General features: G+C 34.1%; 1 protein-coding gene across 1 annotated transcript; it reads right to left on the bottom strand.

Annotated features, from left to right (window-relative positions):
• Positions 1-220: 220 nt before the first annotated feature.
• LOC141561244 (single-minded homolog 2-like) lies at positions 221-63,257 on the bottom strand. The gene is made up of 10 exons (XM_074300591.1): positions 62,475-63,257; positions 43,315-43,397; positions 38,666-38,755; positions 31,306-31,414; positions 23,150-23,235; positions 19,667-19,866; positions 9,808-9,914; positions 3,304-3,451; positions 1,441-1,609; positions 221-835 (listed from the first exon to the last, which is right to left on the bottom strand). The coding sequence occupies exons 1-10, from the start codon at positions 62,647-62,649 to the stop codon at positions 356-358; spliced, it is 1,647 nt and encodes a 548-aa protein (XP_074156692.1). The 5' UTR covers positions 62,650-63,257; the 3' UTR covers positions 221-355.
• Positions 63,258-114,913: the final 51,656 nt, after the last annotated feature.

Consider the following 114,913-nt stretch of genomic DNA (forward strand, 5'->3'; position numbering starts at 1 on the left):
GAATGGGACAGGTTCAGAGAACATTAGGAAGACCTGTACAAACTGACAAGAGTGAAATGAGAACCAGGAAAACAATTTATATTATAAGAAACAACAATGTTATAAAGACAACTTTAAAAGATTTTAAAGTATTTATCTAAGTTTTCCCTTTTTATAGAAATGAAAAAAAAAAGACTATGTTGTGAAAGACAGTTGAGTATTTTGCTTTTTCCTCCACTTCTTTATGAATTGGGCATATACTTTTGAAATCAGCTCATTTTTGTCATACAATAATATATTATAAGCATGAAAATGATAGTAATTACTAGTTACAAACATAAAAAGGAAATGTTTAACTTGTATATTTACTTTTCCTCTACCACCCATGGACATTTCCTCCTGATATTTCAAATACCTTTCCCTTTCCCATGTGTAAACACAACCCACCTTCATAATTGGGTGCCAGGTTGTGCCGTGTAATGTTCATTGGCTGGTCAGGATGATTTTTAGCTGGAGACTGGCTGTTAGGTACTAAGGGATTGGCATAATGCCACTGACATTCTCCACTGGTTTGTAATGTGCTCAAGAAAAAATGTGCCACCTCACATGGGGACCCTTGAGATTGTCCAAATTTTGAAGATAGCATTTGTCTTTTGCTCCTGAATACATGAGAATCTATAGGAAAGGGTCCATAATGATAAGAAAAAGGCAAGCTATACGAGGGGGCATATAAAAGTTCACTGTTTTCTGAGTAAAAGTTTTGTTCTTGAGTATTTGTAGTATTTGTTGCAGAACTTGTTTTCCAGTTTCCAACCTGGCCACATTCCGATTTGTCCATTTGGAAAGAGTCGTATTGCTGAAATAGCAAAAGAAGACCAGTAAAGAGCTAGCTGGAAGAGACAACAGCTTAATGCAGTACAAAATAATAAAATATATGGCAAGCATTGCTGTCTTGGGTTCTACTTTTATCTATTGCACAAGAATAGATTAATGTGGAGGCCTCAGAATAAAGAGGAATACTTGATAACAGTTGGAGGGACAAGAATTTTCCCTATCAAAGAGTTGAGAAGCTAATGCAGATCCTGTTTCTAAGAGTTTGAAATCAACTATTTAAAAAAAAAACTTGGGGAAAATTATTATTGATGAAAAATAGTGTGAAGATATGTAATGCAAGCAAAAATAAAAGAAAATCCTAACAAGCTTACTATAAAGAGTCCCTTCATAATTCAGTTTTTGCTGTGGACTGTATACAACCATCTCAAATTTTGCATAATATTAAACAACTGGTTGTGTCTCTGAAGAATTTTCCAACATTGGGAAATTCCTCCTATGTAATTAGTGATTTGTTGTTATTCCATATTTAATGTATCCATATGAACCTCAAATGACTGCTAAGAGGAGACTATATGGTAACAAATGACAACAGAACAGCCAGACCTCTTTTCTGGGTGCATTCATTACCTGTGGTAGATAGGGGTTTGTTCTGACTTTTGTCTTCATCTTGTTACTTTTGCATTTTGCTATTTTCCTAGGTTCTTGTGAGGTAGACATTGAAGTCTTACAGGAATACTGGGACTTGGAAGAGGTGACTTGATCCAGTGACAACTGTATTTCCTTGTATTCGATATCTCTGCCAAGAGATCAAAAAAGATTGATATCATGCTTAAGAAGACCTTGCTTTGACATAAAACATTTCTATTATAATTTTATTGTATCATGATATGTAATTTTATTTACATGGATTCTGGAAAATGATCAATAAAATCAGAACTGAAAAAATCTGTTTTCTTCTCTATTAAGGCTGTAGCCCTTTGGTTATATGACCTTCAAAATTCTTAAATTTTGTAATTATTTGACTAGGAGGAATGAGATTGATACAGCTATATCCAGATCTATAAAACCCAATTCATACCCCTTGTGAAAATCATGAGTTTAAGAAAATTTATAAAGAAAGAAAGGAAAAACATGTTTACCAAGTCCAACTGTAACCTAACAAAGGATATACTATTTAACTCTTTTTCTTTCTTTCCACCAAAAAGAACTGGATAGAAAATCCTTACTTAAAAGCTTCAGTCTTGGGAATTGTTGAATTTGAATCTAAGCTTATTGTCCTCCTTTTAAATATTTTATGCCTTTAACTTCTGTGAAGAGTTGCTCAAAATGTCTAGTTTTAAAGAAGTAGTAGATCTTCAATCATAACTTTAGAAGACTAATGAAGCATGTCTCTTGGCAGAAAAGTGATAGGCAAGTGGTATAAAAGGAGACACTTATTTTTAGACACAGCCAGTGTTTTGATTTTTGTTCAGCTATATTTATTTATTACAATGAAAGATTAAGGGTGTAGAAAGTGAGAGTGATGTAAAAAGAAAAAAGAATCAATAAACTTTTTAAAAAATGGTTAAGTCTTCTTTTGATAAGAGCAGGTTCAAATCTGGCTTTATTCACTGACTGGCTGTGTGACCCTAAGCAAGTCACTTAATTGCTATTTGCTTAAGTTTCCTCACCTGTAAAATGGGGAAGGATTGTGTGAGGTTCAAATGAGGTAATAATTATAAAGTGTTTAGCACAGTACCTGGCACATAGCTATTAATAGGTAGTTTTTGTTTTCCTAGAAAATATACATTTTCTCAATCTAAGATATATTTTTTTTCTGTGATTTTGTTAAAATTATTGTTCATTTCTAAAAAGCAGAAAAGTCAAACTCCTTTGGTCAGAGACTTTAGCGTTTAAATCCTTTCTCTACATAGAAGACAAAAAATTATTTTCAGTGAGGATATCTACTGTTACTCAGCTATACTACTGAGTAACAAATACGGACTAGAAATTTATTTCACTTGATGAAGCTCTAAGGGAAGATTTCATTTTGTCCTCAAGTAATCTTATTTCCTATACCTTTCATATAATAAGAAATCTCATTCTAAAGGCAGATATGACCTTTAGTCTTGCTTTATCTTAAGGACAGCAGCAAGTTCATAGAAGTTACAGAAAGTTCATACAATGAGGATTATGGACACACCAGCTTTTTCTTTGGTTATTAAAACAGACAAAGAAGGATTACAGGCCAGAGAACAGTATTTACTTCACCATGCTTCCTCATTTCTATTCTATATCCAGATTATAATTATGCTGGAAACATAGTTGTACTATCTACTTTTTTTTTTTTATCTCAATCAGAAGTAGAATCCTCCAAAACATTTTGTAAAATGAATTTTAAAAAGCAAACAAAAATCCATAAACAAATGAACATCTACAGAAAGAGAATAATTATAATTATTTTAATGTGAAATGAGACATTAAAGAAGAGAACAAATTTGTTTGACTTACGTGAGAACATAATTGACACTCACTATGCAGTGAGGTCTTGATGAACGACTGTTGTGCACAATGGTAGCATAACTCTGAACCCAAACCCAGCCTCCATGCTTGGAAAGTAACCTGTAGTATTTGGTTGTGACTTGACCTTTCACCAACACTGTAAAAATATTATTCATAAATTATAGTATTCTTGAGTTTAAGAATGAACTTCCTTAAATAAAAAGGAAACATGTATATGCTACCAGTTTTTGTGTTAAAGTCTATATAACCTATTGTACATAAACATATAACCAATAATCAGATTGTACTTTTGTTGACATTTCTGTTCCCTATCTACTTATTTAACTGAAGACTATTGGTCTTAAGGCCTTTAGAAGACAAAAAATAACTGAACCTTACAAAGTTACAAAGTCTATTAATTTATGGGATTTTGTTGTTGTTCCAGAGCTAAGAATTTTTGATACCCTAGATATCCTAAGATATTCTAGTGAATGGGTCATTTAAATAAGAAAACCATTAGGCTCGGAACAATCTCTTACATTACATGTTAAAGATTTTTAACTGTTCACCTAAAACACATCTATGCACAATGAACTTATTTACACTATTACTATTTTTATTTTGTGCAACTTATACCTAACTTCACCACCTCAGCCCAAGACCTATAATATTTCTATATAATATTGTTCATCTAATATCCTCCAAATTAGAAAGTGTTTTTGGAAAATTTTGCATGTGGATTCATACTGAATGGCCATGCAGTTGCTCACTAAACTGAAGCTTATTTAAAACCATTATCACTCATCCCTCACCAGGAAAGAGATTGTATGGCAATATCTCTTTTCTTAACTGCTTTTGTTTTCTTAAAGTTGATGATCTATTTAAAAATAAAGCTAAACCATTCAGAGAAGCCTGTGGTGAAAGGAAAAAGATTTACATGACTGAATGGAGATAAGCCCTGGACTACAAGTTGTGATCCTCAAAACTGGAATAGACAGAGAGAAGTTCCAGATTAACCATCCTCAGAGATGGATTAATTGGGACAAATGTCCTAGACTCCTGATGACTTTCTACATCTACTTCCATAGATTCATTTATTATCTCTACACAGATAACTTCTATATGTGTACATATACATACATATACATATATACATATATACATACATATATACATATATACATACATATATATATATATATATATATATATATATATATATATATATATATATATATATATATATATATATATATATATATATATATATATATATATATATATATATATGTAGTTCTAGTCTTTTTAAACTCCAGTCCCAAATCTCTGGCTGCCTACTAGTCATCTTGCTGTCCCACTACTAATTAAAAATAAGTGTGGTCCAAATTAGCTATTTTTCCTAACTTCCCTTTCCTAATGTTACTACTATCCCTTCAATTACATAGAATCGGAATCTTGGGGTCATTTTCTTCATATGCAATTAGATGCCAAATCCTACAGATTCTACCTTTATAACATACCTAGCTAGCATAACTCAACAGTACCCAGTTCTGAAATCTTAAATGGGTATCTTGAGATCTGTAATTCTGGAGGAATAGATTTTCCATCCAGCTCTACGAAGACTCTAAGTTTTCAGGGGAAAAGAAATTGGCCAGTCAAAAGTAAGAAAGTTTCTCCACTTTCTCCCACAGCTCAGAGGGAAGGGAGACAGAGCTAAGAAATAAAACTGTGAAAATGTGAGCAATAAGGACAGTTCTGTAGTAATCAAGTACCCTCCACAACTTTATTCAGTACCTACTGCTAGCAGACAATTCTCTACCTTTTTTTTTTCCTCTTTCTTTAAAGTTCCTTCTATTGCTGATTTTGTTTTACACAAAAATCTATTTTTTTCTATATTTCCACATTTATCATGCCACACAAGAAAAACCAGATCAAAAGGGGAAAAAATGAGAAAGAAAATAAAAAGTAAGTAAATAAAAACTATAAAAAAGATAAAAATACTATGTTGTGATCCATATTCAGTCCCCACAGTCCCCTTTCTGGATGCATATGGCTCTTTCCATCACAAGTCTATTAGAATTGGCTTGAATCATCTCATATGCATTAATCACTGCATAATCTTGTTGTTGCTATGTATAATGTTCTTTTGGTTCTGCTTACTTCACTTAGCATCAGTTCATCTCAGTCTCTTGAGGGCTCTCTGATATCATCCTGCTGATCTTTTCTTATAGAATAATAATATTCCATAACATTCATATACCATAACTTATTCAGTCATTGCCATTGATGGACATCCACTCACTTTTCAAATCCTTGACACTACAAAAAGGGCTGCTACAAACATTTTTGCACATGTGGGTCCTTTTCCCTTTAAAAATCTATTCTTAATAATAATTTATGTTGAATATCTATGACAATGGCTAACTGGAAAAACACAGATTCTAACTAAGTCAGAGAGATAACTCCTTGTCTAATACATTAAGATTGGTTTTTTAAAGAGAATTCTAGAGTTATAAATGTTAAAAGATCTTATAGGATTTTTTTTATTAATAATGTTAATTTGTAAGCTCCTAAAACAACAGAGGGAGACTTATTTGAGACAAATGTACCCCCTACACTAAAGAATGAGTTTTATCTTAAATTAAAAAAAAAACTTGGACAAATCTTGTGTCTAAGTGATGGAATGGTAGAGGTAGGGACAAAAGGGACCATAGGTTACCCTATTGGAGGAAAAAGGCTTGATATGCAAACAATTTGCTTTCTCTATCATAAAAAGGGATTAAAAAATAGCAAGTTCCCAGACAAACATTGCTTCACAGTAATTTTTGATGTATATAGTATATATATATATTCTGTCAATTCCCAGTAAAATGTTAGTTCCTTGAGGGAAGGTTTTGTTTGTGTATCCCCAACACCTGACACAATTTTTCAGCATAGTAGATCTTTTCTCCTTTTATTAAAGGAGTAGGAACAGTCTGGGGTATTGTTAGCTTTACCTGATTACTTTCCTCCCTTTTTATTAATATTTTATAAGGAATAGGGAGAGGAAAGAGAAATATTGAAAAAGGAATATCATGTTAGAAGATATCAATAAAAATAAGAAACTATTCTAAAACTTAATAGATGCTTAATATTTATTGAATTGGATTATGACTTTGGGAAGTATAAGAATTGGATGACTCTGCCAGCTGGTAATTGAAAAAAAAATCTGAAATATATGCATTTAGCTTATAATTATAACAATCTTCATCACTGAAGCAAAGTCATTCTCTTCATACAGATACACAAAGATCCTTCAGGCTATAGAATTCTTATTTTGAGATTTTTTCCCATTTGTTTTCTTCTGGCTTTGAATTTTATCTAAAACTGTTTTTTACCTTTATAAAAATGGAATAATGGATAGTGAGTTGATCTTGAAGTCAGGAAAATTTAGGTTCAAGTAATTTTTTCTATCCCTTGGACAAATCACAATTTCTTAGTGCCTCTTGACAATTCTCAAGACTATAAATCACAGAATTGCATCACTGCATGGAGAAGAGGAGAGGAAGGAGTGAAGGGAAGAGGGAGGGGTTGGAGAGAAGAGGGGTGGAAATAAGGAACTGTGGAAGGGGGAAGAGAAGAGGGACAGGAAGGAGAGGAAGTAGATGTGGAGGAGGAATTTCCACACTCACAATATCTGACTCCAAAATAATAAATGAAGCCTATTTTTATTTTAAAGGATCCAATCTGTTGCCAAGATGTATTAACTTCACCTTCACATCATCTCTTGAATACCACTTCTGTCACTACTATACCTTTACTGCAGGTCTTGCTCACCTCACACTTGGATTATTGGATTATTGGATTATATTGGATTATTACAGTCTCCCGATGGGTTTGTCTCAAGGCTCTCCCCATTCCAATCCATACTTTATTCAGCCACTAACATGATTTTGTTTAAGCAGAGATCCAATCACATTAACCCCCTTAATCAATAAATTCTAGTGGCTCCCTATTGCCTCCAAGATCAAATACAAAAATGTTCTATTTTTCACTGAAAATCCTTCATAATCTAGCCCTTTCCTAACTTTTCATAGTTCTTACTCTTACTCCCTGAAATGTACTCTTCCATTTAAAGGCACTGGCTCTTAGTTGTTCCAGGAATTTTCTCTGGTTATCCTACATGCTTGGAATACTCTTCCTCTTCAGCTCAGTCAACTGAACTCCCTAATTTCCTTTTAGTCCCAACTAAAATTGCATAGTGATTTCCCTCTGTTAATTACTTAATACTTATCATATACATAGCTTATTTTGTATGTATATGGTATTTTGGACAGCTAGGTGGTGCAATGGATATAATGCCAGTCCTGGAGTCAAGAACATTCATCTTTTTAAGTTCAAATCAAATCAAACACTTATTTGCCTCAACTTTCTCATCTTAAAAATGAGCTGGAGAAAGCAATTGGCAAACCACAGAGGATCTTCCAAGAAAACCCCATATGGGATCACTAAAAGTCAGACAACTGAAATCATTAAAAAACAACAAAGTAGATTATTTTGCTTGTTTTTCTCTTTAAATTGTAATCTCTTTGAAGTCGGGACTATCTTTTGCTTCTTTTTGTCTTCCCAACACTTAACACATGCTTAATAAATATTTGCTAATTATCATACTTCAAAGAATGGCAAATGTTGAAGCTATGTCACCTCTTATTGAATGTTGAGTTTCACTGAAAGTAAATTACAATATTATATTTCTCAAATCCTTTATGTGTGGTTGGATTTGGAGTTGGACTCATTATGTAGGATAATGAAAAGGAGGAAAACTCTTAGTGATTTATTCCATTATAAATACATAATATGGAGAACCTAGGAATAAATTGTGTCTGTCATATATTAAACTAAGATTTTGTTTTCAATAAGTAAGTTCAGTGAGAAATTTAATTTTATAATAAACTTTAAACTGTTAGTAACATTTTTCAAGGATAGAAATATTTAATGTTTATAATCTGAAGAATATGTTCTTGAAACATTAAAAATGTAAAGATACATTTATATATAATACACACATGTCCATACACATTTCTCTTTCTCTTTTCCTTTCAAATTTCCATAAGTGTTGTCTATTACTAGAAACCTTTTCTAAAGAACTGAGTATAGAAATGTCTTTATTTCATTTCAAGAATTATCTCTTGAGTTTACATTTCACCAGATAGAAAGGGGGAGTTCTTTTTCTTCTTCCCTGATAAACTAATCAACATATGTCTCTGAGATTATCACCTAGAATTTGGACTTGAATGTGTGTGTAAATTTACGAGGAAAATTGTACTTTGCATTTAATGAGCCAATGTTTGTCAGAGACAATTTATTAATATTTATATATGTTGCTTCTTGGTGGAAGAGTTGTTGTTTTTGGAATTCCTCCTAATTTAGGTTATACACACACATACATACACACACACATATTTATGTATATGTGTGTGTATGTATGTGGTTTTAGAAACTGGGTCCCCCTATTTCATCCAAACTGAATGTACACTTGCTACCCCAAGGCTTGATCCAATTACTGATTACCATGGAAGCTTTGACTTGCTCCATTTCCAACCTAGAAGGATTTGTCCTCCCTTACTCAGCCTGGTAGTCCCCATAATCCCAGGAGCTCAATATAACAGTGATAGACTTAGTGCAGACAATCAAGAAGCTTTAGCATACTACAACTCAGAATTCCAGAGCTCAAGTGCTCTGCCAGCTTCAGCCTCCAGAGTAGCTGGTATTACATCTGTAAAGCATCAGATCTGGGCATCTTGTAAGTCTATAGTGTTCAGGGAAAAAAAAGACAAAACTCTTTCTTCAAGATAAACTAAGGGTACAAAGTCTAGGTAAGAGTTTTTTATTTGTCTTAACAAAACAATAGCAATGTCAATATTGGTGCACCTAAAAGAATATTTTCCCCAAACCAATTATTTTTCCTTTAACCACTTCCTTCAAGGATTCCTTCTTCCTATCTGGTCAAAGGTGAACCAGGGATTAACTAGGACAAAAGCTCTCCTTCTCCCAGTTCTGTTATCATATGCAAGTAAAAATTCTTGAGTTTCAGGGAATAAATAAATAAGATTCTTTATTGAGTTTGATTGAGTCTTCAACTGCTAGAACTCTTATAAGAATGAAATGAGGATTTGAGAGAATAGTGACTCCTTAACTTTGATTAAATAATAATGTTATTCATTCAGGTAAGACTAGGACTGTCATTATTTCTTAATATTTAAGAAAACAAACTATTATATAACAGACAGAAGTGTTCAACAGGAGGTTATACTAAATGTTTCTTCATATTCCAGCCCATTTACTCTGAAATTTGGAGGTATGTACACATACATAATAGAACAGTTTTATACCTATTTCCTTATTCCCTCTCTTTATCCCTCCACCCCAGTGGAAAATACTTCTTTTCTTACATGTGTAGATTTGTTTAGTTGATTCAAAAATAGCAATATTAAAATATTTTAAATGTGTGAGCATCTATATTGTGTTACTTACGGAGATGATGAGCATAACGTAAGTAGAACATATCACAGCCATGGACGTGATGGTAGAGGGTTTTCTCTATCAAATCCTGTGGTTCATAGCCAGTTAGTTCAGTCACCCTGGAAGAAGAAGGCTATCTAAATTAATAATATTGCCCTACAGATTTGGTTTTAAATAAACTAATATTGATTTTGCTAAGTAATTAAGTGCTAAAGGACCAAATTTAAGGTCCAACTTATGTTGACTTTGGAACCTGAAAACCATCTTCTTTATAAGAAACAACTTTTGAACTCTAGTCCAGAGACTAAGGAATGAATTCTTTAATATAACTTGCAATTTCATGCTTTTCATAGTGAATTTAAATTTATCTAAGAACTAACACTACGCAGAAAGATATTTTGACAGGTGAATGCTTAGTATATTTCAGGAAGGTTCTGGAAAGATTTTAATTTTCTGAAATCTCCTTTTTTAACAGCATACAATCAATCTAAAAAGGAATTTGATTTCAAGACTGCCTTGGGCAATATTTTCATATTACTGAGAATATTTTCATATAACTGAGAAAAGTTTAGTGATTAACTTAAATAGTTAAGAATCAAATTACATTGTTATTATTCAAAGTCTGTTGATCCTTGAATAGCCTACCTCAAATGATACCTTTTCCATGAAGCTGTTTTTCAGATCATCTGACCTCATAAAACACTGTTTTATAATGGAGGTCCTTGTCTTGCATTATTATGAACTTTGTTTCTTGGCATTCATCCTATTAGACCAATGATTCTTCCCTACCACCCCCCCCCCCCACCAAAGATTGAATTTTTTTTTTCCTGAGGCTGGGGTTAAGTGACTTGCCCAGGGTCACACAGCTAGGAAATGTTAAGTGTCTGAGATCAAATTTGAACTCAGGTCCTCCTGAATTCAAGGCTGGTGCTCTATCCACTGCGCCACCTAGCTGCCCCCAAAGATTGAATTGATTTTTATTTTTGTATTTTTATTTTCCCCATTTAAATTCAAAAAACATTTTTTGGTTAAATATGCACCATCATTATTTTACATATTTTCTTATGAATCATGTTGAAAAAAAAAATAGAACAAAAGGGAAAAAAAACACAAGAAAAAAAACAGAAGAAAAAGAAAAAGAAAGTAAATAGTATGTGTTGGTTTACATTCAGGCTCTGTAATTCTCTCTCAGGATGCACGTGGTATGTCCAAAATTGCCCTGAATCACTGAATCACTGAGAAGAACCAAATCTGTCATTGTTGCTCATTTGTTGTTCACAATCTTGTTGCTGTGTACAATGTTTTCTTGATTCTGATTGTTTCACTCAGCATCAGTTCATGTTTATCTTTCCAAGCCTTTCTAAAATCAGTCTGTTCATCATATTTGTAGAATAATAATATTCCATTACTTTTATATACCATAATTTATTCAGCCATTCCCCAATTGATGGGCATCTACTCATTTCCCAATACTTTGTCACCACAAAAGAGCAGCTAGAAACATTTTTATACATGTGGCTCCTTTTCCCTTTTTTTAGGATTTCTTTGGGATACAGATGCGGTAAGGGCACTGCTGGATTAAATGATATGCATAATTTTATAGCCATAGTTCTAAATTGCTCTCCAGAATGGTTGGATCATTTCACAACTTCCACAATCAAAACATTAATTAGACCAATGATTCTTTTTTTATTATTATAGTTTTTATTTACCAAATATATGCATGGGTAATTTTACAGCATTGACAATTGCCAAACCTTTTGTTCCAATTTTTCCTCTCCTTCCCCGCCCCCCTCCCAGATGACAGGTTGACCAATACAAGTTAAATATGTTTAAGTATAAACTAAATACAATATATGTATACATTAGACCAATGATTCTTAAACTGGGATCAAATTTCTAGGGATCAATGAGCTTTCACCAGACTGCCAGAGAAGTTCATGACACAAAAAACTTAAGAGCTCCTTATATAGACTCTAAGTTTTACGGGGACAGAGATATCTCTCACTATTCATGCCAGCCAGTTCTCTGCACAAGATAGGCATTTTATTAGTATTTCTTGATGAATGTGTAACAAAATATTTATATTCGTTTAAGACTAATTTCTATTCCAATGGGTTTTTGGATGTTCAAGACTGATTTCCATGCATGGCATAAACTCTGAAATCTAACTGAATTCCTGGGATTTGTAGTTCATAGACACAACATTCCTTTTATTTTTATTTTATTTTATTATTTTTTTTAATCTGAGGCTGGGGTTAAGTGACCACACTATTCCTTTTAATACTTGAAAGACATATGATGAGGTTTGCACTTGGGAGGTGGAATTCCACTGGCATGGAAGATTTTGAATTATTCTGTTATAAGGAAAAAGGAACAGACAGAAGGAACAAAAAGTCTGCCTACATGAGAGAGTGGAGTAGAGTGGAGTAGGCTTCAAGTCACTGCCTTCATTTAATGGAGCAAAGAACTCAGACTGAAACTTCCAGGTGCAATTACTCCTTTAAAAAATGAGAAAATTCTTTACAGTTAATTTGGGTATTTATAATAGTCAAAATTACTTATTTGCTCATAATTATTCTTAAAACAATAATACTGTTACCCTATACAATATTTTCTTGGTTCTGCTCATTTTGCTTTTCATTATTTCATGCACTTCTTTTCAATTTTTCTAAGATCATCAAATTCATCATTTCTTTTATTTTGCAAGGCAATTGGGGTTATGTGACTTACTCAGATGCACACAGCTAACAAGTGTGTCTGAGGTTGAATTTGAATTCAGGTTTTTTGGTCATCATTTTTAATAGCACATTTTAGAAATATAGAATCTTTTTTCCAATCAACTTTGGAAGCAGACCTAATAGTGGTATTGCTGAGTCAAAGGGTATAGGTAGTTTAATAACATTAGCTTTGATTCCAAATTGCTCTTCAAAATGGCTAGAACTCTTTCCCATTCCTCTCTAAGTCAAAGTTTTTATATGTTATTTTCCTTGCTAGTTCTTTAAAATGTTACTATTTCCTAAGTTATATTTCATATTAAAATCCACAATAAATCATGAATGTTTGTTGGTGCAACACTTAGCACAATGCCAAGCACACAGTAAGTACTAAATAAATGTTATTCTTATTTTTATTCTCTGTTAGGGAATGGAAATTCTAGTAACCAGCTTAACTAAAAAATAATTAAAAAAAATCAGAGGCTGGGAAATGAGTGTGAACCACAACATAGCATTTCTACTCTTTGTTATTTTTTGTTTGCCTTTTTGTTTTCCTTCTCAGATTTTTTTTCTTCCTTTCTAGAACCAATTTTTCTCATATAACAAGATAACTGTATAAATATATATATACATATATTGGATTTAACATATACTTTAACATATTTAACATGTATTAGTCTATGCCATCTAGGGGAGGGGGTGGGGGGAAAGAGGGGAAAAGTTGGAACAGAAGGTTTTGCAAGGGTCAATATTGAAAAATTACCCATGCGTATGTTTTATAAATAAACAACTATAATAATAATAAAAAAAAGTCATGGGTATAGGCTCTGTCCTGATGGTTAGAATTTGATTCTGATCTGGGGAAACCAGGGCTATATGAATACAGAGAAAAGGATCATCATGGATCCAAGAAATTTTGTTGTTAAGCTATGGAGAAGCCACTGACATACCCTAATCCAGGTTCTTTCAATGCTAATGTAAATGCATAAAGAAATCTAATAACCTTTGATGCAAAGAGGAATGATCAGTGTAAAGGGATGGACCAAAGAAAAGATAGGGACCCCTGGACTACTTAAGGAGAGGAATTAGGAGCCATAATGAACAAAGCCATGGGCCAAGAGACATTAAGACTCAAGTTCAAATTTAGCCTTGCATGTTGTGCAATTTACTAGTTGTGTGACCCTGGACAAGTCACTTAACCTGTTTGTCCCAGTTTCCTTATTTGTAAAATGGGATTAATAATGTACTGGCACTTACCTTCCAGAGTTATTGTGAAAACCAAATGACCAATATTTGGTCATAGGTACAAATGCTTAGTACAGTGCCTAGCATACAATGCTAGTCATTATTTATTCATTTATTATTTCTGCATTAGGAGAGTAAAGACTTCAGACAAATTTGTTCCACAGTGACACCTGCTGTTCACATATAAATATCTCCAGTAGTTTTCTTAGGAAGAAATCCAAATTATCAATAAGCATATACATGGGAAAAAATGCTCTAAATCACTAATAATTATAGAAATACAAATTAAAGCAACTCTGAGATATCAACTCACACCTATCAAATTGGCTAAGATAACCAAAAAAAATTAAAATGACAAAGGTTGGAGAGGCTGTGGGAAAATAGAACAATACCCTATTGATGGAGCTGTGAACTAGTCTATAATGGTAGAAGTAGTTTAGAACTATGCTTCCAAAATCTTTTGGCCTGGATATAAAAATCTCTACCTCTAGATCAAAATAAAAAAGGGGAAAGCGTACATGTATGAAATGGCAATTTTTTTTAAAAAAAATTATTTATTTATTTTTGTGATGGCAAAGAATTGAAAATTGAGGGAATCTCTGTCAACTGGACAATGGCTGAATAAGTTATACTCTATAATGTGATAGAATATTATTTTGCTATAAGAAATGATGAAGGTTATGTATTCAGAAAAACTTGAGAAGACATGTATGAACTGATGAAAAATAAAGTGAGCAAAACCAAGGGAACAAATTATATTATAACAGTAATATTGTAAAGATAATCAGCTTTAAAAGACTTTGAAAGACTCTGATCAGCATAATGAATAACTGAAATTCAGAAGAGCTCATTATGAAATGTGCTTTCCATCTCCAGATATAGAGGTGATAGATTTGGAGTACAAATTGAAGCATATTTTCTTCTCTTTCTTTTTCTCCTCTTTCCTTCCTCTGTCCCTTCCTCTCTTCTTCCTTCCCTTCTTTCCTTTCTTTTCTCCTTCCCTCCTTCTCTCTCATTTTCTTTCTCTTTCTTTTTCACATGACTTTGTAATTTTAAAAATCAATATATTAGTGATTTTTTTTTTGTCTTCTCATTGGGTGAAGGAGTATAAGGAAAAAAATTAGGACAGAAAATAAAATAAAATACATTTGAATTAAAATAAACAAATAAATGCCTCAGACAAATATTAATATAGTAAAAACCAAAGAAAAAAAGAAAAATATAACCTAAATAAATGAGTAAACATTTGTTGTAATGCTTATGTAGCTCTTTATATACTAATTATTTATGTTAATTACCCAATTGAATTCTTGAAGGAAATAAATACTTTTGGCACTATAAAAATCCAAAGTCTTAGAACTTTAATATATTTTATATTTTAAAGTTTTGTTATGCAATGGTTCAGTCTCTGGGCTATGAAAAACTAAGCTGTAAAACAGGGTAGTGAGGGGGGAGGAGGAAAAAAATCACATAAAGGGGATAAAATTAAGTAGTCTCATAACAAATATCCCTGAAAGAAATTATCACCAGTGAATTTTCTATTCAGTAAATTAATGGAATGTTCAAATGTTAGCTGCAAATTAAATAGGTTGAGAGCTTGATCCCATTTTGATTCTTTAAGTCATTTCTTTCTGTTTGCATCTCAGTTGTGATTGTAATTATAAATATCTGAAAAAAATATCATTGATTGATCATTGAAATTGGTCACTATTTTTTGTTTATACTTTCATAGTATTTCTTTGCAACAGAAAGGTGTAATGAATGGAGGGTGTCAGAGAAGAAAGGAGAGAAATCTGATCACCAAGTTCAAGGCCTAGTAAAGTTGCATAGATTCTAAATCCTATTTCTTCTCTGTGTGGTAGAAAAACGTAAATGTCTGACTTAAAGAAACAAAGCAAAATAAATTAAGGAGTTGTGAGTCAAAGAGGCTCCTTCAACTAATTTGGAAGTCAAGTTACAGAACAACCACCCTGTAAATGTAAATTAATCAAAAACACATGGATTATGTTTCCCATTAAGATACATATTGGCTTAAAACTTAAAGGAGAAAGAGTATCCTTAAAGGTTTTTCTGGACCTCTAAAATCAGAGGAATTTGCCAAATCTCAAACAGGACTTAATTCAGCCACTTAGCAGAAGTACCAGCTATAGTTTCAAAATGAAATATCATATAATCTTTTTAAACCAAATTTCAGTTTTTGAATGATGCTTAATAACTGCCACCTGGTTCTGTGACAGCCAGTGTGCCACTATTCCAGCTTCTTTAGAGATAGACTATATACTTTAACTCTACCTTCCAGCCTTTGCCCTATGCCCTGGCTCTATAGGCATTGTGATTTTAAAAGCAGAATCTGTTAAAAGTCTAATTTCTCTTCTCCTCTCCCTAGGTCAGTTGTTCCTATTGTGTTCTTGGTACACTGGCCTTGTGAAATCAATATAATTTGCAATCTGCAAAAAAAGCAGAACATTGTTTTCAATTTGTTCTTTTTTTCTCATTTCACTTCTGGTAATCTCAACTAAATTCCTTTATAGGACCAAAGTTCATGAAAAGTGGGGGGGAGGGGAAAGCTTTGCTCTTAACATGTTGGCACTTAGAAGTCAATTTCCCACCATAAAATCTTCTTGTAGTAAAAAGAAATGGACTTTTATGACTTCCTTTTTGACTCTTCTTAGGAAGACTTTGGTATTATTCCCTTCTGAATTAGATTGGTAATTAAAATAAACAACAAAGATTTATTCAGCATCACTTAGAAAATCAGTCTTTTCTAGGGATACAAAAATTATCCTACTATAGTAGGGAGTAATTTTTGCTCTTCTCTAGCTGGAATACATCCCCTGGAATGTCCTGACCAGGTTGTGAGAAACATGTAGTTCAAAAAAGAAAGACTCGTTGCTTTGGATAACAAAGAAAATCTTGGATGCTCCCTTATTACTTTTCCCAGTGATAGCTAAAGGACGATTAAACCTACCTCACAGCTTAAGCTTAGAGAACTGACCACTAAGAAAAGAAGAGTGGACTCAAGAGTCATTGAGAAATAGGTATTAAAAGGAAAAATCCACTCTCTGGATCTTTTCTATCTGCCAAAGATAGAAAGAGATTCTCCTTAGAGAAGTAGAATAGAACTTAAGACTCCTCCCACCCTAGAGAGAAATAGTGACCTGATCCCCAGAATCAATTACAATAGAGAACTCTGCTAAATGAGCTGAGTTTAGACTTTGGAATTTTTTCCCCTTTTTTTCTACTTCTCTGAGCATAGACTAAAGAGGTCAAAATGGACATTTTTTTGTATAAAATTATCTAAGGTTTCAGAATCATGTTGTTTAAATTCAGTTGCTACTATTTCTGACTCTAAGTAACTAAAAAAGAATCCTGAAGTTCAAAGACCCAAGGATCCAGAGAACATATTAAGATTTAGACGTTTTTCTGGGATGGGTATTACTGGATAAGAAATGGAATGGATACATTGTATAATATGTAGAAGTAAAAGACCACAATTAGATAAATCAAAAGATTCAAGTTGGGGAGCCAGAATTCAATATTTGACAAAAACTCCAATAAAAAACAACTAAAAAGCAAATCAACATCTCAGAATGTGTGGGTTGTTTGGGGTGTAAAGGGTTATAGCAAAAGCAAATTAGAAACACATAGAAAAAAAATTGCTTGAACAACTCTATGGATCAGGGAAGAGTTCATGACCAGATAAGAAATTGAGAAGATTATGGGAGCTAAAATGAATAATTTTTATTATATTATGTTAAAAGGATTTGCACAAACAAAATCAATGCAGCCAAAATTAAAAAGAAAGCAGGAAACTTGGGGGGGGGCGGGAATATTGACAACTATTTTTTCTGTTAAAGTCCTCATTTGTCAAACATATAGAGAACTGAACCAATTTATTAAAAATGAGAATCATTCCCCAAATAATAATAGTAAAAGGGTATGATAAATAGTTGTAAGAAAGAAGAAATCAAAGCTATTAAGTCATGTGAAAAAATATTCTAAATTCCTAAAGATTATGAAAGCACAAAGTAAAGCACCTCTGAGGTATCATTTTACATCCATCAATTTATCTAAGGTGGCAGAAAAGGAAAATGACAAATGCTGGTGGGGATATGGGAAAATTAAGTGCATTCACGTACTTTTGGTGGAGTTCTGCACTAGTCCAACCATTTTGGAAAACAATTCATATTTATGCCTAATAGGCAATAAACCTATATTAAACTATCAAAAACCTTTGATCCAGAAATACCACTATTATGTCTATTTCCCAAAAAGATTAAAGGAAAAGGAAAGGGATCTTTATGTATTAGAAAGTCTATAGCAATTTTTTCCAGTGGTATCAAAGAATTAGAAACTGAGGGGATACCTATCAATGGAGGAATGGCTAAACAAGTAGTATATAATGGTGATGGAATACTGTTATTGTAATAAATGACAAAGAGGAAGTTTTCCGAAAAAACTGGGAAGAATTATGTGGACTGACATGAACTGAAATAAGCAGATCTGGGAGAAAGAACATTGTATATAGGAATAGTAATATTGTAATGCTAATCAACTTTGGAAGATTTTGCTATGATTAGTACAAGGATCCATGACATTTCCAAAGAATTCATGATGAAAAATGCAATGTACCTCCAGAGAGAAAGATCAGATGAATTATAAATGTAAAATAAAATATTTTTTCTTTTTTGACCCTTTTTTTGCAACATAGCTAATGCGAAAATATGTTTTGCATAACTTCATATTCATAATGGATATCATATTTCTTGCCTTCTCAATACTGAGGGAGGGGTAGAGAAAGGAAAAGAATTAAAATTGAAAATTAAAATTAAAAAATTTAAGACTATGTCACAATTATTGAATCATTTCATGACCTCACTAATACACATATAATTGCAAAGAATCAAAGCCAAAAAAGGCAGGAGAAGCAAAAAAGCCTTTTTGAAAAAGATATACAAACAAATATGAGAAAGCTTTCAAAGATTTGAAATCAGCTGCCTTACCATGCACTTGTATTGATTCATGCAAACCCAAGTAAACCTTTTGTTCTTCCTATTTTATCATGAAAATGATAGTCACCAGAAGCCAATTGTACTGCCAGCACAAGTTTTACTGACAGTAAATCTCACTATCCTGTCCATAAACTTTACTTTGTGACTTTGAAGTAGATTATAATTAAGAAGTTCAAAGACTATGCATATAAAGCAAAACTACTTGAGAACACTGATAATTGCCCATAGACATATCTTGACCAGTGACAAAGTGGATTGGTATTGATGCTTGCCAGAGAGAAGTAACAGCACTGGCCAAGTAGATTGGTGGGGTTATGTTAGAAGCTGGAGCTAAATGGAGTTACGTTAGAAGCTGGAGCTGAATAACAATATGCTTATATCTCTCATTGTGATTGTGATAGAAAGATGATTGAACCCACATATGGAATCAGGAAGCACATGGTACCCCCCTCCTCCGCCTGAGAACATACAATTCAATATTGTGATGTTTTTTGGTTGTATGAGGCAAGAATGTGAGTTGATGGAATTATGGGAGTGAAGCTGTCCAGAGTACATATTATACATAAACCTTTGACATAGTAGAAATAATTAAAAACTTCATATTCTGATTTGTAGGCCTCAAGTCATATAATTCATTGTTTCCTCAATAAATTATATGGAGTTCAGACACAGTTAAGAAATAAACATAAAACAAAGGCACTTAAGAGCATAAACAAAATAAATTATTGCCTGAGTAATAAATCAGGATATTCAGTTTAAAAAAATTAAATTTAGGCTCAGTTTGCATCTTAAGAATAGAATAGAATCTTGACTTAATATATTGTGGCTTTTAGACAATTTTAGACAATGTCAACAATAACAATGCCTTGAAATGGATGTGGAAAAATGTCTGCTTACCTGGAATCCAGAAATATTAATTTTAGGTCCAAACTTGCCCTAAACATGAACATATTACTATGAAGTTTGATCTCTGTGATTGCACTGGGAGGCAAAGACTGACCAACAGCTACCAACCCCACAATTTGGTAACAGGAGTCATACAAGGACATGTCCAACATATATTGTCTTATCTTCAAATAGCCACTGCAGTGAATGACCTGGGAACAGAAAAAAGAGAATAAAGCATTTGGAGACAGAAGGATAAAAAGATAGAACATTTTCACTATGATTCTAAGCCTATTAATTTCCTCTTAAGTTAATATAATGTTCCTTTTTAAGCACCATTTGTATGTTGGGCTTTCCAATATTCTGATGTGATTGATTTATTATAGAAGTGGTCGCAATGTATGAATGTAATGGAATATTATTGTGTTGTAAGAAATGACTATTTAGAGAAACATATATATATATATAGAGACATATATATGCATATATATGAATACTTATATAAACTGATTCAGAGTCAAGAAAGCAAAACTAAGAAAATATCCCCAATAGCTATAATATTGTAAATGAAAATAGCATCAAAAAGCATTTGAACTCATACTAAATAAATCAATCTTGTTTCCAGAAGATAGATGAAAAAAAATTCTTCTGAATACAAAGGTAGGGAATGTCACACATAGTATCAGATAAGATCATTATATAAGTTGATTTTGTTACCCAGTAAGGGCTGGGGAAAGTGATGTTTTGAGAAGTGACTGTGATATAGAAGTCAAAGACATCAATTTTTAAAAAAGGGTTAAGGGATAAAAGGAAAAAGAATCAAAGTAATATTGTTGTTGGAATTTGGAATCCATTACTTACTAAATTAGTTGGATGAGATAGATAATGAATTACTGACACATTTTCAAAATTGCAAATAAACAGGATAAAGTTGTGGGAGTAAATTCATCAATATTAACATTTACTGCTGATCTTTTTCTGCTAAGATCAAAGTAACTGATAAATTCTTACCTTACTTTGTTAACTTCAAATTTCAACTTGTTGGAATCCTATCCTTTTTTCAAAGTCTACTCTCTCTGCCTCAGTGGAAGTAATTTCCTAAGATATTTCACAAGACTTTATGGACTTTTTCTTTCCACCTGTTTGTTTTCTAATCTGCATAACTTTATGAATTGTGTGGAAAATACTTTTGTATAGTTTCTCCTCTTTGGCTTCTGTGATATGAATTCTCATGATTTTCTTTTTTGTCAATAACTATCTTTTTTTCAATAACTTTATCTCCTTTTCTGATTCCTCATTCTCTTTTTGACCCTTAAAACTAGGTATTTCAGGAGTTTCTCTCAACATTCTCCCTTTGTGAGTTCATTATTTTTGCAGCTTCAGAAGATATCTATGCAGATAATTCTCTAGTCTATATTTCCATCTCTAAACTCTTCCCAAAGTTTGAAATTCATATTATCAACTGCCTTCTTGGGAGCTCAGCCTGGATAGTTTACTTTTGCCACAAAGTTATCGAGTCTAAAATATTAAAATACTCAGGATAATACATATGCAATTTCTTTGATGTCTCTCTCTCCATCATCCTACAAATTAAAAACCAAAAGAAATGAAACCAAACCATTCTTACACTTTCATCTGTTGTATATTCAATTTTATAATAAAGCAAAAAAGTGTCACAGTATTCAAGGCACCATGTTCAATTAATTTTACAAAATCAAGGATAATATCTAATTAATTTTATGTAATAAAAGAATAATTTGATAGTCAGACTATGGATTTATGTGAAAGGTAAGGAAAAATTCATTTTTATATCATATCTATAGATATGCTAGGTTTACATTATAATGCATCATAGATAGAGTGCTGTACTCAGACTCAGGAAAATCTAAGACAATTCTGGCTTCAAATTATAGAAGAGTTATAATTTGTTTTCTTATCCTAAGGTTTTCTACATTAATATCAAATCACTTTAGAGGAAATATTAATTTATTATTTGAAACACCAAGTTCATAAGACATTTTCCGTTTTCTGAATATATATACTTATAGAATCTTAGAACAGTAAGCCTGAAAGGGACCTTAGGTTTAGTCTAATCCCCTTATTTTACAGGATAAGGACATTTAAGCCCAGAGGCTTATTTGCCTGGCGTGACACTAGTTACTGACAGAGCAAGCACTAGAGACAAGGTCTTTCAGATATTCAATGTAACATTCTTTATATCTACAGGAAGCACCATGTGAATGTGTGTGTATATATATGTGTGTGTGTGCGTGTAACTGTGCTCTCTCATTTTTTGTTAGTGTAAAATTTAGATTAACCTATAGAACTCCAAAGAAAGAGAATCCAAAGAAAAAGAAAAGTTATAATTTACAAATAAAAAAATACAGTAACTACAAAATACCAAATATTCTAATACTTGCTTCTCTCTTATATGGGAGGTTCTTAACTAAATTGTAGAAATTATGGGTGAATATTTTCCCTAGAATATCATGGAATTGAGAGTTTGAAATGTTTGGGTGGAATTGGAATGGGGATGGGGGGAGAGAATGATGGAAGATTTCCTTTACTTTTAGAATTTTGTTATTTTTAAATTGGGTTACTTGATTAGATTTTGAACAGGGCTGATCTAATCCATAAGTGGTTTTATATATATATATATACCATATATATATATATGGTATATATATATATATATACCATTATTCCTATAAGTTAGCCATTATCCCTGTCTTTTAGATCCATTTTAAAAATATAATTCTTCTGGGAGAAGGAAATAAAAAACACATTAAGTCCCACATATCAGCTTTATTTCTACTATGACAAGAGCGAATAGAAGCATAACAGCAGTGGATTTTAGGGGCAAAGAGTACCTAAAAAGGGAGGAAAGGGTTCAGAAACAAAAGGTCAGTTCACTAAAAACAAACTTCACCTGCTTCACAAATCTGTCACAAGTTAGACATTTCAATAGTGCTCTCTAAAAACAATACTGCCCTAAATGAAGAAATAGGTAAGTAAGGAAATCTCATCAAAAAGGTCCTAGGAAACCAATGTTCCAAATACATTAGACTTTGGCCTTGACTTCCCGTCAAGTCCAGATTGAAAACTCTTTTTTTTTTTTTCTGTGCTTTGAAAAAATCTTGTATTCTGAAACTATCACGTTCTACTATAGTCAATAAGTACTGATTGATCAATTAATTGATAAAGATAATGTTCATATATGAAGTTGAACTTTCATTTAGTTGCTGATCCCAATACCATCCTGTTCTTTCCACTCTTTTAAGGATTACAACTAGTTTTACAACTCATTTTTTATAATGCTGGTACTAAGTAACAATTCTAATACCTGCCTCACAATAATGTCAATAATTTTCTGGGAGTTTTCAAGTTTGCCTTTGTGTACTAAATTTTCTTAAATGTGGAACAAAGTAAAAATCTGAGTATGAAACAACCAAAACTTACTACTCTTTGAACTCAACAAGAGGTGGATTCTCCTACCTTATAGCCACTGCATGTTAATCCAGCATTCCTCTTTGCCAGGACACACTTCATCCGAAGGAAAAATGACCTCTCTATTTCATATTCTGAAAGCAGAAAATAAATCAATTGCAATTTGAAAAATATACACATTTATCACCAATGTTTATTTTTTTCTCTTTTTTTTCTTTTTTATTTTCCTTAGCATTTTTCATTACTTGTATCTGGCCCTCAGACACTTAACATTCCCTAACTGCAAAAAAACAAAAAAACAAAACAAAAAAGAACACTATATTACATTATTATTGTTGTTATATTTCATATCTTTTGTATTATTGTTGGTGTTGTAATTCATATCTTTTTGTATTATTGTTATTATAATTCATATCTTTTTTTTTTTTTGGCTGAGGCAATTGGGGTTAAGTGATTTGGCCAGGGTTATACAGCTAGGAAGTGGTAAGAATAACACTAAATTTGAACTCAGGTCCTCCTGACTTCAGGGTTGGTGCTCTATCTACTGTACCACCTAGCTGGCCCCCTTTTTTTAAATTCTGAAAACAAACTCCCAGAAGAATTTTAAAATTTCTTTCCCCTTTCATGCTTCCTGTGAGATAGCTATCTTATAGACATGGAAAATTATAGTTTTCAAGGGAGATTTTCAGCATATACAAGGGCATATGAGAATAACTACATTTTAGTTTCTATATATTATTATTTAAAAAAAAACATTCTGAAGTAATTAACAAGAATTTTCAAGCATGCCAAACTGGAAACAAGGTAAAGATCTCTTTTTGGGGAAAAAAAAAGGTTTTATGCATGAAAATAAGAAATAACAATAGCATGGGTTAAACATGGATTTCTCCTAGAGGTAAATCAAATATTTGTCCAGTAGCTTATGGGACACTCATCATTTTTGCCCATCTAGAAAGATTGTAAAGTAATAACCTGCCTCAAACTCTGCCAAATGTCTGTCATCACAGTAACTTCATTCATCAATTTTGGGGAAGGTGAACATTGTTGTTCAAATTGTCCAATCATGTCCAGCTTTTCTTGCCTCAAAAGATCATAGCACACAAAGCTCATCAATTCTTCACTATCTTTCAGTCTGTCCAAATTAATGTTTACTGTTTCCATGATACTATTTATTCATCTCATCTTCTGCCATTCCCTTTTCCTTTTGCCTTCAATCTTTCCCAACATCAAGCTCTTTTCCAATCAGTTATGTTTTCTCATGGCCAAAGTATTTAAACTTCAGATTCAGTATATGACTTTCCAATGGATAGTCTGAAAGGTGAATATCTGATTAATATGGCATAAAAGGTGTATGGGTGGAATGGAAAGAGCACCAATTTTTTTAGTCAAAAAACCTGAGTTCAAATCTCAACTTTGCTATATATGTTTGGACAAGTCACTAAGATTAACTTCTCTGGACCTCAGTTTCTTTATCTGTAAAGTGAAATGGTTGGATGATCTCTAGGGTCCAAGTTCTAAGATAATAGAATTATTTTATGATCCTGTGATTTTTCCAACAATTTCTTTCATCAGGAATATTTCATTTCTCTAACAATAGTAGATATTTTGTAAGTGTCATAATTTTTGTTTCTTTTCTGCCCTACATAGTTACATATCATCTGCTAATTGAGGAAACAATTTCAAGATTTCAGTCTCAAAATTTGCCTTATAATGCCAAGTAGCAACAAGAACTAAATATACTACATTACATCACAATGATAACTTGAGTCATTCTACCTGCTTAAAGGATCCACCATCCATTCCCATCTTCATTGCTTTGATACTCACTAAATTGGCCAAACTGGTTTTCTTTCATGAGTACTTACAAATAGTTCCCCCAAGTCATCTTCTCTAATGAAAAGATACATATATTCTGAGGTTTAAATACAAAATTTTGTCTCCATTGGGCAAGGGAAGTGTTCCCAATTTTTAAATTAGTCATTAGTATAAGTCAACAAATTAATTTTTTAAAGAAAAGTCACTACAAAGTGTCGAAAGGTAGGTTTTTAAGCTATCATATAAGACTGGAGTCTTCTGAATCTAAAAGTTCTCACTTTCAAAAATCCTCATTATCACTAAGGCTTTAATATTTTACCCAGAATTCCATTGGCTGTGAGTTTAGATTGGGATACTTTAGGCATAAAAGCTTCTATTTATCCTAGCTGCCTGTTTGACTCAATTCCAGATATTCACTGGTGTATGTGAAGCCCATGAGTTTTGTGAAGTGTCTTATTTACACATCTGATCACTACAGTAAAACAATGGAAATCAGTCTAAATTCAGAAAATCTACTCTGCAAATGGAAAGGTGGGAGAAAATGCTCCATGGTTTTATTTCCAACTAAATGAATATCTTAAATTAGTATTTTTTGATACTTCTGGGAGATCAGGAAGGGGGGGGGACATTTGCTGTAATTTATCATATTTGTTTCTCTACTTATGAAAAAAAATTCATTGGATAGTGCTGTCAAAGTGAAAGAATAGGAAGAAGTGTGGAGAGTCTAATTACCTCTACCATTAACTCTTTCAAATAGATCTGGAAGATACAACAACCTAATTCTTTTGAGGAAATTAAAAGAAAAAAAGTTACAGTGAGTCATTTTTTCATTTCAGGTAGGCATAGAAAGACAGGGAGTGGTAGAAAAATCTGGCCAGGAACACTCAGGGTGGGTACTCTACTATTCTCAAGAGTGAAGCAAGGTTCCAGACCTCTTCCAAGGCTCTACCTTGAATAAAGTATGGGAATAGATGCCAATTGGGAGCTTTGTCAGCTTCTATCCATTTCTAGCTCACATGTACATACTAAACTGAGAAGGGGACTTGTGCCTAGGGGATGCCATTCAGGATGAGGGTTGTAGTGGCTCCTCTCCAGTGTAAAGCAAAGAAAAAGTTCAGCTGGGGGTCAGATCCCAGGAGCAATCAGGGTCTCAACTCCAACTTCTAGTCCAATCTGAAGCCTGAAAAACAATCTTGGCAGAGAATTCTACAAAAGGGATTTTGGTTGTGCCACAATCTACAATTCTGTTGCTCTGAACTAGTGGAGACCATTTCCATTTATTCTGAGCTAAATCTTGCCACTGGACCCAGATGACACTGGAGGAGACAATAAAGCTGATGACTTTGCACCTCTCTCTCTCTCTCTCTCTCTCTCTCTCTCTCTCTCTCTCTCTCTCTCTCTCTCCTAAAACAATTGGGGCTAAGTGACTTACCTAGGGTCACACAACTATGAAGTGTTAAGTGTCTTGAGACCAGTTTTGAACTGGTTTTCCTGACTTCAGGACTGGTGCTTTACCCACTTTGCCACTTAGCTGCCCCTTCTGACTCTCTTAAATCCAATTCACCTCCAAGTCATGACATTACCTTCCTGGTGTCATCAGCCTTCTTTGAGAATTAAACACAAACAACAACAAGAACTTTGAACTAGCAGAGCTTCCCAGCTGATAGGGGCTCAATTCCATGTATCCTACTGCTGCTCAAATCTAAATCCAGACTAGCAGAACTCAGACCAGGAAAGCAGAAATCAGACTTTCCCCTGAATCAAATCCCTTTGGAAACACTGAGAGCTTGTCCCTGAGAAACTAGAATCCAAAAGTATAGCAACAGGATCACTCTATATCCATGTGCAGAGCTTAGTCCTAAAATCAGTTTCAAAGTCAGAAAATGGACTGAGATAATGAGCAACAAATAAACAAAAAAAAATTTCACCGCAAAAAAGCAATTTTGATAACAAGGATGTGCAGAACAAACCCACCAAAGCATCTGCAAACAAAAACCCCCAAAATTTAGGCAAAAATTCAATTAAAATTCCTCGAAGAGATGAGCCAGGAGTTTTAAAATGTTTTTATGAATGAAATCAGAGTGCTGGAATTAAAAAATAGAAAAGAAATGAGAGCTATCAAAAGATTTGGGAAAAGGAATTAACAGTTTAGAATAAGAGGTACAAAATCTTGCCTATGTAATTTCTTGAAAATTATAATAATTTAAACAGAAGCCAATAACCCCACAAAACAAAAATAAATATTTAAACAAAGTTAAAAAAACTTTTAAAATAGAAGAAAACAAAGTATCTCATAACAAAAACTATAAAACAGATTGAGAATAAAAATTCAAGAAGTATTGGATTGAAGCCATGAAAACCCTGAAACCTTCAAGCACATGACTTAAAAAGAGCTTAGACATATTTCAAGAAATCTTAAGGGAAAAAATGCCCTTAAAACTGAGAACCAGAGGAAAAATGGAAATAGAATTCTTTGGTCACCTCCTTAAAAATATCAATTTAAAAAATTATAGCAAAAATCCAGAGCTTCTAGGTCAAAAGAAAAAAAAATACTGCTACCAGTTAGAAAGAAAGAATTCAGGTACTTGGGAGTCACAATCAAAGTTACATATAATTTATCAGCCACTATCATAAAGAAATGAAGAGTCTGGAATGCAAGATTCCAGTAGGTAAAGAATATATCTTTACAAGCCAAGGATAAGTTAGCCAAAAAAAATAACAAAACAAAATAACAAACAAACAAAAAATCCTAGTATAATACAAAGGGGAAAACAGACTTAAATGAAATAAAGGACTTTTAAGCACTCCTGATGAAAAGACCAGAACTCCTTAGGAACTTAGAAGTTAAAACCTAAGAGTTAAGAGAAACAAAAAGCTAAACAAAATGAAAAATAATAAAGGACTAAATAAGGACAAATTACTTGCCTTCTAATATGGAGAAGTAATTTATGTGTTCCATCTAATGATGAAGTCTAGTGATGAAGGGTCATAGAGAAAGTTTAATTAGAAGACTTGGAAGTGATTCTATTATGCTGATAATGAAATGATGATTTTTTAAAAGGAGAATGAATAGGAACAAGAAGAAAAATATGCTATGGTGAGGGAAGGAAAAGGAAAGTTAGGAAAAATGATCTTATATTAAGTTATTTATGATACATACGTACATTTTATATATAGAGAGAATAGTGTGAAAAATATACACATACATGTACTTGTGTATATTTTTATATATGTTTCATTTTACACTTTCTGAATCCTTTACTTTCTATTACAAGTTGGGTAGCTTCTAAAATAATGGTTAATTATTAGGTTGATTAGCATTCTCAGGTCTTTCAAAGCTGTCTTTACACTATTATTATTATATAAATTATTTTCCTGATTTTGTTTACTTCACTCTGCATCAATTCATACAAGTCTTCCCAGTTTCTCTCAAACTATCTTCTTTATTATTTCCTTCAGCACAAAAATATTCCATTACATTGATATACTATAACTTGTTCAGCCATTCACCAATTGATGGGTATCCCCTCAGATTCTAATTCTTTGCCATCTTAAAAAGTGCTATAAATACTTTTGTACATCCTTAGTTATAGTTTGTTTTTACTTAGGACTAATTCCTCTCTTAATATACTCTCTCTATATAAATAGATAATACATATATTTACATGTATGCACACATATATAGTATATATGCATATATACATTCATTTGTTTTTGAAATTACTAATATAATGAACTGTTTTGTTTGGCTATACATATTTGCCACAAGGATTTTGTTTTTCTTTTCTTCTCAACTAGAGAAGAGAAGAAAAGGAAGGGTTTTTTAGTGATTCAAAAAAATAAAATGTGATTTAAATAATACATTATTTTAAAAATATTAAGTGTGTATGAAGAGTAAAGAGAGCACTGTTTGAAGAAATAGCAAAATTTCAGTACTGAAACAAACACCAGAATGCCATGGTTTGTTTTTTTGTTTTTTTGTTTTTTTCTTGAGATGTCTGTTCTCTTTATCCAACTTTAAATAAAACTACAGTGAAACAATAAACTTCATGTTCTATGCTCCATTCCATCCCTCATTTTAAAAGAAAATATTATTGTTTCTATTACCATAATTTAAATTGATGGATACATTTTATTTTGTAAGTACTTTGGAATTACAGACCCATTGATTAGAAAGGCACTTCTCATGTTATCTCATCTATCCATCTACATCAAGGCAAGAATATAGCTACACTCTCTCAAGGCAGCTGTCTGTTCTGTTCCAGTCTATATATAAATATGCATGTCCTTAGTAACATCTTATCCATCCTGTACACAGTCAACAGTGATTTTCCTTAAGCATACGTCTGATTGTATCACCACCATTCCCTCTCCCTCCCCCAAAACACACACACACACAACACACACACACACTCAATAAACTTCACTGACTCCCTATTATCTCTAGAATCAATTATAAACCCTCTGTCATTTAAAACTTTTCAAAACTTGGTTCCTTCTACCTCTCTGATCTTTTTATACATTAATCCTCTTCACTCACTCTTGGATATGGCTATATTGTTCAACTTACTGCTCTTTCAAAATGTACCATTCTTTACATACATGTGTCCACTATGCCTGGAATGGTCTCCTTTTTCACCTCACCCTGTTGGAGATCCTGGTTTCTTTCATCCCCAAGAATCATCTTCTGCAGGAGACCTTTCCTAGTCTCTACCACATTCAAGTGCTTTTCTTGTGTCTATTTTGTATAGGTGTTGTTTATGCCTCTCTCTCTCTCTCTCTCTCTCTCTCTCTCTCTCTCTCTCTCTCTCTCTCTCTCTCTCTCTCTCTCTCTCCATATATATATATGTTGTATCCCCCATTAGAAAGTAAGGTCCTTAAAAGGAAGGATTATTTTCATTTCATGCTTGTTTCCCCATGTTTGGTGCTTAATAAATGCTTGCTGAATTGATTAATCCTAGTACTGTTTAATGATTATTTCTTGAATTCCTATTGTAGCAAGCAAATTTTAAGTTCCACAGCTTTCCTCTTGTGAAATACAGGATAAAAAACCCCATCAATTTAACTAATTTCTTATTCTTTCCTTCTCTAAACCAAAGATATTGTGTCTGTGCCATTTTAGATCCCTTCTTAGTCAACAATCAATAAATTAAGCAGCTACTATGTATCAGCCATTGTACTAAATTATGGGAATAAAAAAAGAAGCAAAAGACAGCCCCAATGATCTCACAGTCTAATGGGGAAGAGAACAAGCAAACAAATATATACAAATAAGCCATATATAAGAAAAACAGGAAATAACTTTAAAAAGGGAAGGTCACTACAATTTTAAGAAAGACTACCTACAGATGATGATGAAATTTTAATTAATCCCTAGTAGATTTTATATGGCTGCTGCAGTCATCACCTAATTAGTGCTTTCAAGAGGAAACAACAGAGAGACCTAAAACATCGGTTTAAACTGCTGTTTAATATATTGAATGGTTTACTGTCTAGGGTCGGGTGGTGAGAGGAAGGGAGGAAGAAAAATTTGGACACAAAGTTTTGTAAGGATGAATGTTAAAAACTATCTTAGAATGTATTTTGAAAATAAAAAGCTATAGTTGTCCAAAAACAAAAACAAAAACAAAAAAACAAACAAAAAAACAAGTGCTGTTAAGCTTCCTCTGATAGATTCATGAGGTCCCTTCTTCATAGCATTGTTTCTTTTTAAGTATTTTATTTTTCCCCAGTTAAGTGTAAAACAATTTTTAACATTTGTTTTTAAAACTTTGAGTTCCAGATTCTCTCTTTTCCTCCATTCTCCTCCATCCCATTGAGAAGGCACATGTGAAGTTATGTAAAACATTTCCATAAAAATCATAACATTATATTTCACTTAGAGATCCAGATAATGAGTGACTGATCAGCCAATAGTTATTAGGTTCACTTGGCACCATTGAACTGACATGATGACTTAAAAGTATTTAATTTTTGTTCCCAGAGTACATCTAGGTAAAATAAATAATGATATTTGTCCAGGATGGATGAAGATCTTTGGAATAAGAACTGAGCACCTCATCTTATATTTATATGACAATGTATTTCCCAAGTGATCTTGGGCTATTTGGTATAATGTACATGAGAAAAAAGGATTCACTTTTATATTTTATACATGATAGCTACTATAAGTCAAGCATGTAAAAAGTGCTTAATAAATGCTTGTTCACTAATTGGTCAGAGATGGTCTCTGTCTTGGTGTTTGAATTGTATTTATTGGGTTGGTGTACACTATCCCTTTGGCAAGGACTAGATGAAGAAAAACTGATAGCTAATATTACAAGTATACTTATCTTGGCATGTTTTCATTTTGGTTTTTTTCCCCCTTTGACAGTCCTTTGAGATAATACCTTGTAAGAGATGATGATGAAGAGGCTGGTGAGCAGCAAGAACAGCTGTCATCTCATCATGGTCAGATGGATGGATGTACTCATAAATACTATTGCCAGTGAGTTCCACCTGTTATGGAAGTAAAGCGTCAGAATGTGCACATGATCTTTTCCATTATTAAAAATCTCTTCAATGGAGATGGTTTGTGCAATTTATAGATTCACAAAGCAATTATCTACAAGATTTAAGATGACTCTCTAGGCACAGACCACTTTCATCATATGATACTGTTTTCCTCAATCACTGACTATTAAAGTACTAGTGTATACACTCACATGATAGGCTTGATGGAGATTTCTGAGTTAAACATAGAGGTAAGAATGCTCTTTTGTTTTTGTTTTTGTTTTTTTTTGTTTTTTGGTGAGGCAACTTTGAGATTAAGTGATTTTGCCCAGAGTCACATAGCTTGTAGGTGTTAGGTATCTGAGGCCAGATTTGAATTCAGGTTCTCCTGATTTCAGGGCTAGTGATTTATCCATTGCACCATTTAGTTGCTCCTTAAGAAAAATTTTAATAGAGAGAAATGGGATGAGAATGTGCAATTATTCTAATTTGCCCATAAATACAAGTATTTTCTTTGGATTCCATAATCACTTTTATATGATGAGAGCTTAGTAATATCCTAGACATCTTTGTCTTCAGACTCTCACAAGAAAATGAAAATACACATTTTTTCCCATTAGGAACTTAAGAAAAATTAGGAAAGTTCAATAATGAACATCCAATGTGGAAACTACCAATTCATCTGAATGCCAATTAAGAAACTGAATAATCATGAAGAACTAGGATCAGAAGTCATTTAAAAAGATTTAATGAAGACTTCTGCTTTTCTAAGTAATTTTTATTTTTCTTTTGTACTAAACCATGACCCATAGGCATACCCAAGACTTTTATTTTGTGTTGCCAGAAGTGTGTCACTATTCTGTCCAATCAAATGTGACAGGATAATTCCATTGCTCTAAAGCGATTGGAGTATGCCTAGACATTGACTATTCCTTCCTATTTTGAGTCCATTCTAAATATGATTTTATGGCCTTCCCAGAATCTTCTAATCATTTTCTTTCCTAAATGCCAGAATAGTCTATTTGCTAATACTGCTTTCCAATAATTAGCCACCAGCTATTTCCAGCTGTGCTGAACGTGCTGCTATAACCTATACTAGAAACTTCATCAAAACAAAAAGTTACTGCCTGGACAAGATTAGACTACATTGTGTTCCTTACAGTAAGCCTTAATTGACAGGATAGAACTGAAATCCATTGTAGTTTAATTCTTGGCCACAAAAGCTATAAATTGTAGTAATTTTACACCCACTAGCAAGGATGACAAAAGAGGGAAATGATGAATATTGGAAGGGTACACTATTGATGAAGTTGTGAATTGTTCCAGACATTTTGGAAAGCAATTTGTAACTATCCTCAAAAAGTTACCACACTATTCATGCCTTTCAACCCCACTATCCTACTACATGGTCTATACCCAGAAGAAATCAAAGAAAGAAAGAAAAAAGAATCTTATTGTACAAAAATATTATAGCAGCTTTTTTATAATAGCCCAAATTAGAAGCTAAGGGGGGGGGCTTCCTCCTTTTGGGGAATGGCTGAACAAATTGTAGATATGAATGTAATGGAATATTACTGTCACAAAAAGTGATGAAATAAACAGTTTTAAAGGAAACGCAGAAAATCTTTATAAATTGATGAAGTGACAGGAACAGGGCAATGAAAATAATTTATACAATGACAATAGGGTTACTCATTTACTAACCAGGGCTTTTGAATCCTGAGTAACACAGACCAGAGAGTTGGAGGAAAGGTGAAGTAATTTAATCTACATTACTCTATTGAGCCAATTTATCCACTTGCTAAAAAATAAGAATTTCATTTTTATTCTTATATATACTTAGTCATCTACCCTGCAAAATAACATAGCCTTTATAGCTCCATTTTTGCATTAATAAGGAATGTCTCTTCTTAATACTATGCAGAGCAACAGAAAGAATTGGATTACAGAAATCTAACCCCTACTCAAATCTGCCCCATCCCCCATCTCCTTAATGTTGTTTTTCACTGATGTACTAACTAAACATTTGTCCACATTAAGAACTTTCACACTTTTTTCCCTTATTCTAAATAAAATAGGACAATTTTATATTAACTGTTTAAAATAATAATATACATTTTAATAGACATTTGATCAAGTGAGAACTTTTTTTCCCTCAGGGAGAAGAATAATCATAGTCATAATTATTGTTATTTAAGTTTAATAGGCTTACATGGGAGACATTAGATTAGAAAAGAGTAATATGAAATAAGGAATAAGGGTAGCTTTCTTTCTTAAAAAGAATCAATGCATTAAAAAAAAAAAAAGCACCTCAAAGTGAATGTAGTAAAATCATAAAGATCAAGCATGGTAATGTTAAAAAAAGAAACAAAACAATAAAGCTTACTTTAAAAATTAAAAAAATTCATAATTAAAAATTCCTCACTTTAAAAAGATGAAAACAGATTTATTAAAATGTTTATATAACTTTTATTAGTCACAATTTTCTCACATACACAAATATACTATGTTATCTACTGAATGTGCTGTTATATTTTCATGTTAGTTATTTAATGTTATTTAATTTTTGAAAGAAATTTGAGTGATTCATAAAAAATTATATCCACTATCTTCAACATAAAGAAGATTCAACTCACTGCCAGTTGATCAATGATGGATACAAACAACTACACCCAGAGAAGGAACACTGGGAATTGAATGTAAACTGTTAGCACTACTGTCTTTCTACCCAGGTTACTTATGCCTTAGGAATCCAATTCTTAACGTGCAACAAGAAAATTGGATTTACACACATATATTGTATCTAGGTTATACTGTACATGTAATATGTATGGGATTGCCTGTCATCTAGGGGAAGGAGTAGAGGGAGGGAGGGGAAAATTTGGAAATATGAATACAAGGGATAATGTTATAAAAAAATTACTCATGCATATATACTGTCAAAAAAATTTTTTATAATTTTATAATTATAAATTTAATTAAAAAATAAAAATAAAAATAAATTATATTCACAAAAATAGACCTGGGAGTAACTTTTTCATATCCATAAACCCCTATAGTACTACAAGGTAAATTATTTTCCTACCAAGAGCTTTTTAAAATGTTTAATGGAATAGGTTTTCTTCTTACAAAGAAAATTGTAGATCTGGAACTTAGTGAATATATTGGGTCATGTTTGGGAAGAAGAAACTAATCTGGTACACTTAGAGCACAAATTGTTTTGCTTTGGATAATTTTATATATTAAGCATTTGTAAGTTAGATGGTTTTGGTTACAGGTCTTGAAGTCCTATGTACAAATAAAAATAAAACTTTATCTTTCCTAACCTATCACTGAAAGTAAAAGAAACTGGCTGTAGTTCCATCTAGTCCAATGGCTTAAAAAATGTTGGACTTATTGAAATGATATAAATATCACTCTTCATGTGTCATATAAAATTATTACAAATACATAGAACCTTTTATATTATTTTAATACAATTAAAGATCTATATCAGTTTGAAAAGATGTTTTATTGTATATAATTCTATGAGAAAATGTAAATCACAAAGACCCTTTAAAATGCTTGCAAAAAAGATGCATAAAGAATATAGAATATATTTCCCAACATGGAATAGATATAAGGTTTGTTTTTTTTCTTCAAATGTAAAAATTACATTTGCAAAGGGACCATGAAATTAAATTTATATGGAAAAATATTTATCCCTCAAATAAAAAAATATTATATGCCTACCTTTTCCATTTTGGAAGCTTGAGTTGTGTACACAGAATTTATGCTAATGGGACCTATCCTTCATTTTAGATAGCTCACTGTAGATTTTTGGTTCCAAAATTTGATAATGAAATTATTTTTGCTTACTAATTTAAACATAAAAACAAACTTATCTATATGAAGTAAATTGCTCTTTCCAAAACTCATAAGGAGAGTCTTTTTTAAAGCACATCAATTTTTTGGGTAAAAGTATTTCTATCTCTTCAAGACAGAGAATTATTATCTGGAAAATTCAATTCAGATTTAGCTGTATAATTGAAGTAAAAATAAGAAGCCTCTTCCCTGATTAATAACTACATCAATTTCCTGATCTATAATTAATGTCTAACTTTTAAATTTTATTTCAAGACTATTTTCAAAAGCTCCCCATCAAAAATAAGTATTTTAAAGCTATAATGTAAAGTTGTAAAATTTATCACAACGATGATACTTACAAATAATTAGCACTCAAAGGCCCTTTTCAATAAATTAGTTTATCAAAATACTCCTTTTTTAAGAAAAAATTTCCTTCTAATAGTGAATAGTATTAGATATTTATATAGAGTATAGGATAGTGATTTTAGTTCACATAATATTGTTGCGTTGACTTTAAATGGTCTTGCTTCTCAGATCAGTAAAACAAGTTGTCTCATAATACACACAACTAATTTCATTGATTTCTCCTCTTCTTTAACACCTAATAAGTAATTAGACATTTGATTAGCATGACAACTCAACCAAAATAGTGTAGGAGTCATTCCTATGTAGGCAAAGTCTACTGTGTCTAATGTTGAGGAAAAATGAATAGAAAAATTTGAAGAAGTTGGAGTTGATTGAAGGAATTTTGTTTTTGTTTTTGTTTTTTAAATCATCAAGGAGGGATATTTGTAAATAGAAAGTCAATGGAGTTTCAAATGATGACCAAAATTTTTAGACATATGTTTGTAAAATGTTTACAAAAATTTAAAAAGTGATATCAAGAGTGAGAGCATGAAAATGTCCAGATTGAGGGGGGGGGGGGAAGAGAGGAAGGGAGGAAAGCAAAAGAAAGACAGAGGTGAGTGAGCATTACCTATTTGACCTTCTATTTAATAGCATATTTTTTCTATTAAAGAAAAGAATGTGGAAATGAAAAATCATACTTTGAATATTGTCTAGATTTCATTATAAGGTATTACTATAAATAGGAGATAGCTATTAAGAAATATTTGTTGTGGGTCAAAACAAATCACTATGCCAGACTCCAAAAATACTAACAAAGAGTCCATAACTGCCTTAAAATATTTTATAGCTATATTCATATATTCAGACAATGAAGTTGAAAAGAAAAAAAAATTGTCAACTCATAATTAAAAAAAAACAGCCTGAATATTTAAAAACTGAATTGATTTAACTACCAACATATTTTGTAACCTGCATATAATATCACAAAAATTCTTGTTTTTGTAAGTTATGACATATTTTCATATCTTCCCATATTCCAAGACAATAGATTATTGACTGCATAGATCAGAGATTCATGAAAACAGTGTATTTTATTCTGCTCATATCTATCATATATGAAACAGACACATTTTTTTCTGCATGAATATATTTGTCTTTTCTAAAGTTGTTAAGCAAAAATAAATTTGGCACAATGATAATAAATTATCTCTAGAGACATTTAAGTTATTGGATATTGATCATAAACACTGAAATGACATCATTTAATTTGTTTTATTCCCCCCCCCAATTTTAAGATTTTTTCCAAAAACTGACTGAACTGATTAGTAATTTTGATAATATGTAGATGATATTTTCAGAAAGTAATATGTTTTTTGTATCTGGGGGTTTGAAATAAATACAGAATGAATGAGTGGATGAATGAAACAAAGAAAGAAAGGAGGAAGGAAGGAAAGTAAAAGAAAGAAAGGAATGAAGGAAGAAAAAAAGAAAGAACTCTTAAGTGAGCAAGAGATCTTCCATTGGGTTTCAGAGAGAAAACTCCTGAAGGAGCACTCTCTGTCTTGGGCCAAGTAAAAAGGTCTAAAAAACTACAACTAGGACCCAGTGGAATTTCAAAAGTTCACATTTTGTTGTTTACAAAAGTAAATATAAAATATGTTTATATTTTATATTAAAAAATAAATATAAAAATATTATAAAAGTAGTATTCAGTGGTATTATACCAAAGTGTTATATTACACTGAAGTTAGAAGTCTTAGCATAAAAGTGAAGCAGCAATAAACAATGAGGAAACAACATTTTGGAAAGGAAACAAACTTAAAACAATTTCTATAATTCAGAATGTATTATAATTATAATACACACCCACAAACATACTCATGCAAAAAAAAGTTATACATGTATAAGTGAATCAAAAATTTTTATATAGCAATTTTTGACATACATTGACATAAGAGGAAAAGAAATATACCTAGATATGAACAATGTCTAGGAAATTTAAATCATATTAATTGATTTTTTATTTTGGTTTAACTACAATTATAAATAGATACAATGTTTGTTGGTAGTTCTTCTTGCTTCTTAGGTTTATTTTAGCAAACTAACTTTCTTTTTAGTTCCTGGCTAATTGCTTCAGAAAAGTATCCTGCTTTTAAAATTTTATGATCACTTTTCATCTTAGAGTAAATTTCATTCCTTACATTATGAAAAATACATGATTTTTATGATGTTTATTCATAAAGCTAAATCATAATATTATGAAAAGCAAAGGACTTGTTGGATCCTCCTGCCCAGGATAAGCTATAATCTCTAGACAGAAGGGTAAGTCACAAATTGAACTGAACACTGACCCTAAAATATGTTAAATTATGACTTAGCAGTAAGAGACTTTTTTGCCATGTTGTTATGCTTTCCCAAGAGAGATAACATTTCCAAATATTCTGAAGCTACTTCACTTCTTACTGGGCAAAACAGTAGTAAACTGAATTTTATTACTTTCTATCAAAGCACATAAAATGCTTCGCTGAAAGGACCACTGAACTAGGGGAAAAAAACACAGGAAAAATTATCCTAAATTCCATGTGAACACTCATAAATCTACCCCTCCATTTTCTTTTTATTTCTCTCTCAAAAGCACATTTACCATAAAACTCATGTCCCATTTCAAACTTTTCTCTTTTTCATGGCAACTCACAGTATCACATGCAATCCAGAAAGTAAGAACTCAAAATCTCCCCTTTGTAATTTTTTTTCCCAGAGATGTATAGCATTACCATATAAGCAGTCAGTTAAAGTTTCATACTGAATTTCAATACATGATTGAATTTTGCAAGGATATGCTAGTATTAACCTCAAAGGAAAGAGAAAATAAAATATTTTAGAAAAAAGGGTATATAGTATCTCCCCTGCCCCCATACAAAGCAATTTGTACAATAGAAAATAAGGAGACCATTTATACAAAAAGCAGAAAGTTACACTTACCTATATATGTATTGGAGAATACTGTCAAAATTAAAAAAAGCAATGAATTTAATTTTTAGATGAACATTGTATTGCTCCTACCTGAGATAAGCCTAGGTGTACAGAGGCTGTTTCAGATATATACATTATTTTGCCATCAGATGCTACCACAAAAACAAATCCATCCAAGGTCTGTAAAAGAGAAAAATTCTTGGTAAAATTTAATTGAAATTTAGGTACTTAAATTTTATATAATTACTTACATATATTTTTTAAAATGTAAACCAGAACTCTGTAGTGAATGCAACACTGTATAGGAGTGTTATGATCCTTCTCCTAGAATGAGCATATTTTCTGAAAAAATTCTAAAACATTTTTGTATCTTTACCCTCTGAATTTGTGCTTAACTTTAGTGTATACTGATGTACTTTGTACAAAAGTAATAGTCTTGATGCTTCTATTGATTTTTTCATCTACCACAAACCTTGAGAAATATCATAAGGAGAAGCCTAGGATTATAAGGAAAATTTTATATCATAATTGGTAGAAATAATTTATATCACTTTGGTATGCATTTAATTTTTAAGCATTTCCTAAATACTTGATGATTATTCTTTACCCATTCTTCAAAAAAATTTTTTTAAAATATTAAATAATTTTTTTTTAATTTATTAAAGATGATTGCTTAATGGTTGCCTTCTGTATAATTATTTGAAAATTATAATGTAAAAAGTAATATATGCAAAATTGGGAGCAAAAAAAAGATGCTTATTTCTGGAAAAGACAGAACAAATAGTATTTTTAAAATCATTGATTAAGCAATTATTGCTCTCTTCCCAAAAACCATTTTGAGGAAAATTATAGAGGCTTATCAAGGAGAAATAAAAATGTAACTATATATGTATGGAGCATGGAGAAAATAACATTTTAAAAAGAGAAATAATTTCTTAAGTGCAAAGAATATGTAATTATTTTTATTTGTCTATCTGCATTTCAAAATTCTGAATCAAAATAAAAAACCTAGGCTTTTCTTCAAAAGTGGCATAATCTGTCTTTCAATGAAAAAAATTTATAAATTAATTTGTGGCCTACAAATTCTACTTTTCCAACATGTTATTGAAATCAGATAATAGTTTGTCTTTTACATCTATTTTGTAATATTAATAAAAGATTAGTAAAAATATTGATATTGAAAAGGAATAATTATATTCTTCTGTTCTGTTCTCTCAAATGTTCTGTTGTCTCAAATACAGTTTTGTTTAAAATACTTTACCAACTAATTGTATAGTTGACATTGACACCTCCAACATAAATGCCTTCTGAGATGAACTTAAGCATTCCAAAATATCAACTATTGGAATAATTTTAAAATAAAATAAGAAAAGCATTAATGGACTTATTTGCATGATTTCTAAATAATTATTTTAAGGAAAATTCAACTTAATAAGAAAATGGCACAAATTATTCTGTAGTTAGAAAAAAAGATTGTTATTCAAATTCTCAAATCCTGTAGTAATAATCAAATACAAATTTTTAAAATAGGAGTTGGTTTGTATACTTATAAATCTCAGAATTATGTAATTCATTGAATATACAACTGTTTTGCTTTCACCCTGTTCATTATAATTGAGTAGAACTATTTACTTGTAAAATTTAAATTAAAATTCATAACATTTTACCCTTGTTAGTGCCACTTGTAATATGCATATTGTAATTGTATATGTATGCATTGTAATATGCATAAGAATAAATATGTAAAAAAATACAGAGTGTGTATTTTGAAGTGAGCTATTAATGAGTCGTGTGGAAGGGAGGAGAAGTGGGAATAGCTCCAAAATAACCATTACCTAGCTCTGCCTAAATACATATTTACTTAATATAATAAATAGAATGTCAAATCTTTCCATGAAATTATCTTTTCTCCTTACACAAATTTAAAATAAATCAAGCAAGGATATCAAGTGCAAAAAACCTTTTTTTTAGGATCTGTTTTTTAAATGTCAAAATTGTTTTCTTCCTGACTGAACACATAAAGTAAAAATTATCCCATCAAATACTGTCATTTGAATTTTTTATTTCCTAGTTTTGTGAATTAATTTTAATTGGATATAAGCAAAACTAATTTTCTCTTATTCCAAGTTTTCTGAGGTTTGGAAGCTGTTGTTTCACTTTCAATAGTCATTATGTATATGTGTGTATATATGTGTGTGTGTGTGTGTGTGTGTGTGTGTGTGTGTGTGTGTGTGTGTGTGTGTATTTTAAATTATTCAGTATGCAGAAACAAAATGTAGACTAGTTTTTGGAAAACAATTTAAAATAGAATATACAAATTATGAGTTGAGATTGCTGAACCAAGCTGTTCATAATATTATAAGAAACCTTTAGAAAACATTGAGACTAATCCAGCTATTTGAAAATGTTAATTAAATTTTTTTCATTGTTTTAATTGAAAGAAAAATGTTCCAGTTACCATTCTTTACAAATTAATTAGGTCCATTAGTTCGATCACTATTACTTAATTTGGGAAAATTATAGTCTTTAGAGCCAAGACATATCATAACATGGAATGGAATAATTGGCTATCCCTTAGGTCATTGAGCCTGAGAATAAGATTCAAAGGACTGACTGGAAATAAGGTGTTCTGTAGGAAGCCTACAAGTCTCTAAGGCTAACCTCAAACAAAAAGTTATCTCATCAGATTGGTTCTCTCGGATTCTGTAGTGGGGGAAGGCTGAAGTAAAACAAAATAAATAAACCCTGGGATTGAGTTTTAGGTTTGCTATCTCTGTGACTTGGGGCAAATTAACCTTTCAGAACAGCCTTTAAAAATGGGATGAATAATTCTTGTATCTCACGAGGGTTTTGTGAAAAAAAAACAAACAGCACTTTGTAAGCCTTAAAGATCAAAGAAATATAAGTTGTTACATTATTAATCTGAATCTATAAAATGCCTGAGTTTAGTAGATAATCATTAACTTTAAAATCCCAGAGTTATAAAAAATTATGAATCCTTTACTGAATCCTCCCTGCGCCTGTAAAATCTTTTGTAAAATTAAAGTGCCTATAATACTTAATTCAAGCACTGTTACAAGGCACATATGAGATAATACAAACCTTAGAGCTATAGAAACATCAGTTGTTACAGTTGCTATCATTATTATTGTGGTTATTGTTATTATATTTCCATGTCTCTCTCATCTCTTCCTGCTTCCTCTATTACACATATATACTCACTCACTGTACACTTTAAAGGTTTAGTACCTAATTGTGGAAGACCACTAAGTTTATTCTTTTTTTTTTTTTTTTCCTGAGGCTGGGGTTAAGTGACTTGCCCAGGGTCACACAGCTAGGAAGTGTTAAGTATCTGAGGCCAGATTTAAACTCTGGTCCTCCTGAATTCAGGGCTGGTGCTCTCCACCCACTGCGCCACCTAGCTGCCCCTACTAATGGTTTATTCTAATACAGCAAATGTTTCTGCTTTGGAAGATGGGTGTGTCTGGAGATTAGTACAAGTACAGAGACAGTCCTTGCCACATTGAAGTAGAACTAGTTGCTTCCTATGACATTCCTGCAACCTTTATTAAAATGGCTGGTCAAAACTTTCTTCGAAGTAATTTGGAACTATATTTAATTAGGTCAGTACCTCAAAAGAGCTCAACCCAGAGGAAAAGGACCCATATGTATATAAGTATACATACACACACATATATATGTATTTATATATGTATATAACACACATATCCATGCGCATATTATCTCCTCCCCTTCTCAGTTTCCTTTTGTGTATAGATTTTAAACTCCTGCAGGGCAAAAATTGGCTTTCTTTTTTGGATTTGCATATCTGATACTTAGTTCAGTGTCAGGCATTTGGTAGACAAGAACTGGCTATTGACTGATGTAAACACATGCATATACATATAGATATGTGTATATACTATGTGCTTATATATACCCACATGAATATATATACAAATAAGTGTGTGTGTGTGAATGTGTGTAAACTCACATCAATACAATGGCCAAACAGGATTACAGGTGTATGGTATTGAAATAAATGAAAAATGAAATAAACACCTCCCTGACATGGAGGTATAGAATTCATGATGCAGAAAGACTCATAACAGTTTCATTTTATGGATAATGAAGGGATTTGAATTTGCATATTTGATACAAAATATTATTTTTCTTTTTTTTTTTTGAGGGGAAGTTGGGAGGGTGGAGGGTGAATAGTGATAGGGATTAATGAAATGAAAGAAATGTAAAAAAGGAAGATCATTAAATTATCATAAAATTACAAAGAATATAAGGAAGTCAGTGGGAAACACTGGTAAGATAGCATTGAAAAGAAAATCTTGAAAAATAAAAGCAAATAGTAAGAAATATAGATTAAGAAATATAGATTTGAGGTTTTCTTGCTATTTCCTTTTTATGTTTTACTTTGAACATAGAAATGCTCCTCATTTATTTTTGTAATTTTATTTTTTGTTGTTAAGTTCAGAATCAAAATAATATAAAATGGCAGGTCAGCTGCTTCCCAAAGCACATGGAAACTGATGACTTAGCAGAGCTGCTTGTATTCTAGGGCTTGCTCTTTGAGGTGTAGTATAAGTTGCTGGAAGATGCTGAATTTGAAACCTTCAGAAATGGCAAATTGTTGGGTGGAGACAATTCAAACACACTCACATTGAAAATTGACATTCACACCCTTCATCCAAAAACTGCTTCCCATCCCAGGTAAAAGTGAGCTCTACCTGCAGCAAGTGAGATCCCAATTCTTTAGCCACATTGTCCAGTGGTCCAATCTGACTCGTCTGTCCCCAAGCATCTCCCAAACCTGAAAATAGGGGAAAGGAATAATACAATTCAGTTCATGAAGAAGCTTGAGCCTATACACAGACGTTTCCAAAATTCTTCCAGTCTTCATATTTGAAGCACAGGAAGCAACTTCCTGAACCACAAACAGATCTACCCCAGATTTCTAAATCTGAAATGAAAAAATCTGAATGGAGACAGCTGGCCTCCAGAGGCTGCTTCCCACACCAGTTGGGTGGTCGACTTCCTAGAGCTCCAGCTCCCACCTTTAGGCAGGGCTTAAAAGAAGAGAGAAAGAATTTAAGTATATTTCATTGCATTAATTTTGGATATAGATAGTGAAATAGTGAGTCCTCCTTTGCCACATTTTCATTCTTCCTCCTCTCTCTCTAGCTCTGATAATCATTAGCAGAATCCAAAAAAGCAACCCATGGATCCTATGAAAACTTTTTCATATATCTGAAATTGTTGTTTTATGTGTGGGGATGGAAGGTGGGAGAAGGGTTGGCGGTATGGGTATTTGACACTAAATTTTCCTAAAAGAGTTTACTTCCCCCACCAAAAAAAAGCCTTTACTTTCCTCTTCCTCTCTGTCTGTCTCTCTATCTCTGTCTATTTCTGTCTCTGTCTCTCTCATTCTGTCTCTCTGTCTCTGTCTCTCTGTCTCTGTCTGTCTCTGTCTCTCTCTGGACTTTGATTTTTTTTTTTTAAAGAAAGAAAAATCCTAGGCAGCAAGTGACTTTCTGGACTCTTTCTGGAAAGCACTCTTTCTGGAAAGAATTTTCCAGGAATTTAAAGTGGATGTTTCTTTCCCCATTTAATTTCCTTCTGAATTCCCAGTCATTAACAGAAACCCTGTCTTCTCAGACACAGTGCCAACTTTATATTGCAGTTTTTTATTTCAGAGCCACTCTGAGGAATTGCTTGCCCACTGCTGTTAACTTCCTTGCCAGAAATTCACAGCATGGGGGCAAAGGATTTTCTGGCCACAGCAGCTAACATAATTTTCACACATCTACCTCTTATTAGAGAGTCATCTCCAGTTGTCCTGATTTCAATCTGGTTTCTCGGCCTAGATAGCTCCAGAGGAGAAAGTGAGGCAGGTGACCTTGCATATCCCTCACTGAAATCTAATTCACTTGCATGTCATGGCATCACCTCCCTAATATCATAATAGCCTTGGAAAATGAAAAACAAACAACAAAAACTACTACTACTACTATTACTATAATTCTTCTACCACCAATATTACTACCACTACCATTACTATCACTACTACTACTACCATTACCATTACTACTACTACATTATCACTATCACCACTACTACCATTCCTCCTCTTCCTCCTATTTGTACTCTCACTACTACCACTACTACCACCAGTACTACTACCACTATCACTACTACTACTACTACATTACCACTACCACCACTGCTACTACCATTACCATTACCACTACCACTACTACTACTACTACCACCACTACTACTACTATATTACCACTACCACCACTGCTACTACCATTACCACTACTACCACTACCACTACCACTACTATCACTACCACCACTACTCTCACTACTCCTCCTACTCCTACTGCCCACTCCTCTTCTTCCTCCTCCCATACTACTACTACTCTCACTACTACTACTACTACTACTACTACTACTACTACTATCACTACTACTACTACTACTACTACTACTATTACTACTACTGCTACTACTATTACCATCACCACCACCACCACCACTACTACTACTACTACTACTACTACTACTACTACTACTACTACTACTATAATTATTACTACTACTTCTAAGACAGTTCCTCCTCAGGATATCTGCCCCAACAGTTCAAAGACAACAGTCACTTTCTGCACATCAAGTCTTTTTGCAGGGGATGCCAATGGATGATAGAAGTGGGTGAACTTGAAAATAAAGAAGGGAATATTCAAAGAATACTATCAAAACATGGGAAAATTGGAGAATCTTGAGCCAGAACCTGAAAACTTTTATCTGGTTTGTGAATAAGAAAATGGAGATAGAGGGAAGTGGAAAAAGGAGGAGAGACAAAATAGAGGAAAGAAAGAAAAAAAAGAGGGAGAAGGTTGAGGAAGAGATGGGGAAGAAGGAAGAAAGGAATGACAGATGAAATAGGGAAAAAGGAAGAAAGGGAGGATAGAGAACTCATTTTTCTGTTAATATTTCTGGCTACTACCTAATAATATAGGACTACCCTAATCACTCCCATTAATTTAATTTGCTAGAAATAAAACTCTATTTTTCTCTCCTCACTTACAAAAAAAAAACTCACCAGAAAAAGTGCATTTTTGCTTTATACTAATTCTATATAGATTTCTTTTCCCGCAACTGCCAAATGCCAGTGTCCATGTAGAGAACTTTAGGTATTTCTTTCAACAGCCCGAAAGAGAAACCAAAAAATTTAAAATGTTAACTCTTGAAAACAGGATGAAGTTACAAATCCCAAGCAACTGAGAAGGGGACCCTAAATGCAGGGATGGTGAAGCTCAATATGACATAAGGGATTTATGAGGACATGCCTTCCAATTTCCTCAAATGAGCATGTATAAATTGCAGGTATTAACAGTGAGGCAAAATAGGTCATTGTAGTAGTCTGGTATTTGGTCAATGTGACATTGTAGAACCGAAAAGTTTGTGGCCTGGATGGTTTCCTCTGGCATTTGATTATCCATCAAGGAAGAGAGAACTCATTTCCTAAACCTTTGCCTCAGGTTCAAGCTTGCTCCCAAGCCAGTTGGCTTCCTGCTTCCAGAAACAGTGCGGTGCCACTCATCTATACTCCTTTTTCCAGAAAAAAAAAAAAAAAGACAAGGAGAGCGGTTTCAAAAGTAACCTATTATTGAGAATTTGAACACATCAATTGGGCTCAAGGAAGCAAAACTGAAGGGTCTTTCACTGAGGAGAGAAATAAGCTTATGTGTTCTAGATAAAGACCTCCTCAACTGCATTTTCTCTATCTCTACCCTAAGCTATTATTGCAAATTCAATTTGCTTCTCTTCCCTTGTTGCTTAGTAACCCTGTAGACCATAGCATACCAATACTGGGCATGTAATTTACTTGGCAAAGATACTGGAATGGTTTGCCACTTCCTTCTCCAGTGTGCCTCCACTTTTCAGATGAAGAATTGAGGTAGATAAGGGTTAAGTGATTTACCTAGGCTCAGACAGCTAGCAAATGTCTGAGGTCATATAGGAATTTGGAGTCATTTTTTGATTCCAAGACTGGTGTTCTATCTTCTGTATCATTTAGCTGCTCCTGCCTTGCTGTGCCCTAGAATGGATATGTAAATTTCTTTCAATTTTTTTTTAATTCATGAAGTCATTTTTAAGCTAGAAAATAACTGAGAATTCAGTGAGTAGGGAGAAGCAGATGATCAAGTGGAGTTTAGTCCTGTCTAAAAAATACTGGTAAATGCCATTGCCTCTTTTTATTGCTTCATCTTTCAGCTCACAGCCTTCCTCAAAATTCATTCAAATGATCAATAAAATTTTATTAAGTGCCTACTATGTGCCAGGCATTGTGCTAAGTTCCTATTAAATTCTCTATACAATTATTGAACTATTTTCTTTCCCTGGAGAGGAAAGTGTCTCTCAGGCATCCTGCATTTAATAACTCAGAGGATTAGGGAAAAGTTTTGAAGAGGCCCCAATATAACTGCTGTGAATAAGTAAGAGACAAGCTTGCCAGGAGTTGGAACTAAAAAAAAAAATCTGGATGCTATTGAACAAATATTGAGGCACTTATCCAGATTTTCAAAAAGAGGATACATAATTTAGTTTGGCTTAGTTTGGGTTAAATTCAAACCAATGTGAGATTTTGCTTTTTTGTGTGTTTGTTTGTTTGTTTTTGTTTTGTTTTGTTTTGTTTTGTTTTGTTTTGTTTTTCAGTGAGATGAAATGTTGGTTTGATGATCAGAGCTATTTCCTCAGTTTGAATGAGCAGCTTTTGTAGGGGGACACCAGTCTTCTGTTAGTTAATACCTGCAATACACGCTTTATCCTTTCTAGATGTAGTCAGGAAGAATAACAGTATGGCCTAAAGCACCTTGGGGCTGCCTTTTTGACTATAAGCTGGTTTTCTTATTGATAGATTGGACCAAATAAAGGTCTGAAAACTTTTCCTGGATTTGAGGATCTGAACACAGCAGATGATTCAGAAAACCAGAAGAAGATTAAGGATTCTGGATTGCATTTTGGAATTTAGCAGCTCTTCAATTAAAACAATACTTCCTTCTACTTCTGTCAAGTATTGCTATATATACTATATATATGTGTATGTATATATATACACACATACACACACATATATGTATACATATATACACACACATATATATAATACATATATATATATTAATTAATATATAATATCCCTGGGAATTATAATCCTGAGGTATAGGAATTGGGGTGATAACAATCCCTTCTCCATAATCATAATAGGGAAATTGGTCAATATGTAAAATCAAAGATCCCCAATAATTTGTCTTAATCTATTACTAAAGACATTTTTATTATGCTTCCCTACTGCCTGCTTCAAAAGACTGGCAGTCAAATGGATAGCCCTAAGAAATGATATTTCCCCCCTAATTATTGCTAGTGAAAATTAGAGCTATACTACTAACCATCTAACATTAGTACCTCTTGTTGGCTTGTCTGATTAGAGTCTCTTGACATTTTATTCCTCCACCTGCAATTAGCAGGTCATTAATCATTGGAGCACCCCTGTGGGCTGGAAGCCAGCTGGCATGAACCTTATTTGACAGAAAAATGGAAAAAGCTGAAACTTAAATACTCCTGGACTTGCCTAGAGTCTATTGGCCACTCATAGAGTAGGGTATGAGAAATTAAATATAAAGCCTGGTTAATTTGGGTTCCACTTCCCTCCTATCTAGGATTGCCATATTAAGACTAATAGAAATTAATATATAATAATCCTGGAAATGACATCTTATTCTTTTATCTTCCCATGAACTTTAAAATTTGCTATTTCTGGGAATTGTGAATTATACAACTGGCATTATAGTGCCTGTGACAAATAGATGCATCCTGGGTCACTAATGTGGATGACATTTGTCTTTTGAGAATACAGTATTGTAATACAAATGTCAGTGGAAAGAAGAAAAGACAGAATCATGTTATGTTTGGAGTTTTCTTCTCTTATATTCTCTTGTACATATTCTATAGTTTTACATTATTTATTTCCTTTTTTAAAAAGTTTCCAATAACATCCTTCAATTCACTATGAAGCCTTTTTACAATGGTTCCCAGAAATCTTCATGGAACCAAGACTGAGGTAACTAATCACTCTTGGAATTAAAACTGTCACTGAATTCTTTATTTTGACATGAAATACTTTACTTTCCATAAATTATTGACTAAATATTTAACATCAGAGTCTGAGTTGTTTGTAAGAATTTTTTCTACACATTGCAAGTGAATTAGAAAATGGAGACATTATATGAACAAATCAGGCAAAAGAGAAAAAAAAAAAGCTTGACCCACACCTTTGTTCCAATTATCAGGATAGTTCCAATAAAAATAAAAATAAAAGTGGGCTTGTTTTCTAACAAATTTTTGTATTTCTCTGTGATCCAAAAAGAACTGACTGGAATTTACATTGGTTTATGTTCTCTGGTGAATTCTTTCCTTTTCATATGGGTCTATATCCTAGATTAAATTCCACTGGGCACTAAGCCTTGTTTTAGAGCAGGACACTACCTACTGGATCATAGGATCGTTGATTTATGGCTGAAAGGGTTTCTAGATGTTATCTAGTGCAGCCTTTTCAATTTATAGATGGGAAAACCTCAGCCTATAAAGTGCTTAAGGTCACAGCAATAGTAAATAACAGACACATCAATTGAACTAAGACCTTCTGATTTTAAATTCATTGCTTGTTCTTTCCTACATAGATAAAGAAATAAATCATATCTATAGATATGTTCCATATATACACAGAGAGACACATTTCATATCCTATATATTGATGTTGTAATATATTTATATTGCACATATATGTTGCATACATACAAATAGACATATAGACATATTTCATATAGAAATATGTACATAGCCAATATATATTTATCACAAATATATGTGTTGCACACACAGACACACACACACATATATATATATATATATATATATATATATATATATATATATATATATATAAGTTGCATACACACATAATATATGTTACATATATAGAGGTATGCTGCATGCACATACATACCTATATGTCGCACATATCGATATAATTGGCATATATGCACACATGAACACATACATGTATGTTGTGTGTATAGATTTAAGATGTATATGTAGGAAACATGCATATATTCCACATATATAGAGGTGAGAAGTAAGAAGAAGGAGGAGGAGGAGGAGGAGGAGGAGGAGCAGAGGGAGGAGAAGAAGAGTGGTGCAGTGGATAGAGCACGAGCCTTGAAGTCGGAAGGACCTGAGTTCAAATCTGATCTTAGACACTTAACACTTCCTAGCTGTGTGATCCTGGGTAACCCACTTAACCCCAATTGCCTCAGCCAAAAAAAAAAAAAAAAAAAGAGGAAGGGAATAGAGAGGAAGAGAGAGAAATGGAGAAGAAGAGGAGAGAGGATGTATTTATGTAATTCTAGTATGAAAGACATTTGAAATATTTGACATCAGTCTCTACTTCATTTCAAGTAAGTTAGTTGATGATGATCTTCCACACATAGAAAGTCATGAGTCAGGTTAACAATCCCAAGTAAAACCTGTACATAATTTAGTACCTTTGGATTGATTTCTTGAGGTAAAAGAGTTTATAGATAAAACCTTCTTCCTGACTTATTGCTCTCCTTCTCTCATTACTTCATATCTCTACTGGATAATAAAAGGAAGAGGACACCTATCTGCTTTTATCCAATTCTCAAATGGTCTCTTTACTTTCTCTGAAAGAAGTTCCATAACCTCAATAATTCTAGAGTTTATAATTTGATGATTCCTTCATATTATTACTCCTGTCCATTGTATTCTTAAAGGAGACTTTTCTTAGTCTACTTTTCTATCTATAAAATTTCTTCTTTTCTATCTATTCCTTCTTCCTTTCAAAATTCTACTGACAACTTCCCCCTCCTGTCAAAAATCACCCTCCTGAAGATGAAATCTGTTTTAAAGCTAAGCCCATGAAAGGAGGGCTTCTTCCCAGGATCTTAAGAATGATAAGTCCTTGATTAGTGAAATACAAATTAAAACACCTCTGAGATACCATCTCATATCTATTGTTAGATAGGCTAAAAATGATAAAAGAGGAAAATGACAAATGTTCCAGGGGCTGTGGAAAATAAGACACTACTGATGTAACTGTGATTTAACTAAACCATTTTGGAGATAAATCTGCAATTATGCCCCCATTATAAAGGCCTTTGTCCCAGCAATTCCATTATTAAAGTCTATTTTCCAAGGTGATCAGAAAAAAACCCTTTATATTCTAAAATATTTATGGCAGCTCTCTTTGTTGTGGCAAAGATCTAGAAATAGAAAGGATGCCCATCAACTGGGGAATGGCTAGTTAAACAAGTTATAGTATATAATTATGATTGAATACTACTCTGCTGTAATAGTGATGATGATGAGGTGACTTATTTTTAGAAAAACATGGAAAGACTTACATGAAATGGCAAAGAGTGAAGTGAGCAAAACCAAGAGAACGTTGTATAGAGTACCAGAAAAAATTGTTGGAGGAATAACTGTGAAAGACTAAGCATTCTGAGTATTATTACTACTGAAATCAACTACAAAAGACATATGAAGGAAGATTCTATCTGCCTCCAGAGAAAGAACTGACATATGGAAGTAGTAGTATATATGGTTTCATATATGTGTATCAAATATTGGCCTTCTATAGTTTAGGATTGGGAGGGAAGGAAGGAGACTGCTCAGAACTCAAAATGTAACTACAAAATAAATAAAATTTTAACAAATTTTTTTTTAATTCTGAGAATTAACAAGAAAAATTTGCAAAATGCCAAATAAAAGAATGTGTAATGATTATAATTTAATGAGATGCAAAACCCTAATAAAGCTAATTAAAATGAGGACAAAGGAAGCTTTTAAACTGGTCATAGGCAAATCATTTTACCTGAATTTGTATAAGAGAAGGATGCAGTTTCTACACGTGTTAACTGGGTATAATAACACATTATCAACCTCTAAGTATTAGGGAAAAAAACCTTTGAAAACCTTAAAGTGCTATTGAAAGGTGACTTTCTGTAGTTTCTTTCCACTTTTCCTTACCTCATATCTATTCAATTGTCAAGTCTTAAAAATTCTACTTTCACAGCATACTTTGTTCATCCTCTTTTCTCCTTCCACTTGCACTCATTCTCATAGCTCAAAATGTCAATATCTCTGCCTAGACTATTGCAATAACCTCTCAATGAATTAACAAGCCACAAGCAAAGGGGCTTATATGTTATTGCAGACACAAACAAATACATATATAACTATGCAGAAATAAATATTTTTAAAACATAAGGTAGTTAAATACAGAATAATTTGGAAGGAAAATGGAAAGTAGTTGTGAGAATCAGGAAAGGCTTCATAGAAAAGTTAGTGTTTAAACTGCATTTTAAAAGAATCAAGGAATTTTATAAGGCAGAGGTGAGAAGAGAATGCATTCTAAGCATAATGGAAGGGTAATAACAAAAGCTGAGTTGGTAAATAAGTATCATATTTTAAAAAGTCAGATGGGAGAACTTGGGAGAAGAATGGATTACAGAATTCTGGAGAGGAAGTAATGGAGTTATAAAGATAGGTTGGGACAAGCTTTGTTTCCCTGTTTCCAATGTTACCCTTTTCCATTTTTCCTCCATACAACTGCCAAAATAATCTTTCTGAACCCCAAGAATGACTACACCATTCCCCTTTTGAAAATCTTAATATCTCTCTTTAGATTAAAATAAAGCAGAATACAAATTATTTAACTTGGCATTGAAAGTCCTTCACAATTTGATTATGAACTACCTTTCCACATTGATTTCATAATTTTCCCCTTTAAGAACTCTCTTTTTCAGACAAAGTGATCAATTTACTGGTACCTAAACTTTATATTCCATATGTTTTTTGATACCTCTAGGCCTTTACATAGGCTTTCCCCATCTCTGTAGTGAATTATTTTCTCACCTATACCTCTCTGAATAGTTTCATTTAAGAGTCCGCTGAAGCTTCTTAGGAAAACCTTTCTTTATCTCATTATATCTCTATCAGTCCTCAAACTGTCTTGCATTTATTTGCTTCCTTGTTTACAGTTTCTAGTTTTTATCTTTGTGTTCCACTTACACATTTTTCTTTTGTTTCAGTTTTTGTCTCAACCTATAATTTCATTGGTTGTATATTCCCAGTGATTAAGCTTCCTCTGGCAGATTGGTAATTGGTTTACAATGTGTAGTCTTAGCTCTCTGGAGGCAGATATAAGTTAAGCTACTTGTCCAGGGTGATCCAACCAATATATGTTAAAAGTTTACTTTAAATATAATGTCCTGATTTCAAGACTTGATCTTTTTTCATAAGACCAGCCTGCCTAACTAGTCTTTTAATAGGTATTTGTTGAATTATTACATTTTATTTTCAATAAACTCCTCTTATCCAAATCCAGATCTCCAAGCTGCTTTCAACAGTCCTGACTCAGAAAGAGCCCCTTTTCACAGTCTTCATTTAGGGTACAGGGAGGGAAAATGTCTAATATTCTAAGTAGAACTGATTGTTATTAGAGCAATTTTCCCCATCTCTCTCCCAGAGTGAAGCCATTCTGGAGCAGGATTACAGGCTGCAGTGGAGGAATAGAGTCCATAATACAATTCAGAAGCCAAGAAACCTGGGAAGATAGAGCTGGGATGCTTCGGGCTTCCTTTATCCCCACTCCCTCAGTTCAAGGCACTCCTAAATTGCTGAATTTGCAAGAGTCTTAGTTAGTTCCTTCTCTATCTGTGATTATTAAAGCAAATACACTGTAAAATTTGCAGAATTTACATGGGGGTTACAGGGAGAGAAATCACCTCCAAAATCACATTAGGCTTAGTGTTAGCACGCCCAAACAGAATCCTCTTCTTCCTCTGACAGCCTTGATTATCTCTCTTGCCTTCATTTCTTTTTTGAGACCTCAGATCCAACAAGTTTTTAAAGCACAGATATTTTATTTTAACGTACACAATCAGTTCACTTGACAGGTAAGCCCTAAGCTACCAAATAAAAGTACCATCTGTTTCTTTTGCTTTTCTCTTATGATACTAGGAGGACACTGTCACTAAACTGAACCAGTTACTTTGGTCTACTCAATTTAATGAGTTCCTCTATGGAAAATCTTTAGACACATTTTAATTGTTAGAAGTCTTTCCTGCCCAGAGACAAGCCTAAGAGGTAGGCAGACATCAGAGTAAAGAAATTCCCACATATAACTGAAAAAAATAAAATACTATTAAGTGGAATGGAAAAAAAAATTTCCCTGTATTTACACAAGCAGTTGACTGCTATAGGACAACTGATATTACTTTGAATATATTATCTCATTTAGGCCTTAAAGCAATCATGTGAAGTGAATCCAGTATTACTAACAGTTGAGGAAACTGTAATTCAGAAAAGTTAATCAAACCTGTAAGCACTAGGCTAGTATCAGAAGCAGAATATGAATATGACTGCAGTTCAAAAAGCTATTCATTACACAGCCATATCTATACTTCACCAACCCTTCGAGAATACAAAAATCTAAAGAAGACTAGGCTAATTTAGACTAGAACATCCACTTATTTCATAATCTCCAATACACTTCAAAGCATTCTGATGAACAGGCATTAAATTTAAATGAGATTTGAGCAACAGGATAGGGAAGGCAATGTGGAAGAATCTTAACTCTGAATTTGGTGCTGAAAACAGGGTGGGAGAAAGTAAAGCAAAAAGAATCCAAGGCAGCTAGATGGGGAAGTAGATAGAGCAGTGGCCGATTTTAGAATCAGGAGGACCTGAATTCAAATACATCTCAGACACTTAACACTTCCTACCCGTGTGACTCTATCCAAATCACTTAACCCCAATTACCTCACCACCCCCCCACTCCTCAAAAAAAAAAAAAATCCCAAACATCCTTACTTGGAAGCTATAGATCATTTGAGAGCTTGTGAGAAACATAAAGGGTCCCAGGATTGGCCTTTTTTTTTTTCCTTCTGACAGTTTTAGGGTGCATGGATAGGGCTGTATGTTTCATGGTGCACTTTTTTTCTGAAATACTTAAAAGTATTTATCTATTTTTTTCCTTCCTCCCTCCCCCCTCTTTCCTTTATTCCTTTCTTCCTCTCTTCCTCCTTTTTCCTTCCTTCCTTTCTTCTTTCCCCACCTTCCTTCCTTTCTTCTTTCCCCACTTTCCTTCCTTTCTTCCCTCCTTCTTGCCTCTTTCCCACCGTCCTTCTTTTCCCACCGTCCTTCCTTTCTTCTTTCTCTTCTTCCTTCCTTCTTTCCTCTTTCCTCTCTCCTTCCTATTATCTATTCCCATTTCAGCCCTCTTGCAGACATTACCTGGTGCTCATAATCTAGTCAGAGGCTTAGGTTTTCTCAAGAGAAGTGAAATGGAGAGGCCCTGGCCTACTTAGGGTTGGATTTCTTTCTTCATATACAGTCCCATTTCTGTGTCCCTTGTCTCCAATAAATGTCCCTTTGTAATGATATACTTATAAAGTTCTGGTTAATGCCCCAATTACCCTCCACCCTATCCCCATCACAATCAGTAAACTTTCACTTCGTTGGGATGGTGCCACAATCCTGTTTGTCTTTTACAGAAGAAAAAATCCTTGTCTTTCCCTCCTCTCCTCCCTCTCCCTCCCCCTCTCCCAATACTCAGACTAGAGGCCCAGGGAACCAGAAAACTTTGCAGGTTGAAAATGAAGCATAAGAGGTTTGCAGTAGGATTGCCTGAGAAAGAGGAATTACTTCTATGCACTACGACTTTTCGAGTAAATTTTTTCTGGAATTACAGAAAGCAACAGAATCGAAGGGCATCTTCTCCAGCTTGTTGCTTCGAGAAATGCGCCCCTCCCGAATAATCTTGAAGTCTAATATTAATACCTGTTTAAAGTAACTTCCTTTCTCAGGATTTAGTTCCAAATTCTCTAATTTAAACAAAAGTTAAAAACAAAGCCTAACGAATGGAGGCACTATATTCTCAAGGTGGACGATCTGAGTTCTAAAGAGTTTTCCCGTCCTGATTCCTTAAATTTAAGACCTTGAACTTTTAAACAAACAAATAAAAACCAACTCAAATGAATCTCCAAAACACGTTTCGGGTGCGGCGCGGTATGATGGCATTAGCTTTCTACATTGTGGTTGGATTGCAACCTCTATATTGCTGGTGTTATTGTTATTTTCTCTCTTCACCCGAATCCTTCTTCCTTCTTAGGTTCAGGAATGGGGACGCAGGGAATCAGAAATTTTCCGTTTGGGGTTCGGTAACGAATATCCGGACAAAAAAGATTGGACCCAAGCAATGAAGGCCCGGAACGAGTGAAGGAAAGGTTGAAGCTGGAAGGGTGGAGTGTCCGAAAGGAACGGATAGGGAGAGGAGAGAAGCAAGACTTACATAGACGAAGGACAGAATCTGTATACATATTAGAGCTCTGTCCTGAGCAAGTAAAATGGCCTTTTCCATTAGAAGTGCTCTATGGATATAACGAAAGCGAACGTATTAGTAATCCAACCAGAAATTAAAACAACCCCCAAAACTTAAATTTTTTTAAAAATCAAATAATGAAAAGCAAGATGGTTTGAGAGTGTTTATTTGAATAGTCCTTAATTTGGACTCATCCTGGCTTGGGTAGAGATGCTAAACATCTCTCCTTCGCCATAACCTTTTTCTCTTTCCCCTGGATTCTTCTGTAAATAGTAGCGCCTGGTAGCGCCAGTAGGAAGACAAAAAATACTCTAGCATAAAAACGCTAAGCAGCGCTTAGCTTGGATAGTGCTGGTCCTTTGGAGTCTGTTCTGGTTTTTAGTTTTAGCTCTGAGTCCCTAACTTTCCCACGATCGGTTTATCCAAAAGCCACCCAGCTAAAGCTTAGGCTTCTTTATAGCCCAGGGATCGCAAAATATGCTCTAAAGATTTAACCTTTTCAGAACTTCTGCCTTTCCTCATTCATCCCGTTGACGACTGCCTCATCTGGACCACTATTTTAGGCTAGTGCTGCGTTCATTTCTCTCCCAGCTCCCTCACCATCTTTTCAGCCACCACATTTTTCTCCACCAAGTATAGAAACTACTGCACACTCCCCTGCTCCAGTCCCCATTCTGGAAGCATTAAATTATCAAACTAGTCTGCTGGTTCTTGGAAGGGTTATGTCAGTTTACTTCTCTATGGCCCCACTCATCATCAAAACTTCCAGTACCAAAGTACTGTTTACTAGCCATAATTACTCTATCCTCATTTAAAATCCAATTCATTTGCACGTTATGACATCACAGTGCTTATGTTACGGTCCTCTTCGAAAACCAAGGACAAACAACAACTCTATGAATAACACCTCCACTTATCTGAGGACAAGAACTATCTTTACTTTTGTATTTGTTATAGCCCAATTTTATATATAAGAACTGTGTTAGACATCGTAAAGAAGTAAATAGAAACTTTTAAAATTCCTTCATTCTTTGCCTCAATTTCCCCCTAGTTAGATTATCTCTAAAACCCATTTCTATCTTGAAAATCATATTATTTTGTGATTCTAAAAGTATTGACTTAGTCCTCAAACTTTCTGCAACAGTCCTTGTCCTCAACTGAGCAGCTGAAAAACAAAGTCTGTTAGAACTCTTCTACTCACCTCCAATGAGAGCACTTTCTTCAAGTGTTCCCTTCTCCCCCAATCCTATATCTAAAAGTTCCAGAGAAGCACATTATAAGGAAGAACATTCTTTCCTAAATCACTCTAAGGAAGTTGGCATCTAAATATAGGACCTAGTCTTATATAAAATGTCCTTTAATCTTTTTAGACTCCCCTTTCCCAATACAAAATCCGAATCTTTATAAATTTCTCTAATGCTTCCCCCTAAAGGCAATAGCAATTGTTTCTACTACTGTGACCTCAGATCTCAGACCCCCTTTCCACATTAAGCAGCTTACAAATAAATTTACATAATTGAGGTGTCCTAAATACAATTCTTTGCCATCATCCACACTTCTTTCCATCCCCAAATTCAGAGGGGGGAAAATTGCTATTTAATGATCAGGTACCCAAAATAACTTTTTTGGGGGGGAGGAAAGGGAGATTTAAGGGGAAGGTGCTGGCCTCCGGGGGAAACTACCCCAACTACACTATATTCTACTTTTGACGGACACCCCACCCCAAACCACAGAGCAAAAGTTGTCCCAACTAAAATGTTATTGATAACAAATTAAAGTAAATTTATTATACCTCTTCTTTGTGCGACGCATAGAAATACCTACAGCCTGTGGAAAGAGTGATATGCATTGTTTAATGTCCTAAATGAACATATCTCTAAGCTTCTCTAATTGCCTCTGATCTATCTCGATCTGTGCTCGGCTTTCCGTCCTAGACTTGGCTTCTCTGATTCTGGAGAAATGTAAGGAACGGAAATGGAAGTTCTTTTCAAACCTGGGAAAGACCAGCCAATCCGTGTTTCTCAATTTCTATCCAGCTCTCAACCTTATTAGAACAAACATTCATAAAACAATAGCCCACTTGACCGACGTTTGAACGCAGCAATGAATTTCGGAGATCCCTACTCCGTAGTCCAAAGATATAGCCACAATTTTGATCTTTGAGGATTTGGCGTCATGCACCCCTCTCTGGGGGGTGAGAAAGGGGGTTGTGCAGTTCCGGATCGAGGAAGAGCAGCCCCCAGTTTTACGATCCTTATACCTTCACTAGCCCATGAGAGAAGTCAATTCGATACGTTTCATTCTTTAGCGGTTAAGAATTTCTTTCTTTCCCTTCCCTTGTTCTCTACCCATAAATTTTATTGAGACGAACTTCTGCTGGCTGGTCTGGGGAGGGAATCTATCTACAGAGGCGTGTTACACTCGCGTGTGCCTTTGTACCATGCCTAGTTCTTGAGATATCTAATCACAACCGCTACTCAGTTGGTTGCTTTATGAACTCTTACCAGGAAAAGCTCGGTCTTTTCTCTCTCCTAAAGCCTGTATGTTGTTGTCCCGCATTTAATGGACTTAAGACAGAGAAGAGGAAAGCCACACAGAAATCCAGTAATGGTTCTCAGGCTGCAGGATAAATTCACAGGCTGAGAAAAAGTGGAAACAGGGGTACAAGAACCTCCACTTTATAGTCATCGCCTACTGAGGACAGAGGGAGTCCTTCACCACTGAGAAATTCCAGGAAATTCTGAATTTATCAGTTCATCTTAATTACTCACTCAATCTGCCATTTAGTAAATTAGCATAAATAAGTGTCAGGCTTAATAACTGTACTCAGGGTTGGGGATATAAAGGGAAAAAATAATTAAATAAAAATAAAAAATTCTCTGCACATCCATTCTTAAACTAAGGGGTGGGAGTGGGGGATGGGGTGGGAAGAAGAGAGACTATACGCAAACAGCTAAGTACAACAAACTATAAGAAGGATAAATAGGAAGTAATCAACAGAGCGATGGGGAAAGGCTTCCTGTAGAAAGTGAGATTATTATTCTACTTCTCCATTGGAATTAGCGGTTAAAATTTATCCCGTTTCTCCCCCCCCCCCAAAAAAAGTCTACAATTCAAATAAGAAGTTGGAGAGGTGATGATAATAATAGTAATGATATCAACAACGGTGACTATTATTAACCTCTTTCCAAATTCATATGGGACTTTCTTGGAAACTCCTTAAATAACAAAGCACATAAAACATCTTTCCCTAAAAAATTGCATTCATATTTTTTTGTGTTTGTGTTTGTTTGTTTGGTTGGGGTTTTTTTGGCTACATGCTTCTGATTCACTTTACATTCCTTAGAAGAAAAGGAGAAAAAGAAGCAAAAGTTCTTAAAAGGAAACGAAATCCCAAACCTGTCTGTCTTTCGTATTCAAAAAGTTTTTTTACAAATAAGTTTTGCAAATAGCAACTGATCTTTATGAGGGGAAGGAATCAGGATAATCTATCTTCTTTTTATTTTATTTTAGCTGATCCTATCTTAGTTAAATTTTCTCTAAGCCCTCCCACTCACAGATTAACATTTCGAATTTATCCCGCTGGTATTTGAAGACTATTAACTCAGAAAGTCCAGGCACAAAGATCTGGATGTTACACTTTTCATGATACTCTTAAGAAAACATTAGCCAGATTTTTATTTTATTTTCTTCATCAATTTCAGGAGCAAGTCAAGTGACAAATTACAACCCTGTAATATTTCGATTTAAAATCTTTCCAGACGGGGGATGTATGTCAGTGTGTAGTTGCTATAGAGGAATAGCGTTTGTGTTCAGCCCGCTAAAAGCAAGGCAAGAAAATTGATTTTAATCATTATAACTGAATTTGCAATTTCAAGGAAAGTTAGTCAAGAGGATACTGACAGATACAGATTTAGACTAAATACAAAAATAGTCACAGACACTGAGATAGATATAGAGATGGAATTCGTCCAAACAGCAATAGCAAGAATATTTTCGTATTTGGGGTAGCATTATTTCTCTCATTAACCGTATCAGTCTAAATAGATTCATCTGGGCTCTCTAAAGCTCCCCTTTTTTCATCCGTAGAGCAGAAAAGGAAGAGAGCCTGCAGGTGTCAGAAGACAGCGGAAACTTCTGTCCTTCTATGTTTCCTCTCTCTCCTCACCTTCCATTTGCAGACCAACACACAGAACATCTGACACTTTCTGATATCTCAGCCAGCCTGGGCATGTTCACTCCTTAGGAGAATTTAGAGTTTATTTTTTTTTCTCCTTTTCTTTTCCCCTCCCTACTCTGGCTTGGAGGTCCTAGAAATCCCAGTTTCTCCCCCCTGTGCCCTTGCAGTTTAAATGTAATACTTCTCTTCCATCCACTCATCCTTATAATCCAGAGTGCCTCCCTCTCCCTGCCACGAACACTCCTTATAGAAGTCATGTTCTCCCAGAAAAATTCCTCCATTCGCCTAGGGGAAGCTAATGAAAACAATTTCAAGAAGGGACTAAATACAAGACAAAATAAAGGAAAAGAGAAGAAGAAGGGGAAAAAGGGGGCCAAATTTTAACTAGCTTCCCCACAGAAGATTAAAATATGCAATATGTACTTATTTATAATCATCTCATTCTAAGGAAAGTCCACTTGGGTCTCTGGATGGGGAGAGACCTTGATGTTGGATGATTGCACCTGCTCCTCTACCCACAGGATACCACCTACAAATCCTGAGTCAGGGTAGGCTGTATTGGGGTCTCCGGTGCTCTACTCTCAGAAGCCCTCTCCTGACACTTTCTTTCCAGGTTCCCCACAGATGTATTATCATGAGAGTTCAGAGAGACCTCTGTAGGACATAAAAAATACAGAGCCAGCCAGAGAGAAAGGAAGGCAGATAAATAATTTTAGAAAGTTGTCCACTATATTTCAGCTCAAAACATTTAACTCTAGATTTAGTTCACTGTTACCTACCGAGGTCATACCTATGTCCTTGGAGGAAGGTAGCTGAGGTTGTTTTTGCAGGGCTTTCAAGGAAATGTTGCCTATCTGTTTGTGTTTACATGTATGCAGTTTGCAAAAAAAAGGCTGAAAAAAGACATATGAGTGTGGTAATTGAGGGGAAATATCCTCTGTATATGTGTTATACCACAAAAATCTGTTTTAAGTAGTATTACAGCCATCATTTCCCACATTAGTCCAGCCCTTAAAATGGAGATTTCCTTTCCATTTTATATTAGAAATATGGAAGGAAACTATTAAAATTAGCCTCTCCTATCATTTTCTTTTCCAAAACTTGTCTTTTCGGTTTTTGAAGAATGACTTCTCTAATTTTTTTCAAGGTTCTGATAAAATCTCACCTATAGGAAACTTTCCCCAAATCTCCTTAATTCTTAATACCTTCCCTTTTCTGATTACTTCCAATTTATCTTCTCCATAGATCAATTGTACATAATTGTAGGTATTGTCTCTACAATTAGATTGAGCTCTTTGGGATCAGGGACTTTTAAAAAGAATTACTTTTTATTCCTAGTGCTTAGTCACTGTATCTGATGCATAGTAGGCTCTTAAAAAGTGTTTATTGACTGACTGATTTTCACTCAAGAGTCTGCCAGTATGGCTATGTTATATCTGTTTTGAATTATAGAGGGAGAAAAAGGAAAAGTCTGAATGACAAGGTATCTGGGGACAGCCTAAAATTACTCATCACATTCTTTCATGCATTTGTTAAGTCTTCTGCTACTATTTTCCTGTGAGGTCTCATTTTCTGCTGCTGGGGTTAGGCCCAGTATTATACACTCCTGCCTGTAGTTGTGAAATAGACATCAGGAATTGAAGCATCTACATGCTGTGTGTGGGGATATGTGTGTGTGTATGTGTGTTAAGCCAGCAATAAGTTCGTTTTCTCCCCTTTCTTTCTGAGAAACCACTTAATAAGGGCAAGCAGCAAAACAAGCAGAGAAAAAATAATAGATTTGCTAAGTTCTGAAGTTAGATTTACATTTCAAGTAAACTTACTTTGGTTTACCTCTTCTGCTTCAGAATAACGCAAATTTCTCACTTTATCTTTTCATCAACCCCAATCCCGTTCATTCTTTTTGTCCTGCCCCCACTTGCTCTCCAGATTTTATGGAAAGAAAGATCCTAAAGTGCTTGCATCTTCCTAACCTCCATGCAACAAGGTCCTTGCCGTAATCCTACCATTTTGAGCTACAAAGGGTCGGAGAAGGGTTCCTAGAGCCGTTTCTCACCCTTTCCATACCCCACCCCCAGTCACTAACTCGTCTCTAGAGCGGCAACAATTCCCTGTCTGAGCACAACTCCCCCCCACCCCCCTCGCCTTCCCCCTACACTCAGTTCTCTGTTCTCTCCACCTCCTTGTAAAGCTGGCCATTCTCTCCTCTCCACAGTTGGACGACAAAGAATATCTCACCTTCTGGAAAGACTGCTCGCATTTTTAGGTAGCTGGTGGTGAGCCGAATGATGGATGCCTTGTCTAGCTGAGAGGTGATGGCCGAAGGAAGGGGTAGCAACTTGGCCAGTTCATAAAATTCTCCATTTTCTTTTTCTCTCCTTGTCTTGGCCGCATTCTTGGATTTCTCCTTCATCGTGCCACTGCTTTGGGCATATTATATAAATGCGGCCCACTCTCCAAATCTCCAGTGCTCAGCAGCCTCAGCGCATAAGGGTTTAGATTTTTAGCAATGGACTGGATAGCCCGGAATAAGTAGATCCTGTTGGCAGCGGGTGAGTGAGGTGAAAGAAGACTAAGATCAATTCTCCTGAGTAGAACAATTCAGGCATGTGAGAGATACAAAAGCAAGGGGAGAGCACCACTGGAAGGAAAGAAAACTGAAGAGGTGCTGTCAGGTTAGAAGTTCAGTCTATTTAGGTGAAAGACCCTGGATCAAGGAGAGTCCCCCACAAGGGGAAAAAAAAAAGCCTGGAAAAAAGCGGACTGGAGACACAGCTGTGGCGTTGGCTACAGGTCTTCTTGCCCAGAGATGATTTCTTGAGGCTTGGATAATTTACTCTTATCGAGAAAAACTTGACACAGGAAATTCTCGATCTGGCTTCTTCTCCCTGTAGCAGCCCAACAAGACACCATGCTCTGGAATTGTTAGTGTCAATCAGCAATCAAATGACTCTCTCTCTCTCTCTCTCTCTCTCTCTCTCTCTCTCTCTCTCTCTCTCTCTCTCTCTCTCTCTCTCTCTCTCTCTCTTTCTCTTGCCCTCCCTCCTTCCCTCTCTCCTTTCTCCCCCTCACTTTTTCCTCTCTCTTTCTCTCTCTCCTTTTTCTCTCCTCTTCTTTCCTCTCTCCTCCACTCCTATCTTTCTTCTTCCTTTCCTCTTTTCTTTTTTTTTTTTAATTAGGGGATAAAATATGGAGAGAAGGAAAAATACATTTGTTTAGTTCTTAATTAAGGGGGAGGGGAGAAACTGTCTCAAAACCCTTGGTCGGTGAATAAAAGACAATCGCAAACCACAGCAGAAATCTTAGCAGCAGCAGTAGTAAGAGTAGGTAAAGCCAATAAATGAGAGTCCAAGATGTGGGTGAGTAGGGGTGTTGGTCAAAATCAGCAGCTCTCCTCTTCTCTCGGCGCTCCAGCCTGTGAGATTCCGCTCGGAGAGGAGTACTGAGTGTCGGTTTGTTTTTCTTCCACGTGCTTTTGAGCTATGTTTGTTTATTACAGACCTGCCTTCCTGTGGAGTCCGACAATCCCCTCCAGCTCTGTGAAAAGAAGGAGGAGAAGGAGAGAGATGGGAGTGTGTATAGAGAGGCAGGTGACGAATTCCGTCTTTCCAAAAGTCACATGACAGTTTCTATATTTCCACTTTGGTAATTTTCCCCAAAACATCCAAGAGATTTTAAAATGTTAAAGAACTCTGCATGTTTACATCCATAACATTATACACATCACATATATGTGCGTATACATATTCACACATAACTATGCACACACAGATATAAGAAATAGCTTATAAAAAATTCAGAGAAAGAAAAAGAAAGAGGACGAAGAAAAGGAGTAAGAGAAAAAAAAAGGAGGAAAGAAAGGAGAAAAAGGAGGAGGAAAAGAACGAGCAAGATGAAGGAAAAAGTCTCACTGGAGACTATGGAGAAGACTGGAGAAAAGCAGAAATGAAAAGGAGAAAGAAGTGGGGGGGAATCAGAGGAGTGGTGATAAGAAGCAGGAGCATGGGAGAAATGTGGGAGAAAAGAAAAGAGAAAGACTAAGACAAAATGATAATTTTGTGATTTGGAAATATTTCACAAAGAACCCATATTGAAGATGACATCTGTGCTTCAAAGCTAGAATTGCCCATCTCGTACTTATAAATGGGAAATGTAAAAGCAAACCTCTTCCCCTCCCCTTTCTCCTCCCGCCTTCTTAACTTCATTGGTTTAAGAAAAAAGAGGGAGGGACAGAAGGAAATAGGCTGGAGTAGAAAGGAAAGTCTGTCTCTGTCTGTTTTACCTGCTGGCCTTCTAGAAAGAGGCCAAGGCCCCCTTTAACTGTCTACCAAGCACTTCCATAACCTTAAAAAAAGAGGGAAGTTAGCTTTCAGAACCTTCTTGTACTAACAATAAAAAAGGGGACACAATAAAGTCTTGTCTTAAAGTAGTAGCCAGAAACCAGCAATTTATTAAGTACATTTCAGGGAAGTGCTTTGCCTGGAGAACCTAAGTGGAGGATACTAGAGGAGAATAGAAATGAGTAAAAGAAAAGGTGATAATCTGAAGGTATAATCCTGCTGACCAGAAAGATTTTGATTTAATATGAGGCTTCAGAGGTTAATCCCAGGTCTTTTCTGGAGCTTCAAGTCATTTTAGATTCTAAAAAGAGCTTTGGAATAGCTTAGGGAAGGTAAGGTTAAATGTCCCTGTTAACTCAAAAGTCTGTTCCCTCTTGAGTTCCATAGAGATGTGAAACCAAAAAAGAGAGTGAAAGTGAATATGTAAATTACATTTTTAGATGGGGTGCACTCCCAGGAGACCTGATATTCCTCTCAAGAACAATTAAACTGGAATCAGGGTGAACATTATTCTTTAGTAACTAGTAATCTAAACAGGTGGAATTACCGAAACTATATTGTACATAGCTATTTATAATACAGGCACACAGGATGTTAATGCACAACTGTCTTACATACGTCTCTGAGCAATTCTTTCACAGGGGCAGGTGTTTCAATAGCTGCCTATTTCTAGTGATTGTCCACTGGATATTTTGGCCTCCCATGGCAGATATAGACTCCATACATGGATTGCAGGAAATCTGTGAACAATCTTTTTCTTAATGGTTTCCCTGTATTTCAAATCTGCCTTTTCTGACATGGTTGTGAGATATCTCCACTGAAATTCTTCCCATAGAGAAAAACCATATAAATGTAAGCTATGTTATACACATATGTATACACATATATATACTATATATACACAGTTAAATTGATCTGCCAATCCATACTATTAGGAAAGAGTAATAATAGCTGATGTTTATGTATAACATAACAAGTACTTTCCTCTTACAATAGTCCTGGGAAGTATATTTGTAATGTAAATATCATCAGGGTCTTTTGACAAAGGAGGTAGCAGATTTTCACAATGGCCTCAATTAATTAACACACAGTAACAAAAGTAGCACATTTAAAGCTATGACCAGATTCAATGCTCTTTCTTTACAATATTCAGCCAGCTCACAGAAGCTATAGTTAAATGATGTTTGTACATGAGTGTCCTCATGTTGTAGACTAGTCCTCATAATCCTACCTTTCTTAACTAGTCCAGCAAAAGATTGAAAAGTATACTTTATCTGGAAAGGACCTAGGTTCAAATTTCAGCTGTTAGGATCAAGAACCACCCTTCTGACCAAAGCCAAGGTACTTAAAAATTTGAGCATTAGATTTTTCACCTGAGTGGAAAAAATCCTTTCCTTAGGTTACCTTTAGTATTGTCTTTCCTTTTAATCAGGAACTTTGGACCATTTTTCATTCCCCATCTTCCTCCCTTTTTTTTCTCCAATTCCAGCAGAACTTCACTTTCCAAATTCTCCATTTAAGGAGGTTCTTATGTTACATTTATTTTGATGGTCATTCCTTGTTTGAAGGAATTATCTTTTTTTTTAATTATATATATATATATATATATATTTATAATATTATCCCTTGTATTCATTTTTCCAAATTACCCTCCCTCCCTCTATTCCCTCCCCCGATGACAGGCAATCCCATACATTTTACATGTGTTACAATATAGTCTAGGTACAATACATGTGTGTGAATATCATTTTCTTGTTGCACAATAAACATTAGAATCCGAAGGTACATGCAACCTGGGCAGACAGATATTAGTGCTAACAATTTACATTCACTTCCCAGTGTTTCTTCTCTGGGTGTAGCTACCTCTGTCCATCATTGATCAACTGGAAGTGAGTTGGATCTTCTTTATGAAGGAATTATCTTGATCACTTAATAAGATTAAAGTAAAATATAAACCTAGTTTTAGGAATTTGACCTCAATTCCAATTTTTTTGAAGTCCAAAGGTAAAAAACACTGTATATATTTTTAGTTTTAGTAATTATCTGCCTATGACCTATACCTCAAAATCATCCATTCTGAAAGTCCCTTAATTAATATTTAGTTATAAACAGAAAGATAACCAAAAGCTTTTTAAATTCTGAAACAGTAGAACTAGGAAGGATCTTTTAGATACTTTTAGATTATCGAATACATCAGACTCTTTAGTAATAAGGCAACTAAGACCAGGGTAGTCAAAATGACACTCAAAATAATTTTTAGTTGATAGTTGAAACTAGAACGCAGATCAACTAAGTTTGCAGTCTAGTTTTTTGCTATACCACATCTATTCTCCAGATCTCAGCAAACGATTTCACAATCACATTTGTGTGCTTCCCTAGAATCCTACCACCACCACCACCACCTGCCTCCCACCTTTGAATCTGTCTGTGTGAGTCCAGGAGCTTGAAATAACCCTTGTTGCAAAGTAACAACAGATGAAAGTGCCTGAGCCATGGAATCTGAAAGGAGGTAAAGACTTAGCAGCTGAAATATTTCTGAGGCCTCTCTGTCCAAAAAATACACACCTTTGCTAAATCAATCAATGTATGAGGGAATCTTTTAGCAGACTACATTTTGGATAGGTAGCAACAAACTCAGCCAATGGTCACTGCAATTTGCAGTGCCTCCTTGATGCTTGGATCCTTCTTAATCTGAAAAATGCACTGGTTTTACTCTTAGTAGTACAGGAATACAAACACTTGCATCGCAGTACTGAACCACATGTTCATGAGTGCAGCTGCTCTGATTCACTGACCCTCAGAATAAACTTAAAGACTAGAGGAAATTGAAGTGAAGAGGTAGTGAAAACCACGAAGGACCAGCCCTATTCCAAATAGACTAATTGTCTGCCTTACTGATTACAGAGTAACCTTGGGATCAAAATCCTCTTGCCTGAAGGAGATTTAAGAGAGTTTAAGTGAAGGGAACCAGGCAAGGGCTAATAGGGAAGAAGAGACCGTGGACTCACTTTTTGCTGTGTCAGTCTCAAGTAGCAAATCAGTGAGGAAGATCTCTCATTAGACAGACTTATTTTTACACAAATTTACTTATACAGATATTTATTTTCTTTACTCAATTTTTAATTTTAATTTTATTTTTACTTATTTTCTTTACTCAAATCCATTCCTCTCCCCTCTCCTTCCCTCTTTCATCTACCCCACTCCTTAGCTCTCACATCTTTAGAAATTTTAAATCAGAAAACCGATCTGGAAGGAATTGCGATCTTGAAAGGGAAAGAAAGTGGATCTGCGTCTCTCAACATCTGGTTCGACTTTACCCTTCAGATGCCCCCAAACTGCCCCCTCCCACAGTCCTCTGTTCCTTCCTTACCTGCTGTACAGCTTTTGCGGAAATTTATTTCATCGGGGATCATAGATCAAGAAGATAAAATTCACAGATGTTTATATAGATAAATTATGGGTTTACTGGGAATGCAGTCTCCTGGTTGTTGATAATTCCATAGTAATATAATTTTTATATTTTGTGGGGGAAGAGGAGAATGACTACCACTTCTAGCACTGGATTAGGAAGAAGGGAGGGATTTCAAAGCTACATCTCCATCTAACCCCCAAGGTGAAATTTAAAGACAGAGCAAGTGATGACAACTGAAAGTCAAAGGCACTTTCTAATTCTTTGCTTCTGATGTGTCTTTCTGTGGATGCCCAAGGCTGGGATTCAACATACTGCCAAGAAAAGTGGAAAATGAGTCAATTACATGGCTATTCTACCCAACTCTTCTCACCCCATCAAAAACCTCTTTGCTTCAACAATATTTCAAACAAGAGGTGGGTGAGGGTTTTAATTTTTTTTTTGGGGGGGGGTAGCAATTTCTGAACAATTGCATTAATTCTTCACTTCATTCTTTATATGTGGACAGCCATCTGTCACAAGATTGCATTTCTGTCCATGGAAAGGTGTATCAAAGGTTAATATATATATATATAGTATATAGTATATAAATATATAGTATATAGTAATAAAATGTGAATTGCTTTTAAATATTTTTAAATTATAGGATTTTGGAACTAATATGTTTTTTAAAATGCAGAATTATAACAATATTTATACTTCTCTAAAATGAAATAAAAGACTGTTAAGAGCATAAATCTTTCTATTTAAAAAAAATTCTGTGAAAGCTTTCCCTTTAACGAAAGTGCATCACTTGGATGATTCCTTTTTAAAATTATCTTATTACTTCACAGGGAACCAAACGATTTAGTCCCTTACAGATGGAGAAAAGAATAATAAAAACAAATAATAATTAAGAAGTCTAGGGTTTAGTGCAGCGCTTTTATCTGCAGTTATTTCTTCCAGCCAAAGAAAATTATCCTGGATTAAAATTTTAATAGCAGCTATAGATAAATAAATATCTATTTGGTCTTTCTGCTTTCAAAGCTTAAAACATAAAAACAGAGTACTATGTGAATTCATCCTGTCCTCTTCACCCCCGGCCTTTTTCTTTTATTGAAAAAGCTTCGAAATTTCCCGAAAAGGCTATTTATGCGTCCCATCATCTCAGCTGCTTGTTTTCTGAGCAAATTTACGTAGGACCAACTTAAATCTAGTTTTCCTTTTTAGTTTTACAAAGGGACAAAGGCTTTGGTCTCTTCAGACTTTTCTTTCATGGACAGGGCTAAGAACTCGAAATAAAGTGAGGAGGAGGGGAGGGAGGAAAGAATTGAAGGGAAGAAGTGGGAGATATTATATATAATAAGATTTGAGATCAGAAAAAAAAACCCACCTCTCACCAAAAATAAATGAATATATGGACGAATAAGTGCTCTCGTCTTCTCTTTTTGCCTGAGGGTAATGTACTTAACTGGTCAAAACCCGCAAGTGTCTCCGAAGTTCTTTAGATAAACCTTCAAAAGAGAGGATCTAATTAGAACAGGAAGAAGCAATTCTTGGTTTTATAAATTTTGGCAAAATCTTTAGCCGCCCCCTCCCAGAGCCCGCCTCCCTAGAAGACGTTTTTTTCCCTTTGTCTCTGAGAAAGTGTGTAAAGATAGTCCACGTAATCCTAAATCGTCCACTTCTTGCCTATTCAAGAGACTCAAGGCAAAATTGTACTCTATCATTTAGAGCCCTTAGGGTAGAGAACTATAAGTTCCCGGAAGGGGAAAAAGATGGAATATAGATTATTAGAGGTGATACGAAGTGTCAACTTTTTGATCTTCTAATTGTCCGAAGGAAAAAAAAATAGTTCAGTCAGGTGGAGTAGAGATAGCGCTGTTTCTGATTCCCATAGTCACACCGGCTGCAGCCTTTGTATTTACCTTTCAACCTCTTGTCTTCTTCTGGGAGAAATCTACGTCCCACTTTAACAGAAACACTGTTTTCACAAATCCCGCTCCAAAGAAAAGGCAGTCCATCTGCTCTCTTGTAAGACCTGGCTTTACTTCAACAAAACGGTCCCCAAAGTCTACAGCTAACCAGGCAGAGATGGGAGAAGGAAGGTAATTCCCATTTGACAAGACTTCTGAGTTGTTAAAAAAAAAAAAAAAAAAAAAAAATCCGAAATCCACCGTTTGTGTACTGAAATACCCCATTGGTTAGACCAACAATGTGATATATTTAAAATCAGCAAACATATACGTTTATTAGCTTGAAATGAAATGTAATAGCCATTTTCAGTTTGTGAGGCCCCAAAACCCAAGGACGTGGAAAAAAATACCTTCGTGATCTCCACCCCCACCCTCATCCCCGAAAATTTCTGTCAGCTTCAAGTAGGCAGATCACTCACTGAGCGAGGATTTTTCAATAGACAGACTTCTTATTTTTACACGTATATTCGTTAAAGTATGCATTCTCTTTACTCAAATTTTATCAACCTTAGTCCTTTATTCTTCTGAGCATGAAAGCATATACTAATCCAGTAGTAATTTTTTTTTATTTTTTTGAACTTGCAAGTCGTTTGATCGTAAAGAGAAGAGACTGAAATAACGGCCTAACCTGAAAACTAAACATGGGAAGGAGTCAGTATATTCAAACTGAAAAGGTTAATGTTTCCTATTAAATAAAAATTGAGGCTAGATTTAAAATGCTCCTCAAACACATCTCTGGAGAATAGAAATTCCCAACGAACTTTTGTTGTCGCTATAAAGTTATTCTAAAGATATGTTCTTTATATATTCCCTTCATCCTACTGAGAATAAGAGAAAAATATTAAGTATAATATCTCTAGAAAACTGTTACAAAGATGTACAGTTAGGCTAATCCTCCAACTTCTACATTTGTTAGTCTGTTTTTTTTAAAGGTTTATTTTGAAAGGAATTAGTCCATGGGTTTTCTGGAAATACTTAAAAAGGGAGAAATCAGTGTAGGTAAAGTTGGAGTTCTAATAGCTTCGGCGGGCTCATCGCTGAAAGGGAATGAAGGAAGTGAGCAAGATTCCTTGTTGGTTTAAACGCACTTATATGAGATTCTGCTGGGGTGGGTTTGGGTGGGGTGGGGATAGGGGAAATGCAGTGGCCAAACTTCTTAGCTTGAGCCTCCCGTGAAAACTTGGAAGGGAAGTCACAGTTTTCTTAAGCGCCTCCAAAAGCTGCCCATGACTGCAACTAAATTTTTTTTTTAAGTGCTTATCTGTTTGTGGCTAGATTGGAGGGCCAGAGGTTGGGGCATATAGAGAAGATAAGTGTTTGTTTATTTGTTTTTTTTATTCTTAGGCAAAATTCAGGGAAAGCACTTTCCTCCAGCTAACCTCTGGACATCCTTAGACTAGGAAATGGCCAATCCTTTTTGACCTTGTCCTATGGTCTCCCGTTCTTTTTCCTGAGGGTTCAATTGTTCTTGATGAGACAGAAGCCTAAAACAAAGAGAACCATTTTGGAAAGAAGGATGATTAAGGAATCAAAAGAGAGAAGCAGCACCTGGGACACTCTGAGAGGGAATGGGGGTAGAAAAGAAGCCTTGGAGTCGGAAAGAAAGTTGAGTGGAAGTCCTATGTGATAAGAGCAAGTCACTAAATTTTACTGTCCTAGGAGTTTTAACTCTAGAAGATCATAAACTACAGATGAATTACTACTCTGCATTGCTGGAAGGAACTTCCATACCAAGAGTTTTTCACTATAATGAAATCACAGTGAAACGAAATCAAAACAAAACTATAATTTTTTTCAGACTTTGCCTGGGAGCTTACCATTTCCACCCATTTGGACTCTGAAATGTGGAAAGGGGAGGGGAAGAGGAAGAAATAAGGTACTGCAATTTGAACATCCCAATTACAGAAGAAGATTGCTCCTTCCCTAATTCAGCTTACAATGCAACCTAGTTTAGGAATACAATGGTTATTAGCTTTTTGGTCCATGATGCATCTTTCCCAAGTTCCTTCAGCATTGCTGTGTATCATATATGTTTGGTGTATGTTTCTGTTTGTTTTCCCATCAATCAACCAGTCCCATGACTTATACAGTAATGTACTAGAGAATGGAGATCCCAGCCAGATGACACAGCATAGCTTGTATGTTACTATTAGGTATATTTGATGCTTAGTCTCAAACTTTGAGCATCATATCATCATTTTTCTGCCTGTACCTGGGCTTTGTTCTGTGTTTCTGTTTTCCTAAAGACTTGGGATAAGATTGCTTTTATGATAAGAATAGCCAGAAGGAGCTAAGAATGTATCTTTTTTAGGGGAAGGGTTGAAGTGAATCAGGAGTAGGGAGAAAATGAATAATTTCTAAGCTCATTAAAAACAGAAAGCTTTGCCTACTGGGTCAATTGCTAGTGTCTGGAACAATTGGAATACTTTATCTTTGAAGGAAGAGGAGCCCCATAAACCCCAAATCCTTAATGGCTCAATAGCCGTTTTACTTTGGCTTTTTTGTTTATTTTGAATTTTTTTAGTTACTTATGTTATGACCCTGAGGAAATCAAATATTGTGTACCCTTCAAAGCTGGATCAAAACTCTGTATAAAAGACACTAGGAAAATATATGACAGAATGAGAATATTAATGTTTAAGAAATTATCTTCTCCTTCTCCCCCATCCAGTTCATTCACAAGACATAACAACTATCATAAAATGGAGTCATACCAATCCAGAAGAAGAGCATAGAGGAAGATGGAGATTTAGGGATACTTTTGTATCTAAGAAAAAGGATAACTGGGAATTAGGTCATTTAAAATATTATGATAAATATAACAATAATAATCATTATTTCTTATGAAATATATCTTTTAGCTGATCTAGGCTGATAATATGAAGTAAAAAAAACCTGATCAATTATAGGGCTAAACAGAGCAACATAGATACTAGGAATGATTCAGGCTTAAGTCACAGCTTTTTTCTTTCCTTCTGTCCTTCTTTCTTCCTTCCCTCCTTCTATACCTTTCTTCCTTCCTTCCCTCCCTCCTTCCCTCCCTCCTTCTATACCTTCCTTCCTTCCTTCCTTCCTTCTTTCCTTCCATCTTTAATACAGCCAAACAGAATAATCCAGACAGTCCCATCAACCCCTTCATTTCACTATGCTCCTGAAGAGTGTTATAATTTTGTTCTTCTGGGATTCTTCATCTGTGCTCTTTTTCTATATGTAAGGTGAAGCAGGATTTAATCTGTTCCTGTGGACCTTATAGGTAAAACCTGGAGGTTTCAACTTGAACTTTGATTCTGTCAAGGCAAATTCTTCTAAGTGTATTTTCTCAAAGTTTTTCTGTACTTTAAATATAATCTCATGAATTTAAGGATTTCATCAATGCAAGGTTCATCTTTTCAGATATTTCTTTTATAGATACAGTCTTAGTGGATGGTTTGATAGCACTAATCAAATAATTTATTGCTTAGTGTTCATCCCTCAGTGACAAGGTCTTTCAGGTTTATATAGGCTGATCCTTTCTTATCAGATAGACATTGTGGGAAAGGCCTTTACTTTCTTGTCAGATAGACATTGTGGGAAAGGCCTTTACTTTTTAAACCTTTATTCTTCATCAGATATACATACTCCTAGAAGCTGACAGAGCTCTGGGCCTGGAGTCAGAAAAACCTGAATCCAAATCTTGTCTTAGATATTTACCAGCTTTGTAATTTGAAACATGTCTGTCTCAGCTTTCGTAATTGTAAAATGGGAATGGTAATAGCAATTATTTCCAAGGATATTGTAAAGATTAAATGAGATAATATTTGTGAAATATTTAGTACTTAACATAGTGCCTATGTGACAGGAGCTAAATAAATGTTTGAGTTTTTTTCTTCTTTCTTTCCTATCATGGAGGAGATAATAATAATAAGATGAAAATAATCATACTTAATATTTAAAATGAAATCAAAATCATAAGTAGATAGCTAGATTAAAATACCTATTAATGAGGATCAGTTTTTGCAGAGCACAAAAAGAGTAAGAAATAATATGATAGCTGGAAGGGACCTTAAAGATTTTCTAATGTAGTTTTGTTTTATTAGTGTTAAAACTGAGGCCTTCAGAGTTTTAAAAATTCACTTTATTTTTTATTTAATTTTCAGATTTGTATTCTTTTTTCCTTCCCCAATCAAGAAAGGAATATATATATATCTCCCCCAATTCATTACAAACATGTATCATCAAAGAAAACAAATTCACACATTAAGGAGAGAATTGATATAACTTATACAGCATCACTTGGACAGCTAATAAAATAGTCAAGATTAGTACCCAAATCTTCTCAGTGACAGTCTCACAAACCTTATGATATACCAAAAAGATAGAAGACAGACCTTATTGACATTGAAGTCCTATCTGTGACTATTCTAGGCTATTACTAGTCCATTTTATGATCTTCAAATGGAAGCTTCAAATACTCTTTCAAATCATACATCTGTACATCAAAGATTTCCCTCTGGTGAAGATGCATCTATGCCCTGTTCCTTTTAATTATTTCTCAGATTGAGAGAATGTGTATCACAGCTCTGAAGGGTTTAGATAACTAAGCTCTGGATAAATTTCAGAATTCACAAGTTAAAGATATTGCAAGCCAAGACTTTTCTGTGAAATAAATGGAATTTTTTTTTTCTTTTTCCATCTTCCCTATCTCCAAAGTGTAGTATTATTCCAAAATGCATTTAACTGACAGGTTGGATACCCCAGAAGGTAGCTGCTACCTTATGTTCTAAAAATAGCCTTATGATTTTGCACACCCAATGATACTATAGGTCTGAACCTCCACCATTTTGCTTCTCATGAAAATCAAAGATAAAATTAATTCTTAGTAAAGGTATTTATTAAGAAGGCATGGTAAAGAATTTCCAATGTTTTATAAAATATTCTTCCCATAAATTTTGAGTTCATTCTCCCACAAATATACATTGTATCTGGAAAGAATGGGTTCAATTACAGAATTTAATGGCAGTGAAGCACATGTCTAGCAAAGGCAACTCAAAACTGGAACTACAGAAACTTGAAGTTCTTTGTCCTTACACAGCTTCTTTTGTGAGCAGGATTCTGCAAGACAGTTTGCTCAGCTCCTTTCTCAGGGGTCTACTCCTCTGTAGTCTAATCCTCTTTATACTGTCATTGTCCTTGAAACATTTACTTTCTTGAGTAACAATCTTCCTAGAATATCTGTCTAGGGTATTTATTTCTATTCGCTGCTGAATCCAATGCCTCCTATTGGTCCAAAAGCTTCCTTTTAAAGATAAATGGCTGATGTAGGCGGGGAGGAAAGGGAAATTCCTCTTTTTCCCTCTCCTCTGATGTACAACCTCTCTTCCTCCCTCCCTTTTCTTGTCTTTTGCAGGTTAATACAGTTTATAATGTCTTTGATTCTGGAACAAGAGATTGTTCTGTTTTGGAGATTTAAAATCCCTAAAGGCTAATTTGTTTGCTTGGATAATCTAGTAAATTCTTCTTTTCTTAATCAGAGAGGTATTTGAACCTAATAAAGGAATCTCTACAGTTAGTTCAACACCTCATTAACACCTTATGATTACATTCTGCCCTTTTGTGAGTACATCAGCTAAGGTTCTGGGGGGAGCCCCTCTATTGTACAGAAAATATTTTTTATTGAACATCCTCATATGAAATTTCGTTCCATTCTTAGTCAGATGTGATGGTTGAGCTGGGAGGGAGAAGATCAGGGACATGATTACATAAACAAAATCTTTTTGGTATTTATTTAAGTCTACTTAAGGTAATTGACCAGAAAATACTAGCCTATTAAAATGAAATAAAGTATTCCCTTTAAAAACTGGATGTATTTATTTATGTTTCCACTCTGTGTGTGATATATAGTCTATTACTTTTGCAGAAGTTGTCAGTGTTGATGGATGATTGCAAAGGGTAGCACTAAGACAATTACACCAGTGTATTTATGAGACTGAGAGAGTGCCCCTGTTTGTAGACCATGCCCACCTCCTCTTTTCCTTAGCAAGGAAAAATAAAACTATTTTACTAGGCTCCCGATCAGATTGTTTTAATTTTGGATTAGCAATTGAATTTCCTGAGAGTAGTTCTCCACCCTTTTGCCCCCAATGGAAATTCCTATCCATTCTCTAGAGCAAACATTTATTGACCTTGATTAGGCCAATTAACATTTACAGGACATAGTTTAAAAGGTGAAAGACTCCATTTGTCCAGGAAATAATAGAAAATTAGCACACAGTGAAATATATTTTTATAGAAATTCTTTGAGCAGTATTTAACAGTGAATGTTTTCCTATTTGTGTTTAGTAATCTATATTTCTCAATGATCTTTAGCTTGTGTTGCTAAAGTATCTAGTATTCAGCAGAGATGACTAATAGATTTTTCAAAATGCAGACATTTTGAAGTTAGTTGCTAGTGTTTTGTTTCAGAAATGGATTAATATTAGATGAGGTAGTTGCCAAGATAACTTGGATAAAAATCTTTTAGCATCCTCTCTAAATATATTATTCATAATTAAAAATGAATCATAAAAAGTACCCTGAGTTAGCACCTCATTCCTATTTGATTAACTAATATGACAAAAAAAAATGTTGTATACCAAAGGGGATGTGGTAAAACTGGAACATTAAAGCACCATTGATGGAGTTGTAAACTGATCCAACTATTCAGAAGTGCAATTTGGAGCTCTGGCTAAAGAAGTATAAAACTGCACAATCCAGCAGTTTGACCCAGCAATACCATTGCTAAGTCTATAACCCATAGACATTCATATAAAGGAAAAAATGAACAAAAATATTTATTACAGCTCTTTTTATGGTGGCTAGAAATTGGAAATTGAAGAGATGCCACCAATCAGGAATATGGCTAAACAAGTTGTGGTATATGATTATAGTGGAAAATTATTGTACCATAAGAAATGACAAATAAAATGATTTCAGAAAATTCTGGAAAGAATTACATGAACTGATACATAATGAAGTGAACAGAACTAGGAGAACATTGTATGTAACAATAGCACAATATTGTTTGACAAAGAATTATGGATGACTTAGGACTAAAGATGTAGCATACTCTCTGATTCCATAGAAAGAACTGATATTTTTTGAATAAACGGAAGCATGCTATTTTTCACTTTCTTTCATTTTTTTCTTTTATTCAAGTTTTCTTGTATAAAATTACTAATAAGAAAATATCTTGAATAATTGTACATGTATAACCTTTATCTGATTACTGTTTCAGGGAGAGAGGAAGATAAGGGAGAGAAAAAGGAATAGAATTTAAAATTAAAGTTTTAAATAAAAATGTTAAAAATAAAAAAGTAAATGATTGTATATTACATTGAAACTTTCACCTGGGTTGGGAGTCCTTCGTCATGTTGCAGATTGACTTTAAATAACATCAAAAGTATTACAACAGTTTATCATTATGTGTAATGGAGAAAAGATAGAGGCCTGTCTAATAAGAATAGAGGTGATACAAGGACCATAGTATTGGAATTACTAGCAATAAGACAAGAAATAGAAATCTAAAAAAATAAATATAGGCAAAGATGATACAATATCTTTTTTTCCAAATTATATGATCAGATACTTAGAGACCCCTAAAGAATTAAACATCAAATGAATAAATAACTTCATCAAAGTTGTAGGATATAAGCTAAGTCCATAAAAAGAAAAAAATAGCATTCTTATAGACAATCAATAAAACCCATCGGAAAGAATTTTTAAAAAGTTTCATGTAAGACCAGTTTTTTAAAAAAGTTAAAAAAACCCAAAAACCAATGTATCTCTCAAGACTTGTCTAGGGATTATACAAATAAAATTAGGAAACACTTGTGCAAAAACAAAGACAACCCTAAATATATTTGCATAGATAGGTGGAATCAATATTTTAAAATGACAATACTGCCTAAATTAATTTACCTGTTTAGCACTGTACAGCCCAAACTCCAAAAAGAATATAAGGGGAGGGGAGGAGCTTTGTGGCACCAGCCCTGAAGTTAGGAGTATCTGAGTTCAAATCTGGTCTCAGACACTTAACACTTCCTAACTGTATGACCCTGGGCAAATCATTTAACCCCAATTGCCTCAGAAAAAAAAAAAAAAAAAAAAGATAAATAAAAAATTATAGAGGTAGAAAAATAACAATGAAATTTAAATGAAAGGAAAAAAAAAGGTTACTCTAGAAGTAATAATGAAAAACTATGAAGAAATGGTATCTATCAGTATTAGACCTCAAGCAGTAGTAGATCTACAAAGAAGTAATCATTAAAATATTTTGTTACTGGTTAATTAATAGAGAGGTTGATCAGTAGACCAGACTAGATGGACAAAATACAGAATCAAACAATGTTTGAAAAACCCAACAATTCTAGTTACTGGGATAGGTCTTAATATATGACAAAAAAGATCTGGGAAGACAGGTTGAGTCTGGTAGAAATTTTATTTAGACTAACTTCACAAAGCACAATAAGAAAAATTATGAATGGATATGTGACAGATTTAGAAGTACATATCATAAACAAACAAAAAACAAAGAAGAAATTACCTTTTGAACTTATGGATAAAGGATAACTAAACAATAGAGAAAATTGCACAAGATAAAATAGAAAATTTAGATTATAGAAGTGTAAAAGGGTTTTGAAAAACAAATTTAATATAGCAAAAATTTAAAGAGATACAGGTATCTGGGAAAATATATAAGGAACTGACCCACATTTATAAGACTAAAAATCATTCCCTAATACATAAGTAGTCAAAGTATATGAACTTATTGTTAAAGGAAGAAATTAATCTATCAACAATCATATGAAAACATATTCTAAATTGCTAATAATTGGAGAAATGCACATTAAAGCAACTTCCAGATTCCACTTCATAGTTATCACCCTGATAAAGATCACAAAAGAAAAAAAAAAAAAAGACAAATGTTGAATAAATTGGGCAGCAGATAGGTGGCGTAGTGGATGGAGCACTGGGCCTAGAGTTAAGGAGACATTCAAAAGTGATCTCAGGCATCTACTAGTTGTTTGATTCTGAGCAAGTAATTTAATCTCTGTTTATCTCAGTTTCTTTGTCTGTAAAATGAAAATAATCACTTCTATGGATGCATAAGGTAACTGTGTATGAGATGGATCTAATGAGACAATATGGCAATATTTGTACAAAAAACCTGACATATTGTAGATGTGTAAATGTTAGCTGTTGATATTATTATTGTTGTTGTTACACTGTTGGTGGAACTATGTATTGTTCTAGTCATTCTGGAAAATAATCTGGAAATATGGCCAGAAAATCACCAAATTGTACATACCCTATTACTCAGCTTACTTATCATTTACAATTTAGTACAAATTAAAGAAAGAAGAAAAAGTTCTATATATACAAGAATATTTAAAAGGAATTTTTTGGGTGGAAGCCTCAAATTGTGAACAAAGGGTGTGTCTATCCCTTAAAAAGTAAACAAATTGGTTCTTTTATTTATAGCATTACATATACATATATATATTTATATATAGCAGCATTATATATGAAACATATATATCATTTTACTTATAGCAAAATATTTATAATAGTTCTCTTTGTGCAAAGAACTGGAATTTAAGGAGACATTTATTGATTGGTGAATGACTGAATAAGATGTTTAGGCTCATAATATCAACTACTGTTGATTTTTTAGAGTTCTCTAAGTACCTGATTATATAATTGTTTATACTAATTTTTTTAGATTTCTAGTTCTTGTCTTATTGCTAGTATTTCTAGTACTATGTTAAATAGTAGAAGTGATCATGGAAATCCTTGCATCACCTCTCTTTTTATTGGAAAGGCCTCCTTACTCTTCTCCATTACATATAATCACATACTATTGTAGAAGCTTTGATGTTATTTAAAGTCAACCTCCAACATGATTTATATACTGTATAAGAAATGATGAGTAGCTTTATTTCATAAAAACATAGAAAGACTGCATGAAATAATGAAGAGTGAAATGAGCAGAACCAAAAGAACAGTAATATTGTTTGAAGAATAATTGTGTAAAATAGATAAACTATTGGCAAGTTTTACTAAAGTAAAGAAATAGGAAAATAAAATTACTATTATCAAAAATGAAAAAGGAGAATTTCCAATAAGTGAAGATGAAATAACATATACTATTAAAAACTATTTTGCCCAACTACATTCCAACAAAATAGACAACTTAAATGGAATAATGAACATTTTCAAAAATATAACATACTTAAAGTAAAAGGACAAGGAGTAGATAAACAACCAAATCCCCGAGGAAAATACTGAGTCATAAATGAAGTCATAAATGAATTCCAAAAGAAAAAAAAGATTCTGGGACCAGATAGATTCACAAGTGAATTCTATTAGTTCAGAATTGTTTGCAAAAAGAGCAAAATAAAGAATTCTACCAAATTCTTCCTATGATACAGATGTGGTCCTAAATCCCAGAACATTAATTTTTTTAAAAAAGTAAACTATATAAAAAAGTAAACTATATCTTCAATAAATTTTAATGAATTTAAGTCAATATTTAAAATTATTTTAAATATACTTTTTAAATAAAATATTAGCAAGGGGGCTACGATAACATCACAAAAATTATACAGTATGACAATTTGTATTTGTAGTAAGAGTACAAAGTTAGTTTCATATTAAGAAAACTATAAGCTTAATTAACTAATTACAAAATTAATAACAAAACCAACAAAAATTATGAATTTATATCAATATATGCAGAAGAAACTTTTTTTGACATGTTAAGAATCCTAGAAAGGAGAGGAATAAATCAAGCTTTTCTTAAAATGATAAAAAAGTATTTATTTAAATCCAAGAGCCAGCAATTATACTTAGTGAGGATAAACCAGAATCCTTACCAATAAAATAAGGGGTGAAACAAAGAAATGCATTTTCTTCAGTTAAATATCAATAAAATCAAACAAACGTCAATAAAATTACATGAAAATAAAATTAGATTAACAAAACTAAATATGTGCATTTGCACAAATGTTTTTCAAATATGTAGATGCTATTGCTTTTAATAAATACAAGCTCACTAATCAATTGATCTATTAATAATCATGTGTCAAACATCTATTAAGAGACAAGCACAGTGCTATTTATTGTAGACATGAATATAGAAGTGAAAGTCATCATACAGGCAGAGATTACATTCTTGTATGGGGAAACAGAACATGTAAGAGGGGGGAAGTGGTGATGAGAGAAGTCTTAGACTTGGCAATCACAGAATTTAGAATTTATTATATTAATTTTATTATCAGTGGGTGGAGTACTGGTCCTGGAATCAGGAAAACTCGAGTTCAAATCTGTCCTCAAACACCTGGACGTGTACTTAATATTTATTTGCTTTAAATTCACTGGGGAAGGAAATGGCAAACCCAGTCCAATGTCATGGGCAGTATAGTCCATTGGAACCCAAAGAGTCAGACATATCTAAACAACAACCACAACAATGACAGGTTTATTATTAGTTATATATGAGTTTATTATAATTTGTAGTATTCTTTAGATTATTGTTTCCAGATAAAAAGGTATTTTGGTTAACCAGAATTGTTTTAAAAAGCTGCAAAACTTGGGTATTCTCTTCTATTAAGCTATAGAGTGTTATAAAGAACAATCTAAGTGGCCCTGAAAAATATTGCCTTTTCTCAGAGTACAGAGCTCTTTAGAGGATAATAAGCTCAGAAAACCTTAGCAAAGACTTCTGCTTTACTTCAACCACATTCCCAGCAACTGTAGACATTATCTGGCTTCAGACAGCTCTATCAGATGACTTTCTTTCTCCTTTTTTTATTTTTTTTTATTTATTTTTTTTTTGTGAAATCGATTTTTATTTATTTTGAAAAACATTTCTCAATTGCAATTTTTATTGAAAAAAAAACTTATACTTTACTTTTTCCAATGACATGTAAAAGCAATTTTTAACATTTTATTTAAAATATTTGCATCAAAATCTTTGCAGTAAGTTTCTCTAATAAAGATATCATTTCTAAGATATATTAGGAACTGCTTCAAATTTATAATAATGTTATTTCCCAATTGATAAATGATTAAAGGTTATGAAGAGATAGCTCTTATAGAAAAACTCCAATATATTAATATTTAAATGAAAAAAAAAATGTTGGAAACCAAGGAATCCTGAAGCTCTATCTGATATCCATCAGACTGGCAAAGTTGAAAAAAAAAAAAAGGAAATGGAAGGTCCTGGAAAAGAAAGATAGGTGTTGTTGTTGAATTTATATAATAATTACATTGTAAAACTGAACAACTTTTAAAGACTTAAGAGCTTTGATCAATGAAGTCACAGCCATGATTTCATAGCACCAGCAGGTTATCCACAGATTCAATGTGCAGAATGAGATAAATAGTTGGCAATGTATATTTGTTATAAAATTTTAATTTTATTGTTTTTTTATCAGGATGGGATGCATGGAAGAAAAAATTCTTGTTAATTAAATTTTTTTTTTAATTTAAGAAAAAACATAAACAGGAAGAGTGTTATATTAAAAGGATTGCAAGTAGGCCAGTATAGTTAAATTATAGTATGTAAAAAAAGTAATAAATATAAAAAGACTCAAAAGGTAGAAAAAAAAGAGCAAAAAATGATTTTAAAAGTCAAATAAGGAGGGAAAACTAGAAAAAGAAATAACAAAAATGCAAGAAAATTATGAAACAAGAGTTAACAAGTTGATAAAAGACATAAAAGAATACTGAAGAAAGTAAAACCTTAAAAGTAATAAAAGAGGGGGGCAGCTGGGTGGCGCAGTGGATAGAGCGCCAGCCTTGAATTCAGGAGGACCAGAGTTCAAATCTGGTCTCAGACACTTAACACTTCCTAGCTGTGTGACCCTGGGCAAGTCACTTAACCCCAGCCTCAGGGGGGGAAAAATGATAAAAGAGATATGAAATAACTCTTTAAAAAGCAAAATTAGACAAACGGAAAAAGAGGCCAAAAAACTCATTGAACAAAATAATTCTTAAAATTAAAATTGGGCAAGTGGAAGCTAAAGATTCCATGAGAAATTAAAAAAAAAATAATAAAAGCAAAATAATGGGGGGGAAATGGGCGAAATATGTCATTAAAAATTAATCTACAGTATATATGAAGACATGATTATTTAAAAAGTATTGGACTTCCTGAAAACCAGGATTAAATAAAAAGAGTCTAAGATATATTTTGAGAAATTATAAAGGAAAATGTCTAGCTATCTTAGAAACATAAATAAAACCAGAAATTCAAAGGATCTTCCAATCACCTTATGAAAAAAATCCCCAAATGAAAACTCCCACATATACTATAACCTAATTCTAGTCAAGGAGAAATGTTGAAAGTATCCCAACTGAGTTTGTGTGTGTGTGTGTGTGTGTATGTGTGTGTGTGTATGTGTATCTATATGTATGGATACACAGACAGATGGACAGATAGATAAATGTACACATATGTGTGTATCTTTTACCTGTTTGACCAGTTCAAATAAGAATGAAGTTCAGTTCAAGTGCTGTCTACCCACACTCTCCCCCCATCACTTCTTCCTTTATTGTGAAAGTTCTTTCCATACTTTTGTATGTGAAATAATTTCCCTCCTCTTCCTTTTTTTTCTCCTCATCACTCTTTCTCACCTCTCTATTTTTGAGATTATCCCAACATAATCAACTTGCCTCCATATTTCTGCCTATGTAAACTTCTTCTAATCCATAATAATGATAAAGTTCCTAAGAATTACATGTATCATCTTTCCATGTAGGAATGTAAACAGTTTAACTTTATTAAGTATCTTATGATTCCTCTCATTTATTTACCAATAGTCAGCAATATTATTTACTAGAAACACACTTGAAACAGAATCTCTGAGTATTATTCTAGCAAAAGTTCTGAACTTGGAAGCAGAAAACCAAGGTTTAATTCTCCCATAAGCTGTGTGACTAAGTCAATTAATCTCTCTGAGTTTCACTTTTCTCAACTGTAAAGCAGGGATAATAATATGTCTACTACCTACTTTACAGGATCCTTGGTGATTCTTAAAATGCTGTTGTTATTATTATCATCATCATCATTATTGTTGTTCTTGTTGTCTATGTTTGCCATTAGTCCAATTTTAGTTTCTTGTGATTTGTCAAAAAGTATGTTTTGTTTTCACAGTATGTGATAACTCAGGCTCACCTGTATGTCACTATGAGCAGTTCTTTAGTATAGGTTTCTTGATTTCAACTTATCTGACTTAATCAGGTAGTTTGGCAGTGTACTGACAACTTAAGTCATTAACTTTGTCCAAAAAAAGGTGAGGCACATATTTATAATTCAGGTGGTTGGTCTGTATTGTGAGTATCCCTTCTTAGAAACCCATTATTGGGGTATCCCTCTTAAATGCATCATGGTTTCCAGAAGCTATTCTTTGCAAAATATATTAAAAGACATTAGTATATTTCATTTCATCTGTTGAAATACTCTTATAAATTGTCACCAGGGAAGTAGCTTGATAGTGCTTGAAAAACAATTTTGGTTACAGTTCTCAATTATTTCTAAGTTTACCTCCAATTCACACTGTCTAATCACTGGTCTTGGGTATTCAATCATGAAGGGTGGACTATAGAGAGCCTTTTTATTTGACTTTTGTGATATAGTGTGTGAATCTTTTATGATTCTTCCTTCAGTAGATTTACTGAATTTTTTCTAATTATGTTTAACTTGGCTTAATGTAAAAATGACTGCATTGAGAGAGCATATGCTACTTGATATGATAATATACAGCCTTGTTCAGGGCTTGCTGAATAGGGAGGACAGGAAACCTCAGACTGAAAAATTCAAATATGAGCATCAGTAAAAGCATATAGCATGGATCACTTCCATGTGTATGTAATCACAAGTGGTTTGTGTTTATAGTGAGCCCATAGCTCTGTCATGCACAAGTATTCTAGTATTGATTGTAGCACAAGATATTGATTACATCAGTATTTTTCCTTATGATTTTTATTCTAAGACCTCAATATGTATTAGGGACTTTAAGCTCATAAAATCCCTTTGGTAGAGGGCATGTTGAAAGGGGTCAGGTAGAAAGAGGGCAAGCAGAATTACCCTCATTTAATACATGAAATAGTTGTTTCTCAGAAGTATCTTAGTTTAGTTTAGAGGCTGATCCAAGAATAGAATTCTGATTTACTAAGATTTATCTGTTGCATACTTCCTTTTTTTCCTCCCTATGACCTGTGCACTTATTTCCATTCTTTGAATCTCATTTAAGATAAAGCTTAGGTTTCTTAGGGGACCCTCCAGACACAGAGGCTTTTTGCTTTTGCCCTTCCCGCCACCTCAACAAATAAATCAGAGAGTGGAAATCATTTTGCTGTGTGTTATTAGACAAAATTAGATTAATTAATCCCATCTGACCTCTCCACTAGGAAATCAGAAAAAATAAGATCTAGTTCAATAGTACTATTTTTAAAATGTCAGCTATGACCCTTTGATGAATATTTATAAATATATAGGCTATATATATAAACAGTATAAGCAGTGTTTTCATATTTAAGCACACAAAGACACACTGTTAATAGACATTCAAAGCAGTAGCCTTGAAAGGGTCATTATGATACATATATATATATATATATGTATATATATATATATATATATATATAAAATGAATGCTTATTAAGAATTATATGCAAAACATAGTTATATCTGAATGGGTTCATTGAGGGAATATCAGATCAGCCAGAGTCTTGAATCTCATATAGTCAGGAATAATAATAATGTACATAACAAGCTCTATTCAGAGCCTTATTTTCTTCTTCTATTATTTCATATTATTAGTAATTTTATATAATATCATTATTAATCTTATTTCCCATGGCATCAGTTATTTTCTTTGTGCTGATGGTTTCAGACCTGTTTTTCATCAATCAATAAATATTTATTAAGTGCCTACTAAGTGCTAAGTATTGAGGATACAAAATGAAGCAAAAGATAGTTCCTCATCTAATGGGGAAGGCAACAAATATATGCAAGCCAAATATGTACATATAATGGGGGAATAAGCAAACAAAATAAATATTGCTGCTACTGTTTATCTTTCATTCTGGAAGGGAGGTGACATGCAAGTGAATTGGATTTGAGTGAGGGAGGACTTTGCAAAGTCACCTGCCTCACTTTCCCCTCCAGAGACATCTGGATCCAGTGGCCAGATGTAGATCAGGATGACTGCAACAAGAAACCTACACTTATAAACACACTATATAAACTATACTAAACATATTTACTCAGCTTCAACCTTTGTTTTGACCTCCAGACTTTTCCAACTGGCTATTAAATAACTAGATGTCTTGTAAACATTTTAAACATGTCAAACTAAATGCCCTGTAACAATTTTGAATACATGTCTAAACCCTTCCCCGTTCTGATCTTCCCTGTCACTGTTAAGGGAACTACCAGCCTCTTACTCACTAGTAAGTAACTAGTGTCATCTTTGATTCCTTTCTCTCATCCTCTCCTTCCATATGCAATCTGTTGCCAAGTCTTGTTGATTTTATCTTTATACCATCTTTCATATATGTCCCCTTTTCTCCTTCAACATTGACCCCACTCTGATGAAGGTACTTTTCTATTCAAGTCTGAATTATTGCAGTAGTCTGCTAGTTGTTTTCCCTGCCTGAAATCTCTCCCTAGTCCAATCCATCTTCCACTTAATTATCAAATTAATCTTCCTAAAATGCAGATCTGATCATGTCTCCCCCTGTTCAATAAACTCCAGTGGTTCTCTTTTGTCACAAATATAAAATCCTGTTTAGCATTTAAAGTCCTTCATAACCTGTCCTCCCTTCCCTCTCCCCATTCTGTCTTTCTATACCTTTTTATACTCCATCTCTCATATGTATATTCCACATCCAGTCACATTAGTCTTCTTACAGGAGAGGCTATATTTCCCTTGCCTAGAATATTTTTCCTCCTCAAATCAGCCTTTGGTATTCCCTGGTTTTCCTTAAGCCCTAGTTTAAATCCCACCATTTACAAGAAGCCTTTCCTGACCACCCTGAAGGTTAATGTCTTCCCTCTGCTAATCATCTCCATTTTATCCTGGATATATTTCATTTGCACATAGTTTTTTGCTTCTTGTCTCCCTGGTTAGGTGAATTCCTTGAGAGAAGTGACTGTCATTTGCTTTTTTTTATATTCCCAGGATTCAGCATAGTGCTTACCAATTAGTAAGTACTTAATATATATGTTTATTGACAGACAGACTTCACATTTACCAGGCATTATCATCAGGCATTTTTAATGAGGTATTTACTACTGTAGATTGCTTTCATAATTAGAGTTTAAAATATCCTTATTACATGAATTCCTCCCATTCTCTGCTTCCTTTTTGGGGTATGCTGGTTGAGATTTTTCATTTTTATTCATTTACCTACTTTGTTCATGTTTCTCAAGCACAGTACAAAATCCTCCATCATGTCCTACTGACTTGGGCTTTCTCATATCACTTGGCTATTCTAAAGACTTTATTATATAAATGTCTGAACTTTGTATGACACTGCATTTTTCAAAGCCCTGATACTTGTACTATCTCAATTTTGAATCTTGTACTAGGAAGAGCAGGTATTTAAACTTCCATTTGGTATTCTAGAAGGTTAAAGTCTATTGAGATTGAAGATTCATGCAAACTTACTGAGCTGTCCAGAGTACAGTTGCCTTTCTTTATTATTGCTGTTGCAAATTATTTTCTTTTCTTTTAATTAATTAAAGCTTTTTATTTACAAAACATAAGCATGGGTAATTTTTCAACATTGACCCTTGCAGAGCCTTCTGTTCCAAATTATTCCCTTCTTCCCCCCACTCCTTTCCCTAGATGGCAAGTAGTCCAATACATGTTAAATACATTAAAATATATGTTAAATCCAATATATGTATACATATTGATACAGTTATCTTGTTGCACAAGAAAAATCAGATTAAGAAGAAAGAAAAAAAACTGAGAAAGAAAACAAAATGCAAACAACAATACAGAAAGAGTAAGAATGCTATGTTGTGGTCCACACTCAGTTCCCATCATTCTGGATGTAGATGATCTCTTTATCACTGAATAATTGGAACTGGTTTGAATCATCGCATTATTGAAGAGAGCCATGTCCATCAAAATTGATCCTCATATAGTATTGTTGTTGCTGTGTACAATGATCTCCTGGTTCTGCTCATTTCTCTTGGCATCAATTCATGTAAGTCTCTCCAGGCCTCTCTGAAATCATCCTGCTGGTTGTTTCTTACAGAACAATAATATTCCGTAACATTCATATACCATAGTTTATTCAGCCATTCTCCAATCAGTTTCCAGTTTCTTGCTAGTATGAAAAGGGCCACAAACATTTTTGCATATGTGGGTCCCTTTCCCTCTTTTAAGATCTCTTTGGGATATAAGACCAGTAGAAACACTGCTGGATCAAAGGGTATGCACAGTTTGATAACTTTTTGACCATAGTTCCAAATTGCTCTCCAGAATGGTTGGATCCATTCACAATTCCACCAACAATGTATCAGTGTCCCAGTTTTCCCACATCCTCTCCAATATTTGTCATTATTTTTTCCTGTCATCTTAGCCAATCTGAGAGCTATGTAGTGGTATCTCAGAGTTGTCTTAATTTGTATTTCTCTAATCAATAGTGATTTGGAACACTCTTTCATATGAGTGGAAAGAAATAGTTTCAATTTCATCATCTGAAAATTGTCTGTTCATATCCTTTGACCATTTATCAATTGGAGAATGGCTTGAACTCTTATAAATTTGAATCAATTCTTTAAATATTTTAGAAATGAGGCTTTTATCAGAACCTTTGAATGTAAAAGTGTTTTTCCAGTTTATTTCTTCCCTTCTTATCTTGTCTGCTTTAGTTTTGTTTGTACAAAAATGTTTAAATTTAATATAATCAAAATTATTTATTTTGTGATCAATAATGATCTCTAGTTCTTCTTGTGTCACAAATTCCTTCCTCCACAGATCTGAGAGGTAAATCATCCTATATTCTCCTAATTTGTTTATAATTTCATTCTTTATGTCTAGATCATGAACCCATTTTGACCTTATCTTCGTTTATAGTGTTATGTGTAGGTCAATGCCTAGTTTTTGTGATACTAATTTCCAATTTTCCCAGCAACTTTTTCAAATAGTGAGTTCTTATCCCAAAAGCTGGGGTCTTTAGGTTTGTCAAATGCTAGATTGCTTTAAGTTATTGGTTATTTTGTTCTGTGAACCCAATCTACTCCACTGATCAACTAGTTTATTTTTTTTTTAATTCATTTTTCCAAATTATCCCCTCCCTCCCTCTACTCCCTCCCCCCCCCATGGCAGGTAATCCCATACATTTTACATGTGTTACAATATAACCTAGATACAATATATGTGTGTAAATACCATTTTCTTGTTGCACATTAATTATTAGCTTCCGAAGGTATAAGTAACCTGGGTAGATAGACAGTAGTGCTAACAATTTACATTCGCTTCCCAGTGTTCCTTCTCTGGGTATAGTTATTTCTGTCCATCATTGATCAACTGGAAGTGAGTTGGATCTTCTTTATGTTGAAGATTTCCACTTCCATCAGAATACATCCTCATACAGTATTGTGTTGAAGTTTATAGTGATCTTCTGGTTCTGCTCATTTCACTTAGCAACAGTTGATTTAAGTCTCTCCAAGCCTCTCTGTATTCCTCCATAACCTTCATATACCACAATTTACCCAACCATTCTCCAATTGATGGACATCCATTCAACTTCCAGTTTCTAGCTACAACAAAAAGAGCTGCCACAAACATTTTGGCACATACAGGTCCCTTTCCACTCTTTAGTATTTCTTTGGAATATAATCCCAATAACAGCAATGCTGGGTCAAAGGGTATGCACAGTTTGACAACTTTTTGGGCATAGTTTATATGGGCAGTTCTTGATGGGGGCTGGGAGCAGTTTAAGTTGAAATCAAAATAGAGAATTTTGGAACTGAATGAGAAGTCCTAGCCTAATTTTCAACTCAATAGAGAGCATAATCAGTAGTGAGTATTATCAATAGGGGTGGTGCTGGTCTCTCAGGATAACCCACTGAAGCTACTTATCCTGTTTCCCTCAGGTGGGTCTTTTTATAGAGGCAAGAATTCAAGGAGATTATCTCCTTGAAGGAGTTTTAGAGAAAGAGAATTTTGGGGTTCCCCCTTCAGTTTCAGGGTTCTCACATTAGTTTCTGACTTTTCCTGGGCAGATAGACTCCCAGATATTTTATCCTATTGACAGTCATTTTAAATGGAATTTCTTTTTGTATCTCTTGCTGTTGGATTTTGTTAGTGATGTATAAAAATACTGATGATTTATGTGGATTTATTTTGTATCCTGCAACTTTGCTAAAGTTGTGGATTATTTCTAATAGTTTTTTAGTTGATTCTCTACATTGTTTCAAATTCAATGGGAAATGTTGGGTACTGCCAATAGGAATGTCGATACTTTTTCTATTGTGATTTGGTTGTAAACTTTAAGATATGAAATTGATGTAATAGGACTCTGTGTCCCTCTGATCTTTGTGGAGGGGGCTTGAGGAAATTCCTAAAAATGATCCCCACCCACCTGAATCTTCTGGCTCTGGGAAAACTACCTGGTTCCCATGGGAAACTCCTACCTCCAATTGATCTGGGAATCACTTTGGTCTGGGAAACAATCGCCACCCCTTATTGATTTGGAAATTAGCCTCTAATAGCTCCCTAGCCCCAAACCATAAATAAAAAACTAGCCTCAGTTTTCCAAACTTCACTATCTTTCTAATCAGGAACCAGCCCACTGAGGGAAGTAGTTTCTCAGTGAAATAAACCCATTTTTGCCAAAAACCTCACTTGCAGACTGGGACTGCAAATTCTTTCACAAAACCTGAGACACCAGCCTGGAGACCCCCATCACTGTTATAATATCTTAACCCCTCAAAAAATGGTATTACCTGTTTGGTAATTGCTAGCCAAGGATGGGGCAGCTAAATAGTACAATGGGTAGAGCCCTGGGTCTGGAGTCTGGAAGATCTGAATTCAAATCCAGCCTCAGACATTTCCTCACCTGTAAAGTGACTGAAAAAGGGAATAACAAATTGCTCCAGTATCTTTGCCATAAAAAATCTAAATGGAGTCATAAAGATCTGAATATGACTGAAAAATAACATAAACAACAGTCCATGACTGGTGAAAGTATTGACATCCAATATCTCATAGTGATAACTCAAATCAGATATACTATGATTGATAAGAGTTACCTTTTTGGGGGGTTATCTTTTGCTGTTGTCTCTTAGTGAGCTTTCAGTCCACCCAAACCCCAGTTCTTTTGAAACAAATTAGCTGCTGAATAACATTCCTTTCTCATCTTAGCATTATAATGGCAATTTTAAAGCCCATATTATATTTGTCAAAAACATTTTGAATTGTGACTATTATTTAGATGGTCTCTCATTCATAGCTCAAAGGATGAAAAGGATGCTACTGATGAGAGAAAGGAAAGGGGTGAATGAGATGAGGTGAGATCTTTCAAGACAGTTGTGAAAATCAAGTAAGGCTTCATCTACTTCAGAGTATGAGTAAGCCTGAAGGACTTTGAGCATTGATTCAAGGGCATAATTGAGTCCCCTTCCGGCTATCCTCTCATGACACAATCTCTTCCCTATTTCAGTCAAATATGGGCAACTATGTACTTATTGGTCAAGTTCAATTTCGTGGGTAGATCTAGCGTTTAGAATGTAAGACTCTCAGCCAATGAGGATGAGGGTCAGTAGTGGGAGGAGGTGTTTTGCGTTAAGGATTAAAGGTGCTGCCCTGCCCACAGGAGGCACTTCCTCTCTTCGATTGTCTGCGTGAAGGGTGGGACGCCCTTCTTGAGAGAATGTAAAATAAACTTTGCTTTACTCTAGAGATCCCTCTAGCTTTTTTATTAAATGGGGACCCCTCACCATTTCCGTACCATGCAGGGGGAACCCCGTTTGCCGGCGCAAAGATAATAAGATAATCCCATTAGGCGCAGGGTCCCCTGTAAATGATCTTACAGGTCTGAAAACCTAGATTGATTGAAAAAAAAAAAAAAAAAGGTTTATTGTAGAGATTTGGAAGTAAAGTTCAGTTAGAAAGACGCCAGGGCCAAAGGTGGCCGCTGGGGTGGGCAGGAACCCTTACATGGCTTGGAAGGATACCATGTGTTGGGGGGAAGGGCTCCTGCAAAGAAGAGCTCCAGCTTGGCCCTTTTATACCTAAAAGGGGCTTTGTGGGTGGTACCCCAAGTTCTTGGCAGGCTTTTCAATTAGCTCAGATCACGTGAGGGCTGGGGGAAACTGAGCTGATAGTGGGACTGGGCCCGGATATTCAAAGAATGCCTTTGACCAGGATTTGTAAATCAAGGTCAGTCATGGGGTTGGGCAATCAGAAAGGAATCTTAAAGGAACCTCAACCCCTATCACTACTTTCTTTTTATTCAAATCATCAAGTAAAACATAAAATTATTTTAAATTAGTTAAACCAATTACAAATTATACAGTACAGAGCCACACCAAAATTCATTAGAAACACCCAGAATCACATGAAACATTTTTAAAACTTGTTCTGAGGTTCAGCTAATTAAGTCATTCTGACTCCTTCTGGTTGCACCATTGCCTAGAAAATATTGCTCCATCTTTACCACAATACTATTCATTTGCTTTATCTGATTACTGAATAAATTATGATTTTTTTTTTTTTTTTTATTACTTAGGACTGAATAGTTCTCAAGACATTGAACTGACACTCAGAAAAGACACAAAAGCACAAGGAATTAAGAAGGGAACCCTCACTCATCATGAGTTATCTATACATACTTTTGTAAAAACAAGTTTGTGTCTATAAGGTGCTGCCAATTCAGTTGTTTTTACTGAATTTATCACGCAATAAATTACAATTGGTTTCACTAATCTCTTCCCTCAATTTACCAGTTTCACTGAGTTTATCAGTAGTTCTATAGTCATGAAGAAGGAAGCTGAAAGTACAAAAAAGATCTTGAAAAAGAAGAGTAAATAAATTTTGGACAAACACAACATATTCTCTTGGACTTTTATTCCACCATTGCTGCCATGGAAATGAGCAAGGGCGCAGAGATTTAGGGCCCAAAAGAACTAAAGCTTTGAGCAAATAAGAATTCAGTCCTACTTAGAAGGTGATACTAAAAAAAAATATTGAAGTTCATCGATTATCACTTAGTTCTGAGACTAATTGCTTAGTTTCTGATGTGGGGGAAAAGGAAGGCAAACATTTGATAGATTGGGAAAATAGATGACTGACTTCAAAGATGTGCTAAGTGATTGATTTATATACAGCTATACTGGAAAAAATATGTTTGTTGCTTCTGCTTGCCACTTTCCTGCGCCTTTGCTTAATTCTGCCTATAGTGAAATGGATTAGCCTATGACTTGCTTAGTTACTATCTTTGTTTGGTGTCCAATGCTTATTTTCCCTCAAATTGTACTTGGTTCACTTATCACTCAGTATGGGTGAAAATAAAAATCACCTTTATTTATTATTCTAAGAATAGTTGACATTAAGATCAATAAGTCCAGACAGAAGCTATTAACATTTTAATAGGTTACTCAGTAATATTCCAAAGATGTGACAGCAAGTCATGTCCTCTTTAATTAAGGACAAACTTTGGAGACTACTGTAAATATATATAAGAAAGGTTGAGAATGAGAAGCTGACGCCCATCAATTCTTGGAGAAAAAAAAAACAAAACGGTAAAGATTCATGAATAAAGAAGCCCAGAAAGTAACTGTCCCTATGGCTATGAAATTTATTGTAATTACTTTTTAAAATGTTCTTTGTTTACACTGAATTATAAATAAAAATATCCAGTTTTGATTATAGTCAGGGGTACAGGGAGAGATTGTCACTGAGTTTTGAAGTTTCTTATGCTTTGGGATTTTGATCATATTATAATAATGGAAGAATAGATAGTTAACTGCTCTATAGGTGAATAATTTAACACATGCTATGATATACTCTCCAAACTTGCTAACCAACTAATGAGTTAGGTCCCAAGGCAGCTACTATCTAAGGATATGGTACCATGTGATTTCACCTCTTAAAAACAATAACTCAAAGGCCCCTGCTAATGCACTCCCCATTAGCAATGAACCAGTAGAACAAATAGCTTCTATAAAAGATACAGAGTACAATGGTAATGAGGAACGTTTATAGGAAACATGTGTGCCAAAGAAACTTACTACTCTACTACTGTAGGCCCTGGAAGTTGTTGTTCTTCCACTGGATTCCTGCCAAAGATCCCTGTTGGGTGAAGGATCACTTTTAGGTTGCTCTGCCTGTTTCCCAGGGTCTGATTCTTTCCATATCTTTACTATGGATTGTCCAGGTAAGCTCTCTCTTAAGTTCATAGCGAGCTCTTGTGCGTTTAGTGATCCTATTCCAGGAAAATGATTGCCACTCAGGGGCCATTTCTCTTTGGGCTGTGTTTTTTCCTGTTCCCTAAATTATGATTTGAACTCTCTGGGAAATCTCCCTCATATTGTTGAATGGAATGTCTACTTATGCATAATTTGCTACTTTAAGGCAAAGTCTGTTGAGGTAGAGCAGAGGTAATCTCTTGAGGGTATTACAGACCTGCATTCACTCAAACTGCCTAATAAGACTTAGTTATTGAAAGCACCCATCTGATGCGGTGCTAGTGGTGTGAGAATTGGGGTGGGGAATCACCTCTGGTCGGCATAGATCCAATGTGAAAGAATTCGAAAACCCAAAAGTCTGAGGCAAAAGGAAATTTTATTGGCGCTGAGAAGCCACCTTTGCTAGGAAGACAGACTCTTCAGTGGCAAGGTCCTGTCAGGGAAAATGGCAAAGATTAACACTGAGAAGAGGTTATCTTCACAGCGGGCAAGAGTCCTGACAGGCAGCTGTGCCAAGAGAGAGGTTCCGTGGCAAGGCATAATCCTTTTTCGGACTTCTGCAGAGATTTGGAGTTCAGCATTGTCTTTTATAATAGTCTGAGGCTAGGGCTTTGATTGAATGAGATTCTTTCAATGTTGTCAATGCTCCCAGGCTTAGATTTCCAGTTGAAAAGAGAGTTTTTGGAGTTTCAAGCCACTTAATAACTGGGAATTTGAGCTACTGGGAGTAATCCTAGACCAATCTTCAACTCAATAGAGATCTCCACTAAATGAGACCACTTACCTGCCCTGAAGGGTAGGTCTCTGTCAAAGGAAAGTTTCAGAATTCACCCCCATCATTTGGACAGTTTCAAAGTTCACAGAAGCATAGAACATTTTAAGCCCAGCTGATCATGTTGCCTCTTCATCATTCAGAGAAAAGTGTTGACACTCTGTAAGGAATCACTGGGTATTAACATTAATATCTTGTTAATATATTAATGCCTCATAATTTCATTACCTCTGCTATCTGCCTACAGTTATCCTTTCCACATCTCAACTTTTCCCATTGTGAGTTTTGATACATCTTGAGTTACTATAAGAAATTAAATGGGAATTTTGGGAGAGCCATTGATGACATGTGAAGGCCAATAGAAGACACAGAAAAAGTTTAGAAACTCAGAAATGCATAAAATATATGCATAGTTTTATATAATATCAATATATTTTATTTTTAAATACATTAATTCAAACTTCTCTGGTATAAAGGAAAGGCCCAAAAAATTTATTTGGGTTTTCCAGATTATACTGGCACTGCATCCCTAATCCCCATGACTGGAAGGGATAACTTTTAATCTATTATTTATTTCTATGACTATATCAACACTGATGGAAAGGAACAATACCTTCCTCACTTGAAGTAACATAGATAAGGTTTTGGAAGAAGGAAACAAAGGGTAGAAAAGGGAGGAAGCATCTAAGAAGAGGTCTCAGCATTTGCTGGAAAAAGGGATTGAGACTAATTGTAAGAATAATGGAAACACAAAAGTATAGCCTGTTTCAATCCAATTCAACAAGTATTTATTAGTCATCTATTATATGTAAGGCTCTGTACTGGTTTCTGTAAATAAAAAGGCAAAAATGAAACAGTTCCTGGCCCTCAAGGAATTTTATATTCAACTTATATTCAATAGGTATACAGATGAGTATAATGCCAGTGGAAGTGTAACGGTATCAAAGGAGAGATTCAGACAAAATGCTTTAGGAAAATTAAAGGGGAGAACACTTTTACTTGTGGGGATCATGGAAGCTTCTGAAGGAATATTTTTAGTGAGAAAGAAATGAAGAAATATATCCTAGGTATGAAAGATGTGATAAATGGATGAGCATTTGTTTCTACAGTTATGAAAATTAAATTGGAAAAATAAAACAAATTAGAAAACTGAAACCCACAAGGACATCAAGGAATAATCAAGGGTGAAGGTTGGTTCCCTATTAAGGGAAAATAACTAACCCCCAAACAAATGTAAGCTTCTTGAAGGCAGGGACTGATTTTTGTAATCACGGTTGGTGACCTGAAATTTGAAAAGAATCTTTTGTTCTTTGACCTTAGTCCTCCACTTTTATCTTCTCCCTTCCTTTCCCCCCCTCCCCTTTTTAGAATGAAAGCTCCTTTAGGGGACTGGCTATATAATGAGGGATGGAGATTCATGTTGAATAGCATCCAATTAATGGGGATTCAGAGAAGGGACAATTGCTTTAGGATAGGAAATAAAATGCTATCTTTAAAATTTCAAAGGTATGTCTACTTAACTAAGGCACCCATTCCTGCAAGAATGTAAATCTTTCCTGCATTCATCAGTGATTCAGTGGATTTCTTGGTAAAGTATTTTCTTTCTTATAGAAGATAACTTGTGCAAATACGTGAACCTCCTGTGGAAGACCTTGGCCTTTTTAAAGCAAAGGTCTTTTTTTTTTTTTACTTTATTTTACTAGATCTCAAATTGACTGAGGCAACATTCATTCAAGTGATTAAGACTAAGTAAGGATTGAGGCAAAGAATGATCTCTATCATCTAGTTAAAAAAAAAATTCTGGAAGGGGAAGACCCTCAGACTTTCTGGCCCAAAAAAGAAGCAATTGCTTTTTATATTTAGAGTCTTTGGGACCCAAATAATGACTAGGTTTGGGCTGGCCAATTAATGATAGCCAGAGTGATTTGGGTTTAAAACATGGCCCTTAAAAAGAAAGTTAGCTCTTAAGTGACATATAGCTGGCTCTATTTCTTCTGTTTTGATGGTCTAATGTGGTCAGGGTAACTCCCGCTGTTCACCTCAGCAGGGTCAACTAGCGTCTTACCTTTCATCAGGTCGATTATCTGAATCGAAGAATGACCTCAAGAAGTCCCCCCTAGAACACCCGAATATACGTGAATATGCAGCAATTAGTCTTTATTCACTACATTATTTTACTACATAGAGTTCCCTATATCCTAATGCTCTAATCCTAAAGCAGAATAAATCTAATCTATTCTACTCTAATCAACTCTACTACAATCTACTTTACTCTACTCTACTCTACTGCTCCTGCCCTTTCTGCAACCCCTTTTTCTTTCTTTTTTTTTTTAATTTAGAATTTTTTCCCCCAGTATATATGCATGAGTAATTTTTTTTATAATATTATCCCTTGTATTCATTTTTCCAAATTATCCCCCCCCTTCCCTCCACTCCCTCCCCCCATTACAGGCAATCCCATACACTTTACATGTGTTACAATATAACCTAGATACAATATATGTGTGCAAATACCATTTTCTTGTTGCACATTAAGTATTAGATTCCGAAGGTATAAGTAACCTGGGTAGATAGACAGTAGTGCTAACAATTTACATTCACTTCCCAGTGTTCCTTTTCTGTCTGCAACCCCTTTTTCTATAGTCCCAAGTCACATGTCAGAGAGTGTCAGAGCCAGGTGCATAATCAATCAAGAGTGAGGAGGGCTTCCACCTCCTTGGATGAGGCTTACTCAATGCCAGTCAACGCCCTATTTTGGACTCAGGCAGAGTAAGCCTCTGAGTGCCTCATACTCTGCTCTTGAGATTTGCCCTCGATCCTAACAGGGAACAATAACATAAACATGTAACAAATTCACAATGGCCATTCTCTTTGCCAAAAGGTAGATTTAAGAGAAAGTTATGCAAACAAAATAAGAGTTAAAATAGGCACCAGGAGTGGCAAATATGAAATAGAGTTGGGAGAACATATATGTTAGCAAGGAAAAGATAAGTTCCTCAAGAGAACTCACAATTAAACAAGAGCAAGGAAATACTCTTGATGTGAGAGGAAGGCACTGATTGGTTAGATCCAATGAGGAATTTAGCAGACTAACCAAAACTAGCTAGAGTAAAGAAGAAAAATGCCATTAGAAGGAAGGCACTATGAGGAGGCAGAGCGAGAGTAACCTTGTAATGGGCTTCATCATGAGCAGATCTTTTATAGGGAAAAATACAGCCTTGGGAGTTTCTCAGGGAAACCTGGGAAGTAAAGGTGAGAATTTAGAGGGAGGGATCAAGGAGGAACCACATGGAATACCTGGTTGATCAAATTCCAGACTTGTCTAAAGATATGCTAATTAATACATTAAAAGTTTGTTTAAAGGTACTCAGAAGGTTAGAGGATGGACAATGGAAGCTGATAAAAACTTCCTACCTCACAGTCACTCTATGCAAACACTAGACAAACAGTATGGGAATTGGTTATATTTGATAATAGCCAGTTAGTCTTCTTCTTGACAGAGAAAGAAAGTCCACATTAAGTCTAGGTTTGGAATTTTCCCCTACCATTCCACTGCTCTGGAATATCCTTGTTGAGAGTCTCCTGGTTTCATTTTTATTTGCCTTTATTTGTGCTGGTTTTCCTGAAATGACTCCTTAAGCCCAGACTTAAAACTCATTTATTGATATAAGAAGAGATATTACAAGAAAATTATATTTTTCTTTTATCTTTTTCTTCTTATTATGATAGCTTTTTATTTACAAAGCATATGCATGGGTAATTTTTCAACCTCGACCCTTGCAAAACCTTTTATTCCAACTTTTTCCCTCCTTTCCCTTACCTCCTTTCCTAGATGGCAGGTAGTCCAATACATGTTAAATATGTTAAGTCCAATATATGTATACATATTTATATAGTCATCTTGCTGCAGAAGGAAAATCAGAAACAAAGAAAAAAAATGCAAGCAAACAATAACAGAAAGAGTGGAAAGGCTTTGTTGTGGTCCACACTCATTTCCCATAGTTCTCTCTCTGGGTGTAGCTGATTCTCTTCTGTAAAGGGCTGAAACTCTTGAGTCAATGCACTGAGGTCAGACAATCTAGCATTTGAGGGTAATTACAGATTGGACAATACTCTATAAGAATATGCTTGGCAAATGGCCCTTCCCACTATCTTGTCATTGGCCTAATTGTTTGGTATATACAGAGAATTGTGGGAGGGACTAGGAGGTGGATGGAGACTAACCAGGGTCACTTCTGCAAGAGAGACGAGGAAGTGAGGTTGCAGAGATCTTACGGGTCCACTCTCTTCACTTCTACCACTAAAGACCAAGAATAAAGACTTTTGCTTATGCTGACTCTAATTGATTCTAAGGTATCCAGGGTGCTAATACAGTCATCATTCTCTTCTTTAACTGAACAATTAGAAATGGTTTGAGTCATCTCATTATTGAAGAGACCACATCCATCAGAGCTGATCATCGTATAATTTTGTTGTTGCCATGAATAATGATCTCCTGGTTCTGCTTATTTTGTAATGCTGGAGAAACTGAGGCAAATATAGATTAAAGAACAATTTAACATTTTATTTAAAAGGGAAAGATTTATTGGGATCAAATGGTTCCATAGTTTGGTCCCAAGGCTGAATGAGACTATTGTCTCTAAGAATCCAACTGTGAATGTCAGATACAAGATTCTTTTATAGGGTTACAAGAATGATGACATAATGGGGGAGGTACCTGGATGGGGATGACCTAATGGGGAGACGAACCTAGGATGAGGATAACATAATAGAGAGAGGTACCGGAGAGGCTCCTGATATTCTAATGATGTCTAAAATGGATAAAGACCTTTATCCCATCAAACATTAAGAGGGAATGGGATGGTTATAACCTGAGGCAGAGTAACTGAATAGGACAATTAGGGAAACTGGGTCAGGACATTAAAAGGGAACTGTGGCACAACAATTTCACTCAGCATCAGTTGATGTAAGTCTCTCAGGCCTCCCTGAAATCATCCTGCTGGTCATTTCTTACAGAACAATAATATTCCATAACATTCATATACCACAATTTATTTATTCAGCCATTCTCCAATTGATGGGCATCCATTCAAATTCCAGTTTTTAGCCATTACAAAAAGGCAAAAATGCAAACATTTTTGCATGTTGGACCCTTTCCCTTCTTTAAGATCTCTTTGGGATATACACCCAGTAGAAACACTGCTGGGTCAAAGGGTATGCACAGTTTGATAACTTTTTGAGCATGGTTCCAAATTGCTCTCCAGATTGGCTGGATTTGTTCACAATTTCACCAACAGTATATCAGTGTCCCAGTTTTCCCATATCCCCTCCAACATTTGTCATTATCTTATTACAAGAAAATTAGAAAAACTTATCAGACTTATGAATAGATGAACAATTTATGAATAAACAAGAGATAGAGAGCAAAATTTGGCATTAAATGGATAATTTTGATTCCATTAAATTAAAAAGGTTTAGTACAATAAAACTAATGTAGCTAAGATCAGAAGAACATCAGAAAATTGGGGGGGGGAAATTTTATAGAGAGTTTCTCAGATAAAGGTTTCATATCTAAAATACATAAGAACTTTGTCAAATTTATAAGAATATGGGTCATTCCCCAACAATAAATGCTCAAAGGATATATAATGAGGTCTAGCTAAGTGATACCTAAATAAAATTAGGATTAATTGAGGTCTAGTGTCAGGTTCGGGGCACAGGGAGTCAAATGGAGCTCCCCTGCAACCCCTTTGGATTCGGTGCAAGGATACAGAGTTATAGTGGTGGGGCGAGAGTCCCCTGTAAAGGAATTTACAGACCTGAAAACTAGATTGATAAAAGAGGTTTATTGTAGGGTTTGGAAGTAAGGTTAAAGTCTGATTAGTAAAAGGTATTAGATGGAGGAAAAAAATATACCAAAAGTGGCAGACAGAGAGTCTGTGATGCAAAGCATGGTGCTTGCATGTTTTGACCCTCTTCAAAGAGATGATTCCAGCTTGGCTCTTTTATTTGCTTGAAAGGGCCTATGGGTGGAGTCCCAGATTCATTCCTCCAGGGCCAGGACTGACCACGTGGGGGTTGGGAAACCTGAGCAGATCATTAGAATGCGGGCTGGGTACAGCCCAAACTGGCTCAGATCCTGATCTTTCCCCTTGGAATACAAAAGGGTGGTTTTGACCAGATCTTGTAAATCAAAGGTCAGTCCCAAAGAGGGGTTGGGGATCAGTAAAGCAATCTTAAAGGGGGCTACCTCCCGCATCAATATGAACAAGCAGTTTCCCAATGAACAAATGAAAACAATTTGTAATTCTATGAAGACTCTAAATCAAATGATTAGAGAAATGCAACTTAATACAATTTTGAGATATCATTTTACACTTATCATGGGCTAGAATAACTGAAAGGGAAAGTGACAAATGTTGGAGAAGATGTGGAAAAATAGGGACACAATTCATTGTTGATGGAACTGTGAATTGACTCAATCATTTTGGAGAGCAATATGGAATTATGTCCAAAACGTTATTAAATTATCTATGTCATTTTTGAGAAATCACTCCAATAAATTTCTGAGGGGTGAAGTTAAAAGTCTTAACTATACAACTATAGAGGTAAGTGTCCTATAAAATAGGAATGCTTGGAATCAATACTTTTTTTCATACCCCAAATGCAAGGACTTCCCTTGATATGCCATTGGGATGTGTACCACAGAGATTACAACCTATAAAGAATATGAATTTCCACTCCTCATTACATCATTACTTCTTCCTTGGCATTTACCTTATTTGGACTTTCCCTTTCCCTGATTCCTTATTGGCTGAATTCTATCCTATCTAAAGAGTCGAATTTTATCATGTAAATCTAAGTTTCCTCCTCTGATCATAATGATGAGGTGCAAGAATTGAGGGTAAGAGATCCCCTCTGGTTTGATGTTGCAGATCCCTTGCGAAAGAATTCGAAAACCTGAAGTCTGTGTGGCAAAAGGGGATTTATTTTCACTAAGAAGAAAGCTTTCTTAGCAGGCAAAACTTATGATTAGGAATTTGGCAAAAATTTGAAGTTCAGAGTTGCCTTTTTTAGCCTTCTGAGGTTTGAGGCTTTTTTGATCTCTAAATGAATCTGAGAGACTGATTTTCAAATCAATTAAATTGAATGAGATTACTTAACTGGTTGTTTGAGCCATTCAATAGATGTTAACTATGCCCCAGGACAAGATTTCTAATTGAATGAGATTACTTATTTGAGTGTTGCCCTTATGGACGGAAGGTTGTGCCCCTTTTGAGGGGGGTTTGAGACCCCAAATCACCCTTCCCCCACAAATTAAAGGGGACACAGTTTTAGGGCACCCCCAAAGGTTAAAAAGGACACAATTTACATCAACATCGCCATACTTTTCTTCCAAATCCCCACCTCTAATTATATTTTTGAATGTGTTTTTATTCTAAATCACCACTCGATCACATTCAATTTGCTAACCTGAGTTCTCCCATCCCAATTACATTTTACTTTTGTTAGTTTTATTTCCTTATTCTGAGTTCTAAGTTTCAATTTTATTTTTAAAAATTATTTCATTTTTCTGTATTTCTCCAATTTTTTTTTTGTAGCTGTTGAAACAGAATCCCCATCCAATTCTCACACTTTGAACCAGCAATACCACTTCTAGGTCTATTTCCAAGTATGTTTAGGGAAAAAGAAAAAGATCCTTTTGTTCTAAAATGTTTATAGCAGTTCTCTTTTTGATGGTAAAGAAATGGAAATTATGGGATGCTCATCAATTGGGGAATGGCTGAACAAATTTGGGCATATGATTGTGATGGAATACTATTGCTATAAGAATGATGATAAAAAAATGATCTTGGAAAAACATGGAAAGTCAAAAATAATGAAGAGGAAAATGAGCAGAACCAAGAGTAATTGTATATAGTAATAGCGATGTTGTTTTAAGAATAAATTTGAATGGATAAATTATATTAAATATCCAAATTAATTAAAAAAGGACTTATGAAGAAAAATGACATCTGCATTCGGAGAAAGAAATGATAAATAGAGCATGTATAGTATAACTTTATATACACATACCCTTATTTGTGTCAAATGGTGGCCATGGAGGGTGGAGGTAGTAGAAAGAAAAGAAATTTACATGATGATTTTATCGTATATTTAACAGGAATAGCAAGTTGAACATAGTAGAATTGTAGTTTCATGTGCAATCATCTTTTTAAAAATACATTGTTATGGAAATGTTTGTTTTATTCCATATATTACAAACAATTTTTTTTTAAACTCACTGGATTCCCTAGAACTTACCTTTTCTAGCCTTTACTAACTTTTGTCTACGTTTTCGTGCAATTCTATACTGATTAGAAGAGCCCATTACTGTTCCTTTTTAGTTTTCTTTATTTTTGTCTTATCTGGAATCCTTTTCATATATTTGTCAGCATATCCCCCAAATAGGGTGGGCTTTTTTCTGTCATTTTATTGTGCATCTTCATCATCACCTCTAAAATCTATTACCTATCAAGGTAACATAGCACATTTGTTATGACTTCATCGTTGTGGTATGTTGATACCCAGACCCTAATTTTGAAGATTTCAACCTTTACAAACTTTGAATAATATGTTTAATGGGTACTAAGGGTAAATGATGAGTTAGTTTTATGACCCAACTCTTCTGATATCACCTCAATAAATCAGAACTAGGTTCCTTTACAATCTCTCACATCATCATCTTAAGCAGATGTCTACTGCTGGTAACGCTGTGAATGAATTAAAACTTTGTAGAAAACAAATTTGGAATCATATGTACTAATTATATGTAATGAACTAAATTCTCCTTGATCTAATGATACCACTAATGGGCTTATACCTCAAGAAAGTTAAAGACTTAGGTAAAGGTACCATATATACCTTTATAGCAGCATCTTTTTGTGGTTGAAAAAAAAATTAGAAATAAAATGTATGCCTATTAATTGCAATAAACTACAATTAGTAAACAAAATGAGGCATATGAATGTTGTCATATAAATAAGAAGATGTAAATATATAACATATTTGAACTGATGAGAAGTAAGCAGAATCAAGAGAACAATCAACATAACAACAAGTGTGAATAGAAAAAGAATTTTGAGAGACTTCAGAAATCAGATTAATATAATGACCAATCTTGATTCCACAGGACTGATGGAAAACATATTTTCATGATCAGAGAGATCATTTAGAATGTTTGAAGTGTTTAGTTTGTTTTTTAGTCTTACTATTATGCTACTTTGTGACAGGATTAATTTTGTAATGAGGAGAAAAAAAGCATTAATGATTTTTTAAAAACTATACCTAATAGTCACAGTTTATTAAGTACAGTACCACTTGCAAAGCTTGTCAAATGATTAAATTGACTTGTTTATTACATTCAACCTAAATTCTAGGCCTGAAAAAGAGGAAGGGTATTAGTTCTAAGCAATGTATATATAAATAACAGTATTTTAGAAAATACATCACATTGCAGTGAGGCTTGTTGTCTAGACATTATGGCTTTGTGGGGTATCAATATTTGTAAATGAAATTTTGATCTTAAAAAATTAACTAAACCAAAATGGAAAATAAAATGAGTGGAGGGAATATTGGCAAGCCTGGTGATGAACCAGAGATATGGCTCAGTATAAGGTCCTAAAATCAACTACTTCTAAATTCTTTTCACTTGTGTAATTTTTTTTTTTTTACATAAACAACATTGCTTTCTCTTATTGAGAGATTGGATTTCTTATTTTAAATTTGGATATGAATTAATTTATGACTGTTAATAATGTTTCACTTTGATGATGGTATTTAGCTTTTCAATATCCTGTTCAAATTTTTCTCTCATTATTTTATTCTTGCTCCCTACCCCCAATTTATTTCCATTCACATTGTCTCAGTTTGACAAGTCTGAATAAAAGCCTTAAAGCAGTATTTCCTGTGCTCAGTAAATACTATCAGATAACATGGAACTATGAAAGTGTTTCAAGAATTGATAAAGTTTGAAAACTGAGCCTCTCACAAATCCTCTTAGGTCATTGGAAGGAGGAAGCAGTTACTAAACTAGGTATCATTTTGCTTCTATCATGAAGCAGTATATATAGGAAATAAATTTAGGGATAGAAGGATCCAGAAATGTTGCTATGCATCATTGTATATCTTGTGATTAAAAATTCAAAAAGGAACATTTCTCTGAATTTCAAATGAAAAATTTTTATAATACATTTTTAAAAAAGTAACATCAAATCCTAAAGCTTAAGTTGTTTTTTTTTAAAGTTCATTTATTTATTCAAATAGGCATTATTGAACACTTCCTATTTTTAAAAATGACCCAGAAAACAGGTAAAGGAGAGAGAGCTTAAGAATCTTCAAACTCCCTGAAAACTATGACCATCACCCCTAACCCTCAATAAAACCTTAACTTATCTTTTGCCTCTTCAGAATTTAGCTAGTGCCTGGGACATAGTAGGCACTTAATAAATGTTTATTGATTGGTTGATTGAAAGGCAGTATACCTTCAGGCCTTTGGAAACAGCAGATTATGTTGTGAGTATTCATATATCTAGCTTGATATGTGGCTTTGAATGTTCCTCTTGTGAGTTTCTGACTACCCTGAGGCTTTCTGGAGAAGCCCACTTCTTTTACTTGTCTGGATACAGAGTCCTGCAGGCTTCTTATGTTTTTTTTTTTTTTTTTTTGGTTACTATTTACCATTCTCTGGGAATCTTTTGGCTTGTTTGCCTACACAATCTCTGATTTTGCTAGTTTCCTCATTTTCTATTGCATATCATGAGTTTCTGGCTGACTTTTTATGCAGTTCTAGGATGGAAGATGCCGCTGATTTATTGATTTATTGGTCATTATTCAGTCTGCTGCAATTTTTAGATTTTTTGATGGAGTAAGAATATGGAGTTACGTTAATTCCTCTATTTAGGTAATTTAGTCATATTTAAAGTCATTGAGATCTTATTGTTTTTTTTCAATTATCAGGGTAATTATTTGGGTAAAGCTTTCCAACTTCTTTTGCTAGTCACTTATTCTTTCATTTAAAAAATTTCTGAGATCTTCTTTCACTTCTAGTTTTATTACTATCTCCTTTCTTCCAGAAGCTCTTGAAGTATGTATAGCTAAGTCATTTTCCTCTATAGGCTCTACTTGTAGCTTTTGAGTGGTTACTCTCTTCTATTGGGTTTGTCTCTTGGGCTTCTTTTTCACAATAATATTTCTTCATTATGTTTGGCATCTTTTTCTGTTCACTCATAATTTTGTCTTCAGGTCTTGAATTGAGATTTTGTGTTTGTCCACTGTGATCCACTGACCCTCATTTGTTCTATTTCCCTTTTTCATGAACTTCAACTAGGGGTTTGGTTTTGGCCATGTTAGACTTCTTTGAGATTTTGAAGATCATGCTGATCTTGGATCTCTTGGGGTCTCCTAAAACCAGCTACTAGTTTTAGTGTTGAAAGATCTGGTTTCAAGTATCAATTCTGAGACTTATTGGAGTGTGACACTGGATTACTTAACTTCTTTGAATCTCAACCTTTTTGTGATAAGATCAATATCTTAAGGTATTATCCCATTCTGAATAGGTTAGTGTTTTTTTTGGGTTTTTTTGTTTTTGTTTTTTAATGTATTGACATAATTCTTGAGAATTAATTACCTTATAGTTCTAAGATTGGGGGCATTGGTGTAATTTCCTGGTGTCCTAGTAATAAAGAAGCCAGGATCCAAGATTTTCAGCTTATCTTTTCTTAAACTTCTAACTGGGAGATCTGCATAACCAATATTGAAGCAGGAAATCTATGCCCAACTGAACGAATGCTGTATTGTTGCTATCATTTCCCTGCTAGGGTTAAGTAAACTTCCTTTTGTTATCTATCAGTCATTTGAGTGTTTGATTTCATTCCAATCTTGAAATAGAACTAGCAAACTGGCTTGAGCCAGTCGGTCATCTGTAAAGTGAAAATAATAGCAATTATGAAGGTTCATAATTGAATAGCAGGGGAACAGGCTGTATTGCATTTGGGAAATTATACAATGTGTTTAGAGATTCCAAATAGCTATATGATAAAGAAATCCCTCTCTTAAAAAACAAAATCTTCTTCATGACATTGCATGAACTATAGAGCACTGTGTTCTCAAAAGGTTCAATTTGTAACTGACACAAAGGGAATGAAAAGACAAATCTTAAGCATCTTTAATTAGCCTGCAAACATATTACCAAAATTATTTGATATTAAAGATCACAGGACATAGATTTAGAGCTGTCATTTAGATGGTCAAACTATTAAAGAGCCTCTGCAGCAGGATTTACTCTCATGTTTTCTGGACTTCAAGTTTAATATTCTATTCTTTATGCCATTTAACTGCCACTAAGAAGTAGGATAATCATGTAGTAAGAGTGTAAGACTAACATATGAAATACTAAAGAAATAAGGACTTCAAGTTAAGACAGTTACTTGCTCTTGTATGAATGGTCAGAGAGGAGACAAACTTTGTGACATGTACTCCTGTCAAATCTTTAAAAAGCAACAGATGAAATGATAAAAACATCAAAAGAAAAACCATAATAAAACTTCTTTATTCAGCCCAGAAATGCACAAAAAAGTCATTTAGTAGTCTATATATACTGGTAAAGGAGTCCCACCAGAAAAAGCATTGTGGTTACAGTTAAACAAGATAAAAGTCTTTTAGAATGGATATGAGATGCTCTAGATGTATTTAAAATCAATCTGCATCATTCTGTATATCTGGGTAGAAAGGCTGGGATGCTCAGATAAGGAATGTTGACAGAGACTGGAAACTACTATATCTCTGAATGTTCTGTCTATGGTTATGTTGGGAGGGACCTAGAATTACTTAGACTGATATGCCCAGGATGCTGGAGTTCTACTTAGATCTGAAATGCTTTAGGTTTCCCTGAAGACAACCATATTCTGAAACTGGTTGATCTGTATAGCTAGGTAGCATACTGGATAGCTAGGTTGCAGTCAGATCCAGAATTTGTATCATGCCTCTGACACTTAGTAGCTATTAAAGTAACTTTACCATTATGTGTCTCAGTTTCCTTATTAGTAAGGTTAGGCTTGATAATCTCTAAGATCACTTTCAGCTCTGTGAATGAAATTCTACTTAAATGAGAATAAAATCTTCTAGCTTTTTGAGCGCAAGCAAGCCAGGGGGCTTTAAAGCTAGTTCAGATTTGACTTTGGGATAAAATAGGACATTTGTAGGACACTATATATTTAATGAAGGGAATTTTACTTTGTCCTAACATGGCATGGATATGCAACAAGGATACACAATACTTTGTTTCTCTGACATTGGCTCCATCTAAAAATATGTCTTGGATTTTTTTTTTTTTAATTGCTTCTAGGTTGGGAAGTTGTGTCAGAGAAGCTGGAACCACTCAGATTTCATGAGGGGAGGAAGTTTTATTAGGGAACATGGGAGCAAAGAACTTGTATGGGGTTGTGTCAGTTTAAAGATAGCTGAATCAAGAAGTTGCTATCATCACACAAGGAAAGTAGAAGTTGAGAGTAGGAACACAGAAAATTGAGGATGAGTCCAAATAGCACCTGACTATCCCATTCTACAGAGGAATATGGGGTAGATTCTACCCCTGGTACATAGTCTCCCAAATAATGGATTTAGTAGGAAGAAATTTGCAAAGAAAAAAAGACACCTGAAAATTTTAAATGGAATCTGATTGGCTCATAGACAATCAAATGCCACACCTATAAGATGAGAGTAACTTTAGAATGACTAAAATTATAATGGTAGAGGGAAAAAAAATCACTTAGCTATAAGAACCACAGTAAAGCAAGTGATAAAGAATCAAATTTTAGGTGAAATAAGATTTCTAGAGAAAGTAAATAGAATAAAAAACTTATGACAAAATGTGGAAATGCAAATAGTGGATTCACCAATTTCACCAAAAATGAGAACTGATTTAAAAAAAAAAAAAACCTGTTTTCATGAGGCAGCAAGAAATATTAAAACAAAATCAAAAGATGGAAAAAAAAAAAGAAGCAAATCTACTATCAAAATTAAAGCAGGTCAAGGTTACACAATTTAAAATTATTACATTCTCTGAAGGCCATGAAAAATAAAATGATACCATACTTGAAGAAATCTTTTTTGTTTGTTTGTTTGCTTGTTTTGGCTGAGGCAAGTGGGGTTAAGTAACTTGCTCAGAGTCACACAGCCAGGAAGTGTTAAGTATCTGAAGCCAGATTTTTAACTCAGATCTGCCTGACTTCAGGATTGGTGCTCTATCCATTGCGCCACCTAGCTGCCCCACTTGAAGAAATCTTAAGTGAAACTTCCCAGAACTCCTAGAACCAGAGAGAAGAGCAAGAATCTGGCAGTTCCTTTCTGAAAGAAAATCCTAAAGTAAAAACTTCCAGGAAAAAAAATCTAGAACTTTCAACTCAAACAAAACAAAACAAAATAAAACAACAACAACAACAAAATGAGAAAACCATCAGCCTGAAAGAAAGAGTTCAAGTACCAACAAAATATGGTCAGAAAACTCAGAAGCTACTAACATGGTAGAAAAAAAATTTTTTTTGAATATGATATTTTAAAAGGCAAATGATAAAGAGTTACAACTAAGAATTACGTACTCTGAAAGACTTATTATTCTACAGGGAAAAACTGACCTTTAATGGAAAGAAGTATTTTTGATGAATACCAGAGTTGAGTAAAATTTTTGAATTGTAAACACAGGAGTTAATAGAAACTCAGAAAGGTAAATGTATTTGAATAAATGGAAGGAGCTTAATGATGACAAAATGTTTACATTCTTAAGGGGGAGAAGAAACATATTCTTTCATAATCCTAATAATGCTTTCAAGCATCACAAAGAAAGTAGACAAGTAGAGGTTCTATGTATGAATTTGTTTCATCCTAATGGATAAAGAAAAGGAAGAAAAAAGAAATAAACAAGAGAAGAGAGAAACAAACCTGTGAGAATGGAATATTGATACCATTGACAGAGGTAAAGAATTTTTTTAACATTCATTTTTAATATAAAATTTCAGGTTCCTCTTTCCTCTTTCTTCTCATCCAACTTTCCTGTCTTTCCTTCTCCCTCAGACAGTAAGCAATTTGATATTGGTTATATATGTGTAATCATGTAAAACATATATACATATTAGTCATGTAGTGAAGGAAGAAGCAGAATAAAAAGAATAAAACCATGAAAGAAATAAAGTGAAAATAGTATGCTTCAACTTGTATTTAGACTCCATCAATTCTTTTTCTGGAAGTGGATAACATAAATTTTAGAAGAAGGAATCATTGTAAAGAAAATAGCTTTGAAAGACTGATCTTGAGAGAGAGGTGATAGACTAGAGGTGCTCAGTGATATACACATACATAGCCATGTCCAGAATATGTGTGTGTATCTACATATTTGTATATGTCTGTGTGTATATACACACACACACACATATATACATATGGATATGGATATATGTGTATAAGATGTGTGTGTGTTTGCATGCGCACAGCCTCCTCCTCTATTCTCATGTACCTATACATGCTTTTTTGATTATTTGTTATAAGCAAGTGTTTTTTATGTGAAGAGGAGAGAGAGGTAGAGGATAGAGCTAAACCATAACATTGCCTTCTTCCTACCCAAAAAGATTATTGAAACATTTAAAACTATATATAAATAAAGGAAGACATAAGCAAGTGATACAACTTCAAAACTAATGTAATAATTTATGATGTACTTAAATAAGCCCAAATAATTGAAATTTGCTTTTCAGTCAGTCAAAAGACATTTATTGAGCCCATATTTTTATGCTAAACATTGGGGATACAAAAGAAGAAAAAAAGACAGTCCCAGTTTTCAAGAAACTACTCATTTAATGAGGGGAGAGAATAAGGAAAACAAGTATGCATAACTCCATATAATCAAGGATAAATTGGAGATTCCTCAACAGAGGAAAAGCACATGTATTAAGACGATCAGGAAAGGCTTCTTGCAGAAGAGAAGATTTTAACTAGAACTTGAAGAAAGATAAAGAAGCTAAGAGATAGAGCTGAGGAGAAAATTCCAGGCATTGAGTAGAGTCAGGGAATGCAGAGATGGACAGAAAGGAGGTCAGAGTCAATGAATTACAGAGTACTTGGTGGTAAGAAGTATGAAGACTAGAAAGGTAGGAGTATGTCAGATTATGATGGGCTTTGAATGTCAAATGCAAGATTTTGTATTTAATCCTGAAAATGAGTATGGTTGTTGTGAGGAAAGTGTTTTTTAAGCCCTAAAGTGCTATGTAAATTTCAGAAAATATTATCATTTATCTAGTGCCCTTCCCTTAGATTCTCCTTTATTCATCAAGGAGGGGAAAAATAGAAAAATAATAAAACTTCAGATCTTGTACACAGAATCTTAAGATTGGGAACCTATCAATATTTTATGCCATTGATCTAATTAAGAAAATTAATGGTGTTTGAAATACATTGAAGTGAAAATCAAAACATTTAAATTCTTTTTTTTTTTTCCTAAAATGGGAACAGAAAATTAGATTATAGGTATAAAGCTTGAAGAAATCATAAAGTCATTCAGTATGATACTAGATTTTATAGAGAGGCCCACAGAGGTTGTTACATGCTCATGGTCACAAGGGAAAACAACAGTTATTCTGGAAAGCTTGGAATGACGCTGGAAGTTTTATTTCTTCCTGATTTGGGCCTGAAAGGTGGAGTTTCCCATTATACTGTTTTAAAAAACTCAGTGGAGAAGAATACAGAGTTGGTGAAAAAGAGCTATGACAGTAGCACATAGAGGATCTTTTCTGGGATACTGACTCTAAGCCTTAGAAGGCCTTTTCTCTTTCCTGATTTAAGTGTAAGAGAATTTATAAGCAAGTGACTTCTTATGGCCAGTTGGAAAAACTACCAGAATAATATTCTGTTTGGGACTGTATGCAACAAGCAGTATGGGTCATTATTTTGTTTCTCTGCCATTTTAAATTTTGCTTTATGGTTATTTGCATTTTTAAAAACTATCTTACTAATGATAAAATAATTTTAATTGTATCAAAAGTTGCAGTTCTTGTAACTTGAATGGTGTGGTAGGAGTTGAGGAGGAAGAAAATGTTGATGACTGATTACACAAAATTCTACTGACTTGGAGTTTATTCTCCCAGCTTGACAATTGACAGATTTCTTGGGGGATTTGAAAATTTTTATTAATTTTAATAATGTTTAATTATTTAAAACTTTAAAATGTATTTCTTGTGTTCTTTAAAAAGATTTTTGGCTTTAAATTATAATTATATTCATCTGTAATGAAAAATGATAGCTTTATGCAGGGAAAAGATGATTATTAATGACTGGTACAGCCTACTACTAAATCTTTTGGAAAGAAAAAACTGTGAAATATGTTCCCAGAAACTCAGTTTATAGTACAGGAAATGTTTACTGACTTCACTACTCAAATTACCTTTTAGATATCAGTTTCATGATCATCAACCTACAATTTCCTGTTTTGCTTATCTTAGAATGCTTTTTTTCATGTTTGCACAGTCCATATGGCTTTAGCTTCATGTGGATTAGATATGGAACTGGTTTAAAATGGATTAGAATACAAAATTTGTTTGCTTTGTAACATTTTAAGAAAGAAATGAAAGGAATTGTAGCAATAGGAGAATGATACTGTATGTTTACAGTCTTACACTTAGATGTACAATTCAGAGGTACGGTGGTCACATTTCTTATTTCTAATCTTCCTTTCTTTTTCCAGGAAATGCATTTTTTTTCTCCACTCATATTTTCTACTAGATATAAGTTCCTCTGTCGTATTCCTCTGCACAGGAAAATATTCTACAAAACAATCTTGTGAAGTTGACAGCTCCTTGCCCTCATCACTAAATTCTAATGTGCTTAAAATTGTCTTTCAACATCAGATAATATTTTCATCAATACAGGTTTTCTTACTCATTTCAAACCACCACGAATTTGGATAAGCAACCAGAATGCTGTACATTCCATCTCTGTGACAAAAAAAAAAAATCCTATTTAGGAAAGAGGTTAGGCAGCCAGGGAAGTTTCTGCATTTATTGATTGAGTTGGGAAGGTTGCCTGCTGGTTAGAACCAGCGTCTGAAAACTGGGATTCCTGGGATGCCTTGCACTTGAGATCAGAAGTCCAAGTTCTGATTTATTAGATTGGAACATAGCATTCTTACTCACTGATAATCATAATGTTGCAGTAGAAAGACAATTATTTTTGAAGTCAATAATCTATACTTGAGTTCTGGCTCCTACATTTAGTATAGCAGGATAAATAGTACCCTACTATTTAGTATCATAGTGTTGATATTATGGTCAAGTAACTTAACCTCGAAGTCAAAATTTCCAACTTTTTTTTTTTTTTTTAGTTTTTTTATTTTTTCGTTTTCATTTTAGTTTTCTACCTTCCTGAATAAGGCTATTTGCTTGATATATGGGTTAGAACTTGGTATTACAAATCTTAATTTTGTCAATATTCTCCATGCTTGAATATACCTCTTCCTCACTTGTGACTTTCAAAATTTTTATTTTCCTCATATTTCTTCATGTTGGTTACAAAGGTTAGCTCAGGGACCGGTTGCTCCATGAAACCTTTCTTTACCCCCCAGGTAAGTTCTTTATCTACTCAATTTTTTTCTTCAGAAATCCATTTCATCATTCCACAATACCTGCTTCTTAATGGTGGCATAGAGTATAGAAAATCTATCATATGCCATGATTTTGAATCCCATTTTTGAGTTTAGGATTTGATAGATGGAGTTCTGTCATGGGAAATATAATAAAAAATTTCAAGTCAAAGTTAGATTTTTTTTTCAGGGACTGCGATGGTAGTTCTTGCATCAGGATGGGTAATGAGTATGGTATCTACTGTTGCCAAGACATATTGTAAGTTCTACTGTTGTAGAAGAAGGGCTACTCCATTTATGAAGATCTGTCTGGCCTTACTCTCTGGCATGTCTTTCCTAAGTGGGGTTCATTTTCTATAGGGCAATGGAGTTGATAAGAAGAACAATTCCCTTGCTCTCTTGGCTTCTTCTTAGATGAAATAGAAGATTCTTTGATAGACCTAGTCCTGCAAAATGTTTTCATTTCCATGGTTCAAGCATGAAATCCATTGTGCTATTGAGGCTATTTATTGGGTGTCATTTCATTTGGATTCCATTTGGTTCTCAGGTACACAAGTAAGATAAGGCAGTTAGTTTTTCATTTCATTTGCTTTGCAGGCCATAGGAATCTCCCCTCTCCCCCCTTTAATAGTGTTGGATTCACTTTCCAGTTGTTTTCCTGCTATTGACTAGTTTAGATATATCATTGACCACAGCCAAAGAGTAAGTATGGATAAATATCCATATTTATCCATATCTCCTATTGAATGCTCAGTTCAAGGGCAAAGAACTTTACTAATAGCATTGCTGATGAGCTTTACCCATTGGACTGACTATTAACATGAATAGCATGAAATCACTTTGAAGAACATTTATTACTACTACTGAGCTAATTAACTTTAATGTGAAGGGTTCCATCAATAAATCAGATCTCTATAACCTCTTAGAGTCAGAGGAAGATTAAAGGCATAGGAAGTGGATTAATACCAAGTCATGCAACATAACTAAGTCCTCTGGGCTTTACCCACCTTATGGGACTTGATCTTGGTAAGAATCCAATCTCAGGCTTGTATTTTTAAGACCAACAACTATGAGATTGCTTATTTC

This window comes from Sminthopsis crassicaudata, chromosome 3, assembly GCF_048593235.1.
Source record: "Sminthopsis crassicaudata isolate SCR6 chromosome 3, ASM4859323v1, whole genome shotgun sequence".
Classification (NCBI taxonomy): domain Eukaryota; kingdom Metazoa; phylum Chordata; class Mammalia; order Dasyuromorphia; family Dasyuridae; genus Sminthopsis; species Sminthopsis crassicaudata.

Excerpts from the sequence above, each read along its gene's own strand:
- LOC141561244 (XM_074300591.1), bottom strand. The coding sequence starts at position 62,649 with ATGAAGGAGAAATCCAAGAATGCGGCCAAGACAAGGAGAGAAAAAGAA. Across the intron at positions 23,236-31,305 it reads TCATCATCATCTCTTACAAG|AATATGAAATAGAGAGGTCA; the intron begins GTATTATCTCAA and ends TTCTGCTTTCAG. Across the intron at positions 3,452-9,807 it reads ACGTTATGCTCATCATCTCC|TGTTGGTGAAAGGTCAAGTC; the intron begins GTAAGTAACACA and ends ATATTTTTACAG.